Genomic DNA, 112,220 nt, shown 5'->3' with positions numbered 1-112,220 from the left:
GAAACTAAAATCTGCAAAGCCTGTAGTGAAAACTCTTGAGGAAAAGGACCAATGAGGCAAAGCAGGAGCTACAGGCCTGCTTTGACTGCACAGATTGGAGTGTCTTTGAAGCTGCCAATGACAACCTGACAGAGACTGTAGACTACATCTCTTTCTGTGAGGAAATGTGTGTGCCAACCAAAACATTTCGGACTTTCAATAACTGAAAGCCATGGTTCACCGCCAGACTGCGTCAGCTCCGACTGGCCAAGGAGGAGGCCTATAGGAGTGGGGACAGGGTCCTGTACAGGCAGGCCAGAAACACACTGAACAAGGAGATCAGAGTGACTAAGAGGAGCTACTCAGAGAGGCTGAAAAACCAGTTTTCAGCAAACGACCCTGCTTCAGTGTGGAGGGGCCTGCGAGACATCACCAACTACGGGAGACCCTCCCCCTGCGTCGAGGCAAACAAAGACCTGGCAGACAACCTCAACACCTTTTACCGCACCTCTCACCCACTCCAGCCCGCCTCGATCACTCTCTCTCTCACTGCAAACTCCGCCTGACTCCTTAGAGTCTGCTCAACGTCGATTCAATAGTTTCCTTTTATTGTAGGTCACTATCGTTCATACCGCACACCTTTTTACTTGCTACCTTTGCTGTCCACTTGAATCTCAGATACATCTTATAATTCATGTCTCATACTTCCACGTGTGCCTTAATTGCTTTGCTTGAACTATTATTCTGTTTTACGTGTTTTCTTTTTGTATTAAAATATATATATAAAAAACTCTAAAAAGAAGTGTCCCAACTCGTTTTTATATTTGTATGCAAGCCACTGATCCGCAAAGAACTCATTGATAAGCTATAACCTGAGACTGATTGTTTATTATTGGATGAAACTAAATTACAAGAGTGGTGTCCCGAGGAACAACTGTGTTAAACATCTGTGGCAAGGCGAGCGATGGGGAACAATTGCCAACAATGCCACCTGGGGGCTTTCACCCCAGGATATAAACAATATTTCAAAAAAAAGAAAAATGACCAGACTTCCAATGGAACAAAGGCACACAGTTCGAAATACCACAGAACAGGACCATGATTCCCAATTATAAAACACTTTTATTACAAAATAGTTAAAAATGAGCAACAGACTAAATAAACACCAATGAACAGAAGTACAAGAGGAATTACCGAAAGGAAAAGGGGACAGGGCTGGGGCTTACCACCACAGCGGTAACGAAAAGGGGAGGAATCCAAAAAAATACTACACTGCACCCGTGACACAGCAAACCAAAAAAAACGTGGATAAGGAACCACCACCAGGGGGACCGCTGCCGCTCTGGGCCCTCAACACCTGTCAAAAGAAAGAAAAGAACACCATTAAAAACATGAAACCACGGCAACCCTCACACACGAACTAAATATCACTACCCCAATAACTCAACAGAAACTATTTTACATCCAAATGATCAAAATGGGGAGCAAAAGGCAAAAATAATAATAATAATAAAAATAATAATAAAGGTTCTAAACATTAAATCAAATGTAACCCACAAAAACTATAGTAATAATTCAAAGAAAGAAATAACAAATAGAAAAGGAATAAACTCAAATAATCAAGAAAATGTCTGCCCCTCTAATTAAAACTCGTCTCCAAGAGGGATGGCTCAGCGCCGACACTGCCCCTCATGGTGGGGAGTGTAGCGCCATCCTGCCACACATCCTAAAGATACATCATCATCACCAGCTTATCAAGTCACTACAGAGAAGCTGAGCTGTCAACTGATCACCATATGGTGGTGAGTTGTATCAGGTGGCAGGGGAAGACAGGCAGGCCCAAAGAAGTAATGAGGGTTTGTTGGGAACGCCTGGTGGAAGACCCAATCAGAATGATCTTCACACTCCCACCTCCGGCAGAGCTTTGATCGAATGTCCGAATGGGCCATGTTCTGCTCTGCCATTGTCGAGGTGGCTGCTGTGAGCTGTGGCCGTAAGGCTGCTGGGGTCGCGGCGGTAATCCTCAAACCTGCTGGTGGACACCAGAGGTGAGGGGACCGTCAGGCTGAAGAAGGAGGGTTACAGGGCATGGCTGGCCTCTGGGTCTCCAGAGGCAGCCGACCAGTACCAGCAGTCCAAGCAGTATGCAGCCATGGCGGTCAACAAGGCAAAAACTCGGCCGTGGGAGGAGTTCAGTGAGGCCATGGAGAACGACTATCGGTCTGCTCCGAAAAGTTTCTTGCAAACTGTCCGTCGCTTCAGGGGGGGGAGCCGGCAACTTGCCCACACTGTTAACAGTGGGGACGGGAGGAAGATCATTGCAAGTGGTTGGTTGGACAAGAGTGTGTTTGCATCTGCACTCCAAGACCGATATGAGGGATGACCCAGAGTGTCATATGTGAAACGTTCTGTTGGTCTCCCTCTCCGCTGTGATCTCCTCAGTTCTCCTCTTTCTCCCATACTTCCATCATCCATCTCTTCCCCTGGATCAGGCCTTTTCATGACAAACTCTGGCTCCTCCTGTGCCTCCTATCTGTCCTGAGCTCTCTCAGTTTCCTATCTGACGGAAGGAGAGAATTCCCTGGCTGTCACCCGGAGCTTAGACTGTTTTTGTGCGTCCTGCTGTGGTACTACAAACACTTGCTGCTGGGGCCTTACAAGTCTTTAGCATGGGATTCTGCTCTGGAGATCATGATGGTAAGTATACTCCTCCTCTTCATCAGAACTATCTGTCACCAGGCGATCACTGTTTGTTTTTGTTTGTGTCTGTTTTGTTTTCTTTTCCTTTCCTCCACAGGGAGTTCTTCTTCAAGAGGTAGGTCATTTACTGGCAACAGTAGATTTCTATGAAGTACACACAGGGATCTGATACCTTTCTCAGGCTGTACTCTATAGACTGGCCCATCTCCCACTCTTTCCACCACACGATGTACTACTTTCTCCCAGTAGGCATGCAGTTTCCCTGGACCCCCCTCTCTCCGAGAGATTTTTCACTTATACCCTGTCGCCTGGCTGAAGTACAATGCCTCTCACCCCCCTATCATACTATTTCTTGCCTTTAGCTGAGGACATCTGACTGTTATTAGCAGTGATTTGATAAGCTGTTCGCATCTGATCTGCCCACTGCTGTGCAAAGGTTTGATGGTTGCACGCCTCAGTCTCTGTACTGGACCCAAAAAGCAAATCAGAATCAGAATTAGAAACAGAATCAGTTTAATTGGCCAAGAATGTTCACAACATACAGGGAATTTGACTTAAAAAATAATTAAACATAAAAATAAACATAAATAATAGAAAGTATATACATCTATAGAAAGAAGATATGTGCAAAAGTGGTCAGTGCAAAAACACAATTGGTGCAAGGTCCACAATGCAGACTTAAGTGGGTATCCAGCTGAACATGAGTGTGTGACCACTCAACAGAGCAGCAGGTCAACAGATCAGCTGTTCAGTAGAGTAATGGCAGTGGGAAAGAAACTGTTTTTCAGTCTTGTGGTTTTTGTGCGCAGGGCTCTGTAGCGCCTACCAGAGGGGAGGAGTGAGAACAGTTAATGTCCAGGGTGAGAAGGGTCTCCAATGATGTTCCTTGCGACTCTGGAGGAGTACAGTTCCTGAATGGAAGGCAGGGGGGCTCCAGTGAGTCTTTTGGCAGTCTTAACTGTGCGCTGCAGTCTATGCTTGCCCTCCTGTGTGGCTCCTCTGAACCACACGGTGATGGAGGTGCACAGGACAGACTCGATGACAGCGGTGTAGAACTGGATCAACAGCTCCTGAGGCAGACCATGTCTCTTCAGCTGTCGCAGGAAGTACATCCTCTGCTGGCCCTTCTTCAGGATGCAGTGGATGTTTGTCTCCCACTTCAGGTTCTGACAGATTGTAGTTCCCAGGAACTTGAAGGATTCGACAGCTGACACAGGGCTGTTGCTGATGGTGAGGGGGAGCGGTGGCCAGGGCTGTCTTCTGAAGTCCACTGTCATCTCCACAGTGTTCAGCTCCAAGTTGTTCTGACAGCACCAGAACACCAGCCGCTCAACCTCCTGCCGGTATGCAGACTCGTCTCCGTCCTGGATCAGGCCGATGACCGTTGTGTCGTCTGCGTACTTCAAGAGCTTCACAGCTGGGTGCTTGGAGTTGCAGTCGTTGGTATAGAGGGAGAAGAGCAGGGGGTACAGGACACACCCCTGGGGGGCGGCAGTGCTAACAGTCCGGGTTGTTGAGGTGAAATCTCCCAGCCTCACCTGCTGACTCCTGTCTGTCAGGAAGCAGGTGATCCACTGACAGATGGACGGAGGCATGTTGAGGAGGGAGAGTTTGGAGGAGAGGAGTTCAGGGATGATCATGTTGAATGCCGAGCTAAAGTCCACAAACAGGATCCTAGCGTAGCTCCCTGGGCTGTCAAGATGCTGCAGGATGTAGTGCAGTCCCAGATTGACAGCATCATCCACCAACCTGTTTGCCCGGTAGGCAAACTGCAGGGCGTCCAGCAGGGGTCCTGTTACAGTCCTTAGATGGCTCAAAACCAGTCTTTCAAAGAACTTCATGACCACAGACGTCAGGGCCTGTAGTCGTTCAGTCCAGTGATGGAGGGGTTCTTTGGGACCGGGATGATAGTGGAATGTTTAAAGATAGCGGGGACTTCACACTTCTCCAGGGAGCTGTTGAAGATCCTGGAGAAGTGTGAAGTCCTGATTGGTCAGCACAGGCTTTCAGACAGGATGGTGACACTCCATCTGGGCCTGGTGCTTTCTTGATTTTCAGTTTCTGGAACAGCCGCCTAAGCTCATCTTCACACACTCTGAGTGTGACAAGGGGGACAGGTTGGGGAGCAGCTGGAGGTGTGGCGGGGGTCACTGCAGTACTGATGGTCTGGATGAGACCAGTGGATGCAGCACTGATCTTTGTTATTGTGACAGCGCGAAAACCAAAGGAACTGGCTTACAATCTCAACTGGATTGCTCCCGTCGATGCATGGTACCTCTCCAAAGAACTGGTGGGAAGACGGCCTCCAAAGCCTCCGCCTCGATGACAGTGGCTCCCGCTGGGATTCGTGTTGGGAAGGGAAGGGAAGCGCGTTGGTTCGCTACCATCTGGGCTCAGGCTGCTGGCTGGCTTGACGCGATGCTCTTCTCAGGCACAAGGTGGCTTCTCGCCGCTAGTCAGGATGGAGATGCAAAGCTCACGGGAGGTCAATAGTACTGTGACTGTGAGCCTCGATGAGTTACAAAAATAGAAAATCAAGAATTTAAATGCTACGCAGAATGATGCGTTCACGAGCTCAAAAATAAGAGGCACGTTCAACTCTGTGTACCAAAAAAACTTTACTAAAGAAAGGTGTTGCAACGAAAGACAAGAAGTTCTGTGGAAAGTTTAAAAAAAAAATTAAGCAGAATAGAAAAAGAAAAGGGGGAGAGACAGACCAGCCGCTCTAGGAGCTCGCACGCAAAGCAAGAAGCGCTGAAGAGGGCCCCTGAACCTGTCACAAATATTATAGTAAACTGGTCCACCTCGGGGGAATGACCTTTGACCTGTGAGGGGCTGTTGGCGAATCAGCACACTTTGCCGTCTGGAATACCTCTCGGGCATTAACTTGTCAGGCAGAGAGCAACTCCATGCCTGGCAGATAGATCATCTAGATAAGTCAGTGTCGTGAACATACCGGTGAAAAGCAAGGAACTTTACAACTACAGACAGTGAAATATTCTTATCATGTCCATACACATAGGTGTGTGTGTATATGTATATGACTATGTGAGTGTATTTATGTGTGTGTGTGTGTGATTGAAGTTATGCAAGGAATTCTGTGACAGAGACTTCAGTTACAAGGTGGCATCACTTAATACTGAGTCCAGGTTTCATCCATGGATGTTAATAGATTCCTACCCTTGTACTTCATTTAACAGTGACACAGAACCTTTCAATCACATGAACACTCTAATTGATGTAAGCAATTGGATGCTGAATGTTTAAGCACACATACATACCAAGAAAGAGGGTGCATCTTCACATGATCAGACAATGCATCCCCAGTTCATAATCCCGGGTCTCTTCCACAAGGCAAATGTTTATTACACCCTGTGGGGGTAGAGGTCACAGAGAGGTGAGATACCTCTTTTTGGCTCTTGACTGGAGTTACGACATCCTTGGTCAGGATGAATGAGAGTCTTGTTGATCAAGGATGACCACCATCTTGATAGTTACGAATTGAACGTCGTAAAAAAAGGGGAAGTTGGAGTTCTTGGTTCATGTAAGGGTTAATTGTCATTATAAAAGGCCAGAGAGGGAAAGTTCCAGCTTATCTTTCTAGGTTGAGTGTTCTGAAGGATTTACTCCAGACATTCTGAGGAGTGTGATGAAGGAAAAGAGGGCTAGTGCTCTGCACCTCTCTTCACCCGAGTGTCCAGAACATGCGGTCACAGGTCAAATGATGCGACAATAAAATCGATCATAGACCTGCGACCTAGGATGTCCTGGTGCCATGTGCACCGGTGGGCATCCTTATGTTGAACATGGTGTTAGTTATGGACAAACTGTGACTTGCACAGAAGTCCAATAACTGCACACCACTCGGGTTCAGGTCGGGCCTGACGTTCCTCCCAATCACGCCCTTCCAGGTCACGCTGTCATTGCCCACGTGAGCGTTGAAGTCTCCCAGTAAGACAATGGAGTCCCCAGTCGGGACACCATCCAGAACCTTTCCCAAGGTCTCCAAAAAGGGTGGGAACTCTGAGCTGGTGTTCGGTGCATAAGCGCAGACCACCGTCAGGACTCGTTCTCCGACCGGGAGGCGCAGGGAAGCAACCCTTTTGTCCACCTGGGTAAACCCCAACGTACAGGCAGAGAGTCTAGGGGCGACCAAAAAGCCCTCCCTAGCCCTCCGCCTCTCACCTGGAGCTACTCCAGAAAGAGAGACAGTCCAACCCCTCTCAAGGACTTGGGTTCCGGACCCGGAGCTACTGTATGTGTTGAGGTGAGGCCGACTATATCTAGCCGGTAACGCTCAACCTCTTCCACCAGCTCAGGCTCCTTTCCTGTCAGAGAGGTAACGTTCCATGTCCCAAAAGCCAGCTTCCATGCCTGGGGGTCAGACAGCCAAGGCCCCCGCCTTGGACTGCCACCCAAGCCACAATGCACCGGACCCTTCCAGTTCCTCCTATGGGTGGTGGGTCTAAGGGAGGACGAGTTCATGTCTCCTTTTTGGGCTAGGCCATGCCGGGCCCCATGAACCAAGTCCTGGCCACCAGGTGCTCACCATGGAGCTCCTACCCTGGCTCCAGAGCAGGGCCCCGGTGCCCCTCTGGGCTGGATACACAAACTCTTTGGTCTTTTCTCCATGAGGGGACAGGCACTCAAGAAATGATGTTTACACATTACTGATGGATGTGATGGAAAATTCACTTTACTGCTTTGAAAACATTTTTCTTTTTCAGGTACTTGTCTGTCATTGGATTTGTCATCAATAGACACATTTATGCTGATGATTCCTGAACTGCTCCAAGTTCAGCAGAATGTGCTCACCTACAGGTTGAACCCCACCTCTTGCCCATAGCCACTGGGATAGGCTCCAGCGCCCCCCCCCCCCCCACCCCTTAACGGGAATGAGCGGAAGAAGATGGATGGATGCAATTCAGAAAATATACTTAATTAATATATTTATTAATATTTCTTATATTTACTAATTGATTGATTTATTTATGTTTTGTGACAAATGTAAGTTTTGTGTCCCTGTTTTCCATACAAGGCAATTGGAATAACAAGCCATCTGCATGCCAGTTCCAGGCCATCTTCTGCCGTCAGATGGCTTGGTATGGTGTCTCACCTAGTGAGACTGACAATGTGGCAGCCCAAGATGACACTGTGTCCCTGTCAGCTGTAGAGATGTCCTCTGCTGAAACTGCTGAAGAGCACCCATCTACATTTGCCAACATTCTGGCCATTTTGTTTGACCATGGTTATCTTCCTTCTCGGTTTGGTGGTCTGGTGGAAAATGCCCTTGTCTACATAGCAGGATTTGTAGTCTGGCAGATTCTGCGAAAGCTGACCTGTGATGTGTGCTGTGCGAGCTTGGTCAGAGAATGCTGTACCACCATCATTTGACGAGAACTACCACCGTCTAGCCCTGAAAAACAACGGCGGCCTAGTGATTCCATCATAAGGTGCAGTGAAGGTTTGTTTTTATTATCTTGTTTTTTCTTTAAAAGGACAACGAGGAGTTTTGGGAAGCTGTTTTCACACTACATTTCCATGAGCCTCCGCACGCACGGTGAAATTCTTGGACTGGCGCAAAATGGAAACATTTGCCAAGAATGTTTTCAAATCAAGAATGAAGGTTGGAGGTTTGGAGATGATCAGATCCTGTTGTATTTACAATCATAAATGGCAACCTGCTGGACAACAAACCGAAACTAGGAAATACTGGGTTAGCTGACCACTAATAATAATGCAAAATAGCGATAAAGACAAAATGATATATTTATTAAAAATGGATCCATTAACAAATGTGGGTAATGTAGATTCATCCACATTAATATGAGATTCTTTTGTAACCAAATGCAAACTACTTGTTGGCCCTTAAATTTTTTTGTAAATTGAAGTTGCTTTGTTCTTCTTTCTTATTAACCCTGTTTTGTAAAGTGTCTTTGAGCACAGTGTAGAGTGCTACACAAATACTGTTATTATTTTTATTATTATAAGGTGCTTAGAGCTGCAGAGAGGGTGATACGCCAAGCTTCAACAAAGCATGCTCCAAAGGTGTCGACGGTCACACACATCATCCGGGAGGAGACGGGAACTGAGGATGTTTTCCTGCTTGAGGAATACATTGAGGAGACACAGTTTGACATCGACAACCATCATTTGAGCTTGTTGTCACTGGTTGTGTCTTTGTTTCTTAAGCTTGGTTTATGCTTCTGCGTCACGGCCACGGCGTAGACCCAAGCCATCATTGAGCATCAAAGTTCTGCGTCGAGGGAACGCGTTGCTCTGCAATTCACCGCCAAGCCGCTAGGGGGCTGTGGCTGTGTCTTTGTATGGTTTTGGGGGGCTCTTGTCCGATTCCAAAACAAAACTATTTACATCAGAAAGTCCAGTGCTTTTCTTTGAATTACTGTTTGCTTTCATGAATCAAACTGTAAACTTTGAACATGACAAACATGACTTCTTGAGGGCATTTTCTTCTGGAGATGCACATATTTGTCACCGAGGTTCTTCCACCACTTCATGCATTCAGCAACCTCCTCTGAGCGGACCAATCACAGACCTTGACGGTCATGTCACGATGTGTCGTGTAGTCAGGATTTTTTGGAGGTGCACGTCAGGCTACGGCGTAGGGTCTGCATCGATGGCGTAGGTATGGCGTCGCCCCGACACAGAAGCATAAACCAGGCTTTAGGATTAGACCGCACCACCTTGCCAGACTCACCTCTCTTGACCTGCAAAAAGGGAGCACGAGAAAAGCTCTGCAAAAAAAGTCTCCTTTCAGGGGTTTTAGATCATGTAAAACTCTCATGATCAACTTTGTACATATGTAAATATAGTTTGGGGCGAGGATGTGTCATGTTTCTTCTGGTAACTTGAGAATTTACATTTTCATTACATTCACATTACTTTTTTGATATAGAACCGTCTCTCAATTCAGCTCAGTTCAAACAGCTGTATTGGCATGAGCAGAAACCTGTTGTCGCCAAGGAATGTACAAAATATTTACATATAACAATTCATAATTAGTACGGTACAATACAATTTTAAACCATTATAAATTTATGCATTTCTGACTGTTGTAGTGAGTCCCTCAGGCATGTTGTATTGGATTGTATTGGTTCTCTGATTTATATGTATTTTCATTTTCTCTGATGTGTTTGTGTGTGTATATATATTGATACTCTACAAATGATTTCTAGTGTTGTGTTTATATTTATAGTGTTTGCAAAAGACCTATCATCCATCACCTTTATATCAGAATATTCTATTAATTTACTGTTAATCCCTCTATGAATGAATATTAAAATACGCCGAACTGTGTCCTGTCCTTAAACTGAGTGTGGCGGGTGACCGGTCCAAGATGGCTTTTCAGCACTAATAGGCAGTAGCAGTCGATGTGGAGTCTACTTTTTATTATGTCAATGGTCGGGGCCGTTTCTTACAAAACATAATTTTATTTCCTGGCAGGAGGGAGTAAGTTCTCACTGGGTTTCCATGGGAGCTAGGTCTGAGCTCTTCCAGTGCAGGGCTTTGCTGAAAATGTAATTCTGCTGAGTGAAAAAAACACTCAGTTTTAAAGAATAGCCTCTTGGTCTTTTATCTCCTTAACCTCTTAAGCCACACTGTACCGTCACCGGTACACAACGTCGGTATTCGACAGATATCCAAGGCATACAACAACCTATCATGTTATACCCCGTTCGAAACCTGGTGGTCTAACAATCAAGTAGCACCCAATCATGATGAATAAAGTTACTTGTGGCTGGAGCTGAGTTAGAATGTTGATAGGCGAAGGATAATACCTACATACCAACTTTGTACTCCCGATGTAATCATCGCTCAAATTTTACAACAAGCTTCTTTTGGTGAAGTCCATAAGAGTCCAAGATGTTGAACATCAAAGGATTTCCTCCAGCGTTCTGTATTTCCAGCGTAATCCATGTTTTACTTGAGTATTAGCATTGCATAGTATGCAAAGCGTTACAGCTAATTTTCCTATCAAGCTTCATAATGTTACCGGTATTCATTTATTCCACGCGACACAACTTTTAAGTCACGGTGAGGTTCAGCTGAACATATAAATACCTCACACGGGCCAATCGCTGCCTGGGTTGTTGAGCTGCAGGGCTGAAACCCCAACCAGCCCCAAGTTTACAGAACGGACCATGCATCATTTGATTGACTCTTACACCAGCCTATGAGATTTTTTTCCTAATAGTAAGTAAATATTCTTTTAGCCAATAAACAGATGAAAAAAACAGTACCTTGCATGACAGTATCATGTTTGGTGGGCAACAACACTGTGCTTGCGTACTCGCCATGCGTAAAGTTCGCTTGGCTGCGTAAAGCAGTGCTGTAGTAGTCGATGCTGGTGAATGCCAGAGAGTGAGGAAAAAGATGGCCTGCAAGTGATTTTCGGCCGAGGAAGAGGCTGAAATGGTGCTTCAGTCGTCCGCCTTGGATGAGGAGCCTGTGGTGAACTGTGAAGACATTGAGCAGGTTTTGCAGGAGTGGACCCAGACATGGAGCTATGAGTGGCTGATCCAGTTGTTCCAGATGCGCGTTCATGTACAAACAATGAATTACAGACTATGCTATGTTTTTAATGCTATTGTTTACTTCTGTTTATTTATGCCTGCCAGACAGCAGTTGATTTGCATGAAGAGTGTGAATTAGCTGCTTGAAAGGGGGGAGGGGCACATTTATCTACAGTCTGGGCTACCTTGCTGAGGCTGCTGCACCCAGACCAACCGGATAAAGCGGAGGACGACGATGATGACGCACATATATGACTAAATGTTGTAATCTGCCCTGAAAAACATTACTTAATTACTTGAATTAAAATAATATTAAGGTGCTCCTGAAAATATTTGGGTAAAGCACACAATTGGGTAATTTGTCTATCTTGGTTTCCAATCATAAACCTACCAAATAAAAGTTCAATTTAAATAAGTCTTACCAGGTGCATCTTGACTGAAATGTTTCATATTATTCGTATTGAGTTCCAAAAAATACCAAGACTGTCTGCATCACAAACGACTCTATCCTGCAAAATCCTTAGACTCACCTCTCCAGTAGAGGTCTCTCCCCCCTCCCTCCCTGAGCTCCTCTGCCCTGACTCCATACAGATCAGTGGGGATGGTGGGGTGATTATTATTAATGATAATAATGATATGTGAATAAGCTCAGCTCCTGTGTGCATCCATGTGTAAAGTGAGAAACACAGCTGATGCTTCAAAGTGCATTTCATCTAGCTATCCCAGCTAGCTAAGCAGCATCCTTTTAGAGCTGGAATGTCACTTTTGTTAGCAAAGCTCAGATGTGCACAGAGAGTCTGTAGTGTGCAAGCTGGGTTTGCAGGGAGCTTGGGACTTTCTGCCGTTAGCTGGAGGAGCTAACTGTTACTACCATTAGTAGTACGTACTTTTCTGAAGAACTTCCTAATATCCATTTCTGTCCCGCTGCATGTTCAAGCGAGGTTCAGGGAAAATGTGGACTGGTTTATGAGTAAAGTGAGCATTCTCTATATAAATAGGTGAAATGGACTGGACAGTGACGCGCTGAAGCGGCTCGCTCTAACAGACAGATTGTTGATCATATTTACTGACCCTTTTTCACAACTAAAATTTTTTAAAAAAACGAATCAATACCAAATTATTTAGGGGAATATTTTAGCGGGGCTTCAACCTAATGACGCCACTGCCAAGAACACATCTGAGTCTTGAAATATGTGGCAACTGTGCTGGTTTGAAGGTTCGCATGGCATTTAACAAAATCACTGAAAAATGCAGTGATCCTTAAGGGGTTTTTAAGCCCTATTAAAACAAAAGGTCTGGGGTGAGTCCACCAAGGAGGGTGAGCTCCAACAAATCAGACATTAACAAGTGCAAATTATTTTCAATTCAGTTTGCTGAGTCTGTTGACTTATTGTCCAGGTCCATCCAGGTCGCTGTTTTCATTTGATGTTTAAAGGGAGTTTTTGACTTTACTTCCTCTGAATACATTCCCCTGGTTGTAGTTATTACAATGCAGTGAAGGAGGACTTTGATAAAAGGTCCCTTTTGAAAAGCTGGTATCTATGACAACTGACAGAGCACCTGCAGCGACGAGTCGTCACTTAAGTATTTATTGTGCGCTGTTAAGCGGACCTGGACTTTCCTAAACTTCGGAACTATCATTTGCAGCATTCACCAACCGGCTATATGGGCAGCAATTGTGAGGTTTGAATATGTCATGGCGCCTCTTCATAAGATCGTTCCATTCAAGCAAAGGCAAAGCACAAACAAAGCTTCAGGACGGTCCTGGAGGAATCAGCATTGGGATCTCATCCATCACACACTACACTGTAAATGAGGTGGGAGCGCTTTCCCTGCCGGATGAAATCAAGATGGTCGACTTACAAGAGATACGATCAGGCTTCTTTTTGAAATACTGTATTATATTATATAAATATTATTTTTTGATTGAATATTAAGATACCATTTGCCCGACTCTGTAAAAGCCTTTTATACAATCGAAAGGGAATTTTTATAAGAAATATTTGCAATATTATGATTTTTGTGAATGTTTTATTGAATGGTGTAGCAACCCTTGGATCCCCAGAGTCTGGACTGATGCCTAAGGCGTCTTTTATTTTAGTTAGAGCAGCGTCGTCACGTCCACCAGAGCACCGTGAAAACTGTGTCAGGGTATACAAAACATAACAAACAAGTCACCATACAGTTTTCACCATACAATCTTCATAATTTTGTCCATAATATTAAAACATCAACCAAGCATTCCTTCAAACAAAGTGTTCCATGCACACTGATCCAAACTCACAATGTTACAATAATGCAATGTTTCAAAATAAACAAACATACCTCACTGCGCTCACCAAGGATGCTTAAATAATTTGAATCTTTTCTTCTGTTCAAACAGGCGTCAATGTTCTTTTCTGTGCAAATGAAGCAGAAGTTAAGCTGGAGCCTGGAGATCAAACCTTTGTGGCCCAGGCTCAAACAAAGCAGCCTCCTCATTACCAACACCTGTTGGGTTACCTTTACCTGTCTCTCCCTCTTGTGGAGCTACGGTGTCACTCAGAGGACAAAATTCAATCCCCCAAATTCATACAGCATTCCCACACATACAGTAGTCACTCACAACTTCACATACCAACTATCCTAAAAACACACACACACAAAAATAGAAGCAATAATTAATAACTTTGAGAGTTTATATTTGTTAATAAAACGGAATGTAAACAATACACATTTAGAACATTTTACTGAGACAAAACAAACACATACAAGGACGAGTGTGGTCCTTTACAAATGGGAACATGTATAAAAATCCTTCCAGAAGAATCATAAACACTGGATACATTAGCGATCCAGTGAAACAGGCAAGGATGTCCCCTGTCAGCTTATTTGTTCATCCTTGTAATAGAAATACTGGCCATAAAAGAATAGGAAATAATGCTCATATTGAAGGTTTGGAGGTGAATGGATTTGAGTCAGAAGCCTTCCATCTAAAATCAGATATTCTGTCACTCCAGACCCTTATCTTTGAGTTAAACTGAATTATGAAAAAGTGTTGCATTCTCAGAATTTGAGCATTAATGCATTCAAATGATGACATACTGTGTTTGCTCCAATCAAATGGTTTGATTGCCACGTGAGACTTTTTGGTTGATACTAATCATGATTTGAACCTGAAAAACGTGGATGAAATTCCACACAGGTGGAGAGGAAAACATTTGACAATTCCTGGTAAAGTTACAATAATCAATTCTTTGATAGTGTCAGAGTTCACATTTTTTCTTCTGTCTTTGCATTCTCCTGATGCTTTTTTACAGCATATGAAAAGAAAGTCTTTAGATTTATCTGGGATTATGAACCAGAAAAAAATGTAACGCAGCTATTTGCCCAACACTCGTGAAACTGATGGTCTAGGTTTAATATATCTACAAGTTTTGGACTGTAGTCTCCTCAAACTTTAACCCTATCTTCAATTTTCCCACTTGCAATGATTAATTTACCAATTTTCCAAAATTTTCTCAGTTTATGAATTCGTTTTCTTTAGGTTATAAATCAAAGTTTGTGTTTCCAAAAGACAGAGGAGAGACAGGGGATAACCATAACGCAAAAGCTCTTATGGTTATGATATTGTGAAAGAATATTTGTGTAGATTATAAACCAGTTCACTGGCATCTACTTTCAAATGCACATTACTATTTTGTGAATGACTCACTGAATGTCAAAGGAGAGTCTTTTTTAAGTTATGATTTCCGTAATTTTATAATATGGGGATGTAGGTATGAGGCATTGCTATGTGCATCTTTTGTCTTCAATACCTTTAACATTGAAACACATGATTTAAAAAAAATCACCATATAATTAAGATTTTTGTCACCCTCCCTTTGTAAAAAATTGTAATGGCTGAATTTGAAAATTATTTCTGCCACGTATCATGACGTCATGCTCTCTGGGAACATAACTTCTCATCCACACAACATATTGGAAGATGTGTTTGACACTCCTCTTTCTTGCTTGAATAGCTTTCAGTTTATTTACGAATCAACTTGTTCTCCTAATTTCTAGGCTTTTCAGTTGAAATTCCATCCATTTTCTACCGCTTGATGGTCACGGGGGGCTGGAGCCTATCACACCTGTCTTCAGGCGAGAGGCGGGGTACACCTCGGATGGGTGTATATATATATATATATATATATATATATATATATATATATATATATATATATATATATATATATTTATTTATTTATTTATTTATTTATTTATTTATATATGTCAAGTGTCATGAGACAACTTTTGTTGTGATTTGGCGCTATATAAATAAGATTTAGATTTAGATTGATCAAAATTCCAAAAGTAAAATTTCACTAAATTGGGCTTGATGCTAAAGAAACTGTGCTGGAGTGGTTAGCATTGTCACCTCACAGCAAGACGGTTTCGAGTCTGAGCCCCAGTTTAAGCACTTGTGGAGATTGTACGTTCATCCTGTGCCTGTTTGGCTTCTCCCACAGCCCAGACACATGCAAGAGGGGACTAAGGCTGGAAGTATGAATGATTCTCTGTCTATATGTGATGGACCTGTCCAGGATGTACGCCCCTTCCTGCAGGAAGGCTGCTGGGATAGGCACCAGCCCCCCTGAACCCTAAACAGGATTAGCGGTAGATGATGGATGGATTATTTACAAATTAAGTAGCCTATTACACCAGGCAAGAAAAAAGTTCCAAAACAAAATCCTGACATTTTATTCATTCTGCTTTAATTAGTTTTTAGCATTGCATTTCTGTTCTTGATAATTGTTTTTGTATATTCTTATTTTTAATAGCTTATGTGTACATAGGTGTATATATATATATATATATATATATATATATATATATATATATATATATATATATTCACTCTCATTGTCACAGTTTTTGTTTTTTTTGTAATGTCGTTTTTATCTCTATAATGCCAAGTAACTTTTTTTTTTTACCCCATTGCTTGTTGGTATAGCTTTGAATTTTTTAATAGCTGTAATTGTAAACATTTTTTTTGTTTTTGTAGCTTTTATGGTCTCCCCTTGGCCAGTCAGCTTGCCTGTAAACTATTAATAACTTTAAACTGCAATAACCTGTAAACGCTATGCGAATAAAGGCTGATTAATTTAAGTGCCGAGTTTTTCGGGGATCCCCTGTTAATGAAATATCACATGTCGATTATCAAAAAAAGTTTTTCGGAGGGCAACGGCGATGAAGCAGGGGGACATCCGGAGTTACACCCGACGTTGCTTAGAGCTACAGAGCAGTATTTTAATCAGCAACTACCGTCACTGGGTCGTCCCATGAGCAGGAGCGATAAAGCACCAGCGGGAGTCGCTGTCGAGCCGCGCACCTCTGATCGCATAAACACTAGAAGTCAGCACAAGAATTCCTGCTACAGCTGATTCGGTCGCCATTTTTGTCGAGAACATAAACAACACTAGAGAATTGCGTAGGCGTCTGGCAGTTGCGCTGCTTCTGGGACGACGGCGACAACAGCCTCCCCGCTGGTCCGCTTAAAGTTCCAGGCAAAGATGACAGTTGAGGTAGCCACCTGAACCGCCGTGTCACTCGGGTAAGTACCTCGCTGTGCAGCCGCAGGGCTCCGGGATTTTCTAGCGTTAGCTCGAGGGCTGATGCTTGCGCCAGCCAGATGCCATGACAACAGTGCGGGTGTCATTAGAGCACTGTTACCGTGTCAAGCGTCTTTGCTTTATTTAAACATTTTTCAAAGACCAAACATGACTAAATGCTGTCGTGAATACATCTGGTGTATCCGGACATGGTGTGGGTTTCCCACCAAGAGTGAGCTGATGAATTTCAGCTTCCTTATTTTTCACAGAGATGGGGGTCCAGTGTGGATTTCCTCACCGGTGGTAGCGGAGGTTCAATAAAGGGGGGCCGGGGGGAGCGGCCGGGGGAATCGTGCTGCTTGTCAGCCCGGCTGAGATGGACCAAGACTACGAGAGACGTTTGTTGAGACAAATCAACCACCAGAACCTGCCGACAGAGGCTCGCCTGAGCAAGGTGAGCCTCGAAGGAGCAGATGTAAGGAATGTTGGGGGCGCTGAGACAAGTATAGGTGTGTTTGTAAGAATTAAGTTATGTTTATCGACTCTGTAAGGTTAAAGCCCCTGTAAATTCTGTTTTGGGCCTACCTCTTCTCCATAATATTAACACCTATACTGGGATTCTGTGTATTTTTTTCCTGCCCCCCCCCCCCCCCCCCCAACAAATTAAACAAAAACCAAACACACACACAGAGCGGAAGCGCTACCTGCAGTCCTGTCAGTGTGAAGTCAGGGGACCGCTTCATTCCCACCCGTGCTGGAAGCAACTGGAGCATCAACTTCCACTATGCAAATGTGAGTCATTTATCTGTTGAATGAGTCACCCGCTCACTTGGCTTGTGAGGATAACGATTATGATGATAATGATGATACAATGACGATTATCACTCCAGGAGAACTGTCGCTCGCCCAACCAGAACCATAAAGCAAAGGATGCCAGTTCAGATTCCAGCAAAGGTCAGAAATCCACTTTGGAGGCTGTTTGTGTAAATATTTCCTTAAACAATTAAGTGTTTGCATCACTGCTGTCACTGACCTCCACCTCCAGATGCTGTGGCCTATGCTGCCCTGTTGAGGAATGAGCTTCTGGGGGCAGGGATAGAAACTGTGCCAGACCCTCACATAGATGATCGGCGGCATGCAGTCTTCTCTCAAGACTCTCACAGCCTTTTTAGGGTACAAATCTGGAAAAGACACATCTAAATAGGTTACTAAACTTGATGTTTAGCTGTAAATGTGCATTAGTAAGGAGAAACACAGTGTATTTGGATACATAGATCAGATCTGATGGACTATAAAACATGAACATGCCAGAATTTAATGTCATTTATTTGTTGATGTTGACAAAGGCACACCAACTTTTTGGAAAATATTCTTACAGTCCATCCTTCCAACAGCAAGACAAGACGAGCGATACCCTTCTCTCCTTGGTGATGCATCGGCACTGTGACCTGCAGAGACTATCTGACTGCTCGTTAGCTTAGCACATTGAATCACTGTGTATGGAAAGTGTAGTTTTACTCTTCTAAAAGTAATCAAACACTTTTCTCCTGAACAGTCTTTGCCTGCATTAATATAATGAGGACTGTGCAAAAAGATCCTTTGGAAATGTGAAATTTGTGATTGTGAGATTGTGATTTTAGAGGAAGGTAAATTATTACTCCCCTGATGGGTGCACTGATCTCATGCAGTATCTCAAAATTTCTGTCTGCATAACAAAACATTGGCTTATTTCTGCTGTTATTTGTCATGGCTGAGTTTGTAAGAGAGGATTGCTTCTGAAGAAACCAAGGTTCTGAACCATATCTATTCTCTGCCTTTCTACGGAGGTTTGCCAACACTTCTATTCCACTACCATTCATTGTGCTAAGCTAACTTGCGGTCGTCATTTCTCAGTGGGTCTCAGCTCCCCTAATACACACACAGAAAGGAGAGGGGTGTCTATCCTATTTGCCTGGCTCTGAGCAGGATGGCACCAACAGTAGTTCCCAAAAAGTTTTTGTCTAAAACATTAAAATATAAATCTGCTTTAGTTTGATAGAACAGTAAAACCATGGTTGTGCTTTATCCACAGTACACTGTCCACAGTAAGAGAGTGCCTTTTGATAGTGATAATGAAGTCTCACAATACTCCCTTTCTCCGCTTAGTAACAAGAGGTATGAAGAATCTCACTTCAGCTGCATTGTGCATTGCACCGATGCTCTCAGATAACTCCCTTTCCTCTTGACGTTCTCCCAGTCACAAGCTGCTCCGTTCTCCTCGTAAGCCAACCCGGAAGATCTCCAAGATCCCTTTCAAGGTGTTGGATGCTCCAGAGCTGCAGGATGACTTCTACCTCAACCTGGTAGACTGGTCAGCAGGTAACCTGCTCAGTGTTGGCCTGGGAGCCTGCGTCTACCTGTGGAGTGCCTGCACCAGCCAGGTCGGAAAGACATCAAACCAGACAGCAAGGGGGTCTAGGCTGATGTATTGCAGACAAGTGGAGCGTTTTGTGTCTGTCTTCACAGGTGACAAGGTTATGTGATCTTTCCGTGGACGGGGACTCTGTTACTTCAGTATGTTGGAATGAGAGGGTGAGCTGCCACTTATCATTCTAGGTTCTATTTGTGACTTTATTATAAGCAAACAGAAATAGAATAAAATAACATTGTGATCACTCCTGTATTCAATTTGATGGTAGGGAAGTCTGGTTGCTGTAGGAACCCATAAGGGGTATGTTCAGATCTGGGATGCAGCAGGAGGGCGGAAGCTGATCAGTCTAGAGGGTCACTCAGCTCGTGTTGGTCAGTCTGTTGTGTTTTCTAAAAACTGCCCGACTTTCCAACTTTGTTGTCAAGAAACATTATTGGCGTTTGGAATTTAGAGACACCTCCTTCTTAACCATTATGTCCAAGGTGCTCTGGCATGGAACGGAGAGCAGCTGTCATCAGGAAGTCGGGACAGAGTGATCCTACAGCGGGATGTCAGAACCCCCCCTTCTGCTGAGAGGAGGCTGCAAGGTCACAGGCAGGAAGTGTGTGGTCTTAAATGGTCTCCAGACCACCAGCATCTCGCCTCTGGGGGCAACGATAACAAGGTGAGAGATGAGGAAAGGAACACAGCAACCTTTTGGTAAATATCCTTGTCCATCCTCACCACAGCAAGACAAGAAGATAGATGTCAAGTCAGTTTTATTTGTATAGCGCCAAATCCCAACAAAAGTTATCTAATGACTCTTTACAAGTGGAGCAGGTCTAGTTCCACACTCCTTCAATGAATCTACACCCAGCGATTCTCCATCAGCAAGCACATCCTGCAACAGCGGCGACTAGGGGTGTAACGATTCATCAATAGATCAATGAATCGATTTCTGTTCCTACGATTCAACTGCATTGATCTGTGCTCGGCAAATTGGTCTTCCAAATGACGTGTATCGATTAAAAATCAATTTAAATGATAAAGAATTGATTGAATCGACACTATGAAAATGTGCATTGGATTCAAGCATGGCAAACATGAGTGATTGTGTTTTTGGCACTTTCAGACACGTTAAACGTTACTCGATTGAGTCTGCCTGTCCGTGCCGGCTGAAGCGCAAATCTCAGCAACAACACAGCATGGCGGATGGCAGAGGAGAGAAAGAAATTTTCCTGCCATCGTTTCGGTCAAGTGTATGGAAACACTTTGGCTTTTATGAAGACGGAGGAGTTTAAAATAAGTCGGTCGCTGTTTGTAGAATAAGTAAATGTGAAATAAAAACAAAGTCAACACGACTAATCTGTTCAACCAGCCACTGAGGCGCCATGGGATTTCACACTGGCTGGCCGACCAGGACCGTCCAGGCAACTCCTCCAGCGTTACCACTGCTGCAGCACAGCAAGGTAACGCCAGCTCTGCAGGAAGCTCGAGTGTTGCTAGCATGTTTACAAAGAAACTGAGCTCGGGCAAAAGAAATTACACAAAAAATCCAAATATCCATTATTTTAAACCTGATTCCCTTACAACGAACAGCAGAGATCTATGAAACTTCGCCTGAACTGTCCAGTTTCCAGGTATTTATTTCACAGCCACAATAGTTTAAGTTTTGGCAAAAAGTTACTGAATCGATTTCAAGACACTGAATCGAATCAAATCGAATCATTCTAAATGAATTAATATTGTCCTTGAATTGAACTGGCAACTATGAATCGTGATTTGTATTGAATCGTTGTTAAAATGTATTGTTACACCCCTAGCAGCGACGAGAACCTTCCTTTAACAGGCAGGAATGTCCAGCAGATCCAGGCTCAATGGGGACAGCCTTCTGCTTTGACTGCTTGGGGGAAAAGAGAGCAGGAGAGCGGGGCAGAGACAAAGACAGATATCTAAGGGCTAGCCTAAGCAGCCTGATCAAAAAGGAAGGTTTTAAGTCTGCTCTTAAAGGTAGAGAGGGTGTCTGCATCCTGGACTGAAACTGGGAGACGGTTCCACAGGAGGGGAGCCTGATAGCTGAAGGCTCTGGCTCCCATTCTACTTTTAGAAACTCTAGGAACCACCAGTAACCCTGCATCCTGGGAGCGAAGGGTTCTAGCTGGATAATAGGGGACTATGAGCTCTGTCAGGTATGAAGGAGCCTGACTGTTGAGGACTTTGTATGTTAGAAGGAGAATTTTGAATTCTAATCTAAATTTGACAGGGAGCCAATGCAGAGAAGCCAGTACAGGAGAGACATGGTCTCTTCTACTAGTTCTCATCAACACGCGTGCAGCTGCATTTCGGACCAGCTGGAGAGTCTTTAGGGACCTACTGGTGCAGCCTGATAGGAGGGAATTGCAGTCATCCAGCCTGGAAGTGACAAAGGCAGGGACTAGTTTTTCTGCATCTTTTTGAGACAGGATGTGTCTGATCTTAGCAATGTTACGTAGATGAAAGAAAGCAGTCCTAGAAATTTGCTTTATGTGGGAGTTAAAGGACAGATCCTGATCAAAGAGAACTCTTAAGTTGTGTTCACACCAAACACAACACAAATTTTTCGCACAACAAGTTTACATGTAAAGTCTATGTAGAGAGGTAATTACCGTAGATGCGAATTTGCGTGTATACTCGCTGGGCGATGCGAATAATGCAACGTGAACTTCGCAGTGAGAAATTGTGACGCGAATTGTGCGCAGGTTGAAAATATTCCACTCGCGCGACAAATTTGCGTGACGTTGTGTCGAGAGAGTCTATCAGCCTTGAGATTCCACTGGCATCAATGCAATGAATGGGAGTGTTAGCTTAGAAAACTGCAGAGAGACTTTGGTTCTTTCAGAACTCTCTAGCTCGGTAGTTAACCAAAGTCAAAGGAGAGAAAATTTTGGTCCAGTGTAGCTTCTCTGCATTGACTTCCTGTAACATTATCAATTGACTTGACACTATTTCCTGCTTCTTAGATACAAAGCCCTTAATGTGCAAGGACCAAGCTATGTTTAGAGATTATGAAATGCATTGTGAACTCCTTCTGTCTAATATTCTTTGAGCGTGTTTTTTAATGATCTTTTTGTTATAAAGCACTTGGAGTTGTATTTTTTTGTATGAAAGAGAATATACAAATAAAGATTATTATTTGTAGTATACCTTTTTGTGAGTGTCTTCTCACCCTCCCTGTTGTCTGGTGGTCAGTTACTGGTGTGGAACAGCTCCAGCCTGCTCCCTGTGCAGCAGTACAGTGACCACCTAGCTGCAGTGAAGGCCATCGCTTGGTCCCCCCACCAACATGGCCTGCTGGCATCAGGCGGTGGTACAGCTGACCGCTGCCTCCGCTTCTGGAACACACTGACAGGACAGGCACTACAGAGCACAGATACTGGCTCGCAGGTCTGCAACCTGGCATGGTCCAAACATGCTAATGAACTGGTGAGGAGTTGTACTAGCAGACTCTCATATGTGATATTCTAAGTCCTGTTGTTGTCTTGCAGTGTTTTTGAGACTTAGTTCAACTGCTTTCAGGAGGGGTGTTATAAAGAGGAATATTTTCACTTTCAGTATATTCTAGCTAAATAATGGCTGTCATAAATGGAAGTTCTTTTTCCTTGTATGGTCCCACACCTCTTCACAATATGTCATTATAGCAGCAGGCAGTGATTGTAAACCCAAGATAGTAGAAGTGTAACATTCTTAGTTCTTTACTTTGTCCAAGGTGAGCACTCATGGCTACTCTCAGAACCAGATCTTGGTGTGGAAGTACCCATCCCTCACCCAGGTGGCCAAGTTGACGGGACACTCATACCGAGTGCTCTATCTGGTGGGAAGACGCATGCTTCCATTTATTTATCTGATTTCATCAAGCATTTTCTAATTTGTCCCCTCACCTGTCTCTATGTGTGTGTCAGGCCGTTTCACCAGACGGTGAGGCCATTGTTACAGGTGCAGGGGATGAGACACTACGCTTTTGGAATGTGTTCAGTAAAACACGTTGCATCAAGGTACATTACTTGAATAAGTGATCAGTTTTATAGCTGCCTGACACCAATTTGCAATAATTGGTGAGTTGTTCAAATCAGCAAAGAAAACAATGCTATAAATATTTCTGTTATTGTCTCTTGCGCTTATTTTTGTTATTCCTTGTAAAGAGCTGTTTGTTTTTTAAAGGGATCAATTTTTTGGAGTCATCTTCTTTGAGTGTTTGTTAAGTAGTCTGTAAACTTGTTCCAGATATCTGTATCCAGAGTCCAGATGTTATTCATACCCCATGTATGTCTAAGAAGCAGAGATAACACCTGCAAAAAGCTGTTGCATTTTCTCTTTGAGATTGTATTGCCCCACACTTTGAATGTGTTTAATTTGTATCCTTTGTTTTTGTGATAACTATACACACTGAAATGTTTGATTTAGAACTCTCACAATTCACCCAAAAAAGTTAATTAATTTGTGAAATATCTGACTTTTATTCCTCAGGAATCCAAATCAGTCCTGAACCTCTTCACCAGAATCCGATAATGAAGACTTTGGCTCAGGACTGGTTCCCATCGAAAGCTGTGGTTGACCTGCACCGAGCCCGCCACCCACACACACAACTGCTAAACCCCCACCACAGTAATATCACTGCATTACAAAGGAATGAGCAGGTTAGGTCAGGACATGTTGTCTGCTTTAAAAAGTTGTTTTCTTTTCTGATGAAGTGATGAAATTGTTTTATGTGTCAGCAGAAGTACATGTGTACAAGAGTTACGTCATGTACCATACCACGTTTTTAAAAGACTCTCCTGTCAGAGAAGAAGCCTGCCTTGTGTTTGTGTGTTTGTGGGGAGGTATATTTTGATAATGTGATCTACAACACAAGAGAAAAAATAAGTAATTTAAGGCCACACACACACACACACACCAAACTAACTGATGATGACACTTCTTTATCCAAAATGAAGAACTTGTTGCCCAAACACTCACACATCCTGATATCAATAAAGAGCTGTCAGAGTCCTCTAAAGTCTGTGTTTGATAAATTCCAAGTGTCACTGCCCCCATGGTGACAGTCTGACTTTGCTCCACTGGTCGTTGAAGCAATTGGTGTTTTGGGTTCATTGATCCCTTTCTTAGAGGCAGGAGCTCAGCAGTTGAAGTATCCTGAACCTTGCAGACCTCGACAAAGCAGCGAGAACTCCATCACGATCTCCTTCATGTGACTCTTGCTGGTTTGCTCCCTAGGAGGAAGAGATGAAGGTCGGAATTTAGTCCAGCACTCATTCGAAGTGAATGCTTTTTAGAGCACAAATGGAGAGGATGCCAGTTCCTTTTGCCCTTGGTACTGGGAGATTTGACAAACCCAAACACAATCAAGAATAACTCAACCACAGAGATGGGTAAACCTCAGAGGTTGTGTCAGCAATATTGTGGCTGTAATACAATACGGTTTTAACCAGCCACGGGCTGGATCACCAAATGTTTCTTTTTTACCATTTCTTGAATGAACCTGAAAAAAAAAACCACAACCTCTTCGTTACAGTTCAAACACTACCAAGGATATTTACAGTATTTTATATGTATGCGTTATTAGATTTTGCCATTGTCCACTGTAAAACAAGAGCACAAATCCAGGAAAATCATTCCATCTTCCAGTTTAGCAGTTTGATTGGAAAAGTTCAATTTCATTTCAAAACTAAACACTCAATCAACTATGTGTATGTGTGTGTGTGTGTGTGTGTATTAAAGGGGAGAAACAACTATTTAGCAATGAAAACTAACTGAATTCTAAATTCTGATAAAATAAAACTACAATATCCAATTGCTCAATTAACAAATGAATTATTATTCTATTAAAAAAATGAATATATTTCTAAGATTTCCAAAGTACAAAACATTATTTGGACAAAATTAACTCAGAATATATTTTTGGTAACATTAAAACCTTTGAGAAAAATTGAGACATACAGAGACATTCAGAAAGATTGGCAATTTTAAGTAGCCAATTACCAAATTGTTAGCCAGTTGCTAACTCATTAAGAACTGCAAGAATGGCCACACAGAGAGTATTTGTGCCTTTGCATTAGATATTTTGACATATACTTGTTTTCAATCTCAACTTATTTTAGACCATATATTTTGAGGTAAGCAGATGTCTTGTTCCTACACTTACGTTAATTAATGGAAGCAAATTATATCTCGTAGCCTTAGAATAATCAAAATGGATGGAACAAATTGTATGTAAAAATTGTAAAAAATAAAATTGAGGGAACCAATTACATCTTTGGTCCAAAATCAGTCAATAGTTTCCTTCCACGTCCATTAGGGCTCTGAAGGCTAAAAAATAACAAAAATATATCTTTCTTTTTCGATGGGTTAAGAGCCTTCCAAAATGAATACGTTTCTTGATAAACTTTGAACAACTACGTTTGCAGACAATAAAAATTTCACTTCAGGGACACTACAGGGATCCTTTTCACACAGCAACAGAAAGAATGTAGTTTACAAAACACTGATATGAAATATGATACCTCAATTCCTAACTCCATCCATCCATTTTCTTCCACTTATCCTGTTAAGGGTTGCGGGGGGGCTGGAGCCTATCTATCATCTAGGGGCTCTCGGGTGAGAGGCGGGGTTCACCCTGGACAGGTCACCAGTCCATCTCAGGGCCAGCACATAGAGACAGACAACCATTCACACTCACAGTCACACCTACAGTCAATTTAGAGTATCAATCAGCCTCGTCCCCTCTTGATGTCTTTGGACTGTGGGAGGAAGCTGGAGTACCAGAGAGAACCCACACAGGAACAGGGAGAACATGCAAAACTCCACACAGAAAGATCCCGTGCCGGAGCCGGGGCTCATAACCCAAAGCTTCTTGTTGTGAGGCGCCAGTGCTAACAACTGCACCACCGTGTCACTAAGTTCCTAACTTGGATGCTAAGAATATAATCTTCTTTCCTATTCAGGGTCCAGTAATGATGACCAGCCATTGATGACATCACAGCAGACAAGGGAAAACTTAAAAAAAAAAAATTCAATTTGAACAGGCAGGAGATTTATGTAACTTCAGAATGTTTTGTTCATCATGAACTGAATTTTAATGTATTTGATGTGTTTAAAGAAAAGTGAATTATGGAAACACATCACATTTGCTGATCTAAAAACTTCGTTTGTTACCTTAAAAGCTGCTGGCTGAAGTTGCGTTTCTGCTTGCTGGAAATCTGGGCCGAGGGGAACCCTGGGGTTTGCAGCGTTTCTTTTAGCCACTGGGACAGCATCACTGGATAGTGTCGGTTTAGAATCAACAGCACCTCAGAGAAGTGGTCCATTACACCGTGAGAAGACATCCCTCCAATCGCCTAAGGCCGAAATTAAGGTATGACGACAGTTTTGTTATAGTTTAAATTAGAAATGAACACACTCTCTTTCAAAAACTGGTAAATAATTTGATTACAAATGAGCAGAGAATGATTAATACAGAGTAAATATTCCTTCCAGACACACACACACACACACATATATATATATATTTTTTTTTAAATATATTTTTTATATTTTTTAATATATACCTCAACATTTAAATTGCCATTTCAATCAATTTGTACCTTAAGGTGTCTGGGGTGAGATGGATCAGAGCCAGAGGAAGAGAAGCAGGAGGGTAAAACATGAAACACAGATTCTGGGATGCTTTCCGGGATGGGATTGAGCCGCGTCTTACCATGGACCATAATGATCAGTATACTTCCTACCTTTTATTTTTGTGTTATTAGGTGACTGTTATGCCCAGAGTGGTCATTAAACCACTGTCCGACCTTTTTAGTCTTTAATGAAGTCTTACAGAATAAAGGAAGTAAAGCCTGGTGGTTATTTGAAACTCTTTGCTCACGACATTTTTTTGGTGAACCAGTGGTAGCTCTCAATCACTCAGGCTTTCAAACACTTTAAAGTTGCAAGCAGCGCACAAAGAGCAAATTTTTCTGTGTATAAAAAAAAAAAAATCATACGTAGTTTTCGTTTTGTGTTTCATCCAAAGATTGCTTTACCTGGAGTATTGTTTCTGTCAGAAGCTTTCCATCCCTCTCCAGAACATCACTCAGAGCTGTAATGTCTTTGCAACGAGGCAACAGCTCTGTCTGTCAAAAAGAAGAAGAAAAACATGCATTTCTTAAGCTGATGAGCTGGAATTATACAGTAATAATAGTTCAAAATTTAAATGTCAACTTACAAAGAATATGCCGGCAGCTTTTACTGTGGGCGTCTCTGGAAATTTTAGTGATACAATCCCTAGACAAAGCAAACAGGATTTCTTTTGGTAAATTGTTTCAGCTGTTTAAATTTGCTTTGCTGGTTTAATTCTCAAAAAATTTACACGTTATTGTTTTTGTTTACTCTAGTTCTTAAGTTGCAGTCATTTGTTTTGATCACCATTTGAATATGCTTGTTTTATGTGATCATTTACAGAGCTTTATGTATTTATTAATAATACATGTACAAAGTCTAGTTGGTCAATGATATGCTTCTGACGATAGACGAGTTCTTACTGGAAATTGTTTCAACGGGGCTCATATACGGTATTGCACAAGGTGGACTTATATTGGCTTTTGGAAGGTGAAAATAATGAAGGGAATCCAAGGAGATCTGAATAATTCTTGAGGCTGATGTGGAAACATCAATGAAAAAGTCTTTAGAGGGAGGTAGGGTTGTTAATATTGCGCTTCATGTTGACGAATACCTCCTAAACAGAACAGTTACATTCACATTTGTAAAGATTACTTAAGGGATCCAGAAAGCAGGAAAGTAGAGTTTGTTTTTTTGTACCCTGTGTTAATTTTATACGGTGTCATAGATTGCCTTATTTGTACAGCAGAGCTGAAAGCCATAATGTGGTTGCTTAGGTGGGTGGATGAGTTTGTGTGTGTGTGTGTGTGGGGGGGGGGGGGGGGTGTTTGTGCTGACTCATTGTCAGCCATGATGGTACTGGGCGGGGCAGAGAGTTGCAGGGCTGGATCACATATAGTTGGGAAGATTTCAGTGATGGTGTTCAAATTGCAGAGATGGGGTTGTAGTGTAGGTTTCTTGTAGGTTCCAGCTCATATTCGTGTACAAGGAAACCAGGTTACTGAGGGGCAAGCTTAGCAGGGTATACTGCGGGTGAGGAGGTGTCATTTGGTAGGATGGAGTGTCGCAACATCAACACTGAAAGACTGATCCACAGTGGCAGCAAGAGTGGAATGAAGACACCAGACAAAGGAAATTATGTGACATAAATCAATCAATTATACCTGGAACTACAGTGTGCCTGCCTCAGATTGATGAAATCAGGTGGACCAGATCAAGGCTGGGTCACTGGCAAGTAAGCTCATTGGAATTGTAATGAAGACCGCTCAGATCAGGGGAATGGCTGATAATAGATGCCTAGGGTTAAGTGTCTGATATTAGTGTTGAGGCCCCACAAGAGGTTTTTTTTCATCTTCAAACAAAACTCCCACACGCTATGTGTGAGTTATGACTGAGAACATTGCCATCAAATACTACCTGGATACAGGCAGGGTGCAAGTTATAATGGAACAAGAGGAGCCATGGCTCCCCCAGTGGTGACATGAGCTCCCCTGGAAACATGGTATGTGAAATTTTGGGGAGCTCCAAAATATTGATATGCTAGCCAAATAAATGATATTTTGGGCATGGTTTTCAATCAAAGGTGTAAAGTCAGTGAAATAAAAATTGTGAAAAAAGTGAAAAAAAATCATATTTGAAGTTTACTATTCATGAAAAGATTGGTCACCAATCCAATGACTTAGCTAAGCTTGGCTAGTCAGCTGTGTTGGAAAGACAAAATAAGCAATTTGAGGAGGTCACCCTGGGCTTTGGGAAATTGTGTTAAGCATATTGAGCTGCTCTAGCACAGTGTACAGCTTGTCATGTGAATGTTTGTTGTGTATGTGTGTGTTTGTGTGTCTGTGTATGTCTTTAAGACCTGGACACTATTGAGGGGCGCACGTGTCGAAAGTGATCATTCCATGTACCCTACTGAAGGAGTGCTGTTGTTGTTATGAGAGGAGCTGAGGCAAATAAAGAAGAACTCTGTAGTTAAAGCAATGTCATAGTAATTTCATTGAGTGGTCATACTGAACATGGTGTCAGAAGTAAACCAGTGATTAGTGTGTAGCCTAAATGGTCATAAGGCAAGACAACACCACTCTCTTTAGGGAGAGAGACCCAAATACTGATATCACTCTATGCCAGCCACTTGACTATCCCCGCTTTAGGATTTCCAATGAAGGAAGAAGATAGGACAGAGGCTTTTGTAACCCAAAATATTACAATTTATCAAATCACAATCATAATTAAAGCTGCAAGCAGCGTTGTTAGGGCCTGAGCCCCTGCGCGGCCTGCCGCCGCATCCTTGACACGGGCCTGCGGCCATGTCCTTGACACCAGCCTGAATCCAAGGGTGTCTTGGTCAAATCTCTGGGCCTTGTAGTTTAGGAGTTAGAAGTCTGAGTCTGATCAGGGAGTGAGAGCAGAGCTGAGAGCTGGCCCTTGAAGAACCCCTCCCCCACTGCTCTGTCTTTGATCTGTGCTAGAGTGGAGAGCAGAGCTGGGAGCTGGCCCTTTAAGAACCCCTCCCCCACTGCTCTGTCTTTGATCTGTGCTAGAGTGGAGAGCAGAGCTGGGAGCTGGCCCTTTAAGAACCCCTCCCCCACTGCTCTGTCTCTGATCTGTGCTAGAGTGAGAGCAGAGCTGAGAGCTGGCCCTTTAAGAACCCCTCCCCACTGCTCTGTCTTTGATCTGTGCTAGAGTGAGAGCAGAGCTGAGAGCTGGCCCTTTAAGAACCCCTCCTCCACTGCTCTGTCTTTGATCTGTGCTAGAGTGAGAGCAGAGCTGGGAGCTGGCCCTTTAAGAACCCCTCCCCCACTGCTCTGTCTTTGATCTGTGCTAGAGTGAGAGCAGAGCTGAGAGCTGGCCCTTTAAGAACCCCTCCCCCACTGCTCTGTCTTTGATCTGTGCTAGAGAGAGAGCAGAGCTGAGAGCTGGCCCTTTAAGAACCCCTCCCCCACTGCTCTGTCTCTGATCTGTGCTAGAGTGGAGAGAGAGGAGGATTTTAACATTTGTAGTGTGTCAAAATCAAATAGCTCTGCATATGTTGGGCAAAAGTGGAGCATAATACCATATTTTTGTAGGGATTTTTGTCAGGAATACAGTGGTGTGTATTTTGAAGCTGTGGGACATTTAGTTTACATGTGAGAAGCGAGTGTTTGAGAGTATGTACCATGAGAGCAGGTTGGTTTCCATTGTAAGGTGAAAAGTGTAAAAAGTGTCTCCCCCACTTTGAGGGCTTATAAAACCCAAACCGTTTACCCTCTATAAAAACTTTTCATAACTTTTGATCAGCAGAGTTTGGAGAGTTATGTATGAAGATTTGGAAGCGATACCATGAACGCCCTAGGAGGAGACAGCGTTTGTTTGGGGCGCAAAATTGTCCAAAATTAGACATTCGTGTCCAAATTGTGGACATCCTGTTAGAGTTAGGTCAGGAGTGTCTGTGTATGATTTGCTCGTCTTTATGAGACGAATAAAACGGTGTTGGTCCCATGTCTGTAGGACATTCCTACAGGCTGTGGCGTGGTTTTTTGTGTATCTAGATGGCGCTACTGAGTAGAGCGCTTATTTTTTTAATTATCGAATTTTTCGCCACACCTGATGTGTGTACCAAATGTGGTGAGTTTTCGAGCATGTTTAGGGGGTCAATTTAACTTTTGAAGTGGTGAGTGTGTTGCGCAAACATAAAAGGGTCTTCGCCTGAAGAACCTTCAGGCTCAGGGCCTGATAAAAACCACACAACACCCCTACTTATATGTATGACACTTGTAGGTATTGCACACCAAATCACAAATGTGCGCGGACTGATCAATGGCACCGGGGATACTACAAGTGGTATCGTTCCTAAATGAGGCTCAGAGTTATAATCTCAATATTTTAAAATAACATGAGAAAATCAGAAATACTGGAGGAAAAACAGTGGTAGCTGTAGGCTATGCGCGCTGCGCTGATACAGCCTCACAATTATGGTCTTCCCGCTCACTCGGTGGGTGAGGAATGAAAATGCGCTGGGCCGGTACTTGGATATAGCCGTAGCCCACATGCGTCTCTCAAGCTCTCGCTTTGGTGTCAGCGACTGTGCTACTCGGGAAGCTACGGATGACTTTCCACACAGACTAAGAGAACAACCACATCAGGCAGACCTCCAACTGACAAGCGCACCATCCTTTCCTCCATCCGGTGACCATAAACGAGAACAAACGCGACTTCTAAAGTCTTCCTCTTCTTCTTCTTTTAAGGGTTTATGGCGGCTGGCATCAACTTATAGGTGCATTTGCCGCCACCCACAGGACTGGAGTGTGGAGCAGTAGATAAGCAGTTACAGACTATATCTACAAGGGTAACAAAAGACCCAAACCAAAATCAGAAAATAAATAAATAAATAAATAAAATAAAATAAAAGGAAAACCCATAAATAACTAATAATACACCAACTAAATCCTCTCCATTAACCCTGTTTTCCTTACATGCTTATTTACATTTTCTGTCCTTTTTAACAGATTCCCTAATGTGAATCCTATTTTTTCCCTTTGTAGTCCTGTCTTTAACGTTCTCCTCTCCCTCTCATATTCCTTACACTCCATCATCACATGCTCTACTGTTTTCTTTTCATTACACTTTCTACAGTTACATGTAGGATGTTTCCCTATCAAGTGTAATGTGCTGTTTAACCCAGTGTCCCAGTCTGAGCCCAGTGATGACCACCTCCTCCTTCCTGTTCCCGCTCAAAACCTGTTGTTCTCCCACTTGTTTCTGTATACTGTAGAAGTGCCGTCCTGTTTCATTTGTGTCCCAGTATTCTTGCCATACCTTTTGTATATGTCTTTTGATGATCGTCTTCCCTTCTTTTTTACCTATCGGATTATTGATGTTAATTGCTTGTAATCTGGTTGCCTGTTTTGCTAAAATGTCAACTTCTTCATTTCCCTCCACCCCTACATGAGCCGGGACCCACACAAAACTGACTGTCTTTTCCCTGCTATGTAGTTCATGTACTAGCTGGTGTATTTCCAACACCAGGTCTTGTCTGCAGGATTTCATGGTTTTTATGCTTTCTAATGCTGCCCAACTGTCCGAAGCCACCAAAGAATGCATTTCGCTATTTCCCTTAAACCATTTTAGTGCAAGAATGATTGCTATTAACTCCACTGAGTAAACTGATGCATGATCTGTTATTCTTTTCTTAATTTCTACTCTTTGCTGTGGAATGTACACTGCTGCCTCGGTCCTTCCAGTTTCTGGGTCTTTTGACCCATCTGTAAAGATCAATAATTTATCCGTATAACTTTGCTCTAGATATTTTTGCACCATTGCACCAATGTCTCTTGTTCTTGTTTTCCTGTTTTTGATCCTGTTCTGGATTCCTAAATCAACTGATGGCTCCTGGAACACCCATGGTGGAGTGTCTGTGAGTGATACATTCATGATGTAGTTCATCTTGTGTAACCCAGTATGTTCCGCTCCAATATTTCCAATCCAACCCAAGTTCCAAAAGTTGGTTTTATGGTGTTCTGCACACTCCTTTGTGACAGCCTTTGCTGGGTGCGATTGATGATGTCCCTGCAGGTAAATCCAGTACTCCAGCATGATCTTCAGCCTTCTTGATCTTAAGGGTTCTTGCCCCATTTCAACCTGTAAAGCTGCTCCAGGAGATGTTCTGAAAGCTCCACTACACATTCTCAGTGCCTTCGCCTGCTCTGCATCCAGTTTTTTCAGATGACTCTCTGCTGCCGACATGTACGCCACACTGGCATAGTCTATTCTTGATCTGAGCAGAGCTTGATAGATACTTATCATGGCTTTCCTGCTTGCTCCCCACTCTCGCCCTGCCAAACACCTCATCAGGTTGTTCACTCTTTTACACCTGTCCACCACTCTTTCTATGTGCTCTTTCCATATAAGTTTTTCATTGAATAAAACCCCCAAAAACCAAATAACTTTTACCTGCTCTAATTGCTGACCGTATATTTTCATTGACACCTTCTTATGCCGTTTTGCAAAACACATTACTTGGGTTTTTGCCACTGATATTACAAATCCCCACCTGTTCGCCCACTCTTCTACTTTCCTTACTGCTGCTTGTAGTTTTCCTTGCAAAAATTTTTGATTTCTTCCCCTTACCCACAGTGCCCCATTATACGCAAACAATGACTTACTTATCCCTTCTTCCACCCCCGTGAATGATTACTGAGTGCCTCCATGCTTGTGGTACCTCCCCTGACTCCCATACGCGATTGAATAATTTCAATATTTCATTCAATGAACCGTCGTCCATATGATCCAACATGCAATAGCAGATGTCATCTTTTCCTGGTGCTGATTCCTGGTTCTGGAGATGGCTCTCCTTAGCTCATACATGCTGAATTCTAGATGTAACTGATCCCCTCTTACATCCTTTTTCTTGTTCACTGACGGATTTTGCTCCAAAATGTTCTGCCGTTGTAGTTTTGCCTCTGATGAGATATGATTTGAGCTCTGCGCCTGTATGAGTGATTCTGCCAACAACTCTGCCTTTTCTAGTCTGCTAACTGCAATTCTCTCATCTCTTCTCAATATTGGGATCGTCATGGTTCTTCTCATTCCACTCATCTTTTTAATCATTCCCCACACGTCTGCCACCTGCACCTCTTGTCCTATCCCACTGCAATACTTCCTCCAACACTCCCTCTTTGCTGTTCTGACTGTCTTCCTCACCACTGCCTGTGACCTTTTGTATTCTATCAATGAATCCATTGTATGGTTTTTATTTAATGCCTTAAATGCCCTATTCCTCATTCTTATAGCCTGTTTACATTCTTCGTTCCACCACGGCATTCTCTTTTCCCTTTTACCCCCTGACACTTTTGGAATAGTTTCCTTAGCTGATTGTATTATTGCTGTTACTATCTCTCTATTCCATTCTTCATTGTTTGCCCATTCCCCTTCTTTGAGCTTCTCTATCTTGTTTCTAATTATCTCTTGAAATGTGTTCCATTGAGCTTCATCTACCCTCCATCGTGGTATCCCTCTATCCTCTTCTTGCTGAGTTTCTCATCCTATTTTGCTGATGATTGGGAAGTGGTCACTTCCCATTATGAATCATTTAGCACTTCCCAATCTGTTATTCCTGCAATTTCATTTGTCATAAATGTTAAATCTATCACACTTTCCTTATTTCTTACACAATCATACCTCGTACCCCTACCATCATTCATACAGACTAAATCTTTGTCTTCTAGAAACTCTTCCACTATTTGCCCATTTGTATCTGTCCTCTCACTCCCCCATACCGTGTTATGTGCGTTCAAATCCCCACACCACACTACTTTTCCCTGCACTTCCCCAAATACCATATTCAGTGTTTCCCTATTCAATCTATTGCATGGATTATAATAATTTATCACTGTTATTTCATCGTTCCCTGTGCAAATTTTAATTGTTACAGATTCATGTTCCCTCCCTACCTGTTCAATACTAAATCCTATCCCATCTTTCACAAACGGAGCCACCCCTCCACCTATTCCCTTGTTGCTGTCGTTTCTCACCGCTGTGTACCTGTGTATTATAAAATCCCACTGTGCCCTCATCCATGTTTCTTGAATGCAAATTATACCGGGTTTGTCCTGCAGTCCATAAACAAAAGTTTTAAATTCCTGTCCATTAGCAATTAGGCTTCTTGCATTCATTGCAGTCTACCTAAGCCCATGGTGCTTCACCCTCCCGTGCTGATGATTGCTGTGATGGTGTTTGTGAACTCGATGAACCTCCTTTCAAAATGTCCTCCACTTCCTCCCATCCTATGGTCTCCACTCCCAAGTACTTTTCTGCTGCTCTCACTATTATCTTGATTTTTTTCCGTTTTTCTTTCTGTTTGTGCCGTGCAGTTTATTATATCCACCATAAACAATATAAATTCTCTCTTCCCTACAATGAGCGTATCCTCCTTCACCTTTTTGCACCCCTCACATTCTCTCACTGCCTGCCTGTCAGTTGCCCTGCTTTGATTCCCTGTTGGTTGAACTCCTACTTTTTTGATCGCTTCTGCATATGTTATCCCTTGAGTTGTTTTAACTCTCTGCACCTCTGCTGCTTTTTTGCTGACTTCACATCCCATATATGCTGAAGCATGCTCCCCTCCACAGTTACAACACTTAAGTTTGGCTCCTTGTTCACACTTCCCATATTCACGCTCCCCAGCACATTTCCCACACCTTTGTTTTCCCTTACACACTGCTGCAACATGTCCAAACTTCTGGCATTTATAACACCGTAAAGGTGGTGGCACATAGAGTCTCACACCATAGCTCAAATATCCAATATAGACTTTCTCTGGCAGTCTCTCCTCATCAAATGTTAGCATTATCGCCACGCTATCACACCTTTGTCCCTCCCGTGTCGTTTTAAGCCGTACCGCTTCCTTCACTTTGGCTCCTCTTATATTCTCTCTGATTTGATCTTTTGTCACTTTCAAAGGAAGACCGTAGATCACTCCCCGCACAAGGCCACCTCCACTCCTAGCTAGTGTAGCTTGCACTCTTTTCCCGTCCATTTTACTGATCCTTATTGCCTTACCGAGCTGTGTGCTGTCTCTGCAGCACACCAGCAAGGCTCCACTCCGCAGCACTCTAGCTCTCCTCACCTCTCCCATTTCCCTGTTAATCGCTTTGGTGAGGGACACAGGGTTCCACTCCCCAAACGACGCTCCCTCTTGCTCCAACCTAATGATCACTTTATGCTGTTCCTCTCCTTCCTTCACTTGTTCACTATCAGTGTCATCTGACGTTGAATTCCTTCCTTTCTGTCTTACATTCTCGCGTTTACATTTAGCTTTCACACTATTCACGAAATCCCATTTTCCATTTCTCCCGCCTCCTAACTCCATCTCATTTCCTGACCCGTCACTTCCCTCTGCCATCTCCTGTCCAGTCACAGTCTGGTTCTGCCAGCCGCTCCCTCGATCCCAACATTCCACCGGCGATCCGACCTCACCTTCGAGGGCTGCCTACCTGTCACTTCTAAAGTCTCCCGGGATTTCCCTTTAAGTTATCCCTGTTTGTGACCCCCGTGAGCTGCTGGGTCCTAGTGTCCCACAGGTTACAAGTGAAGATGGCCAAGTTTAACCCTCCCGACGCTTTTGATTTTACCCGCCTGGAACAGTGGCCGGAGTCGTGGAAACGGTTCCAGCGCTACCAGCTACCCACGATGCAAGTAAGTACGTTGCTGTATGCGCTCGGCAAGGAGGCTGAGCAAGTTTTCAATACGTTACGTTTTGGGGTAGGGGAGGATAATGATGACTATGACACTGTGTTGGACAAACTGAACAATTACTTTGTTCCAAAAGTGAACATTATCCATGAACGTGCTCGTTTTTACCTCCATTCGCAAAACAGGGGCGAGTCTGCAGAGGAATACATCCAGACACTCTATGAGCTGGCGAGATCTGTCAGTTTGGTCAGGCGAAGATTGAAAACATTCGAGATAAAATGGTAATTGGGATCCTGGATAAATAGATGTCTGAGAGACTACAGTTGATGGCCGATCGAACACTGGAGAAAGCACTGGAGACGGTGAGACAGTCTGAGCAGATTAAGGGACAAGGTAGTGAACAGGCTAAATCTGGCTCGGGAGATGCAACGTTTCTGAGTTAAGTCACGCACCCTTGTGACTGCTGCTGCGGGGATGCCACATCCTTGAGTGAGGTCAGACACAACGCGTGCATGCTGCACCTTCTCCACAACACAGAGGAAGGGGAAGGACATGGGGCAGCGGTGGCTTCCAGCAAGCAGGGCATCGCGATGTGGGTGCTATAGAAACAAAGTGCTTCAGGTGTGAAAGGGACCACCCAAGCAGCATACAGTGCACAGCCAGGCAGACAAGATGCATAGGCCATGGACTGTTTAACTGAACATCTGTGACACCGGTGCAGATGCAAGTGTGATTTCGGATGATACCCATCATCAGCTCAAACGCCTGCCCCAGTTATCCAGTGACTACACAGCTTTCGACTGCCCCGGGGGCAGGCTAGACTGTCCAGGGACTGTTCACTGCCATAACCAAGTAATATAAGCAATATAAGTTCAACATCTATGTCATCAAAACAGCTAATGGCAGCAACCTGTTGGGCCATAATGGTGCAGTGGCAATGGGACTAGTGAAGAGAGTGGAGGAGGTACAGAGCACATTTGGGGCAGATCTGGGCCTCTTTAAAGTAAACCTGTCAAAATATGTCTGCGGGACGATGCTGTCCCTTACAGCATTACTACAACTCGTAGAGTGTCTGCTCCCCTGCTTCCCAAGGTCAAGGCAGAACTGGACCAGATACTCAAGTGAGAGTCATAGAGGAGATTAAAAAGCCGACAGAGTGGTGCGCTCCCATAGTTCCAGTTCCCAAAATAAGCGGTGAGGTGAGGATCTGTGTTGATCTAAAGTGACTAAATATGGCTGTGAAAAGGGAGAGATATGTTCTGCCCACCATAGATGACATATTGCCAAAGCTAGCAGAGTCTCATATGTTTTCCCTGCTCAATGTGGGAAGTGGCTTCTGGCAAAGTCCCCTAGAGAGAGATACAGCAAAACTGCAACGTTTATCACCCCAATGGGCAGATTCTTTTTCAAGCTGCTTCTTTTTGGGATCTCCAGCGCACCAGAGATCTTTCAGAGAGAAATGTCAATGCTGTTTAGAGGCCAGGAGGGGTCAATATTTTTATGGATGATATCCTCATCCATGGAAAGGATGATATACAACATAAGGAAAGACTCCAAAATGCTCTGCGTATCCTGGAGAACGCAGGTTTGAAGCTGAACGTCAAGACGTGCTTCCTGTGGCAGAAGCAACTGCGCTACTAGGGGCATCAACTTGACAGTGAGGGCATACAGCCTGACCCCTCGAAAGCAAGCGCTATCACAGAGCTGCAGCCGCCAAGTGACGTACAAGGCTTAAGGAGGTTCCTAGGCATGGTCCATTATCTCGGGCGCTTCCCACCTAACTTATCAGAGGTGGTAAAGTGTCTCTCAGTGATCTGCTGAAGGGTGATGCCGTTTGGACCTAGGACACGGCTCAAAACAGCACATTCAACAAGGTACAGCAACTCATCACCACTGTGCCTACACTGGCATTCTATGATGTAAACAAACCTACAGTAGTGTGCAGACACAAGCAGCTACGGGCTAGGTGGAGTACTGCTACAGAGACACTCAGATGCACTGAAACCAGGAGCTTTCTGCTCGAGAACACTAACCGATACTGAGAAGCACTACACGCAAATAGAGAAAGAGTGTCCAGCTGCTGTCTGAGCCTGTGAAAGATTTTCTGCTTACCTATATGGCCTGGACAGGTTCACATTCCATACAGACCACAAACCACTGGTCCCTCTGATCAACACAAAGATCTTGACAGGGTTCCCCTGAGGTGCCAGTGGCTGCTGATGCATATGATCAAATTCAACCCCATTGCAGAGTATGTGCCGAGGAAAACACTGACTGTAGCACTTTCCAGACAACCATTGCCTGTAATCCTGAGTGAAGCGTCAGAACTAATGTGTGATGTTTCAGTGTTTGAAGATGCAGCTCACACAGCGTGGCCAGTGTCCCCATCCAAACTAGAACAGATCAAGTTGGAGACAAAAGTGGACTGCGACCTGGTGGTGGTGAGCAGACTGATCGCTGAGGGGTGGTGGCAGCATGTGGGCAGTGTGCCAGTACAAGCCAGAGCATATCACCATGGCAGTAGCAGCCTGTCGACATCAAAGGGTCTTGTGCTGTACGGAGATGGCATCATGATTCCTTACAGTATGAGAAAGGAGATACTCAACAGACAGCATGATGGACATCAAGGCATCACCAAGTGCAAAGAACGAGCACACATAAGTGTGTGGTGGCCTGGGCTTGAGAGGGAGATCCAAGAACTGGTAACAAAATGTCCTGAGTGCATGCAAGTCAGACCTACACAGAGGAACGAGCCTCTGATTGCAACGCCACTGCCACAGAGACCCTGGCAGGTGATCGGTGCGGACATCTGCAAGCATGAGAAAGAGAACTACTTGGTAGTTCTTAACTATTATTCTCGTTACATCGAAATAGCTCATCTTCCAGGCATTAAGAGTGACACCACATGTTCTCGTCTGAAGAATATCTTCTCCAGGTGGGGTTGCCCGGATGAACTCCACACAGACAATGCGAAACAGTTTATAGGCGAAGTGTTTGCAAGTTTCACTGTAACCTATGTCTTTAGGCACATCACCTCTAGCCCTCACTATGCCCAAGCCAACGGTGGGGCTGAGAGAGCAATGCAGACAGCAAAGAGGATTCTGCAGCAGGCTGACCCATTTCTGGCTCTCATGAGCTAGAGAGCTACACCAATGCAAGCCACAGGTGCCAGCCCTGCACAGCTAATATGGGCCGTCAGATCAAGACGATGGTGCCTACGATCGATAAAGTACTGTTAGTACAGTTGCCCAAGTGGCCCAACCTTACAAAGGTGCGCAAAGCTGACGCCAAGGCAAAGAGGAGCTACAGGCGTGCCTACCATAGATATAATAAAGAGTAGACCCCGCATCGACCGCTACCTCGAATGGGCACTATTGAGAAATGCAGCCGCCATCTTGGTCTGGTCATCCACCTCACTCTGCACCGCTGTTTAACCGGCGCAAAGTCTCAGTGCATTAAATGAATCATAGTTTGCTCAATACTATGCAATTTTTTTCCTCTACAAAAGTCATTCAAAGAGGCATGATAGAGGCCATAATTTTTGGGCGTTTTCAAATCCTCATAATGAATAAAATACTATTTTAGAAGATGCCGGCAGTGGCTGTAGATGCCATAGTATAATAATTAATCAAGGATAACTAGGTTAAGAGCTGGTTCCTGCTACGTCTCAATAATTATTAACAACTGGCGATTTTAATTGGCTAATTTAATATATATTTATTTGATTATATTTTATTTAGTTTAATTTTATAGATCTATCTATTTGTATACACACAAATAATGTCATATAGAAGCAGACTGTCTATTTTAATAATTGGAAAAATGAAGAAATACACACAAATATATAGCCTACATATCAAAAAATTGCACAATTTCAAGTTAAACACAAGAACATCCATCCATCTTCATCTTCTGCTTATTCCTACACATTAAGAGTCGCGGGGGGCCTGCAGCCTATCCCAGCATCTATGGGTGAGAGGCGGGGTTCACCCTGGACAGGTCACCAATCCATCGCAGGGCCAACACATAGAGACAGACAACCATTCACACTCACAGTCACACCTACAGTCAATTTAGAGTATCAATCAGTCTCGTCCCCTCTTGATGTCTTTGGACTGTGGGAGGAAGCTGGAGTACCAGAGAGAACCCACACAGGAACAGGGAGAACATGGAGCCGGGACTCGAACCCGGAACCTTCTTGCTGTGAGGCGACAGTGCTAACCACTGCACCACCGTGCATATGAGATGATATTCAATTTGTTGTCATAGTACTATAAACTGTGAACAAAGAAGTACTGTAACGCCAAAAGTATTATTTTTGTGGCTTCTGGGTCATGCTCTCCTCAGATAGATAGATAGATAGATAGATAGATAGATGATAGATAGATAGATAGATAGATAGATAGATAGATAGATAGATAGATAGATAGATAGATAGATAGATAGATAGATAGATAGATAGATAGATAGATAGATAGATAGATAGATAGATAGATAGATAGATAGATGGATGGATAGATAGATAGATAGACAGATAGATGGATAGATAGAAAGACAGATAGATGATAGATAGATAGATAGATAGATAGATAGATAGATAGATAGATAGATAGATAGATAGATAGATAGATAGATAGATAGATGGATAGAGAGGGAGAGAGAATCACAATGATAAGTAATTTATGGAATTATGGAATGGAATATTCCCCTTCAACAATGCTAACAGCCTCATTGTGATGCACCTGCTCTTTGGAGGTGATCTGGAAACTTGAAGATGGAAGGAATACGCCATCTCTAAGGAGGACAACCTGTCCTGTCCTGTCCTGTCCTGTCCAAATCTTGCTCTTTGAAGTGTTCACTACACAGCACAGATGAGTCACTTACTGTGAATTTCTCCCTCCCTAGAGCGATCTGAACTTCTTCCTCACATCTCTGTCTTTAGGAAATCTTCAAAATGAAACAGGAGATCACCACAAAAAAAAAATCTTGAAAAAGAGCTCACTTTCCTCCTTCTATTTTATTCCTTAAAGTTTCTTAGAACCCCTCCCAAACAAAAGTTTTTCAATCTAATGCAAATCTTATGATAGTACACCAAAGTTGCTTTAATTGTTAATAAGCCAGCTCTTTGCAAATGACTCTACAGTCAGGTGTAATGTTGAAAAAAGTTTAATCGTACTTGTGAAAAGTTATCCCTTAAGTCCCGCTCGCTACCGTCCGTATATTGGCACAGGAAGCGCTCCGGCAGCGCTTAATCACCATACGAATGACTGGAGCGTATGGGAGCTGACTAAACCCTTAACACTGTGTGCAATACTATTGTTAAGTGCATAAGTGGTTCAAGCTACCCGTTAAATCTCCCTAATTCTGGTTAAAAGGGTTGACTCTGCATTTCGACCCGCATCCACCGGCCCTCCAAGTGACCCGGGTGTTAAAGCAGCTCGCCTCGGCTCTGCTGGGCTCGTCTGCAGTGTGAAAAAGGCAACCTGCGTTTTCTCAGGTTTCCTGCGACCTTGCTGTTGCATTCTGATTTTTTTTTTTTAATTTTATTTGTAATGGTGGCACCCTAGCCCCTGTTTTATTCCTTGCCATGTCACAGGTGACAATTTTAGCCAAGGTTCAGTCCACTCCTGCTATAACTAAACTCGAAGCAGACAACATGGGTATTTCAGAACCAAGTCCATTCTCTTTTCAGGGTTCATTAGCAGCACACACTGTTGCTTCTGTACAGGCAGAGGTGGCAGAGGTAACTTATGTGAGAGTAATGAATCATGCTAATTAATGTTGATCTCCAAGTTCCATAGAGACTGTGTGGTTCTCGTCCACTTGAGAGTGAGAGTGAGGCTAAATATGCTATTGAGTGGGATTATGTTGCTTCAGTGAAAACATTAGACCCCTCACCTCAGTTGTCACGACCAGATACTGACCTCAACCATTCAGGCCTTATTACAGAGCGTTGGGCTTTACTACTTTGCAATAGCGTTGTTTTAAGTGCTCATGACCCAAACAGTTGTGGCAATGACATAGACAGACCCAGTATTGAAACAAAAAGAAAAGTTGTAGCCCCTGGTCCTCCCTTGTTGTTCCTGTGAGAAAAAAAAAAACATGGCCACTACAGATTCTGCATTGATTATAGACAACTGAATGCAGCCACTATCAAGGTTTCATACCCCCCGCCATGCCCTGCTGAGGCCCTAGGCCAGCTCTCAAACTGCGGTACAGTGGCACGCAAGTTCCCTCAAGAGGTATGTGGAAGAATCCCAGAAGTCTTTTTTTGAAAATAAAACAAGTCAAAATGTTTAGATATAAAGAATACAAACAAAACAGTAAATACTTTGGAATGAAAATACTTAAACTAATAGGTGTTGTGTTGCACTATTTTTGTGTCAGACCACTACTTGGTCACACTAATTCATGTTGTGCAAATGCAGCTGGAGGGCATTGATCATTAGGTGCATAAAGTGTGTTGCACAAGGTGGATCCACATTATTGTGGAAGTGAAATAAAATGAACAGGAGGATCCCAAAGAGAGGAGTGGTTGTTGTGACTGTGTACTGTATTTGTACTGATTTTTCCCAGTTCAAGTTAACTGTAGCCCCACATGACGCACACTTGTAGGGGACTGAAAACGCTATCTTCCACAAACCAGGGTTACATTAGCTAGGGAATTTTTACTGGATGGACCACAAAAATAAAACTTTTTAGGGAAAAGTTGGCTTTGGCTTTGTGGAGAACATTGGCTTAAATTGATACTTCACCCAAAAAGTGTATTGTGTATTTTTCTGCATTCTGGAGGTACAAAGTAATGACGCGGGAAGGGGAAATGATTTTGTGAGCTCAAGACACCTGTTTATGAGCACTTGAAAGGCCAAATGCCCTTTCTAGGTCAAGTATTGCTTTAATAAATGTTTAAACTTACCACAGTAAAACAGCCCTTTAACATCAAGCTGGTCAGACAGGTACAAGTCCGGCTTCCTTTTAAGAATCTGACAGTAAAAAGCATGACTTGCATGTGAGGCACAGTTTTCTCTAATGTGTACGACAGGTAGGTGGGCAGGTGTATTTAACCAACCTGAGCATGAAGGTACATGAATGACTCGGCAATATCAGGATGATCTCTTGGACCTGTACAACAAATAACAGATGAGACAAGACAAAGAAATGTCTAGAATAAATGAAATGGTACTCTTGGTGATACCTTGTTGAAATATGGCAAGGGTGGCAGACGTCAGAACTTGTATGAGTCCTTTAATAGAGGCCAGGTGGTGCTCCTCCCCAGCAAATATGTGAACCATCTACAAAGAATGCAGCTTCATTACATGTCCAGGGTTAAATCTCTGGTACAGGAGTTGATCTAAGGAGGCATACCTGACATGCTAGGTCCAGAGCTGAGACTTGTGGAAAGCCACTGTAGATCTGCCCCAGCATCTCACTTAGCTGCGCCACCATGGGCCCAAAATCATGCAGAAGGGTACGGACTGACTTATCAAATACCCCACACACTGCCTGGACAGAGTAGGAAATGGATCACTCTGAGCATGAGTCAGTTGGTTTCATGTACTGACACACACACATAAGTAGTAACCCCTTCTACCTCAACCATCTCAGAGTCATCGAGCCATTTGCTAAGCAGGGTCTGGATCAATGTGTACAGTTGCTGTAACACAACCAAAACCTGAAAAATTAGAATTCAGTGTTAACATTAGAACCACGCAGACAAGATTGTATGGCTGTTTTGAGATTTGAAGGGGAATTGACACCTCTGCAGCATTGAAACCCCATAAAATAAACTTAAAATAAACTCGTGACTAAGAATTAGTTTCTGAGCATTTAAAACTTTTTTGATCCATGTTACAGGGTATGATCACCTTTTAACTTGCTTTTTATATTTTATCCAATGATTCAACAAACATCTGAAGTATATCTGAGAGGAATTGAAGAGAGGGACACCTTATTCTTTACTTTTATGGGTTAAAGCCTGGTGGATGTTTATTTCTCTCACATAAGGCCAGAATTTTTGGGGGTGTTAAAGGTAGGTTGGATTAATGGATGTTTTACAGGTGGAGAGGTGAAACTAACGAACATGCTTTTCATATCTTTATAGAGATAAAGTTTATTTGATGACAGATCTGGGCTTGTCCTGATACAATCACAAAGATGAGAACTGGGATATCAGTGCATTTTTTAACAGACTGGAATGAGAAACATTTATTTGAAACTATAGTGTTGAAGACTACGCCATAGGCTCTGCTCTGGGCTATTTCATCATCACTGCTTTGGCTATTAAACCTTAATCAAGACAACCCTAAACGAAACATTAAATATTTTATATTATTTATGTTTCTAGAGTTTGCTCATTCATTGGAAATGAAGCCCTCTGCAGGGTCTGGTGGTCAAACCTGAACATACAGGGTTGCATATGGTTTTTGCGGGGGTGAGTCCGGGGCTGGTTGCTTCCTCAAAGCTCTCTGCCTGTCTTCTGATGTCCAGAGTAGTGAATAGACTGGACAGCATTCCCAGAATGTGAATTATCGACTGTTTATTGGTGGGATTAGGCTGGATAGGGAGAGGGAGACAGAATGGTTTTGCCATGCAAACCACAGCAATCATAGAAGAAGGTTAAATGTTAAGTACACATATACAAATTGTACAAATGAAAGACAATAACTAAATCAAGTATACCTTTTGGTAATTACATATTACTCAAGGTTTTATGACATAAATCCTTAAATTGTATCAGTTGCTGAATATTGATACTCATTTTCACGTGCAGTATAATTGTATCAAAACTACTAAATGTACATTTTTATCAAATGTTCAAAATTTAAAGGATAACAATGGCATTTCAGTTACTTTCACTTCATTAGAACTTCAATGTGTAAATTTGAAATTTATTCAGAAAGACGTTAAAAAAACCAGTATACTAGTTTTAGGTATGCTTGGATCCTACCACTCAAGTGATATAATGTAATTTTATAGAATTTCCCAATATACCATACTTTTGTTGGCTGAAACACAACTTTGTCACCATGTCAGTGGATTTTTCCATCTGAACAACATTACTGTGCTTGAGATGTTCTTATATGTAAAACTGGACATGGGAGCCAGAACCAGAGGCATGATGGGAAACCATCCAGCAAGTCAGCCAGCTATCAGACAGAGACATGTTAGTTGCATGTCAGACGGTCTCTATAGGATCTTCTTAGAGATGTCACGGAGTCATTGAGTTTTCACCCACAGTTGCAGCTAAACTATTGATGGAAATATTTCAGACTTTCTTTTGTATGACCTTTTACATCATATACTTAATAAGTTAGCAACCTCGGTCAAATGGCAGACTTAATTCAAGACTATTAACACACTGAAATGTTGCAGCACTGCACCTGTCTACTAATTTGTCCAGAAATCTATTGTTGTCCCATATGGTACAGTGATACCTCTTTGACCTGGTGAGAATGATTTCAGCCAGAATGACAAATGTATTTTAAAATATGCAGTTTTAGCTTGAATAACACAATAAAGCAACTTTTTCTGAAATCTACACATCATGACAGGCAATAATTTGAGCTTTTCAGTGGCAAATACAAGCACTTTGTGGATGGATTTTGACTAAGGACCTGATGCTAGTTGCAGTTGCTTTGTCATTATGTAATACAGTGTTTTAAAAAATGCAACACCATGTATTTTGCCATACTTGCATCTAAAACTGAAACAATAATATGCTTCCATTTCCATTTCTGATATACCTCCTGTTGGGCCAGTGTATCCAGCTGCTGGATGTGAGGGGTGATGAGTGAGTGCAGTCTCCCCAGAATCTCATCTACAGGCAATGCTGACAGCAGGTATCCCATAGCCTGCATGAGCCACATGCACTGGCTGCTCTGCACACACACAAACAAGTTCACTTCATACTGTCCTTCAAAAGGCAGCCAACACACTGTTTCCTCTATTTATGGACTATTTGGGGATGTTTACTCACTTTATGGATTTCTTTACCCAGCACATCCTACAGAGGAGAAGCAAGAAACAGTAATCATCTTGAAAATGAAAATGAAAATGAAAATGTGGATTCTTGGACCTGTGAGATGGTTAGGATGTCCTGAGTGTAGGGGTTGAGGTCTTGTCGACACTCCCTGCAGATCCTCTTCAGGGTAGAGACACTAGACACAGACAGTTCAGCCTTCACAAGACCCTGGAGAACCATGGGTAACATGCTGCTGAGCATCACAGGGTGGTCAGCCAGCCACTCAGCCAGGGACCCTAGTCGACAGAAATGAGACATGCTACAGATACTATGGGTTAACCACCACAAAAAAAGAGTCCATCCATCCATTTTCTTCTGCTTATCCTGTTAAGGGTCGCGGGGGGGCTGGAGGCTATCTTAGTGGCTTTTGGGCAAGAGGCAGGGTAAACTCTGGAGAAGTTGCCAGTCCATTGCAGGGCCAACATAGAGACAGACAACCATTCACTCTCACATTCATACCTACGACCAATTTAGAGTATCAGTCAGCCTCGTCCCCTCTTGATGACTTTGGACTGTGGGAGGACATGCAAAACATGCAAACTCCACACAGAAAGATCCCGTGCCCAAGCCGGGTCTCAAATCCAGAACCTTCTTGCTGTGAGGCAACAGTGCTGACCACTGCACCACCATACCGCTATAAAAAAGGGTGTCACATGAAAAATTCAAACTGAAACCCATGATTAATATAAAATGTTAATGACTAGCTAAGTGCCTTAATATAACATAAACATGCATTAAGTAAATCAATATAAACAAAAATACATTTTCTTCACTAATTTCAAAAACTTATCCTGACCTGGAAATTTTTATGATTGACAAATTCTTTGACTTTTCCAAGTTTTCCATGATAAAATGAACCAAGGAATTAAAATGGACATTTACATTGAAAGCAGAAGCAAATAAAAATGGGAATCCATTACTAAAAGAGAACAGCGGTCACAATTTTATTAAATATATAAAAAAATGTATTGAGTAGTAGTACTGATGCTGCAATGGAACTGTTAGATAATCCGTAGCCTTATTGATCTGTTTCAAGCTTTTCAAATCCTTATATCAATACCCCCATCATTTTCTGAATTTGGCTCTTTTCAAAATAATGATTTACTGTGTTTATGACTTTGAAAAGTAAATGTTCAGGAACATTGTAATTTATTTGAACATTAAAACATTAAGGGTGGCACGGTGGTGCAGTGGTCAGCACTGTCGCCTCACAGCAAGAAGGTTCCGGGTTCGAGTCCTGGCTCGGACACTGGATCTTTCTGTGTAGAGTCTGCATGTTCTCCCTGTGTGGGTTCTCTCTGGTACTCCAGCTTCCTCCCACCGTCCAAAGACATCAAGAGGGGACGAGGCTGATTGATACTCTAAATTGACCGTAGGTGTGACTGTGAGTGTCAATGGTTGTCTGTCTGTATGTGCTGGCCCTGTGATGGACTGGTGACCTGTCCAGGGGGAACCCCACCTCTCGCCCAGATAGGCTCCAGCTCCCCCACGACCTTTAACAGGAATAAGTGGAAGAAAATGGATGGATAAAACATTAAATACAGACATGAAGAGCTTTTATCTACACTTAATTCAGGATCTTTTCTGTGTTGAAACTTATCGTGAATCAATAAAGCAATTGAAAAAGAGTCTGGCCCATAAGCTGAATGAATAATGGCATCACAGTCAATAAAATCTCATCAGTACCTATCCTGAGTTTGTTAGTAAGGCAGACATTTTTATTGGGAAACATTTTACACTGTGTCCTGAAAGGTAATAAAACAACCTAATTGACTTAAAACCTGTATTGGTTTGCATGTTTCTACATACACAACTAATCAGGAATCGATAAGGTAATTGACAAAGACCAATCAGCAAAATCGATATGCATCCATATGTTTTTTACATACCTATTGTGTACATGACAGTATCAGCAAGCATGATGTTGCTGATGTTGATTCTGGGGATCAGGCCAATTAGACCAGGGATAACATCAGAGTAGTTCACATCTATGGTTTCTGCAATGGACTGGAAGCCAAATAATAAGGCCTCCGTGTCCTAAAAAAGCAGAAAGTATGATTTAAGATCGCGAGGAAAATGAGACTGAAACACAATCAAAAGGTGGCAGTTATAAATTTTACATAATTTAATAAAGAACAGAAAAAGTAGTAGTAGTAGCAATATTATTGCTATGTCAGATATTCTGAAGGATTATATTACCTGCCATATTGCCTGCTGAGGGTCCATCAGCTGCCTACCTAGTCTGTCATACAGGTTACTGAGCAGCTCTGCCCCCAACATTTCATACACATACATGAGTGTGTCAGAAATGTCCACCCTAAAAATGCACAAAAATATAAATCCAGAGCATTTACGCAGTTTGATGTTCAATCCGACCCAGAGGCTTGAGCTTTCTGTCTTACCTGTAAATTCTGAAGTGCTCTTTGTCATCTGAGGACCAGGAGTTATACTCTTCTTGGGGGGGATAATGGGATTTATGGAGCAACACATCCACCAGTTGAAAATAAACTGGCCTGTAGACTTGCAGGTAAATTGCTTGCTTTTCTTCCTCAAATGACAAGATGTCATCCTAAATCATGACAAACCAATAACATTTCTCACTTAAAAGGCAAAATATATGTGTGTAAAAAGAGATTATTAGAACTTAATCTCCATACCTGCAGAGTGTACCAGAATGTTAGAGTAAGGGAGCTGGTGGTCTCACTGACTGGGTAGTGTCCAGGGATACCAGTACAGAACAGAATCATATTGACCAAGGCCAGATACTCCTGCCAATGATCCTCCTGTTCTAACAAAACTCTTTAATGCACAAACACATCGGACCAGATTAAAATATAAATGCTTGGTTGATCAGCGTAAGGGATTGACTGAATCTACCTGCAGTGCGTTTCCCCCATAGCTACAGCAATACGGCAGATACCGTGTGAAGTCTCCATGTCTCCATCCTGAGCAGCTGTCTTTAGCTTGTCATGGAGACCCAACACCAGAGGCATCAAGTTCACCAGAGCATCAATGTAGCTGGACACACACACACACACACACACACACACACACACACACACACACACACACACACACACACACACACACACACACACACACTCAATCACACTGGAACACATGTAATCATAAATGAATTACTAGAAAAACTCACTTCTGGCAGTCAGGCTGTGAGATGCTGTTAACTATGGTCTCAACAGCAGTGTCAAACAGCTCTTGGTTGGACAGTATGGTAAAACAATCCTGGACCAGTTCCTGGCTCTTTGCTAAAGGCACATCCAGTCCCACCCAGCTGGATAAGCAGCAGAGCACCTTCTCTTTCACTTGGGTGGAAGAGTCCTGGCTTTGTAGTAGCTGGTGCAGCATTGGACACACTACTGTCCACTCCCCAGCCAGCGCTTCCCTCAGCTGGCTACGGCGAGCTTGAGCCAGCCGGCTGCTGTGGAACTCCTCTGGAAGCACAATTAGGAGCTCCAGCAATGCAAGACAGTGTACATGGGGGTCCTGTGTGGCCACTGCACCAGTGGCAGCCTCAGATTCTGGTTTCTGTGGCTGAAAGGCTCTTACCATTTCTGCCACTGGCTGGGGCCAAGCCTGCGGTATTAGGTTGAGAGCCACAGAGGCAAGAGCTACACACAATCTAGTCAGCACCATTTTAGGCCCAGAGGAGAAGTGCAAGATATGGGAGAGGAGCTGCATCCTCAGGCTCTCATGCTGGTCAGGGTGGAGGTCATTCCAGTGACGAGAGATCTTTATGTGGAGGGTGCTGGCACCAAAAAACTGAACTTCTGGGAGCTTTTGAGACACACAAACCAATGAAATAGTTTCTTTATAGATACATTTTACTCACAAAGTGTATTTGGCCTTTCAAGTACAAAGAGTTGTCCTGAGCTCCTGCATCACTTCTTTATTACTTCAGAATGCAGAAAGAGTCAGTCACATATATTTAGCTTAAAGCTAATGGTGACAGGGAGCTAAAAAAACTACAGAACAAAACAACAGAAAACTGCTCAAAACATCTCTTAACAAGTGCATCATCTAATATACTCCCCATCTTCTTTACCCAGCTCAGTTATCCACAAACGACTGGTTGGCTTAGTTTAACCAAACTTCCAGCACATACTTTATGTTTGTTCACAGTCGCACTTAGTAGGAAGCTGGTTAAATCAAAGTGTTCATGGATCTCTGAACTACTTGTTTTGAGAGTTTGTAAACTGATATTTTTGGCCTGTTTGCAGCTGTTTTGTTAAATATACATGCCTGACTCTTTACTCATTCTGGAGTCACAAAAACAGTGATGCAGGAAAGAAAAACTGTCTTTGTGAGCTATTGGTGAGTGCTTGAAAGACAGAATGCAGATTTGGGGTGAAGTAAAGCTTTAAACTCAGTGTACAATGGTAGAAATGTTTGAAGCAGAAGCACGCAAACAGACCTTGTCAGAGCTGAGCAAAGCCCAGCAGAACTGCCATGCTTGTGCAGAGGCTTGAGCCTGGGTCAGCCACTTCTGGGCCATGCTCTTATGCTCCATGTCTGGGTCAAAGTACAGCTGGTAAAGAGCCTGAAGGGGAGATGAGGGAAATTCTTGAACAAAAAAATAATTTTGGAACAGTATTATTGAGGATGAAGTTCAATAATCAACATTCACATATCCCCTCTTATCTTGTTTGGACACCATAAGCAGTTTAACATCAAATCTATTGGTTAAATTTTATTTCATACACAGCACATTTCATACTTTAAGTGCAGCTAAAATCACATCAAATTGTAGAAAGATTGGGAAAGGAGAAAATGCTATGAAAAAACATGAAGCCCATTTCTATGTCTATGTCTATCTTATTTATGTAACAACAAGTGACAAAAATATCTTATGTCATGACACTTAACAAATAGAACAGGTCTAGAGCCACACCCTTACATTAATTGATATTTAAACATACCGAACAATCTCCCATGAGCAAGCACTTGTGCAACAGCACTGATGAAATTAAAAAAAAAAAAAAAAAAACAGCCAACACTGGCTCTATGTGGCAGGCCAACTGCCTCGACCAGTTGGGGGGAAAGAGAATAAATGAAAAGGAATAGGAATTAATACAAGAATTGAAGTAAAGGGGTGCACAGAAGTGGTACAAGTCTCACCATCAGATGCTTACTGGGGGAATGGAAAGGTCATTAGACTGATTTTAAAGCCATATTCCCTTGATTTTTGTTTTGAGTGACAGGTGATTCATTTAAAATGTGATTGCAGAGCTAGACTAATGGTCATGTGTACTGGGTAACCAGTTGCTTTAAGTGTACAAATGTGTTGTCAGAGCAGCTAATCCAAAGCACATGGTGTTAGTTATTATTAGGACAGCATATGCTTACAGTTGGTATCTTGTTACAAAATGTCTTGTAAATCTTATCTCCATGTAACTATTTTGTTTTCCTGTCACATGTTTAAAAAACATATCAGTAAGACATGAGATGCAGCTGAAACTGTTTGAAACTCTTTGTTTGCAATCATGCAAGACAACCTCTATGCAATTCTTCACAAAGAGGCTTATTATTGACAATTAACTTACCAACTCTACATTCTCCACCGTTATTTCCAACTCCACCGGAGTGTCTCCCGCACTGGCTGGACGCTCCATGCGAAACCGCTGGATAGTTCCCTTAAATCCAAACCTGACGGCAAAAAACAAAAAGTTAAACGAGTGTCCTCTAAAGTGTGTCACAGCACGCTGACAGAGGACGCAGGCAGTAGGGTCGTTCAGCTGTTCACACAGTCTCTCATGTGGGCAGTGCGGTTCAGCATGACGACACAGTTCTCTGCTGCAACGTGGTTTTCTTTTAAAAATCAGTGCACATAGTAACACTACTGTTTAAGATATAAAACAAATGTGTGCATTAAAGATCCAAATCATAGCGCACAGAGTAAAACGTGCGCAAAGATATTATTAGCTCCGCTGTACAACAGGCGCTCATGACGTGGCCTGCTGACGCATTGATATCTGATTGGATGCCTCACCGCTGAGAACCAGCGACTGAAATTGCCGCTTGGCAATATAGATAAAATGCTAATATGTCCTGCTATACGAGCGTCTCCGCTTCCATCGCCTCTACCCGTCTGCGCCCCTTCACACCCCTGCTCCTCTTCTGCCCGACTCCCTCAGAATATTTTTAGCCCAAATAATTAGGTGCTCTGTTCCATCACGTACCGAAAAGTGCGAAGCCGCGGCAGCCAGCTTTGACCACCTCCTATGATCTCAGGGGAAGGCCGTCAATGAGATGAGACTGGACGTTCATTTCGTGTTAGGTGTGTTAGTGTTTCTTACAGGATCATCACCTACAAGAGGTAGGATATGGTGTGTGTATTTGTGTGTGTGTGTGTATTTGTGTGTATTTGTGTGTGTGTGTGTGTGCGTGTGTGCGTGTGTGTGTGTGTATGGAGCGCGCGCTATTGTTTCATATGGCCGTGGACGTGACATCCTGGTACACTGTTGGTGATTCAGATGTCTTCGACAATATATTGCTCATATAGAAAGGTACAACTTATTCATCCCTTCCACATTTTAACAACATTTATGCACTTAAATCAGATTTTCTTGTAAACGTGTTTGTAATGTATTTTGCGATTATTTACTAGTCAAAGCATGAAGAAACATGTCATAAATCAACAAATCCAAAAAAAGGTAACTTTAAATGTGCATCTTTAATTTCCCAGGCCAGTCCATCTCTGTTTACCACTATCTATTTGTCTATTTATCATACCATATAAACACACACACGCACACACACACATCTCCATCATCACTGCTCCCCTCATCCTCACATGATTAGCCAGACAATGAGAATATGTGTGCCTCAACCTCATCTCCCTTTTACTTACTTCTCCTCCCTGTTACTAACACCTAACTGCTGTCCTCTGTACAAATGAAATCAGTAAGCATTCAGAGAGTGAGAGAGAGAGAGATAGGTTTCAATTTAACTGTACAACTATCTGAATGCTGTACTAGTTTACAATTTAAAACAAAAAAAGACGTTCACAAAAAAGAGAGAGAGAGCGGGCGTGCCCTCACACCCTCATGCAAAGTCACTTCCTGCATCCACTAGGTGATACTATAGAACACACACTTACTGTGTATCTTGTTATATGTTGCTTTACGTTGCATGTAGACAACATAGTGTAATTCTGATGTAAATAAAATTATATTTGTTTTATCAACCTCACTTCCTGTAATTACTGGGTGATGCTATGTCAATGACTTAAATCCAGTTTGTGGATGTCTTCAGGCTAATCTGCTCCTATAATGACTAATCTGCCTCTAAATTTAATGGGTTCTTCTATGGCCCATTGTGCACTCCACTCACCCAGTTTGGGGAAACATTATCCCACCAGTTTTTACAACTGCCCCCTTGACAAATTAACACAAAACCCCCTTGTTGGATGTAAGTATCTGACAAAACTCTCATCTGACCCTATTTTAAGCATGGCGCAAACCGTTGCTTGGTGATCATGTTCAAGGTATGTTAGTGAGGTGTGGTCTGGGGCAACCAAGTGGCATTGCTAACACTAGAAAATATATTTACACCATTGACCAAGAAGAGGCTGGTCTTTGGTCAATGGTGTTATGTGTGAAGTTCCATTCAAAAGGAACATTATTCAGATGAGCTAATATGTGGTATTACGATGTGTTTCTATTCATGCCTGAAACGACCAACTGCCACCTCCTCTTAGGTCTGCCTCACCTCTGATGGCTTGGTGGATTCCTGCTGCTCCCTCATGTAACCACAAGATGTGTTTTTGTGCACCTTCACCTGGTGCATAAATACATCTCATCACAAGGAGGACTATTTCTCCAGATGAGGAGCATGCCCTTCTCCCAAACTGAAATGCGTCCACCACTGAAATAGCAACAAGCAGATTTCTTGGGCGACTTTGGCTTTGAAGGGACTAACACAAGGCACTCTGATAGGTTTGATTGATGTCATGTCTGCAGCACACCTACAAATAATAGACAGTCCAATGACTGCCTACATACGCAGCGTGTTGTTGTTTGCACTTTGATTACATGCCCTCTAAATATCAAAATGAGGCTAAACATGCCCCAAGCTCATGGTACACACATAGTGCTGCCAAAAAAAACTGCATGGCACCATAGCTCAATTAAATAGGGCCCATAGTGTGACAGGATAGATGGTGTTAATTTAACTCTATAGCCCCTTTCAAACTGCACCAAAAACGCAGGTCGACGCGGGTTTTTCGGCACTCTGAAAGGGTCGACTTGGCATTTCAACCTGCGTCAACCGACGGCAACATCCATGTTGTCGTTTGTTTATCTCTCAGTGTTCCCGTGCACGTTTATGTGAAGTGATGACGTTGTCAGCGCGATGACATACAAGAGAGAAAAACACAGGCATGCAGCCATCACAGCGGGAGTTCAGACCCAGGTCTTCTGGAAGCTTGAATGCGCCCTTATGCCGAGCAAATGCGGGTCCAAAAACCTGCGTTGACACGCATTTTTCAGTGTGAAAAAGGTATATGGAACAATCTTGGACTATGAGTTTTGTTGTGTTGTATAGTATTGTATTTTCATTGGAGATTCTAAATTGCCTGTCGGTGGATTTAAATGCAAGTGTGAGTGGTCTCTATATGTAGTGCTGCTACTGAATGGTAACCTTTCCCTGCCTCTCATCCAATGGCAGCTAGGATAGGCCCCAGCCCACCAACGATCTTGAAAAAGGATGAGAGGATTTGGATTGACAGTTGGATAGATAATTTCAATATCACGTAGGATTTTAAAACAGCATCCACGTGCAAGCTTTACTTTTTTTGTCGGGATGTACAATCCTGGTATTGGAATCAGAATACTCAATTCATCCCCAAGGGAAATTATGTTTGTAACAGTGCTCCACTCAACAACAATAAACAGGGAATGGAGAGAGAACAAGGTTGTGCACATAATGGCAGAAAAGACTATATACAAAGTGCAAAAGAGCAGTGTGCAAAAATAAGTAAGTACAATAAGTGGGTCATTTACATGAATTAACCCGAAGACAGTGCAGTAATTATGGATGGTTGGCAGTGCAATCACAGAGATGTATTGTACAATTTATTGCCACTGGGAGAAGGGACCTTCTGTGGTGCTCAGTTTTTCAGGTGGGGGCTCTGAGTCTGTTCATCTGTGTAACTCTCTGTTGGACCAGGAGCTGATGGATGGGGTGGGTGATGTTGTCCAGGATACTCTGTAGTTTCAGAAGCATCATTCTCTCATCACTGTCTCTAAGGAGTCCAGTTTCACCCCCACCACATCTCCAGGTTTGCGGATGAGTTTATTGAGTCTGTTTGCGTCTGCAGTCCTCAGTCTGCTGCCCCAACACACCACAGCAAACAGAATTGCACAAGAAACCACAGTAGAACTCATAGAACATCCTCAGCATCGTCCTGCAGGTGTTGAAGGACCTGAGCCTCCTTGGGAAGTAGAGGCGGCTCTGTCCTTTCTTATAAAGTGTTGCAACAGGTGGCTGGTGGACCAAACAGGCAGACACGGGTTAGCTCGAAAACACAATTTATTCAAGGCACTGAGGGGTGAATGGCAGAGGGAGTGGGGGGGCTGCGGGTGGTTCAGCGAGGTAACTGAAGGTGGTGACAGACGGAGGAGGAGGTCCAGGATGAGGCTCAGGGAGGATTGAGGTCAAGGAGGGAGCGGGTCCTTTTGGCTGCTAACTGGCACGGCCGGGGATTCACATGGTAGACTGTAAAAATCTGGCAGTGAGTGGCTGGAGAACCGGAGCATTTAAGCTGGAGAGTGATGAGTTGATGAGTAGCAGGTGTGCCAGTCAGCAGCAGCCAGCATTGGGACCCGCCCCTGAGTAGGAAGGAGGAAACACACACAAGGACGGAAGGGGGCACTGAGGGAAGACCAGGGTGGGTGTAACAGTACCCCCCCCCCCCAATGGTCGCCACCTGACGACCCACCAGGCTTCCCAGGATGAACCCGGTGAAAGTCCCTCACCATCGCCGGATCCACAATGAAGGAGCGGGGAATCCAGAACTGCTCCTCCGGGCCGTAGCCCTCCCAGTTGACCAGGTACTGGAATCCCCACCCCCCGACGGCACACGTCCAACAGATGTCGGATAGCAAAAACAGGGCCCCCCTCAACCAGCCGGGGGGGAGGGGCGGGGGTCGACTGGAGGACAAAGGGGACTGACAGAGACAGGTTTTAACTGGGACACATGAAACACTGGATGTACTCTGAAGGAGGAGGGCAGTTTGAGTTTAACGGCTACAGGGTTAACTATGGAGAGAATTTCAAATGGACCAAGGTAGCGAGGAGACAGTTTTCTGGAGTTAGTTTTAAGGGGGAAGTGCTTGGTAGATAACCAGACCTTCTGACCGGGTTTGTATGCAGGTGCAGGGGTGCGGTGTCGATCCGCCAATCGCCGGTGCCGCACAGCAGAATGGAGAAGAGCAGAGTGTGCAGTCCTCCAAATTTTGTGGCAATGGGGAAGATGGTGTTGTATCGAAGGTACCGCAATCTCCTCCTCCTGGATGGAAAAGAGAGGGGGCAGATACCCCAGAGCACACTTGAATGGAGTCATACCTGTTGACGAGTTGGATAGGGAGTTGTGTGCTTATTCAATCCAGGCTAGATGGGTGCACCAGGATGCTGGGTTCTGGGCCGCTACACAGCACAGGGCCGCTTCGAGGTCCTGGTTAGCACGCTCTGCCTGCCCGTTAGACTGGGGGTGAAATCCAGAGGACAAGCTGGCGGTGGCACCCAGGGCTGAACAGAAAGCCTTCCAGACTTGTGAAGTGAACCGCGGACCTCGATCAGAGACAATGTTGGCCGAGATTCCATGGAGTCTGAAAACGTGGGTCACGAGGAGGTCTGCTGTGTCCCGGGCTGAGGGTAGCTTAGGCAAGGCAACGAAGTGAGCTGATTTGGAAAAGCGGTCCACTATGGTAAGTATTACGGTGTTACCTTGGGATGGTGGGAGACCGGTAACAAAGTTGACTGCTATGTGTGACCATGGGCGACGGGGAATTGGCAGGGGGTGGAGGAGACCAGCGGGAGGCTTGTGGGATGCTTTGCCACGGAAGCACACTTGGCAAGCCGCAACAAAGGCATGAGCATCCTTGTCCATGGATAGCCACCAGAAGTGGCGCTGAATGAGCCGTAGGGTCCTGTTGGCTCCTGATTGGCAGGAGAAACGGGAGCAGTGCCCCCACTGCATAATGGCTGACCTTACAGAGTCTGGCACAAAACGTTTTCCAGGGGGCACATTTCCTGGATCGGGTTGGTTGAGGAGTGCCTCATTGACCCTGGACTCAATCTCCTATGTTAACACTCCGATTCCTCGTGAGGGGCAGGATTGGGTCCTGACTGAGAGGAGAGTCTGACACAGAGAACTGCCTGGAGAGAGCATCGGGTTTGAGGTTTTTATTTCCTGGGCGGTAGGTGATGGTGAAGTTAAAGCGGTCAAAAAATAAAGCCCAACGGGCCTGCCGGGAGTTCAACCTTTTGGCAGTTTGGATATATGCTAGATTTTTATGATCTGTCCATACCAGAAATGGATGCTCTGCCCCCTCGAGCCAATGTCGCCACTCCTCCAGGGCCAGTTTCACTGCCAACAGTTCTCGGTTGCCAACATCATAGTTACGCTCCGGGCCGGTGAGTCTGTGGGAAAAAAAGGCACAGGGGTGAAGCAAGTGGTCAGACTCACCGCGCTGGGACAGGACCGCTCCCACTCCTACGTCCGAGGCGTCCACCTCAACTACAAACTGGCGCCGGGAATCTGGTTGCGTGAGGATGGGAGCGGAGGTGAAAAGCTCCTTGAGGTGCCTGAAGGTGGCCTCTGCCTCAGGGGACCAGTGGAAGGGAACTTTAGAGGAGGTGAGCCGGGTAAGAGGGGCTGCCACAGAGCTGTAATTCATGATAAATCTCCTGTAAAAATTGGCGAATCCAAGGAATCTCTGCAATTGTTTCACTGTGGAGGGAACCGGCCACTGTGCAACTGCTTTTATCTTGTCAGGGTCTGCCATTAACTGACCTCTTCCAATAATGTAGCCCAAGAAGGTGACTGAGGGGGTGTGAAACTCAGCAATATAATTCTCCATCGTCTCCCCTTCCGGGCGGGAGAGGTTGTACAGACGACCAGAAGGTAACGGGGCTCCAGGAATGAGGTAGATGGCACAGTCATAAGGACGATGAGGTGGCAGAGTGAAGGCATTGTCCTTGCTAAAAGCCTGAGCTAAATCATGGTAGAGAGTGGGTATAAGGGATAGGTCAGGTGGTGTGGACGGGGGAAAGGAAGTGTTGCCTACTGCAGGCGGGGATGCGGACTGTAGGCAAACTCTGTGACAAAATGGACTCCAATTGATGACCTTACCGGCTGCCCAATCCAGGTGGGGGTTGTGGAGAGCCAGCCAGGGGTTACCTAAGACAACAGGAGCAGAGCGAGAAGGAATGACTTTGAATCGTAGCCGTTCATAGTGATTACTTGACACCAGAATCTGAAGGGGGGCAGTTTGAAGGGTTACACGGGCCAGTAACCTTCCATCCAGAGCTCGGACCAAGATGGGAGTTCCCAGAGGTTCGGTGGGGAGGCCAGCCTGTGTTGCCACACCTTTGTCAATGAGGTTATCCTCCGCTCCAGAGTCCACTAGGGCAAAGAGCTGAAGGGGACCAGTGGGGGTGTGCAGAGAGACTGGCAAGGAAAAATGCTTGGTGTTTAGTGGGGAGGCGTCAGTGAGGCTCACCTGCCGCTCCTCCAGAGCAGGTGAGCCTAAGCGTTTGGGCGGAGGGAGCAGGCAGCGATGAAGTGGCCCCTCTGACCACAATACAGGCACTGTCTAGCTGCCATATTCCTCGACCGTTCTTCTGGGAACAGGTGGTTGTGACCCAGTTGCATGGGTACCGGGTCAGGGGAACTGGCGGGTGGTTTCAGGGAAGTGGTGGGACCAGGGCAGTGGGGAAGGAGAGGAGGCTGAACAGAGGTGTTACAGTGTGGCGTTGATGTCCGGCTGCCTCTCTCTGTCCGTCTCTCCCTGAGCCAATCGTCCAATCTGATTGCCAGGGAGATGAGGGCATCCAAAGAGGCGGTCTCATCTTTAGCTGCCATCTCATCCTTCAGCTGTTCTGTCAAGCCCCTGGTGAATACCCCACGCAACGCGGCGTCATTCCAACCGGACTGAACTGCCAGTACCCGAAATTCGATGGAGTAGTTGGCCACGCTGCGGGGGTCTTGTTTTAGGGACAGCAGCTGACTAGCGGCCTCCCTTGACTGCAGAGAATGGTCAAACACTTTCTTGAATTCTTCTACAAAAAGAGCATAGGAGGAAAAATAGATGGGGGAGCCCTCCCACAAGGCTGTGGCCCAGTCTAAAGCCCTCCCATGTAGTAACCCCACCAAATACTGCACCTTGGATTCCTTGGAGGAATATTTAATGGATCTTTGCCCTAGCACTAAGGAACACTGCAGGAGGAAGGGTTTGCATTTTAGTAGATTCCCATCATAGGGTTAAGGGTCCACCATGCAGGGTTCGTGGGTGGGGGCCAGGTCACTGGGTTCAGCTGGCGGTGGAGCAGCAAATGGCGCTTGGGGCTGAGGAAGGGAGATCTGGGAGAGTTGGTCAGTGAGAGCAGATAACTGTGCAGTGATGTTGCTTACATGACCAGCGAGGGCTGCAGAGTTCTCCAGGAGGGATCCCAATAATTGGTCGTGTCACTGTAGCAGGGAGTCCTGAGCCGACAGGGTGCTCTGAAGGTCCCCAGTGTCTGCGTGGTCCATGTTTGGCCAGATCTTTCTGTTGAAACAGGTGGCTGGTGGACCAAACAGGCAAACACGGGTTAGCTCGAAAACACAATTTATTCAAGGCACTGAGGGGTGAATGGTAGAGGGAGTGGGGGGGAGGGCTGCTTGTGGTTCAGCGGGGTAACTGACTGTGGTGACAGACGGAGGAGGAGATCCAGGATGAGGCTCAGGGAGGATTGAGGTCAAGGAGGGAGCGGGTCCTTTTGGCTGCTAACTGGCACGGCCGGGGATTCACAGGGTAGACTGTAAAGATTTGGCGGTGAGTGGCTGGAGAACCGGAGCATTTAAGTTGGAGAGTGATGAGTTGATGAGTAGCAGGTGTGCCAGTCAGCAGCAGCCAGCATTGGGACCTGCCCCTGAGGAGGAAGGAGGAAACACACACAAGGAGGGAAGGGGGCACTGGGGGAAGACCAGGGTGGGTGTAACATAAAGGGCTTCAGTGTTCCGTGCCCAGTCCAGTTTATTGTCTATGTGGACTCCAAGTGACCTCCGCAGTGTCCACATTGACCCCCTGGATGAAAACAGGGGTCACAGGAGACTTGTTCCTCCTCAGGTCTACCACAAGTTCCTTAGACTTTGCCACATTGAGCTGCAGATGGTTCAGCTCATACCAGAAGACAAAGTCCACCACTACAGCCCTGTACTCGGTCTCCTCACCCCTGCTGATACATCCAAGTATGGCCAAGTCATCAGAGAACTTCTGAAGATGGCAGGACTCTGACCGATAGCTTAAGTCCATGGTGTAAAGGGTGAAGAGGAAGGGAGGGAGAACCGTTCCATGAGATGCCCCAGTGTTACTGACCACTCTGTCTGACACACAGCTCTGCAAGCGCACATACTGTGTTCTTCTGGTCAGGTAGTCAATAATCCAAGACACAAGAGGGGCTTCAACCTGCATCTCCATCAGCTTCTCACCCAGCAGAGCCGGCCTGATGGTGTCCAAGGTGCTGGAGAAATCAAAAACCATTATCCTCACAGAGCTGGCTGGCTGGTCCAGGTGAGTGTAGACTCGGTTCAGCAGGTAGATGATGGTGTCATCTACTCCCAGGTGGGGCTGGTAGGTGAACTGGAGGGGGTCCAGGGGTGCAGTGACCATGAGCCAGAACTCAGCCAGAATCAGGCGCTCCAGGGTTGTCATGACGTGGGGCCCCAGAGCCACTGGTCTGTAGTCCTTAATGCTCCTGGGATGGGGCATCTTTGGGACCAGAACCAGGCATGATGTCTTCCACATCACAGGGACCCTCTGGAGGCTGAGACACAGGGTGAAGAGTCAATGTAAAACTCCACATAGCTGGGGGGTGCAGGCTTTGAGCACCCCAGGCCTGACATCGTCGGGGCCTACTGCCTTGCCTGAGTGGAGGGCTCTCAGCTGACTCCTGACCTGGTCAACAGTCAGGGACAATGGTGGTCCTGGTGGGGAGGGGGGAGAGGTGGGGTCTAGAGGCTGAGGTGTGAAGTGGGGGGGGGGGTGGATGGGTGAAGGTGTTTGAAATCTGTTGAAAAACAGATTCAGCTCGTTGGCCCTGTCCATGCTGCCCTCAAAATCCCTGCTGCCCTTAGGTCTATAGCCGGTATTCATGCCACTCCAGACTTCCCGCATTTTATTTGTCTGGAGTTTGGACTCCAGCTTCCTCCTGTAGTTCTCCTTGGCCTCCCTGATTTTTAACTTCAGGTCCCCTGAATGATCCTCAGCTTCTCCCTGTTGCCATCTCTGAATGCCATCTTCTTATCATTCAGGATGGCTTTGATGTCCTTTGTTAACCAGGGTTGGTTGTTTGGGTAACATCTCACAGCCCTTCTTGGGACATTGGAATCCACACAGAAATTGATGTAATTGTGATACACCCCGTGAGTCTGTTGATGTCGTCACCATGTGGCTCACAGAGTACGTCCCAGTCAGTGACTTCAAAACAGCCCTGCAGTGTCTGGTAGGCCTCCTCAGACCACTTCTGAACAGTCCTCATGGTCACAGGCTGCCTTGTTACCAGGGGCACATAGCAGGGTTACAGATGGACCAGGTTGTGGTCAGATGACTCCAAAGACCCAGAAGTTAGCGTTCAATTCACATGATAAAGTCAGTGTTTTCTATTTAATTGGTTATCACTCAAATACCTGAAATCAGGATAGTAGTTCACTGTCCTTTTATTTTACCTTTTTAAATGGCACAATATGCATCAGTATATACCCTTCTTAATTTCCTTGTCTTAAAAATTGCATTTAACTGCTTTCAAGTAGCTACACCACACAAAAAGTTGACAATGAACATAATCATGTTAAAGCATGAAGCTCATGGTGATATTGAGTATAATGTCTACTGTGAAGTTCATTTGCGGCACATCTTTAGATTTAAACTCATAATAATTGCATTTACACTTCAAAAACCTTTAAAGTCTTGTTATTGGTAGTGTTTATCTTGCTGAACAAAATGTGTAAGTTTCACAATCTTATTTTTGCCACAGAGCTGCAATGGAAAAATTCCAGTTGGCTTTTGCTTAAGGGAAACCATGGTGATGCTACAGCACAGAAAAATGCAGTACATTATTATTTTCTGCACAGATCATTACATACATGAAATAATCTTAATTGCTGCTCTAAAACAAGTAAAGGGTGCAGCGGGTGCTTCATCTCGCAACTACTCTTTTAGAATGGCAAACACGAATTGATCATTTATCATTCACAACATTAATCAGAGGGAAAAAGTAAAATGTGAGCAATGTCAATGATTCAGGGAATGGAGGGTGCATGTCAAAGTAATAATAATAACTTATTAATAAGAATATTACTTTTTAAACCAAGTTGAAATATACTTTAAATTTCAAAAAAAAAATCTGGAAGTGATAGGAAAGATTGCAGATAAATAACATTATACATTATACAATCAATGATAATAAAACAAGATTGGTAAAAATCAGAAAATTAATACAGGTAAATGCTGTTTAGAGGAATCCCTGTTTTTAGGAGAGCTTTAAAAAAGAAAACAGAACTTGCTCATTCATGATCTGCTCCATTATCTGGTTCCACAGTCCATGGGCCCCTCTGGTTTAAATCCTTGAAACAAGGATTTACTAACATTTGCCCCCTGGAGGATCTCATGTTGCATTCAGGTTCATATGGAGTCAGTAGTTTGCAATATGATCAGGGGCTAACCCCCCCCCCCCCCCCAAAAAAAATGCACAAAATGTACAGGTATCCAAAGTAGTGATGCGGAACATTTGTGCTTCCCCACTTCCCAGATCCCTGAGTAATGCTGCTGCTGGAGGAGGCTACAGACCTGAAGAGGCTCAAGCTGTCACCCTTAGCATCAGTATTAATATTAGTACATTCTCAATACTTTATTAGCATTAGCATCAACATTCTGTTTGCTACCATATATTATATTATGCTGGAACTGATTGCTTATTTTGAACCTGTAGATGTGATTATTGATAGCTAGCCGTTGTAATTGTTTGCCGTCCTTCTTCTTCCAGCCTGTTCACGTCCCTCTGTCTATCATTCTCTGCCCTTTCTCTCTGTCCCTCTCATTCCTTCTCTGTATCTGTCTTCTCCATTATCTGTGTTTGTCTCTGCTCCACTCTCCTGCTCTCTTCCCCCCCAACCGGTCAAAGCAGATGGGTGGTCCCATTGAGCCTGGATCTGCTCGACCCTTCTGCCTGTTAAAAGGATTCCACTTTTGCAAGATGTGCTTGGTCATGGAAAGTTGCTGGATTAAATTCATTGAGTGTGTGGCGCTACACCTTCATGTATGTTGTTATATAATTTATGTAACCAACTGTACTGCTCTCTGCTCCCTTAACCGCTCCCCATGGGAATAAATAAAGTTTTCTGAATCTTAATCTGCTCTACTTGTACGGTGTCATGAGATAACTTCATTCTGAGTTGGCACTATACAAATAAAACTGACTTTACATGACTTCACAACAAAACATTTTTTATGTATGTGTGAATGATCCATATTCATGAGGAAGGTGATGCATGACTTTAAAGCCTTCTGGTTATTGTTCTCTTTCCTCTTACAGCTGATCCAGATAGACTTTCATCCATACCGTCTGTACAGAGCACCATCCCTTTACTGCACATCACAACCAAAGATGACAGAGCCTCCCCAACCAGAGAATCCCTTGCCAACCTCTCATCTAAACCTGCCCCGGACACTAGCACAGCAGCCCACTCCTCCACAAAGCCACAGTTTGAATTACTCACAGCAGTATGCCCTTTGACCTCAGCCCCAGGTCTGAGCCCTGCTGGGGCATCACAACAAGATACCCTGTCTGAAGTTAATGTTGGAGATGATGGTAAAGCTGACTGTCTTGTTTTACCTCAAAAAACATTTATATCGTTTCAATTTGTGCTGTGAATGAGATGACACTGTAAAGTCATTTTCCATTTCGGTGTTTTCTAGACCTTAAGGGGCCCCACTATCCCTCCACTTCTCCTCTAGACCCCCAGCTTGCTGGTCTGCTGTCAGTCTTCATGGTCACCACTGCTGTATTCTTCATCTTTCTCTTTGTCAAGTTTCGTGAGCGGACGAACCAACCAGAGTTCCATCGGCTGCAAAACCTACCCATGGTGAGCTTTCTGTTGGCACAGTGGTAAAGGGAACTGCTATTTAGTTGTCCATTTGATGAATAAGGATATATTCTCCATTTGAGTCATCATTGACAAACATTGGTATGATGCTTTTTCATGTTTAACCAAACTTGATGAAACACATTTATGCAACAACTGGTTAACTATTGATGGTTTGTAAATAAGCTATGGAATAGTCAACTAGAAGTTTAGCATCTAGATTCCATTTTCATGCCTCATTTATAGTATTACATAATTAGACAATTGCGTCTTAACCTATTTAGTCCAATATTTCCATCTTGCCATTCAACGTAGACCAATAAAATCCGGAAGAATAGAATGAACAAGCCCAATGAGGACAATTCTTTCAGTTAAATATTTTCACATAATGGTTAAGTCACTGTTCCTTGTAAGCAAAACTAAGCCAGAGGTGCACCTTTTGACTGACAGAAAGAATACAAACTGAATTATCTGGCACACAATTGTCTTTCAAAAAGAGTTGATGTGTTTTAACCATTTTCTACAGGGTGATCTGATGGAGGATACAACCCAGATACAGCTACTGATATTTCAGTCATCCACCTCTAAGAGACCAGAAGGGGAGCAAAGCAGAAGGGGACCAGTATAGTTCTGAGCCAAGCTTTGCCTGAATGTAGCTCCATCTCTGAGAATGAGTTTCCTCCTGTGACTGACTATTGGGTTGGTCGGTCCATGTAAAGTAGTCTGTCCTTTAAATGGCAGGTTTTAGTGGTACATTCTTCCACATACGCTTTAAATTTCCTGATACCTGACATCTGGTGGGAAGCTTTTTTTTTCTTTCTGATGCATTGGAAAAGAGTTGCACCTCCAAAATTTATGCACAGCACTTTAACATGGCACCAAGGGTCACCTAAAGTTCAGCTGAGGTAATGTGGATCAAGGTTTCATAAAGGCCCTGAATTTTATTGATTCAGCTTCACAATTCAGCCAAAAATGTGATGTGAGAATTGTTGTCAACATGACCCAAAACATTATTTTATGATCTCTTAGATGATCAAATGTTAGAAAGTGCACTGTGAAGCCAAACTGTTTGCTTGTCCTAAAACAATGAGATCAGCTGCCTTCAAACTCAAAGCCATCCATCCATCTTCTTCTGCTTATCCTGTTAAGGGAGCCGCAGCTTTTAGATGTGAGGTGGGGTAAACCCTGGATGGGTTGCCAATCCATCCCAGGACCATTACATATACCTTTCCCAGCAGCCTTTGGGTGTGAGGTGGGGTAAACCCTGGATGGGTTGCCAATCCATCGCAGGACCAACACATATAGACAGACAACCACTCACACTCACAGCCACACCTACGGTCATGTTCGAGTATCCAATCAGCCTGGGCCCCATTTGCATGTCTTTTGAATGTGGGAGGAAGCCGGAGAACCTGGAGAGAACCCATGCAGGCCCAGGGAGAACATGCAAACTCCACACAGAAGGACTTTGTGCCCGAGCCGGGGCTCCAACCCGGAAACTTCTTGCTGTGAGGCAACGGTACTAACCACTGCACCACGGTGCCGCCCGCTCAAAGCCATAACTTTCAGAAGATAGTTCTTGTGGATGCTACTCATTCATGAATAAAATCAAGTATAGTGTTGCGTCCCATACTGTTGAGTTATAGTTATGGATTTTGATTCTGTTGCTCCAAAGGTACGAGTATAAAAATGAAAGCAATAACAAATATCACTCAAAGTGTGTTTTGCCGAGCAAGTACTTAGCAACACAAATCCCTTGGGGAACTTTTTTTTTTAACATACTGCAGTACTTCTTTGTGAATCCAGAATGCAGTAAACCACATCTGTTTAGCTGAAAGATAAATGCCAACTATGACTAACCACAGCAAAACTGTCCAAAATATGTACCCACAATCTGTCAAGAGCCTAGCCCTGTAAAACATACATTATCTGTAGCTCTCATCACAACACATACACGGATCGGTTCTTTCTGGCATTTATTTTGTTTCTTCTTCTTCTTTTTATGCTGTGAGAACTGTCAGCGAAAATACACATATACATCAGCTTATAATAAAACACGTATTGTAAACATAAACAAATCGCTAATAAAAAGGAAATACCTCATTAGCCCCTTGCTGTGAGAGAGGTCCTTGGTACCTTCGGCCATACTTAGCAGTAAGACCATCAAATTACATCTATCGTGGTAGCACACAGGTACTAAATATTAGTTTGGGGCCAAAACATTAAGTACACTACAAATTAAGTACACAATGAAATTACCCCATGTTTTGCCCTTTAACACACATATGAATTTGCTTATTTAACATTTTAATCAATTATTTATCAATATAAAATCATGAATTAATAATTGCAACATAAATTCAACAGCACTTACACTCCCACCAAATCACTCATGAACTTAATGTGAGGGATTTCTAAAACAAAAATTAGTAAGAGAAAGTGTAAATAATAAGTGAAGTAATGTTTATGACTTAATCAGCCTCTATTAAGGTAACCACTTTGTGAATGGGCCTCTCAAGCTGAGTTGCTCTGGTATGTAGTTTTCCTTTCTCAAATGTTGTGTCGCTGACAAGTAGCTTCAGCTTTCTCACCATGCCATTTGTGCTGGGCTGAACTTCCACGGTCATGCCAAGCTTCCATTCCTTTCTTGGTAAGTTGTCATCTTGTAGGATCACTATATCATTTACTTGTGAGTTTCATGATTTTCTTTGCCACTTCTTCCTTTGTTGGAGATTTAGCAGGTATTCGCATTTCCATCTTTGCCAAAATTCATTGGCCAGAAATTGCACCCTTATCCACCTTTTACTCAGATAAAGGTCTTCTGCACAGACCCTTCCAGGTGTAGGCAGAATAACTGATGACTTCATGGTCAATATAATGGAGTTAAGAAGAGAGAACACATCTCTCCACTTTAGCTTCTCTCCACTGGCTTCCTGTAGGATCTAGAATTGACTTCAAAACCCTTCTGCTGACTCATCAGGCTCTCAATGATAAAGCTCCATCCTATTTAAAAGAACTCATTAGTCCCTACTGTCCTACCAGAGCACTCCGCTCCCAGAATGCAGGTCTTTTAGTGACTCCCAGTATCTCTAAAAACAGACTGGGAGGTAGACCCTTCAGGTACCGGGCTCCTCTACTATGGAACCAGCATCTCTCCATGGGTCAGAGAGGCAGACACTTTAACTACGTTTAAGTCCAGGCTTAAGACTTTCCTTTATGACAGAGCCTTCAGTCAGGACTGGTTCAGGTAGCTCTGAACCATTGATAGCTATGCTGCTATAGGCTTAGACTGCTGGGGGACACATCAGGTTACATGGAGCCCTCCTCTCCTCTCCTCTCCTCTCCTCTATTCTCCTCTCCTCTCCCCCTCTCTCCTCCTCTCCTCCCCGCACAGATCCACCAGAGCTCCAGCTCTGGTGGATCTGTGGAAACACAGAGAGACTGCGAGACACCAAGGCCAAACTGCAAAGTGCAACAAGTAATGGTAATGACAGTTCCAAAAATGTGCGGGGAGGAGAGGAGGAGAGAGGGGGAGAGGAGAGGAGAATAGAGGAGAGGAGAGGAGAGGAGAGGAGAGGAGAGGAGAGGAGGGCTCCATGTAACCTGATGTGTCCCCCAGCAGTCTAAGCCTATAGCAGCATAGCTATCAATGGTTCAGAGCTACCTGAACCAGTCCTAACTGAAGGCTCTGTCAAAAAGGAAAGTCTTAAGCCTGGACTTAAACGTAGTTAAAGTGTCTGCCTCTCTGACCCATGGAGAGAGCTGGTTCCATAGTAGAGGAGCCCGGTACCTGAAGGGTCTACCTCCCAGTCTGTTTTTAGAGATACTGGGAATCACTAAAAGACCTGCATTCTGGGAGCGGAGTGCTCTGGTAGGACAGTAGGGACTAATGAGTTCTTTCAAATAGGATGGGGCTTTATCGTGAAGAGGGAGCTTAGTCAAAAGGCGAGGCTCTTTATTTACCAGTCAATCTACATTCCAACCCTCACCCATGGTCATGAGCTTTCGGTAATGACAGAAAGCACAAGATTGCAAATCCAAACGGCCGCAATGAGTTTCCTCCACAGAGTGGCTGGGCTCTCTCTTTGAGATAGGGTGAGAAGTTCAGTCATTCGGGAGGTGCTCAGAGTGGAGCTGCTGCTCCTCCATATTGATAGGAGTCAGTTGAGGTGGCTCGGGCATCTGGTGAGGATGCCTCCTGGATACCTCCCTTGGGAGGTGTTCCAGGCATACCCAACCGGAAAGAGGCCTTGAGGCTGACCGAGGACACACTGGAGGGAGTATATCTCTCGGCTGGCCTGAGATTCCCCCGGAAGAGCTGGTGGACATGGCTGGGGAGAGGACAGTCTGAGGCTGCTGCCCTCACTACCCAGACCAAGTGGATAAAACGGATGATGACAACAATTCACCACTGATCTTTCTTCTTTCATCTTTACTGCCTGAATGTAAGATTTGCAAAGCTCATGGTCGGTTATTTTGATTTCTCCCACCATCCCCTTTTGAGGTGGGAGATGTTGCTGCCACAGGAAGTCGGGTTCTCGCAGCCAATTAGACTCTTTCAGTGAAACCCACTTAGTCCTCTTGAGGTGCAGTTGGCTGGGTTATTTTCAGCGCTGACATATCGCCACTGTTCAGGATTAGTGTTAGATCTTATGCGCTGAATCCAGTTAGCAACAAATGTGTGAAATCTTTCGGCATCATTGTTCACATAACCAAGAACCACCTTTGAGTCAGTTTTCTTCACCAGACAGGATCTCCCTTGGAAGGAGGGCTTGATGACAGTTATAACCAATTAGGCCCACATCACAATCTAATGGTGGTGGGATCTTGTCGATTAGCTGTTCTAGGTGAGGCCGCTTTTGAGCTGTCTGGAGGTTGGAATATGTGCCCTGTCCGCTGGGATGAACTCTCTTGTGAAAGTGGTGGCAATGGAATTCTTTTGTCTAGGTTATATCCTCTGACTTGCAAATTTGTCAATTTTTGACAAGGTATGTCTGATGACCTGTTAGACATCGTAGACAGCTGCAAATAAGTATTCTCCTTCCTTGTGTCAAGGTAATGAGCCAACTCATCCAAAATGAATGTTGTATCGCTCTGCATGTCTAGGAAAGGATGGACCAGAATTTCTTATCAGGCTGGCTTCTGGATGAGACCCAGACCAGCACGATTGGGGATGTCTGTGGGCTTAGGCCTACTTGCATGACTCTATTAGTAGTTCCTGTCGAAACTGGTTCTTTGGTGACTGCTTTGTCCTTTAAGTTGTTGTCTCCCTTTGGAGATATAAATGTTTGACGCTCTGAAAACTTGTCAACATGTAAATATGTTGGATGTTTTTTCTGACATCTTTTGCATGTATTTCTTTGGTCACACCTCCTTGAGTCATGACCTGTCTTCAAGTACCCAAAGCAAAGCTTTTCTGTCTGCACAATCTTGAACTGTCTTTTCACAGAATTTCCTACAGTTGGCAAGGACATGTCCTGTTCTTTTGCAGAGGTCGCATGATGGAATATTGTGTTGTGCTTTGTTTGTGGACAGTGTCTTTGCTTGGACAGTTTGACCACGGTGTTGCCTTTGTCTTTCACCTTCTATCCTCTTGACTGCTTGAATGGATGAGAGGGGATCACAAGTGAGGTCTGCTTCCTTTGAAAGGAAGTCAACCAACTCTTTAAATGATGGGTATCTGGCATTTGCTGGTCTACTTTCCATCACCTTGCGGTTCCAACTAGAGACCAACCAGTTTGGCAGTTTCAATGGAATTTTTTGAGTTTCATTGAAGTCATTTAGGACTTCTAAAGTGATGTGGGGCACTGCAGCTTCGCAACTCTGGAGGAAGTCCTCAAATTCTCTTAACTCACAGCCATCCTTAGAGTTTATTTTTGGCCATCCATGCAACTTATCTCTGAAGGACTTCTTTATTATGAATGGGTCTCCAAAGTGTTTTTCCAACAGTTGCCAGGCTGAGTCATATGCTGCCTCTGTGCCGAGTAGGAAAAATCCTTCTACAGCCTTCTTTGCTGTGCCATATAGATACTGTCTTAGGTAATACAATTTTTTTCGTTCTTGAGAATATTTTTCCTGTCAATTAATGTCACAAATGACAGTCGCCAATCATTACATTTCAAAGGATCTCCAGAAAATATTGCAGGCTCTGGTGTTGGGAGACAACTGGCACTGATAGCTTCTGCTAGTGCACTGACCAAAGAAACATCAGAGCCATTCTGTACCCGTACAATGTGTGGTTGAGTTACTGGAACCTGTGATATGGGCTGCAGGGCTGAGGAGCGAGCTTGACTTTTTTTCGTGGTAACTGGAGAACAAATGGGGGGGGGGGGGTTGAGTTGAGGCTGGAATTGTGGAATGAAAGGTGGACTTGAAGCATGAAGGGGTTGGGGTATGACTGGCTGAGATTGAGGAATAATGGATCTTTGGCGTCAGAAACTTGAAATTCTAATGCTGGTTCAACATCATTCAGTAGGGTAAGTGTTCCACAGTTTCCAGCTTGATCATTGACCTTTGCTCGAGCTCTTGCAGCATTTAGTTTCCTTACTTCTTCGAGGTGGTCAAGCTTTCTGTGCCTTTCTTGAATTGCTTGTTATCTGGCTAGCTTCTCAGATTCAAACAGTGCCAGATATTGTTTATCTTCAACTTCTAGTCTTTGTAGGTCTGTTGTTTCCTTTTCTTGTTCATCCAACACTGCCAGAACTTCTTGAGCAGCTGCAGCTTTTGCCACAGCCTCACTTCTTTTGACTGAGAGCATACTGGAGCTGACAGAACTACACTTTGATTGATGAGACCTTGATAGAGAACTTGTGGGATTTAGGATTGATCCAAAATCAGGCCAAGGTTATTCCTCTTCCTCCTCTGGATGTCCTGACAGTTGTCTTTGTGCCCTTAGAACAATGTGATCTGAGAGTGATATGCACATTTTGACTCTTCATCGCACATCTGTTTCAAGAGTTTGCACTCTACGTAACTCTTCATAGATAGCTTTAACTTCAGAACATATAGCTTTAATACCTTCGATAAGCTCTTTTCTGAGACTGTCAGACAATATTTCATTGCTTACTCTTGCATTGATACCTCAACTTCCCATAGATGATTTTAGATTGACATTTTAAGGTCTTTAGCCTTTCTTCTGCAAGCTCTTTTCTCAAACTCTTTCACTTCATTGTGGCCTTTCTACTTATGGTAATTCACTCATTGTGGCTTCAGGTTCAGCTGGTCATCCTGTATTATTATGGCAGGACTCGGTGCTTGTTTCAGACATTTTGAAATAGCTTGAATGACAGTGTGTTAAGGTATGGTAAGCTTAAATGTTAATAGCTACAAAGACTCTTAATCACTGGATGCAAACCATCTGAGTCTGCTTAACTCAGTTTCCAAATACAAATGGCATCAAAGAACTATATGAGCAATTTATCAAACTTATAGCTTCATTAAAATAGAACAAGTGAAAATATTTGGACAAATACTCAAACACAATTATCTTAGTATAAACCTTGATTAGAGGGAGAATATACCAAAATGGATTATACCACTAATGGTAATTGTTACTACTGCTGTTATTATTATTATATTATATCATCATCATTGTCATTACTGCTTTATTATTATTATTATTATCCATCGTCATCTTCCGCTTATTCCTTACTAGTAAGGGTCGTGGGGGGGCTGGAGTCTATCCCAGCGGCTACAGGCGTGGGGTTCACCCTGGACAGGTCACCAGTCCATCGCAGGGCCAACATAGAGAGACAAACAACCATTCACACTCACAGTCACACCTACGGTCAATTTAGAGTATCAATCAGCCTCGTCCCCTCTTGATGTCTTCGGACGGTGGGAGGAAGCCGGAGTACCCGGAGAGAACCCGCACAGGCACGGGGAGAACATGCAAACTCCACACAGAAAGATCCCTTGCCCGAGCCAGGACTCGAACCCGGAACCTTCTTGCTGTGAGGCGACAGTGCTGACCACTGCACCACCGTGCATTATCATTATTATTATTATTATTATTATTATTATTATTATTATTATTATTATTATTATACTATATTACTATTATATTATATTATCACTATATCATATTATATCATCATTATTATTGTTATAATAATAACAATTAATATTATTATTATTATTATTCCTGTTAGTATGCACATATACAAATCACATTCAGGCACACACAGATTCATATATATATATATATATATATAGTCTTTGTTTTCTTTTCTTTTCTAAACAGTTCTATTGATGTCTATTCTTTTTACCTTCATGGCAACAGTGCTGTGAATGTTTAGGAGATTGCAATTTCCCTGGCGGAACGTCCAAAAGGGATTAATAAAGTAATCTGTCTGTCTGTCTGTCTGTCTGTAATGCATCAGGTTATTTAAGGTGTCATATAAGCAGATCCCTTTAAACTTGATTATCACATCCTGGATGCTGTTATCGGTGGTGGCATCAGCCGTCTTTTATGGGGTGGTCTGCTGGGGCAGCAGTGTAGCAGCTGCAGACAAGAGGAGACTTGACAAACTGATTAAGAAGGCCAGCTCTGTCCTGGGATGCCCCCTGAACCCAGTGGATGTGGTGGGAGAGAGGAGAATGATGGCCAAGCTGTCATCTCTGTTGAGCACTGACTCCCACCCCATGCACAACACCCTGACAGCACTGGAGAGCTCCTTCAGTGACAGGCTCCTTCATCCTAAGTGTGTGAATGAGAGGTTCCAAAGGTCCTTCCTACCTGCAGCTGTCAGACACTGGCCAACCTTGCGTGCAATATTTAACACTTGCTGTGCAATACTTAACATGGTACTGTGCGTTATCAACACAACACTTGTGCTGTTAATACTTATTGTACTTTTGTAGTTTATGATAGTGTATTATAGTTTTTATTGTAGTTTTTTCTATGTATTGCTCTGTTATTTTATCATATCTTCTTGTAGCTACGCCGACAATGTTTATGGGCCTTGCCTCTCTGATGCGCTGGGCTCTCGTCGCGGTGTTAACGCTGTTCTCTTCATCTCTCCTACCTGTTGAGCGAGTTCTCACTGTAGCTCTCGTCACAACACACACACGGATCGGTTCTTACTGGCATTTATTTTGTTTCTTCTTCTTTTTATGCCATTAGAACTGACGGCGCAAATACACAAATACATCAGCTCACAAATACACATGTATTGTAAACATAAACAAATCGCTATTAAAAAAACAAAAACTCATTAGCTGCTTGCTGTGAGAGAGGTCCTTGGTATCTTCGGCCGCGATTTGCAGGAAGAGCATCGAATTACATCTACCGTGGTACCACACAGGTACTAAGTATTAGTTCCGGGCCAAAACATTTACTTCACCACAAATTAAGTACACAATGAAATTACCCCATGTTTTATCCTTTAACACACATATGAATTTGTGTATTTAACATTTTTCATGTAAATTATTTATCAACCTAAATTCATGGATTGGGCTGCACGGTGGTGCAGTGGTCAGCACTGTCGCCTCACAGCAAGAAGGTTCTGGGTTCGAGTCCTGGCTCGGGCAAGGGATCTTTCTGTGTGAGTCTGCATGTTCTCCCTGTTCCTGTGTGGGTTCTCTCTGGTACTCCGGCTTCCTCCCACCATCCAAAAACATGCAATTGGGGACGAGGCTGATTGATACTCTAAATTGACCGTAGGTGTGACTGTGAGTGTGAATGGTTGTTCGTCTCTGTATGTTTGCCCTGCGATGGACTGGCGACCTGTCCAGGGTGAACCCCGCCTCTCGCCCGTTGACGCTGGGATAGGCTCCAGCCCCCCCTGCGACTCTTAACAGGAATAAGTGGAAGACAATGGATGGATGGATGGAATTCATGGATTATTAATTTTAACATAAATTCAACAGCATTTACATATTTTTGTCAATCTGTATGCTCATTAATCCAGAAAAGGCATTTCTTTGAGCTAAAAACACCAAACACTTCTGGTTCAGCACTACTGTGAACAGGTGCAAGCGAGTTTGTTGAACTCGATGTGCTGGCTAGTCTTGGTTGTTTATCGTAACATGGCAGGGGAAGTGTTAGTTTTTAGCTAAAATTTAAGTGTGTGTGGATGGATAAAAATGTATTGCACAAAACAAACGTATGCACAATGGGTATGTAAAAAGATGCTTTTGAACAGTTTTGGTGAGGCTATTGTTAGTCATTAGCTTCAAGCTAAATAAATGTGTCTGGCACTTGACTCAATCTGGGGCACTGATGTACATGCATGTTCTGGAGACACAAAGAAGTAATGTATGAAGAAAAAAACACGTTTGTGAGTTTAAAACACTGATTTGAGTACTTGAAAAACAAAATATACTTCTTGGGGAAAATATTGCTCCAATTCTTTCAAAAATAAAGTCTACAGTGGATATATTATGCTAAATTAAAGCACTAAGATTATAAAAAATTCTTAATATCAGCTCTACACTGAGGTCATAAATAGGAGTGTTGAGGTACAATATTTTAATTAGCTAAAATGAAGCTGTTGTATTAGTTTTAAATGTCATATTTCTGTGTAACCTCACTGTTCAGCCATGCCATTGGATTGTGTACTGTAAAGGTTTAATAAAATTCTATCTTGTAAAACTGAAGTCACATGTGGGCTTTTTTTTCATGAAACTGCAGCAATAGGATGTGGGACAGTTATTTAACCTTCAAAGGCCTTTATAAACCGTCCGTCACCTCAGGGGGGGAAGGCGGCAACTTGCCCACACCGTTTACAGTGGGGGCGGGAGGCTGCTGACGTCAACTGGGGAGATAATATGACGGTGGAAGGAATACTTTGAGGAACTCCTCAATCCCACCAGCACGTACTCCATGGAGGAGACAGAGTTTGGGGAGTGCTTGGGGGGGGGGGGGGTCGTCCAATCGCCGGGGCAGAAGTCGCCGAGGCAGTTAAGCAACTCCGCGGTGGCAGAGCCCCAGGGGTGGATGAGATCCACCCTGGGTATCTCAAGGCTCTGGATGTTGTGGGGCTGTCTTGGCTGACACGTCTCTGCAACATTGCGTGGACATCGGGGGCGGTGCCTTAGGAGTGGCAGACAGGGGTGGTGGTCCCCATCTTTAAGAAAGGGGACCAGAGGGTGTGTTCCAACTATCGGAAGATCACACTCCTCAGCCTCCCTGGAAAGGTCTACGCCAGGGTACTGGAGAGGAGGGTCAGGGCGATAGTCGAACCTCAGATTGAGGAGGAACAGTGTGGTTTTTGTCCCGGCCGTGGAACTGTGGATCAGCTCTTCACCCTCGCTAGGGTGCTGGAGGGGGCATGGGAGTTTGCCCAACCAGTCCACATGTGTTTTGTGGACTTGGAGAAGGCTTTCGACCGTGTTCCCAGGAGCACCCTGTGGGGGGCACTCCGGGAGTATGGGGTGGATGGCCCTTACAAAGGGAGGGGCTCAGAGTAGAGCCGCTGCTCCTCCATGTCGAGAGGAGCCAGTTGAGGTGGTTCGGGCATCTGGTGAGGATGCCTCCTGGACGCCTCCCTCGGGAGGTTTTCCATGCATGCCCAACCAGTAGGAGGCCCCAAGGCCAACCCAGGACACGGTGGAGGGATTATATCTCTTGGCTGGCCTGGGAACGCCTCGGGATCCTCCCGGAAGAGCTGGTTGAAGTGGCTGGGGAGAGGGCAGTCTGGGCTTCCTTGCTGAGACTGTTGCCCCCACGACCCGGACCCACCGGATGAAGCTGAGGAGGAGGAGGACGACGACGAGGCCTTTATAAAATCTGGAAACTGTGCTATCATTTTTAGCCCACAGATACCTTGGCTTGACAATTTATGAGGGCTTTGACAACCTGAAGAAAGGTGCCACCTTTCACACACCACATGTGTTAAGGTGTAGTCAATAGATAAATGTATATACTGTATGTGTGTGTGCGGGGGTTAAATCTAACACCGGCAGTGTGCAACCACTTCTAGCTTAGGAAAGGCACAAATTAACATAATATACTTAAACAACCATCTCACAGGCAGTGTACATTTCTCAAACTACTCCATTTTATTTTTGCTTATAAATCAAACATTAAACATCATGTGTCAGATTCATGGTCCCAAAAACCACACAACTGTGAAAATGCTTAAGACAAATTGACAGATCGTAGAGGCAGATGCCATAGCTCTATGTAAGGAGTTTCCCTTCACAGAGAAGTGGTGTAGTCATTTTACATCTTCTGAACAGCTGAAAATTATTTGAGATGAGTCTGACGGCTCAGTTCCTGTCTAGTAGTCACACTTGATGTGACGGAAGGGCCCAAACTGAGGACCAGTCCAGCCCAACAAGTGACAGCCAAAGCTGGTGGTGTTGAGGATCATTCCGAGTAAAGCCACATTCCAAAAGGCTCCCCACGTTCTCTTTTTGGGATCTAAAAGCAAATTTAAAGCTTTAACATGTCAGAATACATTGAAGAAAGAAAAAAAGAAATAAAATTACCTCCTGTGGAGTATCCATAAGCATACACCTCTCTGCTTAAAATCCACACTACTCCCAGTCCACTAGTGAGACGCTGTGGCACATAAAGAGTTACAACATGATTTGACAAACAGTCTTAACCTACTGCTAGATCAAATAAGTGCATTTTGTGAAAGAGAATATCTTTAGCATACACACTTTGGAATGTTAAGAGTGATAGTGTAAACTTACGGGGCAATTTAAACCACCAACAGCCAGGCAGAGGAGGAAGGCGGGGTAAAACTCCAGACTAGGAATTCAAGGAGCACTTTAACCTCCTTGTCTTCATTATCTGACTTAAGTTGTATTCACATAACTTACGTGTTCTGGTGCGCACGCTGGATACAGTTGAAAATGTTTCCATCTTCAGTGCACTGTACTGTACTGTACATTTGAGGGTACTGCACACACACAAAACAATGATAATATTAGATATAAGCTACAGGAAAGTACTCTCTCTTGCATTTATAACCCTACGGAGATAAAAGCTTTTCTGCCCACCTGGATGTTATACTGTACTTCTTGCGAGCTTTGCCCACATTTACGGCTAAGTGTCCCACCATGACCATGCTGGCAACCCCTGTCAACACCACCAAGCCATGGTCTTTGGAGAGTGCAGCCATATTGAGACCTCAAGAGAGAATTCATCAAAAATCATGACAAATCAAAGTTAATAATTTGGCAATAATTTAAATAATAAACAATTTAACCACGGAACTGACCATGTTGTAAGGAGGTGAGAAAAGAAAAGCGCTCTGTGAAAAAATAAAAATCACAATAAGAAAAGAATGTATTTCAATACAAACGACGTTGAGCAGTTGACCAGAGATTACAAAATCTACAGCCAGAAGGACAAGGATGTTATTTAAATGATGGGTCAAAAGAAGAATAAGCAGCAGTGCTGCTTACACAAAGACTAAAAGTCATACGCTGAAGTTACCTTTATGCTGTCAGCAGTAACCTTCAGGAACGAACACAGAGACAGCTCTTCACACACGGAAGTTTGCTGCGTAGACGTACCCGGATGCAAAACCGTTCAGATAACACACAAGGGCTGCGTCCGAATTGCCATGTGCCAACCTACGTCCTACTGCTACAACCTAAACACGGTGGCACCATTCAGGCAACCTAGAAGGTTGGTGGTGAAGCACGACCTTTGCTGGCAGAGCACAGATACCCAATTAGGTAGACAGCACCAACGAAAGCCCCACCTGCTGGCCTGACTGCGGTACTGCACTCCACTCTGTGGGCACCCTTCATTCATTCTCGATTATTAAGCACATTAACGCACCTGTAAAGGTGTGTTCACACTGCGTCGCGTTTGGTGTGAACACACCTTTAGTCATCAACAATGACTATAAATGTTCCAGTTGCATAACAATGGGAGACTGTTGGTGGCGCAAACTTGGCTTGCGGGTCCACAAGTTTTTAGGGGACGAAGAAGAAGTCCGTGGTGCATTGTGGGCCATAGGTTGCTCCGTAGGATGCACCTGAACCGACCTACAATGTGGGCGTGTTTAGGCTGGAATTTAGGTTGCGAAGTAGGTCGCTACTCGCGCCAGTTGTGGTTTCGGACAGCCTCCGACCTGCTCTGAGACCTACGATCAGACCTACTTGGCCATTCGGGAGCAGCGAAGAAGTCACTGTGCAACGTCGGTGACCTGTGACTGAAAATGATTTCTATTTCGGCGGCTTTTCTAGCCAAATAGTAGGGGGACATCCGGAGTTACACCCGACGTTGCTTCGAGTGATAGAGCAACATTTTAATCAGTTTCTTCATCTGCAATGCACCCCAAAGCTCTGAGAGCTAATAGAGTTTTTTTCAGCGTTGCCCAGGTTCCAGCCAAATGAATGTAAAGCTACCATCAGGAATACAGAAAGATGGCAATCGCCAGTCACTGATTATGCTAAAATTAGACCTCAGAAAATACAAGGTGATACAGTTAGACTGGGTTTGAGCCCCAGCTCGGGCACGGGATCTTTCTGTGTGAGTCTCCATGTTCTCCCTGTTCCTGTGTGGGTTCTCTCTGGTACTCCAGCTTCCTCCACAGTCCAAAGACATCAAGAGGGGACGAGGCTGATTGATACTCTAAATTGACTGTAGGTGTGACTCTGAGTGTGAATGGTTGTCTGTCTCTATGTGTTTGCCTTGAAAATGGATGGATGGATGGAAAAAAAGGATTTACACTTTGCCTCGGCATATCAATACCATTCCAGAATTGACTTAACTTTTATTTATAATTTTTTTGGGGGGCATGATGCGATTGGATTTATAGCTGATTATCTTTCACCTTTGTTTTTATTCCAAAAACCAAGATTTGTGATTGCTCAAAGATATGAATGATTGATCCAACCTTTGATCCGATCAATCTTATCTGATGATGTCTTCATCTAATTATCAGATCATCAGGGTTCATCAGATTCACAGACCAGAAGAAAATAGTACTGGCTCCATATGCTAGAGCTTTAGCCCTGGTTTTACAAAGCAAGGCAGTCATATCAGAACTGTCGTTCTCTTCCGTTGATGTGTCTGAATGCGATGTCATGTCAATAAACTGAAAGTGTCAACTGTGATTGATGAACATACTGTATTTTTGCCTGACATCGTCTTTATACAATTCTACAGCTCTCCACACCACATTTAAAGCTCAGTGGAAAAAAACATAAATCTGCACTGAACCAATAATATCGATGAACAATAGCGATGAAATTATCTTTGAATTTTCTGCTTTTTCCAATCTTGTCTGACATAAATGTTACCTTAAGGTAACTGACCTTATAAATAAAAAAAAAAAAAAATCGGATTCAAAAACATGTATTTTTATTTCGTTGGTGAAATTTGTTTTTTGTAATGGGAACACCATCTTTTATGTTAGCTTTTAAGGCATCTGTATAGTTAGAAATGCTTGTCTCTTTAGTGTTACATACTTCTGCTCCTTTGATGAAATAATACCGAGTATTCACCACTAGATGTCCTCATAAAATCACTGACTATCCTTGACTCCAAACAGCTGGGTGAATGAGTTCAGTCATCAGTTAGAAGGAAGCATCCGTTAAACATGCCCGTGGCTCTTGAGGTCTGAGAATAATGCCAGTGTACAGTGGGTTGTTTACTGTTGGCTAGTGGTAGTTTCTTTTGAGGGCTGTCAGCAGCACATCTGGCCTCCTCTTCCTCCCTCTCCATCAGGCTCGGTCTGATTCAGCACTTCAACACCTACACAGAGAGCCAAGAATAGACACAGGGCTCACTATGAGACTGGAGAGAGAAAGGAAGAAAACAACTGCTTCCCTGTCCTATCTCATCATTCCATCATTCTCGGACTTCATTTGAATTTGAAAGGATGCATGAGGGTGTCATGAATCGCTTATGTCATGAAATTAGCTTTATATATACGGATTTCCCCATTTTAACACTCCATTGTTGCTCCAAACTCTAGTTTTGAAAGGTTAAAACTCCATGTCATGTGATCAAACATTTTATCCAACCAAGCTGCACCGAAACAGATACCTAAGTCATAATTCTGGTTCATGAATGCATGAAAGCACACATTCAGATGAAGGTAAATGTGATCCTTACATGATAGCATTCTTACACCTCCACCCGAGCCATGTGGAGGTGCGACTGTCACCGAATATCAATGACTGTCCTCACTAAATATTTAATGTTCGTCCAGAGTGTCCACCCTGGCTTCAGCTCTCCTCAAAGCGTGAGATCACACCACAGTGCCCCCCACCACCCGAAACCATCCGCGCAGCTGAATGTGCCCTCTTGTTGGAATTCAGCTCGGGAAGCGAGAGGATGGCAGTGGCACAACTGAACGCAATTACTGCATAGCAACGCGGTGTGAGTACGCATTGTGAGCTGATAGTAATAGCCCGATAAATTAATGAAATATGGAGCTGAAGGCTCCAGGTTGTCAGGTCCATCACATCAGATGCGCGCCGGATCCAGAGCGAACAGACGAGATGAGCTGAAATGCAAGAGGTGGTCGTGAGCAGGATTCCGCTTTGACCTTTGTGGAAATCACCATTTTGCTATCCATTTGTGCGAATGTATCAATGAAGAATGTGACTCTGTTTGTCTTTCTCCAAACGGGGTTGATGAAGCCCGCGGCGGTGTCATGCGTCTTGCCCCGCAGCCAAGCGCGCAACCCTTGTGGCTCATAGTCTTGCTCGTCCTCGCAACAGGGGCAATTACATCCCCTGTGCTGTCCTCGGGTTGCCCGGATAGGTGTGTGTGTGATGACCAGCTGGTTGTTCAATGCGCCGGGCAGCACTTGACCACCTTCCCGGTAAACTTGCCGCTGGCCACGCGGCAGCTCATCATCTCCAACAACCGCATAGTGGAGCTGCCACCGCTGGCGCTCAACTACCTCTCTGATCTGGTCTATCTGGACTGCAGCAACAACTCCCTCGCGGAGATATCCGAGTCCACCTTTGGAAACCTACGCAAGCTGGCCTACCTGGACCTCTCCTTCAACGTCTTGACCCGGATCGAGGATAGGACGTTCGGCCCCTTAGCAAGCTTGGTGATGCTAAGGATGACGGATAACCCGGGGCTCTCAGAGATCCACCCGGACGCTTTTGCGGAGAACGCAGCCCTTCAAGTACTAGATGTGAGCAGGAACAACTTGACGGTAGTAAATATTACTTCCTTGATCGCGCTGCCCGCCCTACGATCCGTTGGCCTCAGCGGGAACCCCTGGAGCTGCGAGTGCACCAACGAGGAACTCTGCCTATGGATGCACCTGGAAGGCTTCAAATTCCAAGGTTCAACAATCACTGTTTCATTTTAAAATCTGATTACCACCGATGTCATGTGTGGGCCAAGTTGATATTTTATTGGATGGTAATACCGACATACTAATGGGAATAATTAGGATTCTGCAAGGAAAAGTAACAATTTCCCCAATCTTCGTATTTAGATGGAGGGAAAAACATCAGTTTAATCAAATTCAATACATATTTATTGATCCTCATATAACAAAAAATACACTGTGTTATGTGGAGTTACGCAGGTGATATAAATAAAACAAATTCAGCTAAACAGGGAACATTAACAATCAGCAGTTGGTATAAAACGTCATAATGGTCCATGGAGCAGTAATCCATTAGTGTGGTTGAGTTATAGTGAGAGAATACTTCCCAAAGAGATAACAAGCTTCAGTGAGGGATTTATGTAATTGTTTATACACACACACACACACACACACACACACACATATATATATATATATATATATATATATATATATATATATATATATATATATATGTATATATATAACAATTACGTAAATCTCTAACTGAAGCTTGTTATCTCAGATTAGTGTTAGATTCGTTTTGCCAATACGCGTTGCATCCTGACATTATTATTAATATTATCATATTATTATTATTAAGAACAAGAACGATAGTAGTATTATTATATTAATCATGTAAGAGCTAAAAGACAAAGTAACTGTCGGAACTGAAGAGAAGAGAGCAGCCACAACCTGGTGACTCAAAGGTCGGAGGTGCATCACGACAGAAGGAGCACAAATCCACTGCAAACCAATTTCACAGTAGCCTCTAAATTGCTTGAATTCATTCTCAACTCCATTAATGGATGCACGTTTCTCAGCATTTTGTGGGATTAGATGTGGGTGATGGAGTGTTTGTGTGCATTTGTGTGTGTGTGTGTGTGTGTGTGTGAGAGAGAGAGAGAGAGAGAGAGAGAGAGAGAGAGAGAGAGAGAGAGAGCATTAAGACAATATCAAGTAACAGAGGGTGTAAGATGAACAGAGAACCAATAATTTGTTCTCAGGTGTTAATTAATTCATTTGTGGCTGCTTTGTGCAGTTTATAAAGGATGTGTTGCAGAATGAGAAATGATCTTGACTGGAGGTGGGATTAATGGTCGTTAATGGTAATCATTGTCGTCAGATCCTGATTGCTCTGTTGACTGATGTGCCTGTGTTCTTCTTTTGAATGACTGTGCATTGGTGTTGACGTGTCAATTTGCAAGAGGGCAGCTGCTATTTATAGTCTGAGCAAGAAGCCATTCGTAATTCTAACACCGCAGCCTTAATATATCCGCCTTGCTTACTAAAAAGGCATCCCCTGCTTCTCTCACCTACACATGTACCCACATTCATGATCCCTGGAGCTTAGGCCAGGATGCGTCCTGTAAGAGCAGTCCTATTTTAGTCTTGTTCACTGCCTTTTGTTTAAATTGATACAGAATGGAACATCTTCCACGAACAGCTGCCAGCACCCTTGAAGTAACCACAGTCAGCCCACATTGTCAACTAAACCATGTGGAAACTCATACAAACACATACACACATGAAAAATGCCACGGTGCTGTAATCTGAGACACAAATACATTCATGAGGCAGACAGACCTTTCGGGGCAAAGGAAAGGAGTAGGGTAGAGAGGTCTGTGTTTGCTGTTAAAGCTTTGAATGCTTATTATGTCTTGTCTGGATCTCACCTGGTTCATGCAACCCAACTCTCTTGTCTCCTCAGTTTAGGAAATGCATCAATAGCGTACAGTGTGAGAGAGACAGAGACAGAGAGAGAGTGCTAGGAGGAGGGCCCAACAGATTCTCCTCTGTCTGGCCTTCCTTAGCACTCCCTCAGCTGTTATATAAGGAGAGCATCTAGAAATAGAACAGAATGTGTGTGGAAGTGAGATAGAGCGAGGGAAAGCCCTCTCCTTTGATGCCTATCCCTTCAGGGGAGATAGGGGTGAGTGGTCACGTGCACTCGTACACTTTCACAGACTCTGCAAGGACAGAGAGAGAAGATTTCAAAGTTCAGTGGTTAAGCCATGTGGTGGGGGCTTGTTTGTGCATGCATAGATCTTACAGCATCTGCTGAAGTGTTTGCATGCATGATAGTGTTTTGTTTGTGTGTATGTTTGCATGAATGTGTGTGTGTGTGTGTGTGTGTGTGTGTGTGTGTGTGTGTGTGTGTGTGTGTGTGTTTGCATGCATGTATGTCTTTGGGGCCCATAAACCTGGCAGCATATTGTGTGAACAGTGGACAGTGCCAGCCATTGAGAGGATCAGAGCAAGCTTTGAATTCTCTGTCAAAGCTGGAGCTTAAAGAAGTACAGAGTCCTCGTGTCCCTCAGGTTCTGGCTGTGTGAAGATCACAGTGTGAATCACATTGTAACTTCACTGAGGACATAAGAATTGAGATTTACTCTCAGAACTTATACATTATTATGTATTGTTGTATTGAGTAGAGCACTTTAAGTATAATAAGTATAATACATAGTATACATATTGTCCCAGTCCCTTTTGGGCAATATAGGTTTAGTTATGGAAATCAAGTTTTAGACTCCTAGTTGTGTTTCTTGATTATCCATAAGTGTGTTTCTAATTTCTGTTTCCCCATGTGCATTTGTTCACTCTGGTCAGTTCCACTTTTATTTTGAAAGCTCTTCTTTCCTGTTTCTTCATCTGGCCTGTCTATCAGTTTCCCGCCTTTTTTATGGTAGGTTGGCTGTCTATTGCAGTCACTGTCAGATTGTCTTTATGTCTTCACATCACCCTGCTTTTTCTCCAGTGATGTTTGGCTCCTTGAATTTCTGTATTTAGTTATCTGCTTAGTTGGTCACTTTAGATTTTGGTTCATTAGTATTTCATTAAACTTACACCTTATCAAGTCTTGCGTTTGTCTTTGCCTTTGCATTTGGGTCCTGTTTCACACCACCGTTTTGTAGTGATGGGCATGTGAAGTATCATGAACCTGTGAGGCTTTCCTTCTAATAGAGATGATAAAGAATTATAGCTTCCAGGCTTGAGCGTAACTAAGAATAGTGACATCTGGTGGCCAATTGAAGCCATAGCAACCTCAAGAGCACATTTCACTGAAACCTGGCTGCGTGATGAGTTTGTTAGTGTAAAAGAATCCACTCCTCCCAGTCACATTAACGCTCATATTCCTCGAGGCTCTGGCAGAGGAATTGGAATTGCTGCCATTTTTGACGGACGTGAATAATAAATCCCAAACCCAAAATAAGTTTCAATTCATCTGAAAGCCTGATTCTTAGTTTGTCTCCTCCAGCCTGGAAACTCTCCAGCCTCTGATTGATTATTGAGGACCGTCCTCCTGGTCCTGACTCTGGATTCTGATCTGAATTCTCAGAGTTTCTATCAGTTTAGTTCTAAATCAGATCAAGTCATGATTGGAGGAGACTTCAGTTTTCATGAGGATGTTGATAACCACAGTCTGGTACTGCATTTCTCTCTCTTCTAGACTCAACTGGTGTCCATCAGTCTGTCCATGAACCCCCTCACTGTCACAGCCACACCTCCACCTCCTCCTAACATGTGGAACTGAAGCTGAACATCTGGTTGTGTTTCCACAGAACGCTTTTATCAGACCACCAATCAATCACTTTGGAATTTGGACTGATCAACTACACTCCACTCAGGAAAACTGTAGTTTCCAGATGTTTGTCTGATCAGGCCACACCTGGATTTAAGGAAGTGGTTCCATTGGTGCTAAATTCAGTGTCATGTCCCATTGTTACAGAGGACACTGTTGTCCACCTTAGTCCCTCCCAAACTGATCATTTTACCGATAGTGCAAAAGGCACCTTAGGATCAACTTTGGACTCATTTGCCCCACTAAAAACTAAATCTATAAATCCAAGGAAACAAGCACCTTGGTACAATTCAGAAACCAGACAGTTTAAATAAAAAACCCAGAAGTGAGAGAGAAGATGGCGCTCCTCTAAAATTGAGGACTCACATATAATCTGGCAAGACAGCCTTCAAAGTTGTAAGGAAGCCCTTCTTATAGCTAGAGCAGCCTACTACTCAGCACTAATCAAGGAGCAGAACAACAACCCCAGGTTCCTCTTCAGTACTGGAGCCAGACTGACAGAGAGCCACAGCTCTACTGAACCTAGCATTCCTGTTTCCCTGAGCAGCAAAATTTCATGGACTGGATAGAGAGAAAATTCACCTAGTTCTGCTATCAGCTGACAACATGGCACCGAGAACCTCAGAAGCCTTAGAGGCAGCTGTAGAACCATCCACCTGTCTTCTAGACCCCATCCCAACCAAGATGCTTAAGGACTCTCTACCCCTTGTTAGCACCTCTCTCTTGGACATGATCAATGTGTCGCTGGTATCTGGTTCCGTCCCACAGTCCTTTAAAGTGGCAGTCATTAGACCCCTTCTCAAAAAAGCAACCCTGGATCCAGAAGTTCTACCAACTACAGACCAACATCACATCTTCCTTTTCTCTCCAAAATCCTGGAGAAAGCAGCTGCTAAACAGCTGTGTGACTTCTCCACAGCAACAGCTTTTTAGAGGAAAGAACTGCTTTCTTCCATCTACGTAACATTGCTAAGATCAGACACATCCTGTCTCAAAAAGATGCAGAAGAACTAGTCCATGCCTTTGTCACTTCCAGGCTGGATTACTGCAATTCCCTCCTATCAGGCTGTACCAGTAGGTCCCTAAAGACTCTCCAGCTGGTCCGAAATGCTGCTGCCTGTGTGTTGACTAGAACTGGTAGAAGAGACCATGTCTCTCCTGTACTGGCTTCTCTGCATTGGCTCCCTGTCAGATTCAGAATAGAACTCAAAATTCTCCTTCCAACATACAAAGTCCTCAACAGTCAGGCTCCTTCATACCTGACAGAGCTCATAGTCTCCTATTATCCAGCTAGAACCCTTCACTCCCAGGATGCAGGGTTACTGGTGGTTCCTAGAGTTTCTAAAAGTCGAATGGGAGCCAGAGCCTTCAGCTATCAGGCTCCCCTCCTGTGGAACCGTCTCCCAGTTTGGGTCCGGGATGCAGACACCCTCTCTACCTTTAAGAGCAGACTAAAGACCTTTCTTTTTGATCAGGCTTATAGTCAGGACTGCTTAGGCTGGCCCTTAGATATGCTGCTATAGACTTAGACTGGTGGGGGATCTCCCATGATGCACTGGGCTTCTCTCTCCTCCTCTCTTCCCTCTCTGTCCTCCTGTATGTGTCATACATAAATCATACTCATACGTATGACTAACTCGTCTTCTTCTCCGGAGCCTTTGGGCTCCCCTCATCCCAGATCCTGGTGCTGCTGGAGGAGGCTCCAGACCTGAAGAGGCTCAAGCTGCCACCTGTAGCTCCACCTGCTCACGTCCCCGTCTGTCCATCAGTCTCTTCCCTTTATCGCTCTCTTTATCTCTGTCCCACTCTTTCCTTCTGCATATCTGTCTTCCTCCATTATCTATCCCTGTCTCTGCCCCGCTCTCCTGCTCTCTTTCCCCCTAACTAGTCAAATCAGAAGGCCATCCCCTCTGAGCCTGGATCTGCTCGACGTTCCTGCCTGTTAAAAGGAAGGTTTTCGTCGCTGCTGTTGCAGGATGTGTTTGCTCATGGAGAATTGTTGGGTGTAGATTCACTGAAGGAGTGTGGTACTAGACCTGCTGTACCTGTAAAGTGTCATGAGATAACTTTTGTTGTGATTTGGCGTGATATAAATAAAATAGACTTGACTTGACTTCTGAAGCCGCTGTTTCAAATCCATGTCAGCAATAGAAGCTCAGAAAAGACTGTGTGGTCATTTTAATCTGCTGCTGTTTTTGTTCAAAAGTTTATACAAACAACAAGACCGGACATCCTTTCTGGTGCAGCTTTGCAACTGATGATAGTATTTCGATTAACAGTGAAGCTGGCTTCGTATACAGCCTCGGGATGGTGGACTGGGGGGGGGGGGGGGGGGGCCTACGCCCTATGCCTAGGGCTTCTATCTCCTCCTCCTTTGGCCAGCTTATGATCCCAGGGTATCTGATGACTGGCAGTGAGTTTACATTGATGGCTTGGACCCTGTTCTTACTGTTCAGCTCACTTCTCAATACTTGTCTTACTCTCTGGAGGTATTTGGCAGTGGTTGACTTCCTTGCTGCCTCCTTGTGGTTTCCATTAGCCTGTGGGATCCCAGGGTACATGTAGCAGCTCTGGTTGTCACCTCTATTTCCTTCTGGCAGGTTGACCCCTCTCACTTCTGATCATCTTGCCTCTTCTTGATACCATCCGGCCACATTTGTCCAATCTGAATGACATCACTATGTTATTTGCTGTTGATCCGTGTGGTGTGGATCAGTGGTGTCAGTTTCTTGCTTATTCGTATCCGTAACCACTCTTTGTGATGATCTCACTGAGGGGGTTCAGGCCTATGCAGAACAGTAGCCATGACAGTGCATCTCTTTGGTATGCATTCACAGCAGGAAGGTTCCAGGTTCAAGCACCGGCTCGGGTATGAGATCTTTCTGTGTGGAGTTGACATGTTCTTCATTTGCCTGCATGGGTTTTCTCCAGGTACTCTGGCTTTCTCCCACAATCCAAAGATGTGCAAGAGGGGACTAGGTTAATCGGATATTCTAAATTGACCATAGGTGAAGCTGTGAGAGCAAAAGGTTATCTGTCTAAATGTGTTGGCCCTGTGATGCACTGGCAACCTATCCCACTTCTTGCCCTAAGGCAACTGGGATAGGCTCCAACCCTCCTGCCACCCTTAACAGGATAAACGGTAGAAAATGGATGGATGGTGCAGTAAGTAGAGATGCCAAGCCACTGCCATTTAACTTGGCGTCATAAGATACTGGCCTCAGTTTTTGGCTGTTGTGGATAGGAGCTACAATATTTTGGACCAGGAATATCTTGCAAAAACACATGCAAAAGGATTCATGGGTGAAGAAAGTATTGTTTTTTGGTTTTGGATTTTACAGTCATCTTCTTTTCAAATAATGCAGCATGTGTCCTGTCTAGGATCTTAGTCAGCTGGGGACTGAAAAGGCTTTCAGCCATTTACAGGGAACCTTAAAGAGCCAGCATGTAACATGAAGCCTTGTGATTGGCACAGCAGAGTTAGGGGTGGGTGCTCCTCTTTGTGTACAGGTGATTTGGCGGGACAAGTCTTGCTGATGTCATTCCTCGACAGAGCTCCTGTTTTGCATTGAATGTGTGCTTTGCTGACAGGAAGCTAATGTCTTCTGGCTCCATTTATCTGGTCGCTGCAATATGATGGATGAATGTAATGTGTATTTAAAGACATTTAGATTTAACAACCCCCATAGTACCACCGCGGACCTCCTTGGGACCCACTTATTGAAGATCTCTGTTGTAAAGTTTACCTCTAAATGGTGATCAGAGGGGGTAGGGGTAATAAAACTACAGCATATAAAAACAATAATAAGAAGTACCTTCAGGCTCAGGCCCTAATGAAAGCTGCAAGAAGCGTTGTTAGGGCCTGAGCCCCCACGTGGCCTCTGGCCGCATCCTTGACACCGGCCTGAATCCAAGGGTGTCTTGGTCAAATCCCTGGGCCTTGTAGTTTAGGAGTTAGAAGCCTGAGTCTGATCAGAGAGTGAGAGCAGAGCTGAGAGCTGGCCCTTTAAGAACCCCTCCCCCACTGCTCTGTCTTTGATCTGTGCTAGAGTGAGAGCAGAGCTGAGAGCTGGCCCTTTAAGAACCCCTCCCCCACTGCTCTGTCTTTGATCTGTGCTAGAGTGGAGAGCAGAGCTGAGAGCTGGCCCTTTAAGAACCCCTCCCCCACTGCTCCGTCTTTGATCTGTGCTAGAGTGAGAGCAGAGCTGAGAGCTGGCCCTTTAAGAACCCCTCCCCCACTGCTCTGTCTCTGATCTGTGCTAGAGTGAGAGCAGAGCTGAGAGCTGGCCCTTTAAGAACCCCTCCCCCACTGCTCTGTCTCTGATCTGTGCTAGAGTGGAGAGAGAGGAGGAGCACCAGAATTGGAGTGGGGACATCAGGAAGAAGTCTGCATACGCTGGTCAAGAGGGACACATAATACCATGTTTTTGTAGGGGTTTTTGTCAGGAATGCAGTGGTGTGTTTGCTAAAGCTGTGGGATGGATGGTGTAGACGTGAGAAGCATTTGTTTGACAGTATGTACCCTGAGAGGACACCGTCTCCCCATAGACTTCCATTGTAAGGTGAAACGTGTCTCCCCCACTTTGAGGGCTTGTAAAATCCAAACCGAGCGATTCATATAAAATTCTTTAGCAACTTTTAATCAGCACAGTTGGGAGAGTAATGTGTGAAAGCTTGGAAGCGATGCCATTAACAGCCTAGGAGGAGTCTCAAAAAAGCATAAAATATGGCAACTGTTGGGGGGGGGGGGGGGGTGTTGGCCCTGCCATGGACTGGCAGGGCCAACACATAGAGACAGACAACCATTGGCCCTCTCAGCCACGCCTACGGTCAACCACTGTTTAGTGGTTGTTTTTAGTGCTGCTAATGTGTTGCTCTGCCGAGCAAACATAATAGTGTCTTTGCCTGAAGTACCTTCAGTCTCAGGCCCTAACTAAGGGCAAACAGACCAATAGTGGAAAAGGGGAATTGAGAAATTGGGGAGCAGATTCTCTGGGAAGGCATACAGAATGAATACAGGGATTACTTCTGTTAGGAGGCCTGGATCACAAGGCTTTATAGCCTCCCCATTCCTGAACCTGACATTGGTGACCAGATACTCCTGCCTTGATCAGAGGTTATCACTCTGCAGCACAGACTGCTATCTGAATGAGACACAGGTGATCCTAACACTTTTAGCCTCAAAATAACTAAATTACTATCTCTGCACGAATAAAATTCAGACACTACAAATACTTAAATTGAGGGATGAGGTTACCATGGCCTCGGACTATTTATTTCTATACCTCTTTACCAGGCTGCACGGTGGTGCAGTGGTTAGCACTGTCGCCTCACAGCAAGAAGGTTCCAGGTTTGAGTCCAGGCTGGGACACGGGATCTTTCTGTGTGGAGTTTGCGTGCTCTCCTCATGCCTGTGTGGGTTCTCCCCGGGTACTCCGGCTTCCTCCCACCGTCCAAAGATATGCAATTGGGGACTAGGCTGATTGATACTCTAAGCAGCCGCTGGGATAGGCTCCAGCCCCCTGCCACCCTTAACAGGAACAAGTGGAAGAAAATGGATGGAAGGATGGATTGACCTCTTTACCAAATGATGACAGATGGTGATAATTAAACATTATCGTGTATCCATGCAATTATAACAGTATGAATACTATGGAATAAGATGCACTTTTAATGACAAAATAGGGGTAATGGTATCGGGTTTTTTTTCTGTCAAGACATCATATGCACATTTAAATATTGACTAACATAGTTAGTTGTTGCTGTTGTTGAAGAAATAGGGTAGACATGTGTTCCCTGTGAAGGAACTTCCAAGTCTTTTTAATCTCTCCTTGCGGGATTTCCCCTGAACACAAATGCTTTGGAGCAAAAAAGCCACTTATAAAACTGTGGCATCTGTACAGACATAGCAAGATTGTTGCACCCAACAAGCAAAAGACTTAGCTTCTCTCATTAACTATGGCAGCGCTTAAGAACCATCATACATTCTGCTTAATATTGACAGACAGGCGCTTGAAAGGGCACATATCCTCTGTAGCGTCCTGAAGGAGAAGGATCCCAACACTTCTATTAGGATTTGTGGATTTCAGTCATACCCAATGCTAGATGATGAGAAACATTATAATCTGAGGTTTCACACAGACACAAAGGCCCAAGTCATGCTCTAATCCTGCAAGGGAGAAAGAACTATGAATAATTCATCCACTTTTTTTGTAATACATTACATCAACTCTGACGGGAACTCTGCAGTCTTTTTTTTGGTAAAGAAGGAAGCATTGTTATGCAAGCTCTTCATTTTGGTCTTGTTCGTGGTGTGAGCCTGCATATATTATGGATATCCTCTGCTTTTGCTGCAATACTTACCGATGTTATGCAAGACAATATGGAGCTCTATATTTGAATTATTTAACAGGCTTCTTGGTTTCAGTGCAACATATATATTTGCTAAACATGCGGGTTTTTTTTTACAGCTCTTACAACATCAAGGATGCTTTAAATCATATGCTAATAATTATCAACTTTGAGTGCAAAGTTGCTTAAAAGGATCATTTTAGAAATTCTCTTCAGAATCCCCAAATCTCATTTTTCTACCAAATTTAGACCAAGTTAGTTATTTTTACAGAGATACTTGTTTTTTTGTCCTTGCAGTGTTCATTAACTCAGGGCAAAGTGATTATAACTTGCTTCCACCAAACCTTGATTTTAGAAACATTTGGCTGAGTAGTCAATTAAAGTTTAACCTTCCTTCTGAGAGACTAGAGAAACATATTTTTTATGTGTATATGTTTGAGGCCAAATGTATATATTGCAATAGCAGTTCCAAAGGTTTTTTTTTTTAGTCCTGTACCCCCTCTACTTCCACAGAAGCATTAGCACTGCTGGTGCTTATGCTAATTCTAGTGCTAGCTGTGAGAAACGGTACAAGAAAACACGCACACTTACAGGACGCTGTCTTCAGTTGATGTGCTGTGTTCACTGACAGCTTCTGTTCCTCATGGGTGTAAAACAGGGGTGTCCAAACTGGTCCAGTAAGGGCCAGTGTGGGTGCAGGTTTTCATTCCACCCGAGCAAAAGCAACACCTGATTCTACTTAAATCAACTAAGCTGTGTCCACACAGCTCATTTGTTGGATCAGGTGTTGCTTTTGCTGGGTTGGAATGAAAACCTGCAGCCACACCGGCCCTTACTGGACCAGTTTGACACCCCTGATGTAAAACATGGATACATCATCCATTCATTTTCTATACCGCTTATATGTTAAGGTTCTCGGGGGACTGGAGCCTATCCCAGCCCCCCGAGAACCCCCCCAGACATTGGGCGAGAGACGGTGTACACCCTGGACGGGTCACCAGTCAGTTGCAGGGCAATCAGGAGCAATTATGGGTTCAGTATCTTGCTCAAGGATACCTCAACATGGTGACCTGGGAAGTGAGGATCGAACCAAAGACCCTTTGGTTTCTAGATGGCCACTCTACCTCTGAGCCACCACCCCCCCCCCCAACATGAATACAGATCCATTTATTAGCATGATAGGCAACATGTAGGCAATAGTCACTAGAAAACCCTACTCTGCCTATGATTGGTTCATACTTTTTGCATTTATGCATATTGAGTGAGATGGATCAAAGTCACAGCCAATCAGTAGTGAAGGATGGTTTTATGGCTTGGGGGGAGGTGGACAAAACAGTGGTTTATTTTTGAGAGGATTCTACAGATTTTTTTTGGTGTACCTGCAATGGAATTATAGCATAAAAGTCAGAAATATGATATGCTATTAAATTGATGATAAATTATTCTGCTGAATTTGAAAGACTGCTCATCACTGTGTTTGTATCTGTGTGACAGATGAGGGCCAGACAGTTTGTGGCTTCCCTGCTGATGTGCAAGGCCGTCGTCTCAGCGAGGTGGGAATCCAACTACGGACGTTATGCCACCAGAGTCTGGGCTCCTGGGACTATCTTTTCTTTGTCATCATTGGGTTTGTCATCTTCGCCGCTGGCACTGTGTCAGCCTGGATGATGGGGGTCATCATGGTCCTCTACGAGCGCTATATTAAGAGGAAGGATGAGCAGCTGAATCTGGACGATGAGGGGGCGACTAGTGAGATTGGCCATACCGCTCAAAGAAGGAATGATCAAGGCAATGGCAATTTAAAAAACTCCCATCCTGTTTAAATGCCGCCATGGATCTCCACAGTGCCTCCTGTCCACTTCCAGGACTGTCTGTGCTGTGAAGTCCAATGAAACTCATTATGTTTGAGGAGGAATGTTAACCTTTGTCATGGAAATTCATGTGACAGACAGTGGGTGACACTGGTCACGTATGAAAACAAAGTACTTCTTTATGTTTCATTAATTTGGTAACACATTAAAAGAAGGTACACAACAAAAAGGTTAATTACTGCATTAGTGTCTGTTAATTAACATGTTAGAGTCTGTTAACATGTGGGTGGGGAGCGAGTGGTGAGGTTGTCTAGGGTAGGTATGGGGGACTTTTGATGCTCCCTGTCTAAAGGAACAATGTATGGAGAGATGGGCCCCAACCAAGTTGTTTTACTGATGCTTAGAGGTGCTTTGGGAGGCAGAACTTTACCAATGTGTCTGCTCACTAACATATCACTGTCATTTGACAAACATGTGAATATAAGATGGGGGGATAATGTGGGAGTGAGGTGGATTTCTGGGGTTGGGGGACTAATAGTTATTCTGAGGGGATTCGTTATCAACTGGCAACCTGTCCAGGGTGTACCCCGCCTCACGACCGAAAGCCAGCCTCCAGCCTCCCCGCATCCCTTAACAGGATAAGCAGAAGAAAATGGATGGATGGATGGATGGATGGATGAATGGTTTAGTTATCAGACTCTAACGTGAGTCTCTAAGTGAATCACTACCTTCCAAAGACCCTTAAGCTCCCCAAAAACAGTTCATCTCCCTACATTCTGGTGCCTTTCGACACAGCATTAACAGTGGTCCATTTTTGGCTGCGACATCTGGAAGTATGTCAAATAAGAAAGAGTCTTTCCTACCAACCTAAGAAAACACCCTCCTACCCCCTATCTATTAGTTAGTAGACACTAATGCTTTAGTTAGCAGACAGTTACACATTAGGTAGCATACTGTAACGCATCAGTTAACCTGTTACATGTGAACTTTATTATGAAGTGTTTCCATTTATTGTATTAAGCAATTTTATTGTTTAACCAACTATAGCTGTTTTGCACTTTGGTGTAAAAATATAAAAGAGGTTAATAATGTGTTGAAATGAGAAAATTGATACCACATACTTTTCATTTCATGTAGGCCACAGCACGTTAGCTTCGTTTAGTATAGACAGATTTCTGTGCAACATCATCAAAGAGATACATATACAGCAAAGGGGCAGAAAGCGGCTGGCTCCACAACAAAATAGCCCCTGAGCAGTGATGAAAATTACATTTTCTGACCATAAACCACCCCAACCACCAAAAAGATGGACGGCAAATTCACAGTATTGAGAGGATCACATGCCTATTTGAAGAACCAAAGGAGATTCTGATCTAGGCTATAGAAAGTTCTGATTGGGTCCAGATGGTCTTCAAGGCAGTGTCTGACTTTCAAAATGCAACAGTCTAATCTCCTGCAATAATACCACTTGCAAATCACCACAAACTACACAATTATGCAGTCTGCAACTGAACTGTTTTCAGTCAGTGGGCTCCAGTTTTACATTTGATGGACATACATGAACATGGTCAATCTTCTCATTCACTCACAGTCTACCTGAATGTAGGTTGTCATTTAACTTGTCCAAGAAATCACATAGAAACCGCAACACTCTTTTTCCACACTTTTTTTTTTTAAAGATGACTTTATTGCCTTTTGTCTGAGCCGAGGCAACTGTTTCCTTCTTTTCAGCATGCCTAGCTGATCCAACCATCTTGTGATTTTAACTTCACATTTAATCAATTGCTATGAGAGTGGTATTAAAAGGATTCATTTATGAAATGTTTTTATGCATACATTTGTTCTTACAGTCAAATTTCTCCAGCCATGGTTGCATGGTTAAGCAGGCTGGGGTATCTGGAGATGGAAATGATTGCAGCCATTCTAGATCATTCGTATGATTCCAGCAGTTAGGACCTTCCCAGATCTCTCGCATCCCATTCAGGGGAATCCCAGAAGCGGCTCAATGCTCAGAACTGCTAGTCTATTTTAGACAGAAGGCATGTAAAGCAGCATGGAGCAAATCCAACAAGGGAGGAAGTCTGAACAGTTAACAGCAAAGCGCACGTGGTCTATTTACAAAATGAAACATCATTGGCATACTCCTCATAGAAAAAACAGAAAGACAGGAACATGATATAACCATACCACTCTGCGTGAAAAAGCAGATATGGTAAACCAAGAGATAACCAAATCAGCAGAATCTGAGCTAGTGCACAATGTTGGGTGGGCAAAACTCAGCACATCTGCAACCCTGCCAGTGGGCAAGGCAGCTGTGTAGAGGGGGGACATAAACAGCATCACAGCCAGAATGTTACGTACAGAGACAGAACCAGTAGATTCCTGTAGTCAAACACTGTTAGTCACTAGTTAGCTGCTTTCCTCTGACATTTATCGTGTATCTCTTGGAATTAGAAGACATCCAGGCTCGCAAATACTTAAATGTTACAAGATTTTAAACAAAAAACCCAGAAGTTAGAGAGAATATGGCGCTCCTCCAAACTGGAGGATTCTCATATAATCTGGCAAGACAGCCTTCAAAGTTATAAGGAAGCCCTTCTTATAGCGAGAGCAGCCTACTACTCGGCACTAATCAAGGAGCAGAAGAACAACCTCAGGTTCCTCTTCAGTACTGGAGCCAGACTGACAGAGAGCCACAGCTCTACTGAACCTAGCATTCCTGTTTCCCTGAGCAGCAAAGAGTTCATGGACTTCTTTAATGACAAAATTGTCCTTATTAGAGAGAAAATTCACCTCCTCTTGCCATCAGCTGACAACATGGCACCTGTAGCCTCAGAAGCCTTAGACTCTAAGGCTTAGAGGCTGCTGGAGGACCAGACACACATTTTGACAGTTTTTCTACCGTTGGCCTTCATGAGCTCAGTTCAATAATTTCCTCCTCTAAACCATCCACCTGTCTTCTCGACCCCATCCCAACTAAGCTGCTCAAAGACTCTCTAACCCTCATTAGCACCTCTCTCTTTGATATGATCAATGTGTCGCTGTTATCTGGTTCTGTCCCACAGTCCTTTAAAGTGGCAGTCATTAGACCCCTTTTCAAAAAAGCAACCCTGGATCCAGAAGTTCTACCAACTACAGACCAACATCAAATCTTCCCTTTCTCTCCAAAATCCTGGAGAAAGCAGTTGCTAAACAGCTCTGTGACTTCTCCACAGCAACAGCCTATTAGAGGATTTCCAGTCAGGGTTCAGGTTCATCCTAGCACAGAAACAGAACTAATCAAAGTTACCAATGACCTCCTACTAGCATCAGATGAGGGACTGGTCTCTGTGCTGGTCCTGTTAGATCTTCATGCAGCTTTTGATACCATTGACCACCACATCCTTCTACAGAGACTGGAACATGACATTGGCATTAAAGGAACTGCACTAAAGTGGTTCAGGTCATATTTCTGAGGTCGATCTCAGTTTGTACAAACTAATGATAAACCACTGTAGTCACTTATGGTGTTCCACAAGGCTCTGTGCTTGGACCAGTCCTCTTCACCCTTTATCTGCTTCCTCTAGATCACATTATTAGGAAACACTCAATTAATTTTCACTGCTATGCTGACGACACACAGCTGTACTTATCAATGCATCCTCATGAAATAAATCAGCTGACTAAACTGGAGGCCTGTCTAAAGGAGATAAAAACTTGGATGACCCATAATTTCCTTCTATTAAATTCTGATAAAACTGAAGTCATTGTCCTGAGCCCAAAACATCTTAGAGACACCCTATCTAATGAGACAGGTACCCTGGAAGGAATTACCTTGGCCCCCAGCACGACTGTAAGGAACGTAGGAGTTCTTTTCGATCAGGATCTGTCCTTTAATGCCCACATTAAGCAAATTTCTGGGACTGCTTTCTGTCATTTACGAAACATTGCTAGGAACAGACACATCCTGTCTCAAAAAGATGCAGAAGAACTAGTCCATGCCTTTGTCACTTCCAGGCTGGATTACTGCAATTCCCTCCTATCAGGCTGTACCAGTAGGTCCCTAAAGACTCTCCAGCTGGTCCGAAATGCTGCTGCCTGTGTGTTGACTAGAACTGGTAGAAGAGACCATGTCTCTCCTATACTGGCTTCTCTGCATTGGCTCCCTGTCAAATTTAGAATAGAATTCAAAATTCTCCTTCTAACATACAAAGTCCTCAACAGTCAGGCTCCTTCATACCTGACAGAGCTCATAGTCCCCTATTATCCAGCAAGAACCCTTCGCTCCCAGGATGCAGGGTTACTGGTGGTTCCTAGAGTTTCTAAAAGTAGAACAGGAGCCAGAGCCTTCAGCTATCAGGCTCCCCTCCTGTGGAACTGTCTCCCAGTTCCGGTCCGGGATGCAGACACCCTCTCGACCTTTAAGAGCAGATTTAAGACCTTCCTTTTTGATCAGGCTTATAGTTGGACTGCTTAGGCTAGCCCTTAGATATGCTGCTATAGGCTCAGACTGCTGGGGGATCTCCCATGGTGCACTGGGCTTCTCTCTCCTCCTCTCTTCCCTCTCTGTCCTCCTGTATGTGTCATACATAAATCATATTCATATGTGTTACAAACTCGTCTTCTTCTCCGGAGCCTTCAGGCTCCCCTCATCCCAGATCCTGGGTGCTACTGGAGGAGGCTGCAGACCTGAAGAGGCTCAAGCTGCCACCCGTAGCTCCACTTGCTTACGTCCCTGTCTGTCCATCAGTCTCTTCCCTTTCTCTCTCTCTCTTTATCTCTGTCCCACTCTTTCCTTCTGCATATCTGTCTTTTTGTCTCTGCCCTTCTCTCTTGCTCTCACGCCCCCCCCCCCCCAACCAGTCAAAGCGGAAGGCCGTCCCCATTGAGCCTGGGTCTGCTCGACATTCCTGCCTGTTCAAAGGAAGGTTTTCATCACCACTGTTGCAGGATGTGCTGCTGATGGAGAATTGTTGGGTGTAGATTCATTGAAGGAGTGTGGAACTAGACCTGCTCTACCTGTAAAGTGTCATGAGATAAGTTTTGTTGTGATTTGGCGCTATACAAATAAAATTGACTTGGCTTGACTAGATTTACTTTTTATAATAAATGTCAGGTAAAATCAGCCTTTTTTATTGGAACGCCACTCTTTGTGCTCAGGGCCAGGCGCGATCCTATTTTGTGCCTTGTAGTTTTTGGGGGAGTTAAGGTGCTGTTTACCATGTGAGCCTGTTTCGTCGCAATTGACTTCACCCGCTGGCAAACAACCTGGGGAAGAAGTTCTCCGGCTGAAAGAGCTGAACTCGAAATGCGTCATCTAGATTTAAAAGAAAAATAACTCAGTCATGAATACAGGGTGTGGAAAATGCAGTAGAAGACAACAAGGCGGCTTCGGCTAAAGGAGCTTGAGGTGCAACAGTTTTCTGTGCCGTCATCACCTTCCCGCCTAGATGGTTTTGATGTGAACAAATGCATTCGACTAATTCCTCCATTTACTGATAAAGATGTGGAAAAGTATTTCACATTATTTGAGCATGTCGCAAATAGCTTGCAGTGGCCTAGAGAGGTTTGGCCTCTGCTTCTTCAGTCTGTGCTTACCGGTAAAGCGCAGGATGCGTCCGCATCTTTGGCAACTACACGTCTTGATTATGAACTAGTGCCCGAGGCGTAGCGACAGAAGTTCCGCAAGTTTAAGAACACAGATAATCAGACTAACCCTAAACCCTAAGCCTCTCAGTTCCAAATGTTCTTTCAACTCCTGTAAAGGTCTCAGACTCCAAAATAAGCATGTCACAGGAACAGCTTTTTAGAGAACAAAAATGTGATCTGTTAACATCTCTTTTTGATTCTGTGTTTTCAGAAGATGACATTAAGGAGAGGTCAGGTGGTACTTTATGAATGGAGAGGTGCTAATGCATAAATGGACTCCACTGTGGGGCTCTGTCCAGGACAACAAATCATAATTCCGCTATGTATTGTGGTGAAATCCTTAAGCTTGCACATGACAATCCGCTAGCTGGTCATTTAGGAGTGAATAAAACTTATGACCAGATCTTGTGATGTTTCTTCTGGCCAGGGTTGAGAGGAGATGAATCATTGTAAAAGATATTATGTTGGTCAGGTCACAGGAAAACCAAATCAGGTTGTTGTGCCATTTCCACTTTTTCCCATACCTGTTGTCGATTAGCCATTCGAGCAGGTTATTGTGGACTGTGTGAGTCCTTTTCCACGTACCAGGGCTGGCAACAAATTTCTCCTGACTATCATGTGCTCTGCAATCCATTTCCCTGAAGCTGTCCCTATGCACAAAATAACGGCCTCCTCAGTGGCAAGGGCTTTGATCAAGTTTGATCACTGTTTGGGCTGCCAAACGTGCTGCAGACTGATCAAGGGTCAAATTTCACATCATAGGTTTTTGCGCAAGTTATGAAGCAGCTTAAAATTAATCACTGTTGTTGTGCCTGTCATCCAGAGAGTCAGGGGCCGATTGAAAGGTTCCATCAAACCTTAAAGTCGATGTTGAGGGCTCATTGTTTGGAGCTCAGTGAAGACTGGGATGAGGGGGTTCATTTGCTTCTTTTTGCCACTCGTGAGATGGTGCAAGAATCAGCAGAACTCGTTTTCGCACACACTGTGCGAGGGCCGCTCAGACTGTTTAAAGAAAAATGGTTGAGTGAAGAGAGTGAGCCACAAAACATCCTAGATTTTGTCTTCAATTTTCATTTTTAACTCCACCATGAATATGAACTGGTGAAGAAAAACGTGTCTGTAGAGTGCAGTCAAAAATGAAGTCGTGGTTTGACAAACGTGCTAAAAATCTAAGTTTCAATCCTGGCGATGAAGTTCTGATGTTGTTACCTGTTCCAAGTTCAGCTTTGCAGGCTCGCTACTGTGGGCCTTACACTGTTAAAAAAAAAAATGAATGAGCAAGGCTTTGTAATCATTACACTGGACAGGAACTGGCGGAGTAGGTTGTGTCACATAAACATGCTGAAACCTTATCTTGGCAGGGACTCTGCCCCACTGCCACCTGTGACAAGGGACGGATCTGTTTTGGCGCTGTCTGGTGCTGAAAGCATTGATGAGACTCTGGCCGCAGGGGCGCTGTCCAGTGCTGAACTCACTGACACGGGAGTTGATCCTGAGTTACCTGACATTTAGGGGGGTGATGTTGCGGGCCTGTCCAATGTTGTTGTGCAGGGGTGGCTGCGAAATTCTGAAATGTTGTCTAAACTTGATAACTGTTTTTCACAGTTGAGTCAGTTTTAACATGAGGATGTGGTCAGTTTGATTAAATCTTGCGTGTCCTTGTTTTCAGATGTGCCGACTCAAACTCATGTTAACCCATGATATCGATGTAGGAGATTCCCCGTCGATAAAACAACACCATTATCGAGTGAATCCAGATAAGCATCACCGTCTGCAGATGCAGGTAAATTACATGCTGGATAACAGCATTGCAGAACTTAGCTGTAGTTTGTGGAGTTCGTCGTGCCTGCTAGCAAAAAAATTTGACGGATCAGATCGCTTTTGCACTGATTTTCGCATGGTGAACAAGGTCACAATACCAGATTGTTAACCTCTTTCCCGTGTCGAGGTTTGTGTAGAGAATGTGGGCAGTGCCAATTTCGTGACAAAATGCAACTTTTTAAAAGGGTATTGGCAAGTCCCACTAACGCCACGGGCGAAGGAAATATCTGCATTTGTGACTCCTGACGCTTTCTACAATATACAGTAATGCCATTCGGTATGTGTAATGTCCCGGCTACATTTCAGTGTTTGCTTAATACTGTGCTGTTGGGGGTGGCTGGCTGTGAAACTTATCTGGATGATATCGTTGCTTACTCGAGTTCATGGGATGATCACATTAAACAGCTTCAGTTGGTGTTTCAGAGGTTGGCTTTATTCTGGCTTCCCTTCCATAATTGCATTTCTAAAAAACTTTGATACATGATGTTAACTTAGCCTCTACAGTTAACCCTGCCAAACTGTGATGCATCTGTGCCACATTGGTTTTAAAAGAGCAGTTGAGTACTGTTATAAAGATGTTTACGTGGCAGTTTCCCAATGAAGGAGAAAACAATCCAACACCGTATGTAGTTGTTCAATGTACTTCTTTAATATTAGAAACAGATCCGGGATCTCCTGCTCATGCATCCCAGGCAGAATCAACGGCATTGCTACACGTCACCTTATTTAAACTCCTGAGCATCAGGAAATAGTAAAAGGTGTTTTACAAGGGGGCCTCACAGCTCTTCCTGAGTAATCAGACTAATTGGAGTGGACTCATTTCCACAACGAAGAGATACTCACATATGATAAGGATTATATGGAAGAACATTCCAAGACTATTTGTCCTTAGATCCACGTAAACTTGTATGCTTGACTTATAAGTTTACGTAAGTTCAAAGTATTATTAAAAGATAACATATAAGACAACAGAAAAAACATAACACATAATATCAAGTACTAATCTTGCAGCTCTATTTTGAGCTAATTGTAGGTTTTTTATATCCATTTTAGCAGCAGAGCACCACACAACCATACAGTACTCCAAATGTGAGAGAACTAATGCCTGCATTACCTGCTTTCTAATTAATGGTGTGATATAGGGAGAACATCTATGTGTGACAGCAATGCCCTGCCCCATTTTTACAACAATAGCATCAATATGATCTGACCATGTCAAGCACTCATCAATTGTGACTCCCAGTAACTTCATTTTATTAACTTGCTGTGTTGAGGTACTCGCCATAGACAGACTCAATTGGGAATCTCTGGCCAGCATATCTCTAGTACCCAAGACTATGAACTTTGACTTGGACACATTCAAGATTAATTTATTTTCTTTGACCCAATTCAACACTAATTGTAATTCATTAGATAATCCTTAATTTAGTTTTTTATACATAGTTGCAGCACAGAATATTGTTGAATCATCTGCATACATAATCATATTGGCTTGGAAAATAATGGAAAATAAAAGAGGGCCTAAACAGCTTCCCTGAGGGACACCACATATAACATCCTTACTTGTGGAGATACTGCATTATAAAACACTCTTTGCCTCCTCCCAGAGAGATAACCATCCATCCAAGAGAGAGGCGAGGATAAAAATCCATACGCCTTCAGTTTGGTCCTTAGCAGTTAATGATGGCTGACAACCAACACCGCACTGAAATCAAGCATTACTGTCCCTACCATTTTCCTGTTGTCCAATTCCTCCAGCCATTTGTCAGTCATATGCACTAAAGCAGAGTTAGTTGAGCGACCAGCCCTGTATGCATATTGAAATTATGCAATTAACTGATTACTTAAAAAATACTGCTGTATTTGATTAAAAACTATCCTCTCCAACATTTTGCTGAGCACCAGTAATAGACTTATAGGCCTACTATTAGCCCCACAAAATGCAGCTTTTTTGTCTTTGAGCAGTGGTATTAGCTTAGCTTCTTTCCACAATGAAGGACACAAGGAGCTGGCCAAACATCTGTTAAAGATATGACATATAGGAATAGATAATTCTTTAGCTGACACCTTAAGAAATTTACCATCCAAATTGTCAATACCTGGAGGTGTATCATCAGAAAGTTGCAACAACATTTTCTCAACCATAGAGACATCAACCAGCCTAAACTCAAAAGTGCAATCTTTCTCTTTCATAATATCTTTTTAATTATATTAACTGACACAGGACTAGTTAATGGAGGTATGCTCTCTCTTAATTTCACTATTTTGTTGATGAAAAGATTATTAAAATAATTAGCAATTTCAGGGGGTTTTGTAATATAAATACCATCACAGTCTACATAATTGGAACTTGAATTAAATTTCGTACCCATAATTTCATTTAGTGTTTTCCACATTTTCTTACTACCATTCTTAGCATTACTGAATTTCTGTTGATAGTATACTTTTGTGTTCCTATTCAATTAAGTGACCTTATTTCTTAATTTACAATATTGTACCCTATCATGTAAACATCCTGACTGATTAAAAGCTTTTTTGGCATTATCTTGCTGCATCATTAGAGCCTTTAGCTCGTCAGTCAACCATGGAGTACTGCTATGCTTTACACTATGCTTACTCAAAGCGGCATGATTGTCAACCAGTCCATTTAATTCAAACCTGAATTTTTTTAGGGCAATTTCTGGGCCATTTTCTAAACATACATCTGACCATTGCACATTACCAACGTCTGCCACAAACAGATCTGGATTAAACCTCTTAAAGGACCTCCTGAATATTACCTTATTTCAAGCCCTGGGAATTTTAATTTGCCTTGTAAGAGAAACTAAATTGTGTTCACTACGACCTATGGGTGAGGATTTAGATTTTGAACAGTGGTCGGGAACATTTGTCAAAATGTAGTCTATGCAGGTTGATGACTTACCACCAGCTTTATTTACAAACACTCTAGTTGGAATACAGCCACACCACCTCCATATTTATTTATATCCCTCCGAAATATAGTATAATTATTTATTCACAACACTTCATCCTCAAAGGAGGAGAGTACTGTTCTCCCAGGGCGTGAGGTACTTACACAGTTACCAGTCTAACAGTCAGCCAAACTCAGGTATAACACAACACTTGAGCCAGGATTAGAGCCACTTGCTCCCTTTATTTCCTCACTTTATATGGTGAAATACCACGAGTGAAACTGTAAAAGAACATAATACAAACCCTTAATTTCTTTCACAGCATGTCCCTAATATAAACAGTGTTGAATTATACTATTCAAATATAGCACAAGAACTGCGCACCAGAAATAACCATTCACGTTGCCTTGCTGAACTTAACGTCACACATTCCTCACCACTCATACAAAGTCCTACATTACGAACTTGCAACCATTGCTTTCGTGAGCATGAGAAGAGAAGAGACCATTTGTGGAACTATTAGCCGTCTTTCTTACTGCCGGGCTTCTACCATTGCTGCTACGGGAAACACAACTTCGCCTATCACGCTTCAAAATAAAAGTGGCGCTTTCAAAATAAAAGTCTCCCGTTTTCTTCAGAACAATAACAACTGACTGTGTTTCTCATGTACATATTCCTAGCACAAGTTTAACCTATAACAAATCATCAAATCATTTCAAGTAAATTATACTTAAATTATAAAAAATATTCTGAGGGCAGAACAAGGAGTCCAGATGAATCAAACACAAAGCAAGTCTTTTAATATTATTTGATTTTACAATTTTATCAACCTCCTGAATTTTGTTTCGAAGGCTTCAAATATTAAAAAGGGCTAGAGTCACAACCTTCATGAAGATTTGATCACAAGACATCTTCAGAAAAAATAAAATAAAAAGCTAAAACCAGATGAAGAGCCATGTAGCTGTTCAGCTCCTCTCGTCACTTCTCCTTGGCCTCACAACGAGGCAGTCATGGCTGATAATAGTGTAGTCTTCCCTAGCTCTTGCTCCCTTCGTAGCAGGCAGTAGTTCAGCTCTCCTCTTCCTCACCCCTTTGGAAAAAAAAATCCTCATTGATGTACAGTGAGGATTTTTTCAGATGAGATCTTGCCCTATCCAGGATGCACTGTTTGTGCTTAAAGCGCAGCAGTTTAACCACCACTGGTCTTGGCCTCACACTGTTATCTCTGAACTCGCCAATCCTATGAGCTCTCTCAATTTCAACAGGGACTTCAAGCTTCAGTTTTGATGTGAACACTTCTTGAACTTTACACTCAGTTTCAGCCCAGGTTTCCTTAGCTTTATCTGGTCCAAGTCCATTCATTACCAGGTTATTTCTCCTGCACTGGTTTTCTAAGTATTCAATCTGCTTGCAGTATGCTCTTACTTCATGCTGTTGTGCTCTGAAGAGCGAATTGGTCAGAAATAATGATAATTGCTAAATAAATTACTAATTAATATTAAATATTAATTATACGGGGCACCACCCTGATGAGTTCAGGGAAACTATAATACGACCAAACTTGTAACAGTTATCAGTCTTGAGAGTTTATCGACTAAACAGTCAATATTCTGGAACATTAACTACCTAGGGACAGCTCTGATGTTGAAGGAGGAGATCCGAGCACTGGCTATTGCTTCGACACGTGACCACAAGTTCTTACACAAAAGACACTACGACTTCTGTCTTATAATAGAAATGTATTTATTATCACAGTGCATCAATCAATCAGCAACACGTTGGTATAACGGTTATCTAAACGAAAGACACAAAGTGATAATATGTGTGTGTGTGAGGGAATGTGTGTGTATATGGAAGAGAGAGTGAGGAGGGGAAAGGGAGTCTGGTTGCCTAGCAACCAGTTAGCGTCGCAGCTAGGCTAGTTAGCTGAGGCTAGCTAGCCGCTAGTTAGCACCGTGGAGTTATAAAATGTGGAGCGGTTAATTACTAAGCAGAGCGCTTAGCGGAAGAGAGAGAGAGAGAAATGGAGAGAGAAAAGGACAGAAGTAAATCCCAAAAATGCTTCCGTCACATAAACAGAGCATTCACAGACATTATACAAACACAACTAAGCTATTTCTCTGCCCAGAAAATGCCTAGTTAAAGGAATCCTTACTGGACCCGGTAGAGCGGCAGGGGATTCGATCTCCGTTAATCCAGAGCACTCGTCAGCTCGGTTCGGAGGGCAGCAGAGCAGCGGCGGGGCAGCCTGCAGGGTCTGCTGGAGTTACTGGTAGAAAGGTGAAGAAGCTGGAATGGGCTCTCTTTCACCAGGGACCACTTCACGCGGATTGCGTGGATCAACGGTGGCTTCTCTGGACGAGTAGACGGGGGGGGGGGATTGGTGTCTTGTCTGCACTGCCAGCTCGAGGTCCGAAGATGAGAGCCGAAGGAGTCGAATCTTTTTCTCGCTGAAGTTTTATCTGGACCGGCAGATGATGTCACTTCCCATGGGATGGTACTGGCTCTCAGCCAATAGCGGTGCATCACGCAAACTTCCGGTCAAGCGGCACGAGTTCAGAGGGGGGTCAATGGTCAGAGTGAGACCCCTTTTTTATGACCCTTTGTTTCAAGAACATGTGGCCACTCAAATGCAGGCTTTGAAAGGGGATGTTAGGCCTCACAGGCTGAAAGCCTTTCCTTCAGGTGGATTAATTGTCCCGTTTCAGAATGAATCTCTTGATCTGGTTGAGTTGGCACAACAACAGCATCCTTGGAATCACTTTGTTGGGCTTTTTTTATCCTTCTTCAACTCATCAATATCCTTTTGAGAGTAGTTCAGGCTCACCTTAAGCTATGGTATGTCAGCCAACAGTGGGTCCACTCTTTTGTTGGCTGAGTCCATGATCATTTGAGCAAAACTCAAAAGTGCAGTCTTCTGCCTCGTCAACAGGTCCTCGTACAAAGGTCTTCTACTGGTCAAGTAACTCCTTGAGAACATGTATTGTCACATACTCAGCATCTTCAGACACAGTTGTTTTATTTCCACTCCTGTTGTTACGACACGCCATCGTGTAGCAGTCAAATAATTTCTATTGTGTGACTTGAAGCAGGTTTTCTTTCCAAGATGTAAAGATGTGTAGTGTGGTTGGTGTTTGTAGGCCTCACTCAGCTTAGCTGTGGAGATGGCTGCAGCAGGGCCTGGTGGAGATGGCTGCAGCAGGGCCTGGTGGAGATGGCTGTAGCAGGGCCTGGTGGAGATGGCTGCAGCAGGGCCTGGTGGAGATGGCTGCAGCAGGGCCTGGTGGAGATGGCTGTAGCCTGGTGGAGATGGCTGTAGCAGGGCCTGGTGGAGATGGCTGCAGCAGGGCCTGGTGGAGATGGCTGCAGCAGGGCCTGGTGGAGATGGCTGTAGCAGGGCCTGGTGGAGATGGCTGCAGCAGGGCCTGGTGGAGATGGCTGCAGCAGGGCCTGGTGGAGATGGCTGTAGCCTGGTGGAGATGGCTGTAGCAGGGCCTGGTGGAGATGGCTGCAGCAGGGCCTGGTGGAGATGGCTGTAGCAGGGCCTGGTGGAGATGGCTGTAGCCTGGTGGAGATGGCTGTAGCAGGGCCTGGTGGAGATGGCTGCAGCAGGGCCTGGTGGAGATGGCTGTAGCCTGGTGGAGATGGCTGTAGCCGGCCAGGTGGAGATTGCAGCGGCCTGGCTGTAGCCTGGTGGTGGGACCTAGGCCTGGCAGCCTAAGCAGGTGAGTCGCTCAAGCTGGCTTGAAGGAGAGAGCAGGCCGATGCCAACAAATCCACAAAATATCAAAGTTTGGAAAAATCATCCATGTGTTTTTGTCTGATTCCCCCTCTTGCTTGCTAATTCAAAATATGTCAAGCCAAGAATTAAAGTTTTAAAAACATGAAAATGCAAAACAATAGGTAAAACACAGTTGGAAGGTCTGAACTCACTGCAGTGATATGATGCCAGCCAGCGAGCAGCAACTGACAAACTGGGTTACAGAGTTATAATATAAATGAAGTGATAAAAATATACAAAAAATATAAATGTAGAAAAGAATGGAATGCCCAAGTTAACTTGCCCCTTCTGGGCTTAGCTCCGCTCACAACTGGCTGGCTGAAAATAACCTCACACTCAATTTGGCAAAATGCGAATTTGGGTAGGCCGCTGTGACATATCTGGGCAAAATAGTGGGTCGGGGGCAGGTCAAGCCAGTACATTCCAAGGTGGAGGCCATTTAGTCTTTTCCTGCTCTGGCGTGAGCTGTGCTGCTTTTTGGGGATGGCAGGTTATTATAGGGGTTTTGTAAAAACTTCTCTGCTGTTGCGGCTCCGCTCAATGACTTGTTGAGTCCCAAAATCCGTTTTCATTTTTCTAATAGTTGTCAATATGTGTTTGATTGTATTAAAACTTTATTGACTAATGCCCCTGTGCTTGCTGTGCCGTGTTTTCGTGTCTGTTTAAACTGTCTGTCGATGCGAGTGATGCGGGAGCGGCTGCTGTTCTCCTACAAGATGGGAATGATGGTGTGGAGCACACGATTTTGTATTTCTCGAAAAAGTTTAATCTATATCAGCGGAAGTATTCAACCATCGAAAAAGAGGCATTTGCTCTCGCTCTGGCAGTCAAACACTTTGAGGTTCATAGTGGCTCTGCAAACACACCTACTGTCGTTTATACTGACCACAATCCTCTCGTTTTTATCAACCAGATGCGCAACACTAATAACCGGCTCATGCGTTGGGCTATGTTTTTGCAAGCATTTAACATCGAGGTCAGGTTTATTTGGGGCAGCGAAAATGTCCTGGCCGATAATCCCGTTGCGGGTGTGTGAACAACTGTTAACCCGATTGTTCACCATCTCAGTGTGGAGGTGTTAGGCATCTGGCGGTTGTTGTTAAATGCATCTCTAGATGCATGTGCGTGTTCTCTGGAGTGTGTGTGTGTGTGTGTGTGTGTCTCTCTCTCGTTCTCTCTCTTCTTCTCCCACACCATTACAGGTACCACCTGCTGTCAATCAAGTTGAGAAGCTAACCGTTAAGTGGAGGCAGGGGAGCGTAGAGGCAAAAAAAAAACCTTTGCAGCACAGCAGACAGCTGGGAAGTTCTCTCCCCGGGTTTTTTCCTTTGTTTGGGCACCAGCATGGTTAGCGTGTGGGTTTTTGTTATTTCAGTTTGACTGGCGATCATTGGTGGTCCTATTTTTCAATTTTGGGTTCGGTCGGTGAGTTTTGGTTTAGGCAGTTTGTGGGGACTGGATTGAGGTGATGGTCTATCACATGGCTGGCTCAGTCCTCTACCTCCTCTTTTGTTCGTTTTGGCCATGGTCTCCAGTCCTGTTTGTTTATTTGAGTTTTAATACATTAATTTTTTTCTGATTAAAACCTGGCGTCCCTTTTTAATATGTTTGGTCTCTTGAGCCACTTAGGTTTCTTTCTTACAGGCCGTAACAGGTCTCCTTCACTTGATCATTGATACTGGGAAGCCAAGTCGACACTGTTGCCTTCTGACCCCCTCCCTGGAGAGTTTTCAACTTTTTGTATGTCATTGTCCTCCTCCTCTGCTTGTCAGGGTCCAGTTTATGGGGTCAGCAGCCTCAGCAAGGAAGCCTAGTGTTATGAGTGTTAGACCTGCCCTCACCAGGCTACCAGAATCAGCACAAGAAGAAACAGATTGTCCACACAAGGAGCTCAAGATTTAACAAATAATGTTTTATTGGTTGAACAATGGTGGTGGTTTCTCTGAGGTTTCACAAACATGCAAGACACAGACACAACGCACGGGGGCACAAAAACTAAAATTTGGGAAAACACTAACCTAAATGCGGGCAGCACTATAAGCTGAATGATGGATAACAGAAGGCGACCACCAGACTAACTCTGAGGTGAAATAAGAATTTGGAGAAGAAAATAAAACAAGGCTGAAAAATCAGTAAGCAAAATTAGAACGGGAACGGAAAACTAAAGAAATCAGAAAGGTCAGCACACGGCTGCTATAATCTGGGAAATAAATTTACAAAAATACCACAGGAATACTGGGTCTTCTGGCTCACCACAGTGGTTTAGGAATAGTGGAGCGATAAACACTTTGGAAAGATCAATCAATGAGGAGCGCTACCAACTCGGACTAGGTAAAAGTATAACAATGAAAACTCTAGAAAGCAGCGACGAAGAGGCAAACTCGGAAAAAAATACCTACTAAGAGGCACGGAAGGCTGGACAACAAACACCATCTAATATTCCAGCAACACAGAAACAACCAGCTCAGGTTTATATACCCAGTTGGGTAATCAGGGGAATTAGATTAAGATGGTGGTTCCTGTGTGCCGCAGAGTGACTGACAGAGGGAGCAGCCCATCACCAACCAGCAGGGGCGGGACTCGGAACTAGGCAGAGAGAGAGAGAGAAAGTAACACAGGAATGATGGATCATAACAATGAGTGTGGAGTGGGTGTGTATGTGTGCGTGTGTCTCTGTATGCAGATGAAGATGTGCCATCCAAGAAACAAGATTGGTGGACAAGTGCCAAGCCTGGGCCATGATAGGCTGGAGGTCAGAGCCAATCATGGACAGCCAAGTATAAGAGACACAAGATGGCTCATACGGCAGAGAGAGAGACAGCAGGCAGACACTTCACCTATCCTCCTCATCTTCCAACTGGCCATGTTGTGTGATAATTCACAAAATATCATTAGATTGTGCTCTTGTGTGTGTATGAGTAGTAAGGGTGGACTGCCTTTTTGTTATAACCAGTTTTTTCCTGTGTTTTGGTTAGTTAGCGAGAGGTAAGTAAATTGTATTTTGTTTGAGTTCACGGGTAGGTAAGGTATTTTGTTTATAGATAAGACTCCTTTTGTTTGTTGTTTTCAGCGTAGGTCCACCCCTAAACCGTAGTGCTCGCTTTTTGTTATTACCCTTGTATATATTGTAAATAGACAATTTGTGAATAAATCACCTTCGTCATTTGTGCTCACCAAAAAAATCGTTAGTTGTGGCTACTTGGGACACGGGGAAGATGGGTCCAATTCACGTTACGCTCCAGAACCCCTAGACTGGGGCGTAACATGATTGGGGGCTCATCCGTTTCCTTGTCGCGCTTCGTTCATAAGTAGATTAGTTCTTCGTTCATTTACTCTTGTGTTTTTCTGGTTGGCAGTATTTTTGTGTGTGTGTGTGGGGCGGGGGGGGGGGGGGAATATGGAGTTTATGCTGGATGAATTCATTACCAGTCTGTCTTTAGTTAAAATTGATAAATGTAGAAAAGCAGACCTTTTGATTTTGGCAAATTTTTATAGTGTGCAAGTGCCCTATAGTGCTAGAAAAGTGGAACTTTAACAGCTGCTGGTTGATAAATTGGTGGAAGAGGGTGTCTTGCACATGACTCCAGCTTTGTTGGCCACCTTGGAATCAAGAAAACCTATTATCATGTGCTGCGCAGTTTCTTTTGGCCAGGGTTGAAAAGGGATGTAGTGCGCTATTGCCGAACATGCCACATTTGTCAAATTGTGGGAAAACCCAAGCAACCTGTTCCTCTAGCCCCCTTGTATCCGATTCCAGCACTTGGGGAGCCGCTCGAACGGGTATTAGTAGATTGTGTGGGCCCGTTACCCAAAGCCAAATCTGGACATCGGTACATACTGATGGTGATGTGCGCTGCAACACAGTACCCTGAGGCAATTCCACTGCGCACTCTTAAAGTGAAACCGGTTGTGAAAGCCCTCACTAAATTTTTCACTATGTTTGGTTTGCCTAAAATCATCCAAAGTGACCAAGGAACAAACTTCATGTCTAAACTGTTTGCCCAGGTCATGAATGAGCTAAAAGTGAAGCATATGACATCTAGTCCTTATCAGCCCGAATCTCAAGGTGCGCTTGAAAAATTCCACCAGACGTTAAAGTCCATGGTGCGAAAGTTCTGTCTAGAGTCTAACAGAGAGTGGGATGAGGTTCTCCCTCTCTTATTATTTGCAGCTCGGGAAACTCCTCAAGAATCTCTAGGTTTCAGTCCCTGTGATCTAGTT

At 43.9% G+C, this 112,220-nt stretch overlaps 5 protein-coding genes across 10 annotated transcripts; 3 read left to right on the top strand and 2 right to left on the bottom strand.

The window, feature by feature from the left end:
• The first annotated feature begins 16,528 nt into the window (after nt 1-16,528).
• Nucleotides 16,529-24,217, top strand: fzr1b (fizzy/cell division cycle 20 related 1b). Of its 2 annotated transcripts, none has more exons than XM_086203121.1 (14): nt 16,529-16,788; nt 17,056-17,261; nt 17,477-17,578; nt 17,677-17,740; nt 17,832-17,959; nt 18,858-18,940; nt 19,023-19,206; nt 19,292-19,357; nt 19,465-19,567; nt 19,679-19,860; nt 22,404-22,637; nt 22,921-23,025; nt 23,114-23,206; nt 23,679-24,217. In XM_086203121.1, the coding sequence occupies exons 2-14, from the start codon at nt 17,163-17,165 to the stop codon at nt 23,718-23,720; spliced, it is 1,485 nt and encodes a 494-aa protein (XP_086059247.1). In that variant the 5' UTR covers nt 16,529-16,788; nt 17,056-17,162; the 3' UTR covers nt 23,721-24,217. The 2 variants fall into 2 exon arrangements, with proteins under 2 accessions (XP_086059247.1, XP_086059248.1); XM_086203122.1 differs by having other exon boundaries at nt 16,537-16,788; nt 17,056-17,240; nt 23,679-24,216.
• On the bottom strand, nt 23,416-52,771 carry LOC147261191 (importin-13-like). 3 transcript variants are annotated; one of them, XM_086203120.1, is made up of 22 exons: nt 52,692-52,771; nt 52,056-52,158; nt 50,927-51,052; nt 49,649-50,289; nt 49,372-49,512; nt 49,152-49,293; nt 48,897-49,063; nt 48,694-48,811; nt 48,384-48,531; nt 46,549-46,730; nt 46,450-46,476; nt 46,217-46,351; nt 44,880-45,026; nt 44,065-44,145; nt 43,839-43,976; nt 43,669-43,765; nt 43,543-43,595; nt 43,390-43,456; nt 27,412-27,470; nt 27,230-27,319; nt 26,364-26,545; nt 23,416-24,421 (listed from the first exon to the last, which is right to left on the bottom strand). In XM_086203120.1, exons 2-22 carry the CDS (start codon nt 52,122-52,124, stop codon nt 24,328-24,330), a joined length of 2,904 nt encoding a protein of 967 aa, XP_086059246.1. In that variant the 5' UTR covers nt 52,125-52,158; nt 52,692-52,771; the 3' UTR covers nt 23,416-24,327. The 3 variants fall into 3 exon arrangements, 2 of the variants coding, with proteins under 2 accessions (XP_086059246.1, XP_086059245.1); XM_086203119.1 differs by lacking the exon at nt 52,692-52,771 and having other exon boundaries at nt 52,056-52,394; XR_015115713.1 differs by lacking the exons at nt 23,416-24,421; nt 52,692-52,771 and having other exon boundaries at nt 26,413-26,545; nt 27,230-27,315; nt 52,056-52,394.
• On the top strand, nt 52,425-67,841 carry LOC147261190 (uncharacterized). 2 transcript variants are annotated; one of them, XM_086203124.1, is made up of 4 exons: nt 52,425-52,828; nt 64,309-64,584; nt 64,731-64,858; nt 65,385-67,841. In XM_086203124.1, the coding sequence occupies exons 1-4, from the start codon at nt 52,762-52,764 to the stop codon at nt 65,484-65,486; spliced, it is 573 nt and encodes a 190-aa protein (XP_086059250.1). In that variant the 5' UTR covers nt 52,425-52,761; the 3' UTR covers nt 65,487-67,841. The 2 variants fall into 2 exon arrangements, with proteins under 2 accessions (XP_086059250.1, XP_086059249.1); XM_086203123.1 differs by having other exon boundaries at nt 64,692-64,858.
• Nucleotides 67,842-76,810: 8,969 nt separating this feature from the next.
• On the bottom strand, nt 76,811-82,035 carry LOC147261189 (glutathione S-transferase 3, mitochondrial-like). 2 transcript variants are annotated; one of them, XM_086203117.1, is made up of 8 exons: nt 81,778-82,035; nt 80,429-80,528; nt 78,037-78,069; nt 77,829-77,945; nt 77,636-77,723; nt 77,507-77,564; nt 77,297-77,369; nt 76,811-77,228 (listed from the first exon to the last, which is right to left on the bottom strand). In XM_086203117.1, the coding sequence occupies exons 2-8, from the start codon at nt 80,496-80,498 to the stop codon at nt 77,086-77,088; spliced, it is 582 nt and encodes a 193-aa protein (XP_086059243.1). In that variant the 5' UTR covers nt 80,499-80,528; nt 81,778-82,035; the 3' UTR covers nt 76,811-77,085. The 2 variants fall into 2 exon arrangements, with proteins under 2 accessions (XP_086059243.1, XP_086059242.1); XM_086203116.1 differs by having other exon boundaries at nt 77,636-77,715; nt 77,816-80,528.
• Nucleotides 81,096-95,672, top strand: LOC147261188 (leucine-rich repeat-containing protein 52-like). The gene is made up of 2 exons (XM_086203115.1): nt 81,096-82,084; nt 93,541-95,672. The coding sequence occupies exons 1-2, from the start codon at nt 81,436-81,438 to the stop codon at nt 93,867-93,869; spliced, it is 978 nt and encodes a 325-aa protein (XP_086059241.1). The 5' UTR covers nt 81,096-81,435; the 3' UTR covers nt 93,870-95,672.
• Nucleotides 95,673-112,220: the final 16,548 nt, after the last annotated feature.

The sequence above is a fragment of the Aulostomus chinensis genome, chromosome 5 (assembly GCF_037954235.1).
Source record: "Aulostomus chinensis isolate RoL2024-O1b breed Wild chromosome 5, RoL_Achi_v1.0, whole genome shotgun sequence".
Classification (NCBI taxonomy): Eukaryota; Metazoa; Chordata; class Actinopteri; order Syngnathiformes; family Aulostomidae; genus Aulostomus; species Aulostomus chinensis.
The sequence above is the reverse complement of the archived record's forward strand: the minus strand, read 5'-3'. Positions and strand labels throughout refer to the sequence as shown.

Excerpts from the sequence above, each read along its gene's own strand:
- LOC147261189 (XM_086203117.1), bottom strand. The coding sequence starts at position 80,498 with ATGGAGAGGGAGGAAGAGGAGGCCAGATGTGCTGCTGACAGCCCTCAA. Across the intron at positions 77,370-77,506 it reads TTGGTGGTTTAAATTGCCCC|CGTCTCACTAGTGGACTGGG; the intron begins GTAAGTTTACAC and ends TATGTGCCACAG. Across the intron at positions 77,229-77,296 it reads TTATGGATACTCCACAGGAG|ATCCCAAAAAGAGAACGTGG; the intron begins GTAATTTTATTT and ends ATTTGCTTTTAG.
- fzr1b (XM_086203121.1), top strand. The coding sequence starts at position 17,163 with ATGGACCAAGACTACGAGAGACGTTTGTTGAGACAAATCAACCACCAG. Across the intron at positions 17,262-17,476 it reads TGAGCCTCGAAGGAGCAGAT|AGCGGAAGCGCTACCTGCAG; the intron begins GTAAGGAATGTT and ends ACACACACACAG. Across the intron at positions 18,941-19,022 it reads TCTCCGCTTAGTAACAAGAG|TCACAAGCTGCTCCGTTCTC; the intron begins GTATGAAGAATC and ends ACGTTCTCCCAG.
- LOC147261190 (XM_086203123.1), top strand. The coding sequence starts at position 52,762 with ATGAGACTGGACGTTCATTTCGTGTTAGGTGTGTTAGTGTTTCTTACA. Across the intron at positions 52,829-64,308 it reads AGGATCATCACCTACAAGAG|CTGATCCAGATAGACTTTCA; the intron begins GTAGGATATGGT and ends TTCCTCTTACAG. Across the intron at positions 64,859-65,384 it reads GGCTGCAAAACCTACCCATG|GGTGATCTGATGGAGGATAC; the intron begins GTGAGCTTTCTG and ends CATTTTCTACAG.
- LOC147261188 (XM_086203115.1), top strand. The coding sequence starts at position 81,436 with ATGCGTCTTGCCCCGCAGCCAAGCGCGCAACCCTTGTGGCTCATAGTC. Across the intron at positions 82,085-93,540 it reads GGAAGGCTTCAAATTCCAAG|ATGAGGGCCAGACAGTTTGT; the intron begins GTTCAACAATCA and ends TCTGTGTGACAG.
- LOC147261191 (XM_086203120.1), bottom strand. The coding sequence starts at position 52,124 with ATGGAGCGTCCAGCCAGTGCGGGAGACACTCCGGTGGAGTTGGAAATA. Across the intron at positions 45,027-46,216 it reads ATACACTGGCCCAACAGGAG|CCTAATCCCACCAATAAACA; the intron begins GTATATCAGAAA and ends CTCCCTATCCAG. Across the intron at positions 27,471-43,389 it reads TAAAGGGCTGTTTTACTGTG|GGATTGTATCACTAAAATTT; the intron begins GTAAGTTTAAAC and ends TGCTTTGTCTAG.